General features: G+C 43.0%; 5 protein-coding genes and 1 pseudogene across 7 annotated transcripts; 3 read left to right on the top strand and 3 right to left on the bottom strand.

The window, feature by feature from the left end:
* Window positions 1-20,137: 20,137 nt before the first annotated feature.
* On the bottom strand, window positions 20,138-22,353 carry LOC110525492 (large ribosomal subunit protein uL29). The gene is made up of 4 exons (XM_021605626.3): window positions 22,262-22,353; window positions 21,644-21,780; window positions 20,754-20,835; window positions 20,138-20,327 (listed from the first exon to the last, which is right to left on the bottom strand). Exons 1-4 carry the CDS (start codon window positions 22,262-22,264, stop codon window positions 20,178-20,180), a joined length of 372 nt encoding a protein of 123 aa, XP_021461301.1. The 5' UTR covers window positions 22,265-22,353; the 3' UTR covers window positions 20,138-20,177.
* Window positions 22,354-22,495: 142 nt separating this feature from the next.
* LOC110525493 (golgin subfamily A member 1) lies at window positions 22,496-38,937 on the bottom strand. 2 transcript variants are annotated; one of them, XM_021605629.3, is made up of 24 exons: window positions 38,630-38,937; window positions 37,749-38,069; window positions 33,937-34,027; window positions 33,232-33,306; window positions 32,378-32,475; window positions 32,265-32,297; window positions 32,014-32,142; window positions 31,599-31,768; window positions 31,248-31,359; window positions 31,005-31,088; window positions 30,751-30,876; window positions 30,540-30,635; window positions 30,301-30,396; window positions 30,099-30,194; window positions 29,775-29,924; window positions 29,257-29,352; window positions 28,934-29,023; window positions 28,596-28,698; window positions 28,324-28,484; window positions 28,052-28,201; window positions 27,845-27,904; window positions 27,510-27,734; window positions 26,143-26,229; window positions 22,496-25,804 (listed from the first exon to the last, which is right to left on the bottom strand). In XM_021605629.3, exons 2-24 carry the CDS (start codon window positions 37,875-37,877, stop codon window positions 25,724-25,726), a joined length of 2,538 nt encoding a protein of 845 aa, XP_021461304.3. In that variant the 5' UTR covers window positions 37,878-38,069; window positions 38,630-38,937; the 3' UTR covers window positions 22,496-25,723. The 2 variants fall into 2 exon arrangements, with proteins under 2 accessions (XP_021461304.3, XP_021461302.3); XM_021605627.3 differs by having other exon boundaries at window positions 29,775-29,927.
* Window positions 38,938-41,743: 2,806 nt separating this feature from the next.
* On the bottom strand, window positions 41,744-45,322 carry LOC110525495 (serine/threonine-protein phosphatase 6 catalytic subunit). The gene is made up of 7 exons (XM_021605631.3): window positions 45,169-45,322; window positions 44,705-44,800; window positions 44,512-44,577; window positions 44,236-44,377; window positions 44,012-44,091; window positions 43,634-43,843; window positions 41,744-43,475 (listed from the first exon to the last, which is right to left on the bottom strand). Exons 1-7 carry the CDS (start codon window positions 45,241-45,243, stop codon window positions 43,227-43,229), a joined length of 918 nt encoding a protein of 305 aa, XP_021461306.1. The 5' UTR covers window positions 45,244-45,322; the 3' UTR covers window positions 41,744-43,226.
* Window positions 45,323-47,459: 2,137 nt separating this feature from the next.
* Window positions 47,460-93,707, top strand: LOC110525496 (multiple epidermal growth factor-like domains protein 9). Of its 2 annotated transcripts, none has more exons than XM_021605635.3 (6): window positions 47,460-48,200; window positions 51,182-51,380; window positions 81,216-81,355; window positions 82,304-82,453; window positions 91,052-91,321; window positions 91,437-93,707. In XM_021605635.3, exons 1-6 carry the CDS (start codon window positions 47,648-47,650, stop codon window positions 91,952-91,954), a joined length of 1,830 nt encoding a protein of 609 aa, XP_021461310.3. In that variant the 5' UTR covers window positions 47,460-47,647; the 3' UTR covers window positions 91,955-93,707. The 2 variants fall into 2 exon arrangements, with proteins under 2 accessions (XP_021461310.3, XP_021461311.3); XM_021605636.3 differs by having other exon boundaries at window positions 91,440-93,707.
* A 1,434-nt stretch (window positions 93,708-95,141) lies between these two features.
* Window positions 95,142-97,223, top strand: LOC110525121 (DNA primase small subunit pseudogene; annotated as a pseudogene).
* A 14,103-nt stretch (window positions 97,224-111,326) lies between these two features.
* LOC110525015 (tumor necrosis factor ligand superfamily member 15) lies at window positions 111,327-114,186 on the top strand. The gene is made up of 4 exons (XM_021604976.3): window positions 111,327-112,919; window positions 113,347-113,374; window positions 113,474-113,527; window positions 113,619-114,186. The coding sequence occupies exons 1-4, from the start codon at window positions 112,716-112,718 to the stop codon at window positions 114,101-114,103; spliced, it is 771 nt and encodes a 256-aa protein (XP_021460651.1). The 5' UTR covers window positions 111,327-112,715; the 3' UTR covers window positions 114,104-114,186.
* The last annotated feature ends 21,767 nt before the right edge of the window (window positions 114,187-135,953 follow it).

Raw genomic sequence — 135,953 nt, forward strand, 5'->3', positions numbered from 1 at the left:
TCCATTCTTCTATACCCCTCTTCGCACTGCTCCAGCGAATCCCAGGCGGGCTCCGGCACTCCTCCTGGGTCGACCGCCCACCTGTCTATTTCCTCCCAAGTAGTATAGTCCAGACATTGCTGCCTCTCCTGCTGTTGCCCGTTACCACGCCGCTTGGTCCTGTTGTGGTGGGTGATTCTGTAACGCTTTTCTTCATCTGAAGGAGAGGCGGACCAAAATGCAGTGTGGTGGTTATTCATGTTTTTAATAAAGACAAACTATACATGAAATAACTAACAAAACAAGAAATGTGAAAACTCAAAACAGCCCTATCTGGTGCAAACACAGAGACAGGAACAATCACCCACAAACACACAGTGAAACCCAGGCTACCTAAATATGGTTCCCAATCAGAGACAATGACTAACACCTGCCTCTGATTGAGAACCATATCAGGCCAGACATAGAAATAGACAAACAAGACATCCAACATAGAATGCCCACTCAGATCACACCCTGACCAACCAAAACATAGAAACATACAAAGCAAACTATGGTCAGGGTGTGACAGAAACCCCTATTACTAGCCTGTTCAACCTCTCTTTTGTATCGTCTGAGATCCCCAAAGATTGGAAAGCTGCCGCGGACATCCCCCTCTTCAAAGGGGGAGACACTCTAGAACTAAACTGTTACAGACCTATATCCATCCTACCCTGCCTTTCCAAGGTCTTCGAATGTCAAGTTAACAGATCACCGACCATTTCGAATCCCACCGTACCTTCTCCGCTATGCAATCTGGTTTCTGAGCTGGTCATGGTTGCACCTCAGCCATGCTCAAGGTCCTAAACAATATCATAACCGCCATTGATAAAAGACAATACTGTGCAGCCGTACTGAGCGACCTTGCCAAGGCTTTCGACTCTGTCAATCACTGCTGCCAAACATACCCTTGTAAAACTGACTATCCTACCGATCCTTGACATCGGCGATGTCATTTACAAAATATTCTCCCAACACTCTACTCAGCAAATTTGAAGTCGTCTATCACAGTGCCATCCGTTTTGTCACCAAAGCCCCATATACTACCCACCACTGCGACCTGTACGCTCTTGTTGGCTGGCCCTCGCTTCATTTTCGTTGCCAAACCCACTGCCTCCAGGTCATCTATAAGTCTTTGCTAGGTAAAGCCCCACCTTATCTCAGCTCACTGGTCACCATAGCAGCACCCACCCATAGCACACGATCCAGCAGATATATTTCACTAGTCACCCCCAAAGCCAACTCCTCCTTTGGCCGCCTCTCCTTCCAGTTCTCTGCTGCCAATGACTGAAATTAATTGCAAAAATCACTGAAGCTGGAGACTCATATCTCCCTCACTAACTTTAAGCATCAGCTGTCAGAGCAGCTTACAGATCATTGCACCTGTACATAGGCCATCTGTAAATAGCCCACCCAACTACCTCATCCCCATATTGTTATTCTTTTTTTTGCTCCTTATATCTCACCCCAATATCTCAACTTGCACATTCATCTTCTGCACATCTATCACTCCAGTGGTTAATTGCTAAATTGGCCTATTTATTGCCTTATCTCCCTAATTTTACTTAATTTGCACACACTGTATATAGACTTTTCTATGGTGTTATTGACTGTACGTTTGTTTATTCCATGTGTAACTCTGTGTTTGTGTCGCACTGCTTTGCTTTATCTTGGCCATGTCACAGTTGTAAATGAGAACTTGTTCTCAACTTGCCTACCTGGTTAAATAAAGGTGAAATACATTTTTTTTAAATAAAATGAGGGAGGGGGGACAATTTAATCAATTTTAGAGTAAGGCTGTACCGTAACAAGATTTGGAAAAAGTGAAGGGGTCTGAATACTTTCTGAACGCACTGTATTTAACTCTGAATACGTTTTCGAGGAATCAGCCAGGGAAACAGTGAGAGCTATGCCCAGAATTGTAACACATTTGGTGAATGGCACCCTTCGAGGTAGACCAGAGGTGTGGCAAGAGGGAAACTAACTGTGTGTGTGTGTTTGTATTTAATCTAGAGTAAAAACTGTCACATTTCTTCATTTAGTGATGTAGTAATATAGGGGCATTTATGTTGGATTCCATGTATGGTATGTGTGTGCATGTCTGTGTACTGAATGTGTGTGTGTGTTTGTTTTAGTGCATTCAGTTCTGTGCAGAAACTGTCACACTTTTTTTTCTTGACACATTTTGTGGTTCAGTAGAGGAGCACTTATTTGTTTATATTGGATTCTGTTGAGGCCCCATGTCACAAGGATCTGTACACAATGCCTGGAAGCTGAAAATGTCCCAGTTCTCCCATGGCCTGCATACTCATCAGACATGTCACCCATTGAGCATGTTTGGGATGCTCTGGATCGACGTGTACGACAGCATGTTCACGTTCCCGCCAATATCCAGTAATTTCGCACAGCCATTGAAGACGAGTAGGACCTTTTTAAAAAGGTATCTGTGACCAACAGATGGATATTTGAATTTCCTCTATTATTCATCTATATAGTTTTGCATCAAGAACAGTTCAATCCCTTTTATTGTCACTTTGACTCATCAACAACATTATTGTCAGTATCAGTGTGGCAGAAGCACAAGCACCACCAGTGTAATTATACAAGTTGTGGTGTTTGTTTGTCTGTGAGGCCTCAGTGTTACACTAGCTGTATGTAGCTGAAATACTGTATGTTCAGAAGTGGACACAGATAACTATACTGAACCAAAATATAAACGCAACATGTAAAGTATTGGTCCCTTCATGAGCTGAAATAAAAGATCCTCGAAAATGTCACAAAAAAGCTTAATTCTCTCAAATTCTGTGCACATATTTTTTACATCCCTGTTAGTGAGCATTTCTCATTTGCCAAGATAATCCATCCACCTGACAGGTGTGGCATATCAAGAAGCTGATTAAACAGCATGATCTTTACATACTGTAGGTGCACCTTGTGCAGGGGACAATAAAAAGGCACTCTAAAATGTGTAGTTTTGTCACACAACACAATGCCACAGATGTCTCAAGTTGAGGGAGCAATTGGCATGCTGACTGAAGGAACTTCCACCAAAACTGTTGCCAGATAATTTAATGTCAATTTCTCTACCATAAGCCGCCTCCAGTGGCGTTTTAGAGATTTTGGCAGTGCGTCTAACCGGCCTCACAACAGCAGACCACGTGTAACCACCCCAAACCAGGTTCTCCAAATCCGGCTTCTTCACCTGCGGGATCATCTGAGAGCAGCCACCCGGACAGCTGATAAAACTGGGGGTTTGTACAACCAAACAACTTCTGTACAAACGGTGTGTTTATGTTTTAGTGCATTAAAATCTGTGTAGAAACTGTCACATTTGTTTTGTTGACACATTTCATGGTTTAGTAGAGGAGCGTTTATTTGTTTGTATTGGATTCTGTTGAGGTTGAACTAAGATCTTCTCACCGTCCAAAACAAATTCCACTGGGGTCATCACCACTAGCCTCCGGACTCCAGTCAAACAACATGGCCTCTTGTCTCCCATCCCATTATAAGTGACCTTAATATGTGAAGTAAACAAGGCTAAAAAAAAATCTGGTTTTGGACATGGGATTTTCAACAGAATTAAAGGTTATTTTCTCAGGCCACACACTACAGTATTTATACATGTCTTAAGTGCATCCGGAAATCATTTCAATACATTGCCTGGAAATGTCTGTCCTGTCTGAATGTGTGGGTGTGTGTCTGTGTGTGTCTGTCTGTGTGTGTGTGTGTGTGTGTGTTATTGTATTTAATCTAGCGTAGAAATTGTCACATTTATTTAGTAATATTGTAATATACACTGAACAAAAACATAAACGCAACATGTAAAGTGTTGGTCCTCTGTTTCAAGAGCTGAAAAAAATCTCCCAGAAATGTTTCATACGCCAAAAAAAGTATTTATCGCAAATGTTTTGTTCACAAATTTGTTTACATCCCTGTTAGTGAGCATTTCTGCTTGCCAAGGTAATCCATCCACCTGACAGGTGTGGCATATTAAGAAGCTGATTAAACAGAATGATCATTAGACAGATGCACCTTGTGCTGGGGAAAATAAAAGGCCACTCTAAAATGTGCAGTTTTGTCACACAACACAATGCCACAGATGTCTCAAGTTTTTAGGGAGCATGCAATTGGCATGCTGACAGCAGGCATGTCCAAGAGAGCTGTTTCCAGAGAATTTGCCATAAGCCACCTCCAACATCGTTTTAGAGAATTTGGCAGTACGTCCAAACGGCCTCACAACGTTGTGTGGGCGAGCGGTTTACTGATGTCAATGTTTTGAACAGAGTGCACCATAGTGGCAGTGGAGTTATGGTATGGGCAGGCATAAGCTACGGACAACGATAAGCTACAGAAAACAAACACAATTGCATTTTATCGATGACAATTGAAATGCACAGAGATACTGTGATGAGATCCTGCAGCCCATTGTCGTGCCATTCATCCGCCACCATCACCTCATGTTTCAGAATGATATTGCACGGCCCCATGTCGCAAGGATCTGTACACAATTCCTGGAAGCTGCATCGCAGTGCTTGAGACGTCACTACAGACCCGGATTCGATCCCGAGCTGTGTCACAACCGGCTGCGACTGGAAGACCCATGAGGCGGCACACAATTGGACCAGCGTCGCCCGGGTCAGAGGAGGGTTTGGCCGGCCGGGATGTCCTTGTCCCATCGTGCTCTAGCGACTCCTGTGGCGGGTCGGGCGTATGCACACTGATACGGTCACCAGTTGTACAGTGTTTCCTCCGACACATTGGTGAGGCTGGATTCCGGCTTAAGCGAGCAGTGTGTCAAGAAGCAGTGCGGCTTGGCAGGGTTGTGTTTCGGAGGACGCATGGCTCTCGACCTTCGCCTCTCCCGAATCTGTACAGGAGTTGCAGCGATGGGACAAGACTGTAACTACCAACTGGATATCATAAAAATAATAAATACATTGCCTGGAAATAAAGTGTTTCACCTAAATCTATCTGGATGACATCCTGAACTGCAATTACCACACACAAGGCATTGTATAGCTCTCTTTACTGGGAATGTACACAGACCATGGTGTGTTGAAATGCCCACCTGCTGATAAAATCTTCTCCCATCATCTCTCAGTGGAGCGGTAAGTCCTGGATCAGTCCTGGATGATGAGAACAGATACCACAATGCTTGAACAACCCCTCACATTCCCACACAACCTTCCCTCAACACCTCCTCCCTCCCCCCCCCTCCGCCCTCTCCTCCCCCATCCAGAGCATGTGCCCCTCATCTCACATGTGCTCAGCCTGCTCCACATGAACCATGCTTTAACTCTCTCTCATCACCACCTGGCCTTCTAGGATCCCATGGGCTGTGTGCTGTTGATACATTCTCCTAACCCAGAGAGACTTCAGTCTCTTTGGGTGTAATAGTAAACTGATGTGAACGACAGTACAGGTCTCTCCCAACTGAAGCAGTTAAGGTTGGCTCTAGGTGAAATGGAACACCTCATCAGTACAGATGGAGAGATGGATCATATGTATTACAGTTCTGGCCCAGTAAAGATCATGTGCAGTTCATCACTGTACCCCCTACAGTGAGGCCCCAACCATTTGACAGTATAAAAAGGCCCAACCCAGACGCCCTAAGCTATCAGGATGACATCATGGGGAAGGCCAGGAAACCCCCATAGTGGGCCTAGTGAGGGGGGCAAGACCTCTTTCTAAATGTTGTGGAGTTAATGGGCCTACAGACAAGGACAGGCAGTGTCGGGGACATGAGCACACTACTCCTATGTCCAACGGTTCATTTCCACATTCAGACGTCCCATCTCTTATTATAGCACGGCCATGGGTTTGGGGACCGGGGACTGGGTGACTCGAATGGGTAACTAGGGAAGAACTGGTACAAGGGGGCCAAAGACTGAGATGAGATAATTGGGGATTTATTGGGATTCAGTGACTTCTGTTTCTTTACTGACATTGTTGCTCGAATAAAGAACAGAACAGTAAGCCCAAGTATGAATGATAGAGAAAACTATTAAAGAATCAATGGTTTAAAACGTTTAGTGTCCTAAGCAATCAAATATATAACTGGGTTCTGGGATATATCTAGAGCCCAAGTTTAGGTTCATGTCAGGTAAACAAGCTTTATGGGACCCAAAAAGAAACATAGTTGGTTATAACTTCCAACATATTTTCTCCCCTGCACAGGAAGGTGTACAGTACATGCAATGGTTTATTTTTGCTCCGCAGAGAATTAATGACTTATTTTACTCTCAACTGAGAAACTGTTCATAGACTATTAACCAGGATGTCTGTGAATCATATACACTTGTTAGTATGTTTATTTTTTGTTACTATGACAATATTGACACCTCATCCAACCACAAACAAATCACAAACAAATCCCACCTGCAACTTAGCTCATTGTGCCCTTGGCAACAGTAAAGTGGATTTAATCGTCAGCCCTGTAAATCCCTAGGTGTGGACAAAGACTCAGAGAAACCCATTAGAAAATGTGCTGACAATCAGAACACCACAGAAACATTCCCTCAAGGTCTTGGGCGAGCAGGCAAGAATGGTTTGGAAAACGTTGTTGTGGTGGAAATGCTAAAAGGCTCTGTGTTACAGAGATTTTTTCCCAATGCACTAAAACAAAATACCATTCCAGAATTACAAGCCTTGTATATTCATTATAATACATTGAGATAGAAGTTGGGTTACGAGAGAGCAGTTCAAGGGATTTGGGGATGAATTGTTCCCAGGTTAAACTGTACCTCTTGCATTAAGATATTTCCATTTAGTTAGATCGACACCAGACCTCTAATCAAAGTGACAATCCAGTTCCTTCCACTGTGATCCTCTAATCAGGGCCTGCTCTGTAAACTAAACTCACAGCTGGTTATGATCATCACAGAAACCTTAGCCAAACATTTACCCTTCAGGTATTAGGCCTGATTACTGCCCAACTCACAGCTGGTTATGATCATCACAGAAACCTTAGCCAAACATTTACCCTTCAGGTATTAGGCCTGATTACTGCCCAACTCACAGCTGGTTATGATCATCACAGAAACCTTAGCCAAACATTTACCCTTCAGGTATTAGGCCTGATTACTGCCCAACTCACAGCTGGTCATGATCATCACAGAAACCTTAGCCAAACATTTACCCTTCAGGTATTAGGCCTGATTACTGCCCAACTCACAGCTGGTTATGATCATCACAGAAACCTTAGCCAAACATTTACCCTTCAGGTATTAGGCCTGATTACTGCCCAACTCACAGCTGGTTATGATCATCACAGAAACCTTAGCCAAACATTTACCCTTCAGGTATTAGGCCTGATTACTGCCCAACTCACAGCTGGTTATGATCATCACAGAAACCTTAGCCAAACATTTACCCTTCAGGTATTAGGCCTGATTACTGCCCAACTCACAGCTGGTTATGATCATCACAGAAACCTTAGCCAAACATTTACCCTTCAGGTATTAGGCCTGATTACTGCCCAACTCACAGCTGGTTATGATCATCACAGAAACCTTAGCCAAACATTTACCCTTCAGGTATTAGGCCTGATTACTGCCCAACTCACAGCTGGTTATGATCATCACAGAAACCTTAGCCAAACATTTACCCTTCAGGTATTAGGCCTGATTACTGCCCAACTCACAGCTGGTTATGATCATCACAGAAACCTTAGCCAAACATTTACCCTTCAGGTATTAGGCCTGATTACTGCCCAACTCACAGCTGGTTATGATCATCACAGAAACCTTAGCCAAACATTTACCCTTCAGGTATTAGGCCTGATTACTGCCCACTGCCACTCTCACAAACACAAAATAAAGCCAGACATAGTAGACCACAATGTATACAGTACTGCTTCCAGTGACAGGATCATGTTGTATGATTATACGTATATGCATATACATGTTTAAATCTATGATATATAAGTGTTGGATTGTTTCTATTATGATATTGCATTGATATATGTTTTTAATACCTTTGCAAAGCAAAAAAGCAAAACATATTCACTTTTCTTTTTTGAATGCACTCATACATGTTCTCATTGTGTCAGGCATTTTAACAAAATATTGTGTGTTAAAATATAGAAAATTATATGTGCCTAATTTGCATAATATACTGGGTGTATTTGCATATACGAATGAATTAACACAAAGGGGTTGAACATGGCTGCAACCCCCAAACACTTGCTCTGTCTACCCTACCTGCACTCACCTGTGCGGTCTAGACTGCCTCATTAATTACTGTTGTTGTCACATTATGTTGCATAATTCAACAAGCGCCATTGCAGGATACCCTTGGATTAAAAATCAATACCTATTTAAACAATGAGAATTTTTTGTCACACGCGCCGAATAAAGTGAAATGCTTACATACAAGCCCTTAACCAACAATGCAGTTTTAAGAAAAATAAGTGTTAATTAAGAAAGTATTTACTAAACTAAAGTATGAGAAAAATTTAAAGAGCAGCAATAAAATAACAGTAGCGAGGCTATGTACAGGGGGTACTGGTACAGAGTCAATGTGAGGGGGCACCGGTTAGTCGAGGTAATTGAGGTAAAATGTACATGTAGGTAGAGGTAAAGTGGAGGGGGGGCACACAATGCAAATAGTTTGGGTAGCCATTTGATTAACTGTTCAGGAGTCTTATGGCTTGGGGGGTAGAAGCTGTTAGGAAGCTAATCTTGGTGCTCCGGTATCACTTGCCGTACAGTAGCAGAGAGAACAGTCTATGACTAAGGTGGCAGGAGTCTGGCATTTTGTAGGGACTTCCTCTGACACCGCCTGGTATAGAGGTCCTGGATGGCAGGAAGCTTGGCCCCAGTGATGTACTGGGCCGTACGCACTATCCTCTGTAGTGCCTTGCGGTCGGAGGCCGAGCAGTTGCCATACTAGGTGGTGATGCAACCAGATGCTCTCAATGGTGCAGCTGTATAACTTTTTGAGGATCTGAGGACCCATGCAAAATCTTTTCATTCTCCTGAGAGGTAATAGGCATTGTCGTGCCTTCACAGCTGTTTTGGTGAGTTTGGACCATTCTAGTTTTGTTGTTGATGTGGACACCAAGGAACTTGAAGCTCTCAACCTGCTCCACTACAGCACATCAATGAGAATGGGGGCATCCTCGGTCCTCCTTTTCCTGTATTTATACATACTTGACACTGTTTGCGAGATCTGACATGATATCTCTATAATCCTACTCAGTGGCGATTTTAGCATGTCAATCTTGGTGGGGCAAAAAATAAAATACAATTGGGATGCATGCCAGCAAAGCCAATACACAACACAACACTAAACAATACATTAATTGCACTATAACGTTGACAAACGGTGCCCACAAACTGTTAGGGCCTCCATAAAGCTGTCCCAACAGCAGAGTCCCAACATCTTACCACTGCTACACCTGGCTATCAGCGGAGCCTTGTCTGGCAGCGAAACAGTTCATTCAGCGTCTGCCTTTACTGCCTTTAAAAAAAACATAGCTGACATGGCTTAAACAAATGTGGTTTCTAATGACAATTGAGATGTACAAACTATGGCGTAAGTCAGGGGTGGGCATCTCCAGTCCTCGGGCGCCTGATTGGTGTCACACTTTTCCCCCACCCCTAGCAACATCTCCATAGATCCACGGTGTCCGTGTTCAGTCTGTGTATGTATTGATAGTGTTCTGACAGACATGTTCAAACATCACTATACTCAAACATCTGCATTTCCTATGTGTTTGCAGGCATGTGTGTGTAATGCTCCAGAAAGGATGTTTCATCTTCTTTTGCAGATGTTGTGTCCTTGGTGATTCAGGTTTAAGGATTGTGCTGCATCTACTGTACCATGAGTCACAGCCAGCTGCACTCTAACTGTATGCATTTGATTTTAATACGGATTTTTTATGAAATGAGCCAAAGAGAAAAGTTGAATATACTTCAGAGACCAAAGTCTGTTTCTATCAACAAATAGGGGGAACTCTGCATGGTTACCAAGGCCAACATCCTAGTTACAAAGACCAACATCCTGTTTCCAGAGGGGATCTCTCAGAGCAATACCTACACATCTACAGCCACAAAATCAGAACACTGCATTCCTTCTGATTCAGTACTCACACAGGGGTGGGGTGGAAATTAGTTTTATGCATTAAAGTAATATCAAAACTCTGTTGGTGTTAGTTTCATTGTAAGAGACTGTTCTACCTCTGCCTGTGTTCTCTCATCCCAGGACTAGCGATGCACTCTGCAGCAGAGGCCCAGCAGCAGCAGAGCTAGGGTGACTCCCGGGAACAATGCCAGCGAAGTGGGAGGGAGAGGGATGCCAGATAGCAGTTCTCTGGGTAAACTGGAGAACAGCCTGTTACTACACATGCGGGAGGAGGAGGGCGCAAAGGTCCGGGCCATGGAGCTGAAGTCAGGTACAGGACTAGTACACCCTAGTAACACCCTCGCCTTAGTGGAAAATATTGAATATATTCCAACAGTCAAATCATATGATCTTCTTCTATCAGGGCAATGAATTACAGGATGTGCAACTCTTTCTAGCATAGACCTGCCATGCCTCCTCTCCTCTTACCTCTCCACCAAAGTAAACATTGTTATCAGCTTCAGAACTATATCTCCTCATTTTTCATCTCCTGTTTCTATTCCGCTTGCTTACACAGTCCCTTAATCCACAAAGCAAACATGGAAGGCACGCCAGCTTTTTTGCGTGTAACAAATCAAACAATCTAAAGCCCAATTACTACTGCTTAAGTGGCTAACCTGACCCAGACTGCAGCATCTGCAGCTAATGTATAATCATCACTGCCATAATGGGCGACTGAGGCTGCTGTTTACCCTCAGTGCTAACCACTCAAAATGCCCTTTGATCAGAGGGCTGGCTTGAGAGTCAACACTAGAGCTAGACACACAGGCTTCCATCTGCCTCACAAACACCCATAAACATAACCAAACAATGAACGCTTTCCCTTTCTGACTTCAGTCAAAACAGCTGTGGTTCAGTTGTGGTTTCCCTAACAAATAATCAACCCATTTTATTACACTCACATGAAGTTGTCTGTGTGTGTGTTAGTTGTGCGGTGGTGTGGGTTTTTGAGCTGCAGCTTTTGTTAATGACCTTCGAAATCTTCTATCGATAATGGTCACACTGTCTTAACACTGCTTCAGATATATAGTCATGCTCAATCTCTTATACACTGACCATGCTAATTTCAAGATGTTGTATTTGGGACATTAGCCAGAAGTGAATTTCATCAAACATCTGCAGCTGTAGTTTCATAGAGTAGCTGTTGACATTCCAAAACCACATTCCTCACATTCAGACGGATTGACTTTGAAACACATTTCTTGCAAGAATGTCCCAGAGTGCCCTGCAACGCCAAACATGACAACACTCATGGACAGCAGCAGGACACGTGGTGTGGAGAAGGCCTTTCTCAACATCATTCACACTGCATCTGTATCTGCCCTCGTCATCGTACTATGAGGGTGAAGTGCAGGAGATGGAGATAGGGATGGAGCTGCAGAATAAGGAGGATGTGAGGTATGGTTTCAGTTATGAATGTTTTATGGGTGTTATTTCATACATACACATTATACGTAAGCATCTGGCCATCTGCATTGTTATTATGGGTTGTTCCTCAGATAATATATTTCTCGTCATAGCTGTGCTTTTGCCCTCCTTACAGAAATAACAGCCCTGAAATAGATCTCATTAGTGATGTCACTGAGTGGGTGGGGAGACAAAAAAAGCTTTTGATAGAAACATGCAGGGAACACCACATGAACAAGTTTGCCCATAGGCCCTCAGCAGGAATTCATGAGAATGTGTCATATCTCCCATGGTATCATGTGTTGAAATACGAAAACTACTGATCAAATTATAGCAGAAGAACACATATGGTGAGAAGTTTCGCAGTACATGTTAACTCAGTGAGGCCAAATTAAACATTTGTCATCCATTTACATTCTAATCATGATCTGTTTACCACAGGCCTAGAGTAAAAAACAACAGCCTACAAGACAAAACAGACATCATCAGAATGCTGACCACCTCAAGAGTTAACTATGCAGAACCCTAATAACAGCAACAGTCTACAACCAGATCAGACTGAAACAGTCCAAATACAGGAGGCCCCTACATTAAACCCCAGTTTACAGGGCCCCTCAGAGGACATCATCAGGCCACAGGTCCCTACAGAAGACATCAGCTGTATGGATCCCACTGATAACCCAGGATAAGATAATATATTGCAGAACAGCTGGCGTTGTGGTCCCAAAGTAGAGGGCACATGGACAAGACATGGAACAGGAACAGAAATGCATCCCTCTCCAAATAATGCCTGCAGCTGTTCATAAAGAGAGGGGCCCTACGTCTGTTAGGCAGCATGTGGTCAGACTCCCCAAAATAAAAACCACCAAGACCTTTTGTATGGTGCCTCTCTGGACCCCTGGAGATTATTATGTTCTGCAGAGCCATATTGGCAGATACTCAAATCCCTTGTCAATCCATATCTTAGGTTGGTATATCTTACCTGCAAGGGAGACCAAACAGATTCATTCCAACCATAAGAATTAGTCAGCTGAAAGGTTAGACCTTACATACAGAGGGAGCTGTGATTGCATAAAAACACAATCTCACATAACCTGACCAAAGGGAATGCCAGAGGCTAAAAAGAAATTGTGATCTTACTTCCAGTTCAGCAAAAGGCAAATATTTGTATTAGTCTCTTTTTTCAGTGGAAGAGGGTGTAGGTTTCCTGATGAAAAAGCAAACATACATGTATGTAAACAGACAGTGCATTCGGAAAGAATTCAGGCCCAATTACTTTTTCCAGATTTTGTTACATTACAGTCTTATTCTAAAATGGATCAAAATAAAAAACAATCCCTCATCAATCTACTCACAATACCACATAATGACAAAGTTAAACTTATAAACATGTTTTACGTAAGTATTCAGACCATCTGCTATGAGACTAGAAAATGAGCTCTGGTGCATCCTGTTGCTATTGATCATCCTTGAGATTTCTACAACTTGATTGGAGTCCACCTGTGGTAAATTCAATTTATTGGACATGATTTGAAAAGGCACACACCTGTCTACAGTGGGGCAAAAAAGTATTTAGTCAGCCATCAATTGTGCAAGTTCTCCCACTTAAAAACATGAGAGCGGCCTGTAATTTTCATCATAGGTACACTTAAACTATGACAGACAAAATGAGAAAAATAATTCCAGAAAATCACATTGTAGGATTTTTAATTAATTTATTTGCAAATTATGGTGGAAAATAAGTATTTGGTCACCTACAAACAAGCAATATTTCTGGCTCTCACAGACCTGTAACTTCTTCTTTAAGTGGCTCCTCTGTCCTCCACTCGTTACCTGTATTAATGGCACCTGTTTGAACTTGTTATCAGTATAAAATACACCTGTCCACAACCTAAAACAGTCACACTCCAAACTCCACTATGGCCAAGACCAAAGAGCTGTCAAAGGACACCAGAAACAAAATTGTAGACCTGCACCAGGCTGGGAAGACTGAATCTGCAATAGGTAAGCAGCTTGGTTTGAAGAAATCAACTGTGGGAGCAATTATTAGTAAATGGAAGACATACAAGACCACTGATAATCTCCCTCGATCTGGGGCTCCACGCAAGATCTCACCCCGTGGGGTCAAAATGATCACAAGAATGGTGAGCAAAAATCCCAGAACCACACGGGGGGACCTAGTGAATGACCTGCAGAGAGCTGAGACCAAAGTAACAAAGCCTACCATCAGTAACACACTACGCCGCCAGGGACTCAAATCCTGCAGTGCCAGACGTGTCCCCCTGCATAAGCCAGTACATGTCCAGGCCCGTCTGAAGTTTGCTAGAGAGCATTTGGATGAGCCAGAAGAAGATTGGGAGAATGTCATATGGTCAGATGAAACCAAAATATAACTTTTTGGTAAAAACTCAACTCGTCGTGTTTGGAGGACAAAGAATGCTGAGTTGCATCCAAAGAACACCATACCTACTGTGAAGCATGGGGGTGGAAACATCATGCTTTGGGGCTGTTTTTCTGCAAAGGGACCAGGATGACCTATCCGTGTAAAGGAAAGAATGAATGGGGCCATGTATCGTGAGATTTTGAGTGAAAACCTCCTTCCATCAGCAAGGGCATTGAATATGAAACGTGGCTGGGTCTTTCAGCATGACAATGATCCCAAACACACCGCCCGGGCAACGAAGGAGTGGCTTCGTAAGAAGCATTTCAAGGTCCTGGAGTGGCCTAGCCAGTCTCCAGATCTCAACCCCATAGAAAATCTTTGGAGGGAGTTGAAAGTCCGTGTTGCCCAGCAACAGCCCCAAAACTTCACTGCTCTAGAGGAGATCTGCATGGAGGAATGGGCCAAAATACCAGCAACAGTGTGTGAAAACCTTGTGAAGACTTACAGACTTACAGAAAACTTTTGAACCCTGTCATTGCCAACAAAGTGTATATAACAAAGTATTGAGATAAACTTTAGTTATTGACCAAATACTTATTTTCCACCATAATTTGCAAATAAATTCATTAGAAATCCTACAATGTGATTTTCTGGATTTTTTCTTCTCATTTTGTCTGTCATAGTTGAAGTGTACCAATGATGAAAATTACAGGCCTCTCTCATCTTTTTAAGTGGGAGAACTTGCACAATTGGCCCACTGTATATACAGTCCCACAGTAGACAGTGCATGTTAGGGCAAAAGTCAAGCCATGAGTTCGAAGGAATTGTCCATAGAGCTCTGAGACAGGATTGTGTCGAAGCACAGATCTGGGAAAGGTTACCAAAACATTTCTGCAGCATTGAAGGTCCCCAAGAACACAGTGGCCTCCATCATTCTTGAATGGAAGAAGTTTGGAACCACCAAGACTCTTCCCAGAGCTTGCCCCCTGGCCAAACTGAAAAATCGGGTGAGAAGGGCTTTGGTCAGGGAGGTGACCAAGAACCAGATGGTCACTCTGACAGAGCTCCAGAGTCCCTCTGTGGAGACGGGAGAACATTCCAGAAGGACAATCATCTCTGCAGCACTCCACCAATCAGGCCTTTATGGTAAAGTGGCCAGACAGAAGCCACTCCTCAGTAAAAGGCACATGACAGCCAACTTGGAGTTTGCCAAAAGGCTCCTAAAGGACTTTCAGACCATGAGAAACAAGATTCTATGGTCTGATGAAACCAAGATTGAACTCTTTGACCTGAATTCCACGAGTCACATCTGTAGGAAACCTGGCACTATCCCTACGGTGAAGCATGGTGGTGGCAGCATTCCAACAGGACAAGGACCCCAAGCACACAGCCAAGACAACGCTGGAGTGGCTTTGGGAAAAGTCTCGGAATGTCCTTGAGTAGCCCAGCCAGAGCCCGGACTTGAACCTGATCGAACATCTCTGGAGAGACCTGAAAATAGCTGTGCAGCGACGCTCCCCATCCAACCTGATAGAGCTTGAGAGGATCTGCAGAGAAGAATGGGAGAAACTCCCCAAATACAGGTGTGCCAAGCTTGTAGCGTCACACCCAAGAAGACTTATGTAAATGTGATATTTCAGATGTTTATTATTTTACACTTGCAAAAATGTCTAAAAAACATTTTTTGCTTTCTCAGTACGGGGTATTGTGTGTAGATTAATGGGGGGGGGGGGGGGGGGGACGTTTTAATACATTTTAGAATAACGCTGTAATGTAACAAAATGTGGAAAAAGGGGTCTGAAAACTTTTCGAATGCACTGTACATATATATTACACACTTAGCTCTGGGCTAACAGAGACCTGGCTCATCTTATCATATGAGATATCATGAAAGTATGCAAATAGATCACAAACAAAAGGGCACTGTGTCCATGTCATGACTGGTTTCTTAAATTGTCCAGATCCCTTCAGACATAATATAAACAACATTAAAATAATGGTGTAGCGAATACAGAACTGAAACAAGAGACACATGTATTCCATAGAAAACAGCAAATGGATGGGAATCACATAATATTTTGTTCAATCTCACTGTTTCTGTGTGCCATGGCCAGCAGCTGAGACTTTTCCCATCGCCGTATAAGCAGAGCAGTGGAAAATTCTGGCAAATCAAATTCCTTAAGCTACTGACTTAGTAATGCCTATTCCCGGAGCCCCTTATTTCAGCTTTCCTTATCCAAATGTCACACTGGCACAAATAACATTACTTACTACCTTACTTTGGTTGATACCTTACAGTAGTAGGCCCTATGCCCTAGTTACATCAAAGTATGTGTGGATACATTTTGCCCCCTCGTGGTGGACTATGTACATGCATTCTAGAGTAAATGTGGGATGCATGCCAGAAAAGCCACTACACAGCACAACACTAAACAATACATTAATTGCACTATAACGGTGACAAACGGTTCCCACAAACTGTTAGGGCCTACATAAAGCTGTCCCAACAGTAGAGTCCCAACACCTTTCCCCTGCTAAACCTGGCTATCAGCGGAGCCTTGTTCGGCAGCGAAACAGTTCATTCAGCCTCATTTAATGCCTTTTAAAAAAACATTGCCGATATGGCTGACTTGTAATAATTCTACGGCTGGCCATGCTTTCCACCTGGCTACCCCTACCCCGGTCAAGAGCCCTGCACCCCCCACAGCAACTCGCCCAAGCCTCCCCATTTCTCCTTCTCCCAAATCCAGTTAGCTGATGTTCTGAAAGAGCTGCAAAATCTGGACCCCTACAAATCAGCCGGGCTAGACAATCTGGACCCTCTCTTTTTTAAATTATTTGCAGAAATTGTTGTAACCCCTATTACTAGCCTGTTCAACCTCTCTTTCGTGTCGTCTGAGATTCCAAAAGATTGGAGAGCAGCTGCGGTCCTCCCCCTCTTCAAAGGGGGACACACTCTTGACCCAAACTGCTACAGACCTACTGTATAAGGATTTTGAGAACTATAGAAATATGTGTGTTTGTAAACTATAAACATCTAAATGATATGTATGATATATAACCATACATAATGACTACTTGTTAATGCTAATTGATTTAACAGTGGTAACCGCAATTAGTCACCATATAAAAGGTTGTGTGTGAAGGACGAAATCAAAGAGCTCATGGACAAGGGCCCCGTCAAAGAGGTGGGCATGGGCCCCGTCAAAGAGGTGGGCATGGGCCCCGTCAAAGAGGTGGGCATGGGCCCTGTCAAAAAGGTGGACATCAGAGAGAGACAGGCAGACGGCAGGGAACTGTTGTCCGGGCCATCGTCGTTGACCATTTGGTAAACAGAGGATTTACCATGTCAGAGGCTGCCAGATTAGTTCACCCCAATCTGAAAAGATCACTGTCAATTCGATCATGAGAACATTTCACCAAGAAAACTGGCAAGTCTGCAGGATATGCGCTTTACACCTTTGCCAATGTGGCATCCATCAGCCTACCAACAATCACCTGCCTTTTGAAGAGGCACCAGATACCTATGAAACACATTTACCTAGTGCCTTTTGAGAGAAACAATGACCGGGTGAAGCATAGGCTCCTTCACAATATCATATTGGAACAATACTGTAAAAATAACTAACCAGAGGGTGGTGCTTGATGCTGCTGTGAACTATCACAAGTATATCTTCGTTGATGAAGCGGCCTTCAATATGGCCAAAACTCGACGCTGTGGGCAGAACCTCATTGGCCAACGGGCGACCGTCTAAGTGCCTGGGCAACGTGGGCAGAACCTCATCAGCCAACGGGCGACCGTCTAAGTGCCTGGGCAACGTGGGCAGAACCTCATCGGCCAACGGGCGACCGTCTAAGTGCCTGGGCAACGTGGGCAGAACCTCATCGGCCAACGGGCGACCGTCTAAGTGCCTGGGCAACGTGGGCAGAACCTCATCGGCCAACGGGCGACTGTCTAAGTGCCTGGGCAACGTGGGCAGAACCTCATCGGCCAACGGGCGACCGTCTAAGTGCCTGGGCAACGTGGGGAAACATCTCCATGTGCGCAGCGATCTCTGAAGATGGCGTGATAGGATATCGGCCATAACTTGGATCCTACAACGCTGCACACATTGTGTTTCTCAAATAAATTGAGCAGGCCTGCCAAGGTGAAGGGGTCACCTATGTCATTGTGTGGGACAATGTCAGGTTTCAGGCCCATCCCTGGTTCAGGACCCGAAACCCCCATACTCTCCTTTCTTCAACACTATTGAGATTTTTTTTTCAGTATGGAGATGGAAGGTGTACGATCACCATCCCCATGAGCGTGCCACCCTCCTTCTGGCCATGGATGATGCATGCGACGACGTCAATGCAGACCAATGTCAAGCTTGGATTTGCCATGCCAAAACATTTTCCCACAGTGCATGAACAATGAGGACATTCACTGTAATGTGGATGAGAATTTATGGACAAATGCATTTAATTTCTTACATTTGAGTACAGACAGTACACCTATGTTGCAATTATATCTGAAAAATGTTTTTTTGCATGAATGATTGTAGAGGATGTGTTCATTGATCACACCTTTAATTAAACATTGGAAAGATATTATGGAAATGTTAGTTTTTATGTCCATTTTGTTGGGTAATGTAAGTGCATTGCCTAATGTGAAAACTGTAATCTACTGTACTGTAGCATATTACTTTCAGCACTTCTAAGGGCAATTTTAAACACATATCTTGCATTGCTTGCTATTGAATTAACTGGTTAAAACAACTAAATGGCAAAGATTTGTGTTCTGGTGATTAAACCAATGTTCTCTTTACATTTCACAATACTTACATTCATAGTTTATATTTCTGCCTATAGTATCTCTGCATTAAGGGGTATATATTTCCAATATGCATTAAGATATCCTATTGTTTATTTTGTGTAGTGCAGACAACTGGCTACATCAAATTTCAGCAACATCAGAGCTTGCAATGAACTTAAATGGCCCATCCTCTCCCCAGCCATTATTCTGCACTTTGAGAGTTTAGGGGATCTCACAGTATCCATCAATTGAACCACTTTTGTAATAAAATTATAAATATTTTACATTTCATAAATGGAAGAATTTAAAGATTTGAAAAAACATTGTTTTACCTCAGGTAAGGGCATCTTAAAATTGTGGAGGCCTTGCCACTAGCCTAATATGCCCTGTGTTAACCCATCTCCCATTACAAACCGGTGCAATTAGGGTCAAGTACTGGTATGTTCCAAGTGAATTTGGCAATATGCTTAGAGATTTAAAATGTGTGGATCTGCAAACAAATGTTATCTCCTGAACACATGAAATCAGTTACATGTTCCCAAAGCTGTCCAGATGACATTAAATTATATTTTATGGCCAGCTGTAATATCTGCTGCGTGGTCTTTATTGGACGACCGACAGGACACATTTCAAGAGACTTACCAAAGTCAAAATGGAAAACAGTGCACTATACAAGACAGGTGTGGGATGCATGTTGTCCTTGCAGACAAATGTCTGACGTTTCCCCAACAACCTTCCAAGTTTCCTGGTCCCAAAAACATTTTTTTTCCTACCTACTTCAATCTGAGTATTAGAAAGATATTGCACATACAATAAATAGATGGATAAGACAGGAAGTACAGTACCACGCTTGTTCACATAGCCCTAGGATTCCTTTCATCATCACTTCGTACCTCAAGTACACAAACCAATATGCAGGGGCGCAACCGTCATTGAGGACACCCATTTTATAATTGGATTGTGAATCAAAACTAGGCAACGGTGTGCTTTTAGAACCACGTGGACACCGCCGAGTGGTTGGGTAGGCTGTTTGGAGTGTTCATCCGACTGGATTTTATTTTTTTTGTCCCCCACTTCTAAAACCAAAGTTGCGCCCTTGTCAATGAATACATGCCACAGGTCTTTACAGTCCTATGAAATACAACATTCTTTAGATCAGTATTTTAGCAAAGGCATTGCTGCTGTCCCAATTCCAACCAAGAGCATTTTCTAGCACAACAGGATCCTCGTCAGCATACATAAACATCCCTTATCAGTGCATATTAACATTGCAAAGCGGATATAAAATGACACCAAATAATTACTCTAAATGTTTGCAATCAATATTCCACCTGCTCACTGAAGCAGATATATTACCACACCAATGATTCACAATTTGGAGTGCCACCCCTTTACAGACGACAACATACTTCTCTTTTTAGTCAATTTATTTGTACAAGAGAAACAGCCTTAAGCCTTGACAGCAAATTTGCGAATGGAATACAGGCGTTCCTTCCTCTGCATCTTCTTGGTTCTGAGAGACTCCTCATGCTTGTTAAGTCTCCTGCGGATGGCACGGGTCTTCCTGGGTCTCAGATCCAGGGGCTTGTACTTTTTACCCTGAAATTACATTAACAATCAAATTAAAATAAACACTACATGGACATTTAAACCAATACTAAAAATCAGAACTGTTGCTGCTATTGCATTTTGTTCAATTATGGTCTTCAGCACTTAAATGGGCTGAATAGTCAGGGTTGGCACGCATCCTAGTTCTCAAATATTGAGGTTACATGGGTCACATTGCAAACTAATCTGCAGAATGTTTAACATGTTGACAAGACACCATAACCCGCACCATGCGCAGTAGATCCCCTGTTGGGTATTGATGAACAGTGGCCAGTCAACATGTAGAATCATTGGGAAATGAACAGAATACGACAGCCGATGTTGTGGCCTGCCCATTGCTTTTGACTGTTCATCAGCAGGTTCTGTTTTGCTTAACGGATTTGTTAAATACGCGTGTATGGATGGCATTGCTCTTACCTTGTAGAATTTCCTCAGGTTCTCCTTCTGCGTCTGGTTGATGACAGTCAGAACGCGGGCGATGGACTTGCGGACGACACAGCTAGAGGAAACAGAACCAAAAATAAGGGTTAATTAAAATGCAAGGATAAGAAGCCTCAACTTAAAGGGTGCCTGAGATGAGCAAAAAGAGAGCCACATTTTATTTCTCTACTACACCTAAATACGTTGACTAATAAATACAAATTGAATACCAATTATTGGTATACAGTTAAACAAAACACTGCAAAATCGTGGAGATTTAAATTTCAAGCCTGAATATTGAATCTAATTACATTTGAACTTGCTCTACCGGTTTGTCTATGTGCGTGGTACTTTAGTTGCTCAAAATTTGAGACAATATCCACAGGAATATCTATCGCCTGACATGCACAAAACCATGGTAGTATGCATCAAATGCATGTACTTCAGTCTTGTTTACTCATGACTGAAGACACGTGCACATCTCGATTGCCACACAGACCCGTGTCTGAATTCTGTTTAATAATACTTTGCTGGGGATATTTAACCTCACATTTTGACCACTTGAAGGACCAACACCACAGACAATCGGCAGAGTAAGTTTCAATATAATTATATTCAACATTCGTGACACACACGGGACTTGTCGTTCTTTTTATCCCCCAGTGTAAATGTGCGTGGAGTTGCCTACACAATTGAAGGAATGCCATCTTCAGTGACAAATCTCTACATACCAATTCAATAATAGAACTTACCCATCGCCTTACTCAGATTACAACTGAGAACCCACTAATTTCTCCACCATGATGTAGCCATAGATTGTGTGACAGCCCACTCAGGACCCAGGCCAAACTCTTAATTACCATTTATGCAGTCCAAATAATACTCACATCTTGGAGAGCTTGGAGGCAGCTCCACCAGTAACCTTGGCTACACGGAGCTGGGACAGCTCTACCTTCAGGTCATCTAGCTGCTTGAGCAGCTCCTCCTTCTTCTTGCCCCGCAGATCTCTAGCCTTGATCTTGCCCTGTGAAGATTGACAAACGGGGATACATCTAAATATATTCATTAAGTTATCTTTGAAAATGTAACGTTACGTAGCCAGCGAACTACCCATTTTGAACGTGGGCTGAAAATGAATATAACTATTCTAAGTGGCAACATACGTTAACTACATCGAAAGCATTGTTCTGAAATTTTTGAAAGTTCACCGACGTTACTAGTTATTTAGCGAACAACCATTTCATTTGCAAGTAGTATAACTAGACATGTTTGATAGCCGACGTTGCTAACTAGACCTCCATGCATTTGCTAGTAGCGGTAGCTTTTAGCTTGCTCGCGTTCGGTTATTATGGTGGTAAGTGACAGATGAAGGACCTCTCTTGAGCAGTCACAAACAAGTGGCAAGACAAGATATTTATGCTCATGGATGTTATCAACTGTGGTCGTTTTATGTGGACTAGACAGCGCATTTTTTATGAATTGAACGAAAGACGCGAGCCTCTCACCATGTTCCTCGTTGCTGCCACAGGAAAAGAAAGACCGACAACGTGTTAGCTCAGAAGCTATCTTCCGGTCCGAGGCGTTCCTTTTGTTGCGTATCGGTGAAAATGCCCACAGCGCCACTCAGTGGATTCAGTTGGGAATTATTGTTACTTACTTTGTTCTGCTGCATCTCTGCTTAGAATCACGTGGAAAGACCCAAAAAACATGTCCCCAAGAAAAAGTAATGAAAACAAACCTTTATGCTTTTTAACATTTATTTATTAACAAGAAATGAAGACAAAACAAAATAAAATAATTTGTAGTGGTAGCACTTGTTAAAATGAGAATTAATAGAATCTGTTGTGATTTATTAGATTGTTTGTTAAAAACCAGTTAGCCACACATAGCGGAATCAAACAGAAGTGAAAAAATGGTGACCTTGCAGTAGAGTCATAGCCACCTGTGATGTGATATTATTGTAGTTCTATGGAATTATACTAAATTTGTGGTACCAGATACTATTCAATAGCAGGTCACTTAACACAGTGTGGTGTTTTGACATTGAATGTAGACCGTGTCCATTTTGACAGAAGTTTAAAGACGGGGAGGACCTTGTTCACACAATGCATCATTGTCACCTTCCTCTTCGACCTCCCAGCCCCACAGTTGACTGACCGCACAAACCCAATGAATGTGACATCAAATTCTACAGTACTGTAATGTAACCAGACAGATGGATATTCCTCACATGATATGGGAGTAGAATTCAGAGTGCAGACTGCTGTGTTGCTGCCTCACATCTTAGCCATTAATATGGTTCACATTCTATTCAGAATGTAAGGAGACAGGTTTTCCCTCTGCAGAAAACCAATGCATTTTGCTATAAGGCATGCATACTGTATTAAAGGGTCTTTCCTCCAGTACATTGTTAATGCCCTCACATTGTAAGCTCACACAAATGGTCACTTAGTTCTGACAGGATGTCAATGAACAGTGAGACAGAACATCAAGCCAAGACTGGCTACATGGACAGACAGGTAAAACATGGTGTAAAATACTGCAAGAGGTCAAACAAAATTATTTTACACCCAGTGATTTATAAAGTTCTCAATGCATATGTACAGTTATCATATATAAATAGACATGGAATGTACTGTCATTTACACAAACACAAGGCAGGTAAAGGTAGAGCACATCCGTCGATAATTCTGATTTAGATAGCTTTCAATAATTATTTAACATATTTAAAAAGTACTCCTCTCCTGTCTACATGACGTAGATTTCCTCCATTGATATCAAAGACATTGATGTATGACTCTCACCTCCCCTTCAGAGACATCACAAGTTCTGATTTTAACATGGATTATTCCTTCATAAGCCATCTGAAGTTATATTTTTAATGGAAAGAACCAAATTAAAGACTGTTGTGAAGGGTCCATCAGAAATCTTTGGGCGTTCCATTCAACTGAAGAGGGGTTGATTGGGATGGTAGAATTTTCAAGGTTCTTGTTATCATGCACTCACAATTCCACAATATCTCTTTCCCAACCATAGAGAAGGGATCATCAACTGGATCTAGCCGCAGGCTCATTTTTTTGGATGGTCAGGGGGCTGGAACATAATTACAAATATTTGTAGACTTCAAATTGACCGCAAGAATCCCAAACAGAAAGAATTTTAGATTACAACAATCATTTCAGGAAGATATTTGGGAACAGATGTCCAAAATTAAAATAGCTTGGAACTGATTTCCTGACGTTTTTACAGCCTTATGTCCAACAATACAAAAAAATATATAAAAAATAGCATTTTTGCTCAGAAAACATTTGGGGCCAAATAAAACCACACGCAGGCCAAATTCGGCCCATGGACCCCTATTTGGGGAACCCTGCCATAGGTAGTCATCGGCAGTAAATACCGTTTTCTATGTCTAAATTAAAGAAAAAACATTGGAGCACAGAGACATAAATAATCTTCTCTGTCAAAAAGAGTTGTGACAGTCTGGTAGGCCTGACCCATCCCACTCTTAACACCTGGAGAATAAGACATACACCATATATACCTAAAAGTATGAGGACACCCCTACAAATGAGTGGATTCGGCTATTTCAGCCACACCCGTTGCTGACATGTATCAAATTGAGTACATTGAGCCACACAAACTCACAGAAGAGGACCACCGAGTGCTGAAGCGCATGGCGTGTAAACTCGTTTGTCCTCGGGTTGCATCACTCACTACCAAGTTCCAAACTGCTTCTGGAATCAACGTGAGCACTCGTTTGTCCTCGGGTTGCATCACTCACTACCAAGTTCCAAACTGCTTCTGGAATCAACGTCAGCACAATAAACTGTTCGTTGGAAGCTTCATGAAATGAGTTCCCACGACCGAGCAGCCACACGCTCAAGCCTAAGATCACTATGCGCAATGCCAAGCTTTGGTTGGAGTGGTGTAAAGCTTGCCGCCATTGGACTCTGGACTAGTAGAAATGCTATAGTGAATTACGCTTCACCACCTGGCAGTCCGACGGACCAATCTGGGTTTGGCAGATGCCAGGAGAACACTACCTGCCTTGATGCATAGTGCCAACTGTAAGTTTGGTGAAGGAGGAATAATGGTCTGGGGCTGTTTTTCATGGTTCGGGCTAAGCCCCTTAGTTCCAGTGAAGGGATATCTTAATGCTACAGCATACAATTACATTCTAGACGATTCTGTGCTTCCAACTTTGTGGCAACAATTTGGAAAAGGCCCTTTCCTGTTCCAGCATGACAATGCCCACATGCCCAAGATGAGGTCCATACAGAACATTTTTGTTGAGATCGGTGTGGAAGAACTTGACTGGCCTGCACAGAGCCCTGATCTCAACCCCATCGAACACCTTTTGTATGAATTGGAAGCAAGTCCCCGGTGTCAATGTTCCAACGTCTAGTGGAAAGCCTTCCCAGAAGAGTAGAGGCTGTTATAGCAGCAAAGGGGGGACCAACTCCATATTAATGCCCATGAATTTGGAATGAGATGTTAGACAAGCAGATGTCCACATACTTTTAGTAATGTAGTGTACTTGTTCTGTGTCCATGACAGAGCTAGATCTAATGTTAACCTCATTCCAAGGGGAGGGAGGAGGGTTTCTCTTAAGGTTAACATTTATCAAATGGGTCAACACCATGTCTGCTTTAACCATTTTACTTCTAAATAAACCCCCCCCCCCCCCAAAAAAAAAAAAAAGCAGACCACATTATCAAGACTTTGCCCTTCTAAGTCATTGTAGAGCCACTCTTTTCTCTTGAAGATGAAGAAGAAAAAAAGTTTGCATGAGAGTTTGAGGAGCTACAGTACATAGGAATCTGTGTCATGTCAGAAACCATTTTAAAGCTTGGGTTGTGTTCTCTTTACAGTGTTCATTTGGTTGCCACAGTGGTGGGAGAAGTCATGCAAACGCATGATAAAAGTAACGTGTGTGTCTGTCCCCTCTTCCTCTCTCGGTCCCCTCAGCTCCAGTGAGCAGGTGCCCCTGAAACTGATGGCCGGACAATACCTTTCAGAGAAGGCTTGGATCCAAACCAGGACATCTGAAAAATACAGCGATAGTTAGTTACAATTATATCAAATGAAATATCATTGGACTACTAAAACTAGTATTACAACTGGTAAAGGGTCTATTGGTAGCAAAACATGGGTTTGAATGTTATAGTATCCTCTATAAAAATAACAATTTCCCTCCAGATGCAGCTTAAGTCATTCTAAAAGAAACAACAGATAGCTCGCACATTTAAGAAATGAGAACATTTGAGGACAAAATAGGGTCATGGCCTATTTCATGTGATACACACTGACTGTGGTTCAGGCCATAACATCCATTCATTTGACATGAGTTTCAGGGAAACGAGGTGTGAAAGGAGAAAGCCACCTTGTACTCCAGAGTCTGCTTCAACATGTCTTCTTCCTCACCAGTGAAGTTCAGCAACACAGACACTGCTCTGATCAGCTGATAGGCCTAAGATACAGAGAGATTTAGACTTCATCCATGACCATAGACATCAGATACACTCACCAGGAATTGTATTAGGTACACCCATCTAGCACAGTCACTTGTCAGTTGAATCTGGCGCGCCTGGCACCATCGATCTTACCATGCTCAAAGTCGCTTAAGTCACTAATTTTGCCCATTCTAACGTTGAATCGAACAGTAACTGAATGCCTCGACGCCCGTCTGCCTGCTTTATATAGCAAACCAAGGCAACGTGACTCACTGTCTGTGGGAGCGATCCATTTTCGTGAATGGGGTGGTGTACCTAATAAACTGACTGTATACACAGAGTATACCAAATATTAGGAGCACCATCTTAAATATTGAGTTGCACCCCCTTTTTCCCCTCAGAACAGCCTAAATTCGCCAGGGCATGGACTCTACAAGGTGTTGAAAGTGTTCGGGAAACTGTTGAGTGTGAAAAACCCAGCAGCATTGCAGTTCTTGACACAAACTGGTACACCTGGCAACTACAACCATACCCTGTTCAAAGGCATTAATATTTTGTCTAGCCCATTCACCCTCTGAATGGTACACATACACAATCCATGTCTCAATTTATTTAACTGGGCAAGTCAGTTAAAAACAAATTCTTATTTACAATGACGACCTACCCCGGCCAAACACGGACGACGCTAGGCCAATTGTGCACCGCCCTATGGGACTCCCAATTACGGCCGGATGTGATACAGCCCTGATTCGAACCAGGGACTGTAGTGACACCTCTTGCACCGAGATGCAGTGTCTTAGCCCGCTGCGCCACTCAAGCATTAAAAATACATATTTGACCTGTCTCCTCCCCTTCATCTACACAGATTAAAGTGGATTTAACAAGTGACATCAATAAGGGATCATAGCTTTCACCTGGATTCACCTGGAAAAAGCATGTGTTCTTAATGTTTTGTACACTCAGTGTATATGGCCTAGCTGTGTATATGGCCTAGCTGTCTATATGGCCTAGCTGTCTATATGGCCTAGCTGTGTATATGGCCTAGCTGTGTATATGGCCTAGCTGTGTATATGGCCTAGCTGTCTATATGGCCTAGCTGTCTATATGGCCTAGCTGTGTATATGGCCTAGCTGTGTATATGGCCTAGCTGTGTATATGGCCTAGCTGTGTATATGGCCTAGCTGTCTATATGGCCTAGCTGTGTATATGGCCTAGCTGTGTATATGGCCTAGCTGTGTATATGGCCTAGCTGTGTATATGGCCTAGCTGTAACAGGGACCAGGTGGACTGCTCTCACCTCAGCCTCTCTGGATGACATGAATTTTAGCACCACGTGTTTGAGGTACTCAAAGTTGATCTCTCGTGAGTCATTGAGATCAGATGTGTTGGTGACAGTGGTGTTTGGGCCCGGGGCCGGGCCTAGAGTGAGCTCTGTAAAGATTCTGTCTGGCCTCTCTTGCCTCTCTCCTCTCCCTTCTTGGGCCCTCTCTTTCCCATCGGACTCTGTTTCAGGTTTCAGCTTCTGCACCAGAAACACAGACACAAACCATCAAACAAAACAATATTTTAATGAACTGAACAAAAATTAATTTGATTTAAATATACCCATACTAAGTTATCTAAATGTCTCACCAGCTCCTTCTGCAAGGTCCTCTTTAGCTCTGCTAGTCTCTGCTGCAGCTGCTTAATGGTCTGTAAAGCAACAGTCATCCAATCAATAACAGCACCTAAAACACACAGGAATAATGAAATGGTCCTGCTCCAGCTATTTCAGACAAGCATTAATTATCTGACCATGCCTGTGTGGTGATCATGGTTTCTGGCTCATCCAGTACTGACCTTGTTCTTGTCACTGAGCTGCTGCTCCAGGTCTCGGTTGGCCTTCTGCATGTGGTCCAGGTCATCCACCGTCACAGTCCCATTCTGGTCCAGTTCACACAGCTCTGGAGTCTGCTGCAACGTCAGAGTCTCTACCTCTAGCTCCGATACCTGGGAGGGACACAGACACACACAGAGGCACAGTCAGACAAAGCAGGCAAAGTCAATCAACAACTTATGTACAGTATGTGAGTTAAAAGCTTAATGGCTGTGCTCCCCGTGTGTGTTCTGACCCGTAACTGGCAGGAGTCCAACTGCTCATTCTGGGTTAGGAGCTCCTGCCTCAAGCTGACCAGCTGGCTGTCCTTCTCCTCCTGCCTCTCCTGGGCTGCTGCCTGCAGCCCCTCTGTCTCCTCTTGCAGCTGGGACAGGGAGCTCTGGGCACTCTGCAGCTCTGAAAAACAAATAGCGTGGAAGGGAACATCAGACAAACACTACAACTTCTGAATTTACATAGCATGGGAGATGGAGGAAAAGGGCACCTGTGGACAGAGAAAGTGTTTACCATTGCGAAGTGTTTGGAGTTCCTCTTCTTTCCGCTTCAGCTGCTCAGTGACGTGGGCCAGTTCCTGCGATGTTGTTTGAAGTGACGCCATCATCTCTCCTACCTGGAAAAGGAGACAGTAACATTATCATCTATTTACGAGCACATAATCAACACAAGCTGAATTCATGGCTTTGTAACAGATAATCATACTCAGGCACTATGGGCGTTAAGGAAAATGCATCTGCAATTGTTTCAAACCTCGTTCCAACACAGTGTAAAGAATCCTGTTTGTTATTTCAAAGAGTACAGTAAAAATGTATGCTGTGAGAGTAAATATGTATCATGCATCTCCAGACCTGTAGTTGGAGCACCTCCTTCTGTCTCCTGGTGTCCTCCAGAGCCATGGCTATCTCCACACTCACAGTCTGCCTGCTGCTCAGCTCTGACTGGGGACACATATAGGGACATCATTACCCCGTTTGTACAGGCAACAGGACAATTTTGGGGGAGTTGTAATGTAGGAATGCAGTTCTCATAGAAATGGTGTGGCACAGTATGCAAAACATCTGGAGTGACTGAAGAACGCAATTTAATTTTAAAAATATCTTGTTTCTTCAGGAAATCTGTGACTTCCTGTTTTCAACTGACTGCCTAATATAAAGCAGGAAGTGTGTCTGACCCTGGCCTGCTCCAGCCCCTCTGCCTGCCTCCTCAGAGCAACGTCAGCTTTATCCCTCCCCCTCAGCAGAGACGTTCTCTCTTGCTCCAACTCACTCTGGGAAATACAACACAGATGGGTGAGGGAGCGAGAGAGACAGAGCGAGAGAGAGCGAGAGAGTGGTTGGTGAGGGAGAGAGAAGCAGAGACAAAGGGATGTTTGAGAAAGAAAAGCAGAAATTAGAATGCATAGGAACACAGTCCAATATCAATAGATAAAAAATTGATGGCCTTGTTTGAGAGTCCACTTTCATGCCAGCCCTGTAGCAGAGATAAATGACATGGCAACCGATAATGGACAATTAACAATCCACAGCGACCAATGGATAAACTGATCAAAATCTGCATAGAAATGATCAAATACCAAAGATACAGTTGACTTTAATATTCAGGTTACAAAACTACGCAGCACATTTCACTTAGAACAGTTTTGTGAATTAAAATGTACAGAGGATGTGAGAGCTGAGAACTGTAACTCACAATCCTGGCTTGGGCAGAGGTGTGTTCGGTGTCTCTCTCTGTCTGTAGTGCAGTGAGCTGCTCCTCCAGCCGACCTGCCCTCTCCTGGCCCTGTTGCCGCTCTGCAGACACCTGCTGCTGCAGACTGTCCCTCTCCACACTCCACTCTGCCTGCTGGGGGAGGGACCACATGAGAGAGGGCCGTCTTAACATCACACATTAAAAGCATACTCAGTCTAAAGAAAATAAATACAATTTAACCGCATTTGCTCCAGCCTCATGTTCAACTTAATCCATGAACAGTGGTGGTAGAGCATCTTTCCCCGTAATCTGACATTTATTTACCAGTTTGTCTAGATGTGCTTGTTTGTCAGAGATCTGCTGCTCAGTGTTCTTGAGCCTCTCATTGCTCTCCTGCACCTGCTGTTCCAGACCTGCTATCTGAGACAGAGACATGGGGCTGTGTGAGAGACTGAAGGTAGAGAGAGAGCACAGGTCTTAAATTCTTACATTGTTCTCTCCCACCAGTGTGTGCCTGTTCTCCTACCTGTGCGTCCGTTCTCTCTCTGTAGTTCTTGGAAGAGTCGTCCTTGTGTCGTAGCAGGGTCTGTAGTTCAGTCACATTGTTGTTGAGTCTGGATATCTGGGGGAGTTGAGATACAATATGCTTAACAGATGAGTTCATACAGTTTTTCATGTATTACTGTTACCTAATGGAGCATCTAAGCCAGTGGAATGTGAAGAAGTATATCATGCTGATGAAGAGGTAGAGAGAGGACTGTTTACCTGAGTCTCCAAAGAGCTAACCGTGTCTGCATGGTTGGTGCGTGCCTCCAGCAGCTCAACTCTCGTGTCCTCCAGCCTCTGCTCCAGAGTGGACTTCTACACATCAGGAAAAAGGAGCTAAGAAATGAATCACCATTCTCTGTGGTATCTTCTTTAACCTAATTCCACTGGAGTCCCTCTGTCTTTAGGATTATCTGACTGTTTAAGTTACCTCTTTGAGAAGCTCCTGGAGGAGCTCATCTTCACTCAGGTTACCATGCAGACGTCTCTCCAGAGAGGAGATCTTCTCCTGCAGGTCCAGCAGCACACGCTCCTTGTCCTCATCAGTCATTGCAGCCTGGGGACCACAGCAAGGATAGAGAGGATTGGGTCAATACACAGCATACTGTACCTCCCTCCACAGGGCAGGGTGAGGAGAACGAATAGGGGGTAGATATAGGTAGCTACATGGTGGTCTGGTCTTACTTTGTGTTGCTGCAGCTTCAGGGCATTGTTCTCCATTTGTAACGTACGGAGAGACTTCTCTACAGCTGCTGCCGCGCTCCGCGACTGAGAACATACACAATTAGATCACTAAATCTGAAATATTTTATCAAATATTATCACATTTAGTTTACCGTATTCATATGCTGTCATTACAAATCTGTACCATTTCAATACAGTGAAAGGATTTTGGTAAAGGATTTCTCTCTGGGTTAGAGGGCTCACCTTCTGGAAGTCTTCAGATACCTGTTGGATGACCTTCTGCAGGTTCTGGCCTCTGCCCTCCAGCTCAGTAATCTTCTTCTCAGCCTCCTCCCTGACCTCCAGCAGCTCCTCTCTAAAGGAGACCACACACACCCTGTACTGTTAGACAACCACCAAAACCACAGACAACCCAGAAGAAAACAGGCAGACTTCATCAAAAGAATGGGCATACTAACTCTCCCTTATAGAAAAGAGGTGAGGGGGGCAAGCTCTACAATGAGTAAGGTCATTACTTTCAGTCATCAAGACCAGCATCTCTCCAACTACTGAATTCATGACATTATCAAGGCAATCTCTGTGTCCTGTCCTTACCTCTCCATCTCCTGCTCCGTGTTGAGCCTGCAACTTTCCTGATGCTCCTCTCCCAGAACCCGCAGCTGCTCCTGGGCTTCGGCCAGACCCTTCTTGGCCATCTGCAGCTCGGCACCCTTCTGCTGGAGCACTCGCTCCTGCTGGACCAGCTGCTCCTCCTTACTCAGTAACTACCATAACATAACAGAATCAACCACAGAAAGGAGTTCACTATAACAAATGTTGAAATACAATTATTGTCTAGGGTAATAGGAAGACTTGTGATGGATCATTACTGACACAGCTACAGCTTGAATCAGAATAGGCAGACAGATAAAGCACAAACTGCCAAGTCTACGTTTGACTTTCCTCATACACGCAATGTGGTGGGTGGGTTAGAGTTAGACAGTGGGACCTTGTTGTCCGGAGTGTGTACCATGTGTTTGACTTTGGCGAGCTCCTGCTGCTGGAAGCCCTCCAGCTCGTCCAGGTCATCCCTCTTCTGGAACAGAGTAAGGCTCTGCTCCATCATCTCATCTAGCCTCACAGACAGAGACGCTTTCTCCTGAGGAACAGACAGGATGACCCCCAGTTAGATCTCTCATTTACACATGCAAAGACTGACTGGGTGAATGAGAACCTATAACTTTTGTTAGATGTTGGAATGCAGTTTAGATGTTAGCGTACCTGCTCCAGGGTAGATATCCTTTCCATCCATTCCTACAGACAAAGACAGGAATTCATCTAAGTATAAACACACACAAATTAATGCCTTGTAGTGCAAAGGATATGATGCTCACCTGATCCTTCTTGTCCAGTGCCAAAGCCATGCCTTCGGCCATTTTGGCTCTATTGGCCTGGTGAGTCTCATTCTGGTCCTGCAGTTTCCTCATGGAGGCTGGATAGTGAAAGACAGACAGACAGAAAGAGGATGAACACAACAGGCTAGCCAAAGATGGCTCGGTTCAAACAGCGGGTTGTGGAATTGTCAGTGGTTAGTAGCTGCTAGCTGTGAAAGGGTGGTAAAATTGACCATAGAATGTGTCCAGTATGCCAAACTAAGTGTTCCCCAGAAGCAAAGGCAAGCTGTGCATCTAAGCATGGCCAACAGAGACTTCCCACACGGACTTACACGGAGTATACAAAACATTAAGAACACGTGCTCTCTTCATGACAGACTGACCAGGTGAATCCAGGTGAAAGCTATGATCCCTTACTGATGTCACTTGTTAAATCCACTTCAAATCAGTAAAGATGAAGGGGAGGAGACAGGTTAAAGACAGATTTTTAAGGCTTGAGATAATTGGAGACATGGATTGTGTATGCGTGTCATTTAGAGGGTGGATGGACAAGACAAAAGATTTAAGTGCCTTTGAATGGGATATGGTAGTAGGTGCCAGGCGCACCGGTTTGTGTCAAGAACTGTAACGCTGCTGAGTGCCACAAACATTTATAAACAATTCTATATGAACAAGCATGTAAGTCCTTGGTTTCATCAATTTATTTGTTTATATGGAAATCTATAGAAGTGACAGCATGATTCTCAACCCCTCCGCGAGCGACTGATGGTGCTTAGGGTGACCATTACCCCATCCAGCAGACAAACAAATGAGACAGAAAGGAAGCAAAATGGGAGGAGAATAAAGGTACGTACAATCCTGATGTTTTTCTAATGCAATTTCAAGCTTGTCCTTGGTCTTCTGCATAAGTCGGAGCTGCTCAGCGTAGTCTATTGGCAGGAGGTGGGGTGATGGGATGCCAACATCACAGAAACACACAAGTACACACACACCCAGGAAAGGGGGATAGGTGGATGAGGGTAAAGGGACAGGGAGGAGGAGGCATACAAAAGGAAAGAAAACAATGATTTTCTTAGATGAGAAATCCATCCTGGTTAAGACGCTGCATGAGGACGTGCAACTTTTAACCTCTTCTAAGGGGTCACACACACACACCACATCTGAGGGAGGAGTAGCTATCACACTAATCTGGGAGAGAAGACACACAGAACCCCCAAAGGTAAACTAAAAGCCATGGCATTTGCTCTTAATGTTCACCGAATGGGAATGTGGTAAAGAATAAAGAAATTGTAAGAGTTACCCCCATCATACCTTATGAGGGTCAGTGTTGAGAACAAAAACCTTGGAGGTCTGAAACCAGACATCACCCGTGGGTTATGTGACCATTGACCTGAGTGAACTGCTCTGGGTAGAAGTTGTTTCTAAGTACATTAGACACAGATCTAGAATCAGCTTATCCAAACCTAACTTTAACTATTGAATGGGGAAATGCAAAACTAATCTTAGATGGCCACCTCATCCTACTCTGTTTATACTGGCTCAATACAGACATGTCTTACCTGATAGTTTGGCCTCCAGCTTGCGAATCTGATCATTCCTTCTGAGGATCTGGGAGGAGAGGTCGTCCCTGGAGCTACTGCCATCAGAGGCCTAGAGGTCAAAACAAACACACAGAACAGAGGGATCCTCATCAGCACAGCAACTCAGCAGGTCACACTGGAGCTTCCATAGTAATGGGTCAGCAGGTACTAGAAACAAATACGCTGTGGGTTGTAGAGTCTATGAAATATCACACTGAGAAGATCAACACGGACTATACCAAACATTAGGAGCACATTCCTAATATTGAGTTGGCCCCCCTCCCTTTTGCCCTCAAAACAGACTAATTTCGTCGGTGCATGGACTCTACAAGGTGTTGAAAGTGTTCCACAGGCATGCTGGCCCTTGTTGACTCCAATGCGTCGCACAGCTGGCTGGATGTCCTTTGCGAGGTGGACTATTCTTGATCCACACGGGAAACTGTTGAGCGTGAAAAACTCAGCAGCATTGCAGTTCAACACAAACTGGTGTGCCTGGAACCTAAACTCAGCAAAAAAAGAAACGTCCCCTTTTCAGGGCCCTGTCTTTCAAATATAATTCGTAAAAATCCAAATTACTTCACAGATCTTCATTGTAAACCGTTTAAACACTGTTTCCCATGCTTGTTAAATTAACCATAAACAATTGATGAACATGCACCTGTGCAACGGTCATTAAGACACTAACAGCTTACAGATGGTAGGCAATTAAGGTCACAGTTATAAAAACTTAGGACACTAAAGAGGCCTTTCTACTGACTCTGAAAAACACCCAAAGAAAGATGCCCAGGGTCCCTGCTCATCTTCGTGAAAGTGCCTTAGGCATGCTGAAAGGACTGCAGATGTGGCCAGGGCAATAAATTGCTATGTCCGTTCTGTGAGACGCCTAAGACAGCGCTACAGGGAGACAGGATGGACAGCTGATCGTCCTCGCAGTGGCAGACCACGTGTAACAACACCTGCACAGGATCGGTACATCCGAACAGCACACCTGCGGGACAGGTACAGGATGGCAACAACAACTGCCAGAGTTACACCAGGAACGCACAATCCCTCCATCAGTGCTCAGACTGTCTGCAATAGGCTGAGAGAGGCTGGACTGAGGGCTTGTAGGCCTGTTGTAAGGCAGGTCCTCACCAGACATCACCAGCAACAATGTCGCCTATTGGCACAAACCCACCGTCGCTGGACCAAACAGGACTGGCAAAAAGTGCTATTCATTGACGAGTCACGGTTTTGTCTCACCAGGGGTGATGGTCGGATTTGCGTTTATCGTCAAAGGAATGAGCATTGCACCGAGGCCTGTACTCTGGAGCGGGATCGGAGGTGGAGGGTTTGGAGATGGAGGATCCATCATGGTCTGGGGCGGTGTGTCACAGCATCATCGGACTGAGCTTGTTGTCATTGCAGGCAATCTCAACGCTGTGCATTACAGGGAAGACATCCTCCTCCCTCGTGCGGTACCCTTCCTGCAGTCTCATCCTGACTTGACCTTCCAGCATGACAATGATTTCCTGCAATACAGGAATGTCAGTGTTCTGCCATGGCCAGCAAAGAGCCCGGATCTCAATCCCATTGAGAACGTCTGGGACCTGTTGGATCGGAGGGTGAGGGCTAGGGCCATTCCCCCCAGAAATGTTCTGGAACTTTCAGGTGCCTTGGTGGAAGAGTGGGGTAACATCGCACAGCGAGAACTGGCAAATCAGATGCAGTCCGTGAGGAGGAGATGCACTGGAGTACTTAATGCAGCTGGTGGCCACAACAGACACTGACTGTTACTTTTGATTTTGACCCCCCCTTTGTTCAGGGACACATTATTCCATTTAGGTTAGTCACATGTCTGTGGAACTTGTTCAGTGTATGTCTCAGTTGTTGAATCTTATGTTCATACAAATATTTACACATGTTAAGTTTCCTGAAAATAAACACAGTTGACAGTGAGAGGATGTTTCTTTTTTTGCTGAGTTTACTACCATACCCCATTCAAAGGCACTTAAATGTTGTCTTGCCCATTCACCCTCTGAATAGCACACATACACAATCCATGTCTCATTTGTCTCAAGGCTTCAAAATGCTTCTTTAACCTGTATCCTCCCCTTCATCTACACTGATTGATGTGGATTTAACAAGTGACATCAATAAGGGATCATAGCTTTCACCTAGTCAGTCTATGACATGGAAAGAGCAGTGTTCTTAATGTTTAGTATACAATAAGATGTACTTTATTGTCCAAGGGGAAATTTGACTTGGACAATTAAAGAGTGCTGCTGCTTCCATATAAATACATAAATTGACACAACATACATAGAATCGCACCCCATCATACACCCCCTTCCCACCCACACAAAAGTGAATTGTTCATGCCAGCCAAGGCCTACAGGCCAGGCTCCAGTCCATTATTCCTATAACAACAACATGTCATATCATCGGTACCTAACTCATGGCTACGAGTGTGTTTACGTTAGCTTGATGTCATCCCGATTCTACTACAAATTTGACAAGGGATAGTCTACCAGGTGATTTGACCTTCTTGACTTAAATACACATCAGCCCCAGAAGACTGGATCTGGGTAACCCTGTAAGATGAGCCACTTTATTCATAATTGTAGCCGTGGGGAAGTGTAAAATTACCACTGAACTGATTAACACTTATGATGCATTTCCAATAACATCAACAAAAGAAGATTTTCCAGTGCCTAATACATGATATTCTGAATATAAATGATGTGTTTAACAGTGCAATGTGGTATAACACCATCACAATTATTACTGATTAGCCTAATGAAAATGTAACCTGAATTGTCTCAACATATAGTATGTTAAGCTACCTTCTCCAAAAGAGAAAATAAACATTGTGTGTGTCATCAAGTGAACAGAGCATTGCAGAGCTGACAACCGAGCATGGCTTCAGGTTACACAGGTTTGCGCCTACAATTTTAGAATTCATGTCATCATTTACAAAAGAGCGGTCGTATCGTACTCGTATATTTACACTAAACCGTGGCATCCACTGGCTTCTGGATGCCAATCTCCAGACACACCCAACCATATAACAATAAGCTAGCTGACTCACAGACCCAGCTCATAATCCAAAAGGCAATGTCATCAAAATATAGGCAGGGCTACTCGTTAATAAAGGACAATTACACCAAACTTAAAAATGCAGCAAATTACTTTACTGCTCTTTCCCTGGCTCTGCATAATGTAAGTCTTGTACATTAGGCCTACAATTTTGCTGAAATTCATAAAGCCATTATTAGATATTGATCTCATAAAATTCAGGGCTATTGACATCACGGTACAGGGGATATCTGATATGCTCCATGTATATGGTAGTGACTTACAGCATCATGACAGTCCCAGGGGCTCCATTACATAGGAGAGGGCCACTGAAATGCTCTTACCAGGCCACAGAGAGAAACACTAATGGAGGGCCTGGGACATTACTGTCTGGGAGGGGCCTCAGAATATCTCTAAACACAGAGAAAACTGTAATATAATAATACAATAGCCTATGGTGAATTGAACGAGTGTACAGGATAAAATTATCATTGTTTGTGTTTCATAAGTGCAAAGTTAAAGCCAATTAAAATTAGAGGCCAAAAGTAATCGTTTAAAGGAAACCTCTCTTATCTTCCATGATGCATCCTTTATAGAATAGCTCTGGAAAACTTCTTAAGCGAACAGAATCGTGTGTGATTGTGTTTCGTGTCATGTGACCAACTACTCTTGGTGGGTTCAAAAGATGACTGGCATGGACAGAGTGACAGTGAGGTAACAAAACGGGTACTTACAAAATCATCCCCCGAGTCTGCCCCCACTGACGTAATGGACTCTTTGCTATAGGACCGAGGCATGCGGACTCCGGTCCGGGGGGCTGTGGCTGCCTCCTCAGCAATCTTCTTTTTCAGTTTGGCAAACATCTCCACCTTGCCTTAGTATTTCTTTACACAAGTGTACTGCCTGCTACTCTCCCCAAAAGCTTCACAATGCAAGTCCTCTGTCACACAGGCTGTGGTCCTTCAAGGTCCCTTGTTTTGGTCACAGAACAGCTGTATTCCAGTGTAGCCTCCTCTCACAGGCAAGGGAACTGTCATTGTCATTCCTCTTTCAATCTGAAACAGACAACAGAGAGAGTGTCACAGTAATCAGCATGAAGACAATTCATATTAGAGATGTGGAATGAGGATATAGTGAGTGATGCATGTTTCCTGGTAGTTGGAAAAACTTGCAGTTGCAGATAGTCCTTTTGTGCCGCTCTTATGATTTGTCATGTCACCAGATCAGTTGACAGATACGTGACAGCAGGTTTAACTAGTACGTTTGCTAAAAGAGACATCTAAAAGAGGCTAATGATATTTTAGCTGGATGACAATATGAGAGACGATGTAGCTAGCTATGGCAGCTAGCTACTCACAGTGTTGGCAATGGCTGCTCGCTTCAAGTTAGCTACGGTTAGCAGTTTGCCAACTAGATAGCTAGCTGAATAGTTCATTATCATTCTGTAAATATTTCGAGATTTAAGAAATCCGTCAGTCCCCGTTTAGTTAACGACTTGATCATGAAAAGACAGATGGTTTCAACAATGAAGATGGCTCACTAGTATAGCTGACGCTGTTTTGGTTACTGTTACCCTCTAGCTAACAGTAGCTATCTAATCAATGGAATCTCTTACCGCATGAACTTCGAGAAAGTAAAAAAATCCAAGTGAAGTCCATTGCGTTAAACGTATTCTCTGCAACGAATATAAACTCTACCGTTTCCCAATGTAATAACTCTACAAATATACTGCTTTACGACAAATTTATTTCTATGTCTGGACTGTATTTTACTAGGCTAGCTCGCTAACATCAATACGTAAACTGCTCCTACACTCACTGTGCTGACGTTTCATATGGGTCCATGTTCATTTGACATATCCGATGAGGGGTGGTGGTGGTGGTGATGATGGTGGTGGTGGTGGTGGTGGTGGTGTTCTTCTTCGTTTGTGGGATTTATCGGTGGTTGTTATCCAACGTTATGGAGCATTCCTGCCACCTACTGTACTGGAGTGTGGACCAGAGACAGGGAGAGAGTAAATCCTACCTGCCAGCCCCCTTTCTCTTATTTAGACTGCATCTTAAAGCGAGGTGTGAAAAATATTCACTCTACTTCATGTCAGTCAACTAAAACAGGGCGACGGACACTGAGTGGATTACTCCTGTGTGTGTATACAATGGTGCAGACAGATATGGCAGCTCTGCTCCTAGCTCCTAAGCAACTTCGCAGGTTTTTTGTTGTTGTGTGTGTTATTTCTTACATTATTACTCCAGAGTGTTTTTTGTGTTATTACATTCAGCCGGAAATTTTTGTTGGGATATCAGAGTGGCGGTAACTCACCAGCATTACGACCAGGAATTCGAATTTCCCAAATGATATCCTTTGTTCGTACCCCCCAGGGCAATTTAACTTATTCCAGAGGCTGCTCCAAAACCGCCAGTGTAGAAGAGGTATTCGGAGTGGACTTATAGTACGGTAGAACTTCGCTACCGAAGTTCTACCATCACATTGACTGTTGTACTCGCTCTGGTCAACTTTTCTAAATGCCTAAAAGGCCCTCCCCCGCCCTCCATTTGGCAAATCTGATCACAAATCCATTTTGCTCCTCCCTTCCTATAGGTATAAACTCAAACAAGAAGTATCCATGCTAAGGTCTATTCAACGCTGGTCTGACCAATCGGAATCCATGCTTCAAGATTGTTTTGATCACGCAGACTGGGATATGTTCCGGGAATAACATTGACGAATAACATTGACGAATACACGGATATGGTGACTGAATTTATCCAGAAGTGTATAGGAGATGTTGTACCCATTGTGACTATTAAAACCTACCCAAACCAGAAAACGTGGATAGATGACAGCATTCGCTCAAAACTGAAAAGACAAACCCCCGCATTTACCAATGACAAGGTGACTGGGAATATGGCCAAATGCAAACAGTGTAGTTAATCCCTATGTAAGGGAATCAAACAGACAAAACGTCAGTACAGAGACAAAGTTGAGTTACAATTCAACGGCTCAGAAACGAGACGTATGTGGCAGGTTCTACAGACAATCAAGGACAGCAAAGGGAAAACCAGCCACATCGCGGACACCAACGTCTTGCTTCCGTCTTGCTAAACACCTTCTTCGCCCGCTTTGAGGATAACACAGTGCCACCGACGTGGCCCGCTACCAAGGACTGTGGGCTCTCCTTCTCCGTGGCCGACGTGAGTAAGACATTTAAAAGTGTTAACCCTGGCAAGGCTGCCGGCCCAGACGGCATCCCTAGTCGCATCCTCAGAGCATGCCCAGACCAGCTGGCTGGAGTGTTTACGGACATATTCAATCTCTCCCTATCTCAGTCTGCTGTCCCCACTTGCTTCAAGATGTCCACCATTGTTCCTGTTTCCAAGAAAGCAAAGGTAACTGAACTAAATTACTATCACCCAGTAGTACTCACTTCTGTCATCATGAAGTGCTTTAAGAGGCTCTACCTTACCTGACATGCTAGACCCTCTTCAATCTACTTACCACCCCAATAGATCCACAGACGATGCAATTGCCATCACACTGCACACTGCCCTGTCCCATCTTGAAAAGAGGAATCAATATGTAAGAATGCTGTTTATTGACTATAGCTCAGCATTCAACACCATAGTGCCCTCCAAGCTCATCATTAAGCCCCCTCAACTCAATAATCAAGTTTGCAGATGACACAACAGTAGTAGGCCTGATTACCAACAATGATGAGACAGCCTACAGGGAGGAGGTGAGGGAGAGTGGTGCCAGGAAAATAACCTCTCACTCAACATCAACAAAACAAAGGAGCTGATTGTGGAATTATGGAAACAGCAGAGGGAGCACACCCCTATCCACATCAACGGGACCGCAGAGGAAAAGGTAGAAAGCTTCAAGTTCCTCGGCGTACACATCACTGACGATCTGAAATAGTCCACCCACACAGACAGTGTGGTGAAGAAGGCGCAGCAGCGCCTCTTCAAACTCAGGAGGCTGAATAAATTTGGCTTGGCCCCTAAAACCCTCACAAATTTTTACAGATGCACAATTGAGAGCATCCTGTTCGGCTGTATCACCGTATGGTACGGCAAATTCACCGCCTGCAACCGCAGGGTGGTGCACTCTGCCCAATGCATCACCGGGGACAAACTACCTGCCCTCCAGGACACCTACAGCACTGTCACAGGAAGGCCAAAAAGATCATCAAGGACATCAACCACCCGAGCCACGGCCTGTTCACCCCGCTATCATCCAGAAGGCGAGGTCAGTACAGGTGCATCAAAGCTGGGACCGAGAGACTGAAAAACAGCCATCAAACTGTTAAATAGCCATCACGAGCCGGCTTCCACCCGGTTACTCAACCCTGCACCTTAGAGGCTGCTGCCCTATATACATAGACTTGGAATCACTGGCCACTTTAATAACGGAACACTAGTCGTATTGTTTAAATAATGTTTACATACTGCTTACTCATCTCATATGTATATACTGTATTCAATTCTACTGTATTTTAATCTATACCACTCCGACATTGCTGGATCTAATATTTATATATTTCTTAATTCCATTTGTGTGTGTTGTTGTGAATTGTTGTAGATACTACTGCACTGTTAGATACTACTGCTCTGTTGGAGCTAGGAACTCAAGCATTTAGCTACACCTGCAATAACATCTGCTAAATATGTGTATGTGACCCATACATTTTGATTTGAAAATGACATTTCTCTGTGAACATAAGATCCATTGATTGTATTTCCACGTACTTAATGATTTACAGTAATAGCATCATCCCTCATTTTGATAGCCTACAATCTCACAAGCTCACTCTGTATCACAGACAGTTCACACAAATAACCACAGCTAGCCTTACTGCTGAATCAGGTTATCTACAGACATATGAACTATTGTGGAAATTCTTACACAGGGTCGAAGTCAATCTTAAATGAATCATTGTTTTTATCAGCTCGCTGGAGAGGTTCCAACAAAGTTGATGCACCATAGTGAACGTTTGTCAGGAGCTCTAACGGGGCAGTCCTATTAGTTCCTTTATATACTGACAAGTCATAGTTGCATGATTTAGCTTATTCATCATTAACGTTTACTTCATTCATGTGACTGACCAATACTGGGTCATGCATGTGACAGACTAATACCTCACGAGGCTTCTTCTCTCTAAGCTGAGACCTTGAAACTGAGATATCCCTTTCTCTAAACAAGGGTCTGGGCGTACTAGCAAATTGCAGACACTAATTGTGAGGATTCGTTCAAACAGTCACTTGCATGAACACAGAAATTGGTTAACAGAAAAGCACAAACACAGAACATAGAAATTGGTAAATAGAAAATCACCAACATACAATTTTCCATCACAGAACCTATCTATATGTTTTAGATCAGTGATGTTCATTATAATAATTTCTCACCTCAATTATCAGGCTTATAGCTTTATTACAAGACTAAATAAGATACCTAAGTTAAGTGCATGAGTAAATTCTCATTTAAACATATTTCTAATTTGAGTGCTTTATACTGTATATATATATCTACACAATACATGAAATTCAATAAATATACATTACAAAAATAAAAACTAACATCTGACAAATAACATCTTCTACAGTATATTCCTAATAGGCTGCAAATAGACCGAAGTCAAACAGAAACAGTGTCCTCTCCCTGTAAAGTGGCTAAAATAAGTGTTCCTGTTTCACTTCACGTGTTCTTATTGTAATCTACCATGATTCATTAAATCTAACATGTGTTTGATAAAAACATTAAATATTGACACTGCTATCACCTAAAACGTTTGAAACGTTTGAGTAGTGGCATTACTTGATATAGTACTTCTGTGTGAACACACGTGTTGGCACGCAGAGCTACAGCAGACACAAAAACAATAGTACTGTATATAAGTTACGTACAGTAGCCTACAGTAAAATACAGTGGAGGCTGCTGATGGGAGAACGGCTCATAAGAATGGCTGGAATGGAGTCAATGGAATGGTATAAAACACGTGGTTTCCATGTGGTTGATACCATTCCATTGGCTCTATTCCAGCCATTCTTATGAGTCGTCCTCCCCTCAGCAGCCTCCACTGGTAAAATATGAATGACATAATCAGTGGTGTCACTTCAACGGGAGTTGTTGTCACTCCACTGTATGTGATGCATTACAAATGTGGTGCTTGATAACAGTGTGGCCAAAGATGATGATGATAGTTAGTGCAGTGTTTACAGGAAATATGGTGTCGTTGTTCTGGGTGGAATTACTCTCTCTGAGTCGGGCACCGCCCGAAACAGCTTGGGCTCCCTTGTATTGGCGTCTTTGAAGACCATGATGGAGGCAATGTTGCCGCAGCGATAGCAGTAGTTAGGAGCTGACCAGACCGTGACCAGCTTCTCATCAAACATGAACTTGTAACCTTCATGGACTAGTTGATGTGCCCGACAGATCAACGTCAAGTTGTTGATGTGAACAAACTGCACACCAAGGGATATATAAACAAAAAAAGAGAGTGAGATGAATGTGAAAAATAAAACATGACTATTACCCATTTCATATATATTGCTGTGTGAAATTGACAATGTATGTACTGCAGTGTACATCTCTAATCAGTGGTGAACAAGACTAATCTTACCTCATTGGTGACCTTTGCACCAAACAGCCACCCAGCTCCCCTGGGGCTGATGGCCCAGGTGTCGACGTCCTCGGGGTCTGACCAGACAAGGTCACAGAATGCTCCCTTGTGGGGGATCTCCTGGTTACGCTCAATGGTTCTGATTTGGTCCAGGGTCTTTATGTCTGGGGAGAGGCCCCCATGAACACACAGAATCTGCTCATCCATCAGCTGGCACAAGAAAACAACCAAAGTACAGCATTAGAATAACTGTGATAGTAGAAAATATCTTAAGGCTCATGTGTAATCATCTCCATGTTGGCTTGATATGCTAAAATTGTGACATGGGGGATTTGACTGCAGGAAATCAGAAATACAAAGCAATAGAGTTGTACTCACCGCTGCAACTGTTAACATATCAAACACTTTGGTACAGTAGCGCCAGGCATTGGCATTTCCATATTTGGTTTGGCATTCATCTGAAAGGAAAAATAGACCGGGGACATCCCATTTTCAACCAGTGCACCTGGAGTCAATGGTTTGGATTGAACAATAACTACAAATGTAGCCTATTAGTGCAACATTTGGTTGGGCTGGATATGGTGAAGTAATGAAAGTCTCACCATAAAAGCCATATACTTGGGTTATTTGTCTGCTTTCGTGGTTTCCTCTTAAAAGTGTGATGCGGTCAGGCCATTTGGCTTTTAAAACCAGCAGGTATGTGAATGTCTCCAAGCTGTAATATCCCCGGTCAACAAAGTCACCCTGTAGAGACACAGACACCAAATCATGATGGGGTGATTCTTGATGGACGTTGTAAACATGAAAAAACAGTAACAGTCAAATCAATGAAGATAAATGGGAGTGGACAAGGGGAGAAAAGGTGAGTTTTAACCAACCATGAAAATATAGTTTGTGTCTGGGACCTGTCCTCCAGTTCTGAAGAGTTCACACAGATCATAAAACTGTAAGAAGAAGAAACAACCAAGTTCACTTCATAACTACTGAAAAGAAATGTCAAATCCATCAGCTTCAAACACAAATATCTAGCAATGTTGCTGTAAAACTGTGATGGTCAATAAAGTAGCCTACCTGTCCATGTATATCTCCACACACAGTCACTGGGGTGGACACAGGCTGGACATTGGATTCCTCCAGCAATAGGTCACATACATAATCACATAACCTCTGAGGAAAAACACACACTTGGTAAGAATAAGAAGCATAACGTAACAGTTTCAGAGACTTCAATGTGATGTGTCAGGCAATCGTTTAATGAATGAACGGCATAGTAGAGACATTCACAAGTGACAACTAAGCTACTGTAAATGACACTCTCATACCAATCATTTCGTCAAGCATGATGATGGCATCCGTTGAATTATAATTCTAGGCTATGGCATCACAGTCTGTGATTTCAGGTCAGGATGCTTCGATATGGTTAGAAGTGATACTGATTTTGCTGTTGCTTATATCTGATAAGTAGGCTTCTATGCGTGCTGCTCATCAGGCTTATTTTTAGAGGTGATTACCATTGCTAAGGCATTGATTCTCACCTTGAGGTCGTTTTCAGGTAAATATTTACACTGCTTGGCAATCTCCGCGTATTTATCCAGGTCCAGTGGCGCCATTGTATCAGCTGTTCGCTAATGTTTCTACTACTGTGCATGTTCGGTTCCGTCAGGCAGATTTACTGAACAGTTTGCGTTGTGCTGCCATCTGCTGTGTAGGATACGCACATACATACTATAGGCCTTAGAATTTGGTTGTATATCCTCCGGACCCGGACAGTGCATATTGTGAGCTCTTTAAGTCTTGTCAAATCATAGTCAAATGAATAATTATTGGATGTAACAGTTCTGTAGCTATTGGCTTCATAACTAGCCTCTGGTATCATGTTGTGCAGCTCATGTCACTCCGGATAAACGTAAATACTGCTGACGACAGGTGTTAAGGCCTGTAGCCGCACAGCGGCGCTCGCACACAGTAGAAACAATGGGTGATTAGGCTACTGAGCGCACATATCCTGCATAGGCCTAATAAATATCATAATCATATTTGTTTCATTTAACCCTCATAATAGCCTACTACCAACATATTTTACATGAATGGTCATGTTGATCCCAATAAGAAATTATTGGGAAAAGCAACTATATAAACTTAGCTATTATGAAAACATGATTAGAAATGTAAATAATGTTATCTGAAAAGGTATATATTCAAAACAGACTATTATTTAAGCAAAATTACAGAAATTTGCATATTCTGTCAAATTAGCATATAAATGTTTCCCTTATATAATGTGCAGCTTTTTCCAAAGTACAATCCAGATTAGTACTAAAACGCTGATTTGCCATAATTTGATTGTAGTATTATTTAGTTCTTCAAATGTATAAGTAAATATTAATTTTATCATATTTGAGGGGTAAAAATGACTTCCATTTAAAAGGCGAAGTACACCAAAATGTGAAATATATTTAATTTTATTGACAAAAAGTGATTAATCCATTTATCCTGAGAGCCAATGACAAAAAAATATATGTCTACGCTTTCATTATTTACTTACCCCCCAGCCAGCATTAGCATCACTGGAAGTGAAACATTGTGGCAGGATGCTTCAAAAAGCATGCACAAATCCTCAAAGTCACTTCAAACCACATGGTATAGCAACCAAAATATCACAAGTTGCACATATTGAATATTGGACAATATTGAATGAGCCAGCACTGCTAATACACACCATTACAGCACTATGTACACATTCAGAGGGTAGCTGGTTTCTGTATTACAGTTCTACCTAGTATTCATACCACGGACAGACTTTTATGAGCTGTTTTGACTGTAACTAAGCATATATCTAAGGTAATTTTTTTATTTTGTACATGTTCATACATAATTATAACCATAGGCAAGTACATTAGGTTCTCCATATCTGCAGGTGATCTGTCTATCAGGCCAAGATCACTCCAACAGGTCTCCCTCCACATTCTGAGGATATGTATAACTTAATATTATGTCTCCAGAGAAACCAGAAGGCACAAAAATAAGGTTGTTTTTGGTTTTGTACACAGCCATACGATGGTGTATAGAAAAGTACAATCGTAGGCAAGTACATGGAGACCTATATCTCTACAGATTATCTGGTCTGGTCAAAATAACTGATACAGGTCCCCCTCCACCCTCTGGTGATATGGATAACTTGTTATTATGTCTTCAGAGAAACCTAAATTCAAATAAAGGACATATCTATCAAATTACCATAGGCAGAATTAGTGTTTTGGGCTGGGGTCAAAATTACCCCAGAGGATTAGATTTTAGATTTTTTTTTAAGTACAGAAACATTAAATAATGATTTAGATCAAGTTGGTTGACAAAGTCATGAAAAATCAGAAGAATAAAAATCGAACACATTTGGGTTATGATAAAAAAAAATATTTAAAAAAAGATCCCCTCTGGGGACCCTAGTCGGTAGTATGAGTTAAATGTACTTTTTTGGCCTACACTCACTTTTTATACATGTTATTTATGTTATTTACTGAGTAGCCTAGCCTAGGCCGAATGTCCCAGAATCGAATTGATGTAGGCTCGTAGCCTAGGAACATAAAGTAATGTAATCTTAGAATGTAATATTATTATTTGTTTAAGTGTATCCAATGATGTTATTTTTGGACTAATAAGGAAAAGTAAAACAGACTTCTCATTGCACTCAATGTGCACTCGCTCAGATTAGGCTACGCATTGAACCAATCAAATGCCTTTACGAAAGGAAAACAAACGCACCTTAATGTACCACGAGACCTCCCATCAATGTCCTCATTGGCTGAAGAGTGTAACAATTTAGAGCGTTTCATTGCGCTGTGCTAGGCTGAACAGAAAGTGAAGCCAAGAAACTGCGGGTAGTTCGGTTCACAATCACTGAGAATAGCCGCTGAGGACGTCAATGGTGGAGTCAAGTACGCGAGCTAGTCCATTCAGGGAAAGGTCTGAGACAGACCCTTACTAGGTAGGGCTTTACATGGAGAGCTGAAATTTAATATGAGGTTAACGACCTTAATGATGTACATATCCCTGGCTTTGCTATTTATTTTGTATATTGGATTTTCTGATGCTGCACCTCGCGTCAACTCCTACGATGCTTCGCCTATCTCCAGGAAGCCTCGCGCAGCCTCCGAGAGCTTGGAACCGCTCTACACCACATTGCCTAATCGTTTACCTGAGGGCAGGTTTGTGCTCGGCCAACTAACTGGGCTCACGCCGTCCCCTACTATTGGTTTCACCGGAGTGGCCAGCAAAACGATACGGGTCTCCACGACTCCTGCCTCGCCAACTGCAACCACCATTCAGCCACCAACAACTGACCCTACAACCCCAAGGCCAAGCACAGAAATGCTTTTCAACACTAGAAAAAAAAATACGTTTTTGAGCTCCAGAACATCAAATTCAAGCAAAATATCTGCTGATGGGCAAGCATCAGTTTTTCCTCCAGAAAAAACGAACATGGTCTCCATGGTTTCTCAGCGGACGACTAATGATGCATGGTCTTCAGATAACGTCGATGCATCGATTTCCTCCTCCGAAAATGGTCAAGGTGAGTAGCCTATGTTTGCTCTTGGGTGTGATAATAAAATATATAATGTTCGAAGAAGCATGCAATTGTCATGTGATCTTGTGTATTGTACAGAATATCCTTAGACTGCCACACCTGGTTACACGTAATTATAAATAGACTGATATATGAACGGATTGAGTCTCTGGACTTTAATTAATCGCCTCACACATTCACCTAGGTTTGCAGAAATTGCCCTTTTGATGCAGAAACTCAATTCATATGCGGCCAAAGGCACAGCCAAAACAATGTCGGTATTATGGCTTTTGACGCAGAGCACAGGCGGGCTAAGAAACTGACAGCTTGTAGAAACAATAGATCAAACCATGGACGGCAGTCTCCTTGTAAAATTATAAAATAACCGAATGATCCATATTAATTACAACATTCCGGTTCAATATTTACCAATTGCGCAATATTAATAGGCTATAGGCTACGTTTTGTGCTTACAGAGATGTTGCCCTTATTCTGAGGTAGGCTATGTGACAAGTGTGTCAGATATTATGGTGATTGGATCGGAGGGGGACCGCATTTAAGCAATGTTTTTAGTTATCCATTCCCAGACTTCTCCTTGTCCGTATAAAATCATGAGATTGTATTTTTCATACAAGCAGACAATAACACATGTCCGTTTGGATAGTGGTCTGATCCCTTTGTGTCTATTCAACATCCTTAGACCACGGAAGAGGGATAGGGGAATGTGCTACTCCGCATCCAATCAAAATGACCAGACCAAGACATGAATGAGCCAGCACTGCTATATGTTCAGCGGCTTGTCTCTCACCTCCGCTGCTTCGCTATTCGTATTCATCGCAGATGATAAACGTCCCGACAGAGCCTTTGTGGAGGTTGAGGTGGGCAACACTTGTGAAACAGCTATTTGTCACTGTATAAAATGGCCTCCCAGGTGAGTATCAGGGGACTATGAAATTATGCGCAGCCACCAGTCCGATTTGGGGGTAGTTAACTAGTCAGCGATTCTACAACCTTGTAGAGGCTCCGTTGTTTCCGGGTAAAGGTCACTCTGATAACAATATCAACAACCTGGGTTAATGCCTCACCTCACTGACACAAATTCTCTGCCTGATGAAACACATTTCTGGTGTGTCACTGTGTTAGTGTGTTGACATGTAATGTCTTTCTTTTTACCCCTCCCAATCATTCAATGCAAATCAGTGTGATAAAATATCACATTCAATGCTTCCCGCATGTTCTGGAGTTTAAAGCACAGTAGCCTACAGTTGGAGGGGTGGTACCACCCTCCCATGTTTTTTGTTAGTAGCATAAACACTGTCATAGGAGGGTGTGTATCTTCAGACAGAGGTCATTTTACAGCAGCAGGTTGTTTTGAATCATCTCTTGTCACATGTGTCCGTCTGCATACTTGAACCATGCTGCCACACTGCTTCACTTTGCTGGAACTAATTACTATGAGGAAGATGGACATTTCCTCATCTCCTTTTTTCACTGTGCTTACATTTCCCCTCAAACCAATTTTCTGCCGCTTTGAAATTTAACACAAACAGACATCAGTCATGTGCACATTTCCTCTGCACACACATGGCATGGGTTTTTGATCCTCCATTCTTATACTATGTGGTTTGCACATGTACTTATTGTTGCATAATGTGGTTCCAAGGTTAACCTCTCTTCCTCCGTGCTTTGTGCCCAAATAGGAAGTGACGAGTAACTTGATGTGATGGATCCTACAGTAGCTCAGTGCTATTTATTTGTGTGTAACATGGTTATAATTGTGTTTGTGTGTGAGAGAGAGAGGGAGCTGCACGGCCCTAGATCTCACAGAGTCTGGGGTGTGATCTTGGCTGACAGTTGTGCAGGGAAGATGACTTCAGTGAACAAACGGAAAGCTGACAGTGCTCTCCATGCTTGCATAACCGTGCCCTTTCCCTATTACATAAAGCTGGAACAGTGGCCAGAGATGGAGGGCTAATCTGAGGAGGAGGCAACTGTTTCAGAAAATGACATTAAGTCGTCTCGAATGGCCAAGCTGATGTCTGAGAAGATGGCACAACAATAGAGTACAGTGTTCTGAAAGTTTGAAGGTGTTTACAGATGTTCCGCGGTAAACTGCAATTGAACCGTGAGAAAATCCGCCTACCGTGTGTAGAGACCAGCGGTCCCGGTTTCTGTCAGCTCTATTTATGTAATCGAAACATTGTTTGATTGGTTGTCAAGATGAACTCTGCTCATTGGTCAACCATGCGTGGCGGCCGCTCAAGACTTCAGCTAATTTCATCTTTTGGCGCCTCGAGTCAGTGGCACCACCAACCGTGCCGCTTGTAAAACTTATATTTCAAACCCATCATTCACAGTTTCAATCTCCTACATGGACCTTGCAAGGACAAGCAACCTAGTCAACACACTATCAATGTCCAACTGTTCATTTTCTCTAGTCATGTGTATAATATGACACATATTCAACAATTAACCATTTCCACAACCCTCTGTTTTGTTCTCAACTTTCAATGTACAGTATTTTATAATGGTTTACAGTATGCAGCAGCCCTGCCTGCTTCCCACATCATTCCTGGAAATTAGGCTGTGTGAATAACAGCAACCTGTCTCCTCTCCTGTAAGAACAGCCCACATGTGCTCAACACCACACCGATGGCAGCCTGGTATTTCCTCTGCATGTCATTACTGTTTTTTTCTGGGAGACAACAGTCATCTCATACTCCAACAACAGCAGTCTGTATCCTACCGCATCCACTGCATCCTCCTCCTTCCCCTCCATCTCTCTCTTAGAAACAGACGGGAGAGAAATAGTCAGACTCCATGCTCATCATGCCTGAGCTCAAATAAATAATACATGCCCACTTAGCAGAGTCTACACGGTCATGCAGATATCTGGCGCCTCTCATTGTGTGTGTGTGTATTTACAGAATATCGTAGTGGTGGTGTAATATAAGTCTCCCCCTCTTTCTTGCTGTCTGTCCCTGCAGAGTCTCTGTGTAACTGCAGCAGTGAGGGGGCTCTAGATGTGGATGACTGTGACAAGAAGACAGGTCAGTGTTTCTGCATGTCAGGGTACACTGGGCTGCTGTGTGAGGACTGTGAGGAAGGACACTTCACCAATGGCACCACCGGCTGCATACCCTGTGGCTGTGACTCCTACGGAGCTGTCAACAACCTCTGTGACAGGTAAGAGCTCTCGCTTCCCATTGGCACTAATGGCACTGGGAATGAAACACTAGACACCTATTTTCATTTGATTTAACTAGGCAAGTCAGTTAACCTCTCTGGGATATGTGGGACGGTAGCATCCCACCTCGCCAACAGCCAGTGAAAGTGCAGGGCGCCAAATTCAAAACAACAAAAATCTCATAATTAAAATTCCTCAAGCATACAAGTATTTTACACCATTTTAAAGATAACATTCTCGTTAATCCAGCCACAGTATCTGATTTTAAAAAATGCTTTACAGCGAAAGCACCACAAACGATTGTTAGGTCACCACCAACTCACAGAAAAACACAGCCATTTTTCCAGCCAAAGAAAGGAGTCAAAAAAAGAACAAATAGAGATAAAATTAATCACTAACCTTTGATCTTCATCAGATGACACTCATAGGACTTCATGTTACACAATACATGTTTTGTTCGATAAAGTACATATTTATATAAAAAAATCTCATTTTACATTGGCGCGTTACGTTCAGTAGTTCTGAAACATGCTGTGATTGTGCAGAGAGCCACATCAATTCACAGAAATACTCACCATAAATGTTGATGAAAATACAAGTGTTATACATGGAATTAGAGATATACTTCTCCTTAATGCAACCGCTGTGTCAAATTTCAAAAAAGCTTTACCGAAAAAGCAAACCATGCAATAATCTGAGTTCAGCGTTCAGACAACAAAGCAGCCAAAAAGATATCTGCCATATTGTGTAGTCAACATTAGTCAGAAATATAATTATAAATATTCACTTACCTTTGATGATCTTCATCGGAATGCACTCACAGGAATCCCAGTTCCACAATAAGTGTTTGATTTGTTCGATAAAGTTAATCATTTATGTCCAAATAGCTTCTTTTGTTAAACGCGCGTTTAGGTTCAACCGAACGTTGGACGAAAAGTTCAAAAAGTTATATTACAGCCTGTAGAAACTTGTCAAACTAAGTATAGAATCAATCTTTATGATGTTTCTATCATAAATGTTCAATAATGTTCCAACCGGAGAATTCCAATGTCTGTAGAAAAGCAACTCTCTCGTGACCGCGCCTTAGAGCCTGTGGCACTATGCCAGACACCTGGCTCAATCCCCTCTCATTCGCCCCCACTTCACTGTAGAAGCCTGAAACAACATTCTAAAGACTTGACATCTAGTGGAAGCCTTAAGAAGTGCAATATGACCCCATTTACACTGTATATTGGAATGGCAAAGAGTTGGAAAAACTACAAACCTCAGATTTCCCAATTCCGGGTTGGATTTTTCTCAGGTTGGATTTTTCTCAGGTTTTCTCCTGCCATATGAGTTCTGTTATACTCAGACATCATTCAAACAGTTTTAGAAACTTCAGTGTTTTCTATCCAATACTACTAATAATATGCATATATTAGCAACTGGGACAGAGTAGCAGGCAGTTTACTTTGGGCACCTTATTCATCCAAGCTACTCAATACTGTCCCCCTGTCACCAAAGACAGGGGCCTACCAAAAGGCCTCCTGCGGGACGGGGGCCTGGGATTAAAAATAAATATAATCTATATAATACAATATAATTATTGTATTAATTATTGGATAAAACACACATCACACAACAAGAGACAACACTACATAAAGAGAGACCCAAGATAACAACATAGCAAGGCAGCAACACACCATGACAATAACATGGGAGCAGCACAACATGGTACAAACGTTTATTTGGCACAGACAACAGCATAAAGGGCAAGAAGGTAGAGACACCAATACATCATACTTAGCAGCCACACATGGTCAATAGGAGTGTCCATGATTGAGTCTTTGAATGAAGAGATTGAGATAAAACTGTCCAGTTTGAGAGTTTGTTGCAGCTCGTTCCAGTTGCTAGCTGCAGCGAACTGAAAAGAGGAGCAACCCAGCGATGTGTGTGCTTTGGGGACCTTTAACAGAATGTGACTGGCAGAACGGATGTTGTTTGTGGAGGATGAGGGCTGCAGTAGATATCTCAGATAGGGGGGAGTGAGGCCTAAAGAGTTATAAATAAGCATCAACCAGTGGGTCTTGCGACAGGTATACCGAGATGACCAGTTTAGAGGACTATAGAGTGCAGTGATGTGTCCTATAAGGAGCATTGGGGGCAAATCTGTTGGTCGAATGGTGAAGAACATCTAGCCACTCGAAAGCACTCTTACCTGCCGATCTATAAATTATGTCTCCGTAATCTAGCATGGGTAGGATGGTCATCTGAATTAGGGTTAGTTTGGCAGCTGGGGTGAAAGAAGAGCGATTACGATAGACAAAACCAAGTCTAGATGTTACTTAAGCCTGCAGCTTTGATATGTGCTGAGAGAAGGACAGCGCACCGTCTCGCCATACTCCCAAGTACTTGTATGAGGTGACTACCTCAAGCTCTAAACTCGCAGAGGTTGTAATCACACCTGTGGAAAGAGGGGCATTCTTCTTACCAAACCACATGACCTTTGTTTTGGAGGTGTTCAGAACAAGGTTAAGGACAGAGAAAGCTTATTGGACACTAAGATATCTTTGTTGTAGAGCATTTAACACAAAATCTAGGGAGGGGCCAGCTGAGTATAAGACTGTATCATCTGCATATAAATGGATGAGAGAGCTTCCTACTACCTGCACTATGTTTTTGATGTAAATTAAGAAGAGCGTGGAGCCTAGGATCGAGCCTTGGTACTTCTTTGGTGACGGGCAGTGGCTGAGACAGCAGATTTTCTGACTTTATACCCTGCACTTGTTGAGAGAGGTAGTTAGCGAACCAGGCCAAAGACCTCTCATAGACACCAATACTCCATAGCCGGCCCACAAGAATGGAATGGTCTGCCGTATCAAAAAAGCAGCACAATATTGCTTAGAATCAAGGGCAACGTTGACATCATTGAGGACCTTAAAGGTTACAGTGACGCATCCATAATCTGAGCAGAAACCAGATTGCATACCCGAGAGAATAGAATAGACATCTAGAAAGCCAGTTAGTTGATTATTGACAAGTTTTTCCATCACTTTTGATAAACAGGGCGAAATAGGCCTATAACAGTTAGGATCAGCTTAATCTCCCCCTTAAATATTGGATGAACTGTGACTGGCGTCCAAGCAATGGGAACCTCTCCAGAGAGGATGGACATGTTAAAAAGGTTGGAGATAGGGCAGCAACCTTAAAGAAGAAAGGGTCTAAACCATCTGACCCAGATGTTTTTTTGGGGTCAAGTTTAAGGAGCTCCTTTAGCATCTCAGACTCAGTGATTGCCTGCAGGGAGAAACATGGCAGGGGGAAAAGAGGGAGAAGCATCGGAGATAGTCACATTAGGGGTGGGAGATGAGGAGATGTTGGACGGGCAAGGAGGCATGGCTGAGTCAAATATTAATCCTGACTTAATGAAGTGGTGATTTTAAAGAGCTCAGCCATGTGCTTCTTGTCAGTAACAACCACATCATCAACATTAAGGGACATGGGCAGCTGTGAGGAGGAGGGTTTATTCTCCAGGTCTTTAACTGTTTTCCAGAACTTCTTGGGGTTAGACCCACAGAGAGAGAACTGCTCCTTAAAGTAACTAACTTTGGCCTTCCGGATAGCCTGAGTGCGCTTATTTCTCATTTGCCTGAACGAGAGCCAGTCATCCTGAGTATGGTTGTGCCGAGCCTTTCTCCAAATGGAATTCTTGAGATGAAGAATCTCTGCAAGATCACGGTCGACCCAGGGGCTGAACCTGTTTTTAATTCTCATGTTCTTTATGGGGGCATGTTTGTTAACAATATCAAAAAAGAAGGTCCAAGTGTCTGACAGGGGGCTCAAGCTGATTTTTATACCATTTTACAGAGGTGACTTCATGAAGGAAGACTTGCTAATTAAAGTTTTTTTATCAAGCGTTTATGACAAATCAGGACAGGTCGTTTCACTGAGCACCCATTACGAACACAGGCTGTAAAACAGTGATCACTAAGGTCATTACAGAAAACACCAGACTGATCAGGATTATTTGTGAGGATAACATCGAGGAGAATAGCCTTTTCCGGGTGTTTGAAGTCATACCTTGTGAGATTGGTAATAATCTGAGGAAGAGTTGGGGAGTCCCATTGCTTTAGGACTTGGTCATGTGGTTTAAGCATGTCCCAGTTTAGGTCACCTAGCAGGACAAATTCAGACCTAGTGTAAGGGGCCAGGAGAGTGCTTTGGGCAGGTAGGGTACAGGCCGGTGCTGATGGAGGACGATAGCACCCAGCAACAGTCAACAAAGAGCTATTTGAAAGGATATTTATAGCTACTAGCTACCAAGCCAGAATTAATTTACATTTTTGAGTCCGTATATACTGCATCTTTGGCAAAAATTCAGGAAGATGTAGTTTAGAAGTCAAATCTGTTTGAATAACTGATTTAGCAGACGCTGTTGTGCATAAAGATACTGTTCTGAAATGTACATTTATCTTGTCACACAGGAAGTTGTAGAGTTCGAACTGCTCCAAATAGCTAGTGTTTATGATATACCGGATCCATCATGTGGAGTCATTATCCACCTGGTCTTGTTCAGCAGCCTGGCCAGCCAGGCCACCATACCCCTGGCCTTTGTAGGAAGAGACAGTGGGGCTGCCATACCTCGGTTGGTTCTCATATCTTGAACTAAACAACACACTGCCCCAGATGCAGCCTTACAGTTTGTGGGAAAGAGTGTGACTTGGAGAGAGGCAGCATGTGTAGCTTAGGAACATGGTAAAAATAGCTGTCATATTTTTAACTTTAAACCGTTGAAAGAGATGTGGCTGGTCAGAAATCTGAGTAAACATCCTTGAAATCCGTGTGTTTCTAGTGGCAGTGAATCAGCTGTCAGAATATACAGCAGGTTGGGCCTCCCGAATGGCGCAGTGGTCTAAGGCGTCACTATAGACCCGGGTTTGTTCTCAGGCTGTGTCACAATTGACTGTGACCGGGAGTCCCATAAGGTGGCGCACAATTGGCCTAGTGTCATCCGGGTTAAGGGAGGGTTTGGCAGGGGGGGCTTTACTTGGCTCATCATGCTCTGGCGACTGCTTGTGGCTGGCCGTGCGTCTGCCGTGCGTCTGCAGACTGACTTCGTTTGTCAGTTGAGCGGTGTTTCCTCCGAAACATTGGTGCTGCTGACTTCCAGGTTAAGCGAGCGGGTGTTAAGTACGGATTGGCGTGTCATGTTTCGGAAGACACATGACTCAACGCCTCTCCCGAGCCCATTGGGGAGTTGCAGCGTTGAGACAAGATTGTAATTGGATTGCAGTTGCATATCATGAAGTTGGGGAGAAAGAGGGTCAAATACAGTTGAAGTCGGAAGTTCACAATTCCTGACATTTAATCAGAGTAAAAATTCCCTGTCTTAGGTCAGTTAGGATCACTCCAATACCTTAACTTTGTTGTCCTTTAGCCACAACTTTGAAAGTATGCTTGGGGTCATTGTCCATTTGGAAGACCCATTTGCGACCTGACTGATGTCTTGAGATGTTGCTTCAATATATCCACAGAATTTCTCCTCATGATGCCATCTATTTTGTGAAGTGCACCAATCCCTACTGCAGCACAGCACCCCCACAACATGATGCTTCCACCCCCGTTCTTCACGTTTGGGATGGTGTTCTTCGGCTTGCAAGCCTCCCCCTTTTATCCTCCAAACATAACGATGGTCATTATGGCCAAACAGTTCTATTTTTGTTTCATCAGACCAGAGGACATTTCTCCAAAAAGTACGATCTTTGTCCCCATGTGCAATTGCAAACTGTAGACTGACTTTTTTATGGAGGTTTTGGAGCAGTGGCTTCTTCCTTGTTGAGCGGCCTTTCAGGTTATGTCGATATAGGACTTGTTTTACTGTGGATATAGATACTTTTGTACCGGTTTCCCCCAGCATCTTCACAAGGTCCTTTACTGTTGTTCTGGGATTGATTTGCACTTTTACCAAAGTATGTAATCTGTAGGAGACAGATTGTGTCTCCTTCCTGAGCGGAATTTTTTTATTTATTTTTATTTCACCTTTATTTAACCAGGTAGGCTAGTTGAGAACAAGTTCTCATTTACAACTGCGACCTGGCCAAGATAAAGCATAGCAGTGTGAACAGACAACACAAAGTTACACATGGAGTAAGTGAACAATTAACAGTCAATAACACAGTAGAAAAATAAAAAAAAGGGGAGTCTATATACATTGTGTGCAAAAGGCATGAGGAGGTAGGTGAATAATTACACTTTTGCAGATTAATAACACTGGAGTGATAAAGGATCAGATGGTCATGTAGAGGTGTGCAAATTGGTGTGCAAAAGAGCAGAAAATTAAATAAATAAAAACAGTATGGGGATGAGGTAGGTAAAAATGGGTGGGCTATTTACCGATAGACTATGTACAGCTGCAGCGATCGGTTAACTGCTCAGATAGCAGATGTTTGAAGTTGGTGAGGGAGATAAAAGTCTCCAACTTCAGCGATTTTTGCAATTCGTTCCAGTCACAGGCAGCAGAGAACTTGAACGAAAGGCGGCCAAATGAGGTGTTGGCTTTAGGGATGATCAGTGAGATACACCTGCTGGAGCGCGTGCTACGGATGGGTGCATAAGGTATGATGGCTGTGTGGTCCCATGGTGTTTATACTTGCGTACTATTGCTTGTACAGATGAACGTGGTAACTTCATACATTTGGAAATTGCTCCCAAGGATGAAACAGACTTGTGGAGGTCTACAAAACATTTTTTGAGGTCTTGGCTGATTTCTTTTGATTTTCCCATGATGTCAAGCAAAGAGGCACTGAGTTTGAAGGTAGGCCTTGAAATACATCCACATGTACACCTCCAATTGACTCAAATTATGTCAATTAGCCTATCAGAAGCTTCTAAAGCCATGACATAATTTTCTGGAATTTTCCAAGCTGTTTAAAGGCACAGTCAATTTAGTGTATGTAAACTTCTGACCCACTGGAATTGTGATCCAATGAATTATAAGTGAAATAATCGGTCTGTAAACAATTGTTGGAAAAATGACTTGTGTCATGCACAAAGTAGATGCCCTAACCGACTTGCCAAAACTATAGTTTGTTAACAAGACATTTGTGGAGTGGTTGAAAAATGAGTTTTAATGACTCCAACCTAAGTGTATGTAAACTTCCGACTTCAACTGTATCTGTGTGTGTGTGTGTGTGTATATATATATATATATATATATATATATATATATATATATATATATATATATATTAATATAATATACAGCAGGTCAACAACCTGTAGCTTTATATTTTATTGTGCCAAAGTAAGTCTATGACAAACGTTCAGAACATTCAACATGTATGTTGCTGTTTTATACATGAATGTAAGGATATACAGTTCATAGGACTCACATTGTAGGATTAGGGTTACAAAGGGAGGGTATATTACTAGAAACTTTTAAAGTTTACCTGTAAACTACCAGACTTTTGGTAACTTTCAAGTTTTTTATTTTATCAGATGACATCTAGTGGCCTTTGAGTACCTCAACTTATCACAGGTGTCTGTAATTTTATCTGGCCCTCTGTGTGGCCTTATCACATGTAAAGTATATATAAAATACTCAAATAAGATTTGAAAATAATAAATAGAATGACAAAGCTGTGAAACATTATCCTAAGTAAAAACCATCAACTTAGTGAGTACCAAATGAGGGTTTCAACATGAAATATCCTTAAAAAAAATGTATGCACTTTTTTATTTATTTTACTATGTCAATATGTTTTGGTACCAAACTGGTGGCAGTTGTGAACAGTTGGAAGAGTTGCAGAGTTCATTGAAGATAATTCCGTTGTTGATTAGATGCTTTTTTCAATAAGGCTATTTTCTATTGAACCATATGGTCTATCCACTAGAAACAATATGGACACAGATATAAAAAAAATAACTTTCAAAACGTTATTCAAGTATAAAATACCAAAGTTACCATAGATGAACTGTTGTTTACCAAAATGACAGAAGATTCCAGTAAATTTGGTAAATTACCAGTAGCTTTGCAACCCTATGTAGGATAAAAATGTCCACCTTTTGCCTCATTTACCACAAAAAAATGAATCAATACAGCAGGGATCATCAACTAGGTTCAGGCGCAGGACGATTTTTCTTCTTGAGCAGATGGTCAGGGGGCCGGAACATAATTACAAATAAGTTTTAGACTGCAAATTGATCACAAGAAGCCCAAACATTGACTAAAACATAACAATTTCAAACCATGTTTACATTTGTATAGGATCCAATATCTCTCTATTATGCATGGGAATCATTTAGGAAAATATTACTTTGGATAATTAGAAATCACTTAGAGCTGATTTGCTGGTGTTTTTAATGTCTTTTATGTCCAACAAAAAATAAAAACGTTATTTATTTAAAAAAATAGTGCCGAAAAAAAAAAATCGCTTGCAGGCAGTCAGTTGGGGAACCCTGCAGTATAGATCAAGTGAGAAGTGGGTAAAGGGTCAACTAGGCCAGGGGGTTATTCTGAGGGCAGGGACATATGGGGCTAGCCCTGCCCTCACACAATAATACTACCACACATAATATGATCCTGCTCAGACAGTCTGAGCCAACAGTGCTAACCCAGCTAATGTAGCAGTGGTCTAACCTAGGCCAGGCCAGCTCTCTCCCAGCTGGTAAGCACTGTGATTTACACAGATTAGCTGGCTCCCAGACCCCCCAGCCTCACGCTTTAGGGGATTTCTCTCATATACTGATGGACCATCCAGCCTTTCTGTATTACAGTCATAGTCCTACTCATATTTAACTTTGGCATTCTATCACATTTGCTATTGGAACTTTGTCAGTGTGTCTGTGTGTTGTTCTCACTTAGGTCTATTTAATTGCATGGCCAGGAACCAAGGGCTTGGATTACATTTATAACCTACTGGTTCCAGAACACAGCATACTGACCTGATCCAGCCTGGAACCTGGGGAAGGACCAGGATGTAGTAGGATTGCAGACGTCTGGATCAGAGCTGCCTGCCTGGGATTTCTTCACATTTCCTCAAGGACATATGAACTGATCGGGTCTAGGATGAGCATACTTCTGATCTGTAAAGTGTCTCTAATAGTGCAACAGTTCTCTTCATAAAGGCCAAAACAGCGTCAATCAAATGAAAAGATTTGGCATGGGTCCTCAGATTCTCAAAAGGTTCTACAGCTGAACGCAGGGCACTACAGAGGGTAGTGCGAACGGCCCAGTACATCACCGGGGCCAAGCTTCCTGCCATCCAGGACCTCTATACCCGGCAGTGTCAGAGGAAGGCCCTAAAAATGGTCAAAGACTCCAGCCATCCTAGTCATAGACTGTTCTCTCTGCTACCACACGGCAAGCGGTACCGGAGCACCAAGAGGCTTCTAAACAGCGTCTACCTCCAAGCCATAAGACTCCTGAACATCTAGTCAAATGGCTATCCAGACTGTTTGTATTGCAACACAACCCCCCCCCCCCCCCCCCCCCCATCACTGCCACTCTCTGTTGCCATCACTTTAATTAACCCTACCTACATATACATACTACCTCAACTAACTGGTTCCCCCGCACATTGATTTTGTACCGGCACCCCCTATATATATACTTTTTTTACTGCTGCTCTTTAATTACTTGTTACTTTTCTCTTATTCTTATCCATATTTTTTAAATCTGCACTGTTGGTTAGGGGCTCGTGAGTAAGCATTTCACTGTAAGTTCTACACCGGTTGTATTCGGCGCATGTGACTAATAAAATTTGATTTGAATGTAGTTGAGGATGAGGTACTCTGTGGATGTAGCACGGTATGAGATGTACTGTTTCAGTTATCTTGCATAGGAAGGATGAGCTCCTCTTTGTAGCGCCACCATATTGCAATAAGAATCTGCTTGGCTCCCAGACCACTAGATCATGTTGGTAGGAAGTTGCTACTTTTTAATTCACTCGTCTGTAAGAAGCTATATTTTACTGTGTCCCCGCTGTGCTCTTTACCAAAATAAAATCCACAGGGGACCAACAACAAACAGGGAATATATCCTTGGCCACAGGGCTCATCAGTCAAAACAAAAGCTACTGAGCTGTGAGCTCGTCTTAGTGATAATGACTTGACCTGTATCCATTAGGCTGACAATATGCTCATTAGCACATACAGTATGTGCACACTGCACATATACAGACAGCCGAATGCAGGAGGTGAAACATACATGAACCTGGCCAGTCTTTTCTTTAGCAGTTCTCTAAATCATGATGTGCGTTAGCAACTGGTCAATTCCATGCTAACGGAATTACGCTGAGACTGATTTTCTCTTTAAAATGTATATACCAAACAAAAACCATTGAAATCAAATACTGAGTCTCAACGTAATTCCATTACCATGGAATTGCCCAACCTTAACATGTGAATGTGATTTGATGCCAACCCTCAGCCAAACAGGATTGGTTTTGTACCAGTTCGTACTCCTGACTAGCTCTTGTACTCTATCTAGCAAATTCTGGCAAAAAAAAGTCAGGCATTCTCTGAATTTATGGTGCTTTCAAGACAACTGGGAACTCAAAAAAAAAAAGTTGAATCATGACGTTAGGGATCTTATCAGGTTTCAGGAAAGACCCAAGTGCAAACTGTTGAAGTAACAATGTTTATTGTAAAAAAAAAAAAGGGCAGGCAAACGACAGGTCAAGGCAGGCAGGGGTCAATAATCCAGAGTAGTGGGGCCAAGGTACAGGACGGCAGGCCCAGGGTCATGTCAGGCAGAGGTTGGTAATCCAGAGTAGGGGCAAAGGCACAGGACGCAGGCAGGCACAGGGTCAGGTCAGGTAGAGGTCAGTAATCCAGAGTAGGGGCAAAGGCACAGGACGGCAGGCCGGCTCAGAGTCAGGATAGGCCAGGGTCAAAACCAGGAGGACAAGAAAAAGAGAGACTGGGTAAAAGCAGGAGCGGAGACAAAACGCTGGTTGACTTGAACAAACAAGACAAACTGACCCAGGCAGACAGAAAACAGGTATAAATACCCAGGGGATAAGTTGGGAAGATGAGCGACACCGGGAGGTGGTTGGAGACGAGCACAAGGACAGGTGAAACAGATCAGGCCGTGACAGATCTTCAGGTCGGAGCTCAAGAAAGAGGCCCGAGTTGGATGACCGTTCAAAACGTATTTTCCCAGTCGGAGCTAGTTTTTTCCCGAGTTACCAGTTGTCTTGAACTCACTGGAGTGAGATTTCCCAGTTCTGAGTTTCCAGTTGTTTTGAACATGACATACAGTTGAATCTGAAATTTACATACACCTTAGCCAAATACATTTAAACTCAGTTTTTCACAATTCCTGACATTTAATCAGAGTAAAAATTCCCTGTCTTAGGTCAGTTAGGATCACCACTTTAGTTTAAGAATATGAAATGTCAGAATAATAGTAGAGAGAATGATTTATTTCAGCTTTTACTTCTTTCATCACATTCCCAGTGGGTCAGAAGTTTACATACACTCAGTTAGTGTTTGGTAGCATTGCCTTTAAATTGTTTAACTTGGGTCAAATGTTTTGGGTAGCCTTCCACAAGCTTCCCACAATAAGGTGGGTGAATTTTGGCCCGTTTCTCCTGACAGAGCTGGTGTAACTGAGTCAGGTTTGTAGGCCTCCTTGCTATCATACGCTTTTTCAGTTCTGCCCACAAATGTTCTATAGGATTGAGGTCAGGGCTTTGTGATGGCCACTCCAATACCTTGACTTTGTTGTCCTTAAGCCATTTTGCCACAACTTTGAAAGTTTGCTTGGGGTCATTGTCCATTTGGAAGACCCATTTGCGACCAAGCTTTAACTTCCTGACTGATGTCTTGAGATGTTGCTTCAATATATCCACATAATTTTCCTTTCCTCATGATGCCATCTATTTTGTGAAGTGCACCAGTCCCTCCTGCAGCACAGCACCCCCACAACATGATGCTTCCACCCCCGTTCTTCACGTTTGGGATGGTGTTTTTCGGCTTGCAAGCCTCCCTCTTTTTCCTCCAAATAATGACCACATAATGGTCATTATGGCCAAACAGTTCTATTTTTGTTTCATCAGACCAGAGTACATTTCTCCAAAAAGTACGATCTTTGTCCCCATGTGCAGTTGCAAACCGTAGACTGGCTTTTTTATGGAGGTTTTGGAACAGTGGCTTTTTCCTTGCTGAGCGGCCTTTCAGGTTATGTCGATATAGAACTCGTTTTACTGTGGATATAGATACTTTTGTACCTGTTTCCCCCAGCATCTTCACAAGGTCCTTTGCTGTTGTTCTGGGATTGATTTGCACTTTTCGCACCAAAGTATGTTCATCTGTAGTAGACAGGACGCATCACCTTCCTATGCGGTATGACGGCTGCACGGTCCCATGGTGTTTATACTTGCATACTATTGTTTGTACAGATGAACGTGGTACCTTCAGGCGATTGGAAATGACTTCCAAGGATGAACCAGACTTGTGGAGGTCTACAATTTTCTGAGGTCTTGGCTGATTTCTTTTGATTTTCCCATGACGTCAGCAAAGAGGACTGCATTTGAAGGTAGGCCTTGAAATGCATCCACAGGTACACCGCCAATTGACTCCAAATGATGTCAATTAGCCTATCAGAAGCTTCTAAAGCCATGACATAATTTTCTGGAATATTCCAAGCTGTTTAAAGGCACAGTCAACTTAGTGTATGTCAACTTCTGACCCATTGAAATTGTGATGCAGTGAATTGTAAGTGAAATAATCTGTCTGTAAATAATTGTTGGAAAAATGACTTGTGTCGTGCACAAAGTAGATGTCCTAACCGACTTGCCAAAACTATAGTTTGTTAACAAGAAATTGGTGGTTCAAAAACAAGTTTTAATGACTCCAACCTCCAGTCTATGTAAACTTCCGACTTCAACTGTAAGTCATGCTCAATTGACAGCATGGCCGGTGTATTCAACCTTTTCTGGCCCTTGGTGTTGAATGTTTATCCTTTTAAGCTTGGAAAAGAGACCCTTAAACCCAGTCTTGGATCACACACCCACTCCACTGAATAGCAGGCTAGTGATTGCTTTGCAATGCTTGCAGTTAGCCACTGATTCCTTCCAAACCACTCATTGTTGAATATGCGATTTCCAACTTGTTGTGTAATGTTTATATCCAATGGCCAATGAGTACCGATACGTGTTATCTGTAATTTATCTTCATATGACAAGGATTGAAACAGTTTTCCAGTCGATTGTCGACGTGATTCAAATCAAATTGTATTTGTCACATGCCATTTGATTAATTGTTCAGCAGTCTTATGGCTTGGAAGATGAAGCTGTTAAGGAGCCTTTTGGCGCTCCGGGACTGCTTGTCGTGCGGTTGGAGAGAGAACAGTCTATGACTTGAGTGACTGGAGTCTTTGACCATTTTTTGGGGTCTTCCTCTGACACCGCCTAGTATATAGGTCCTGAATGGCAGGAAGCTTGGCCCCAGTGATGTACTGGTCCATATGCACTACCCTATGTAGCGCCTTGCGGTCAGATGTCAAGTAATTACCATACCAGGCTGTGATGCAATGCTCTCGATGGTGCAGCTGTATAACTTTTTGAGGACCTGGGGACCCATGCCAAATCTTTTCAGTCTCCTGAGAGGGAAAAGCTGTTGTCGTGCCCGCTTCATGACTGTCTTGGTATGTTTGGAACATGATTGTTTGTTGGTGATTTGGACACCAAGGAACTTGAAACTCTCGACCCGCTCCACTACAGCCTTGTCAATGTTAATTACAGCCCGTCGATGTTAATGGGGGCTGGTTCGGCCCTCCATTTCCTGTAGTCCACGATCAGCTCCTTTGTCTTGCTCACATTGAGGGAGAGGTTGTTGTCCTGACACCAGACTGCTATGTCTCGGACCTCCTTCCTATAGGCTGCCTCATTGTTGTCTGTGTGTGATCAAGCCTACCACTGTTGTGTCGTCAGTAAACTTAATGATGGTGTTGGAGTAGTACTTGGCCATGCAGTCGTGGGTGAACAGGGAGTACAGGAGGGGACTGAGCATACACCCCTCCAACCAGACATGCGTTATCTACTAATTTGCTGGATGCAGAGTTCAACAGAGTACAAGTGAAGGTCAAGCAAATCATAGAGAAAGCAGACTGTTTTGCAATCATCTCTGATGGGTGGTCAAATGTTTGTGGCCAAGGAATAATTAACTACATAATCTCCACCCCTCAACCAGTATTCTACAAGAGAACAGACACGGGACAACAAACACACTGGTCTCTACATTGCAGATGAGCTGAAGGCAGTCATCAATCAAATCAAATCAAATGTATTTATATAGCCCTTCGTACATCAGCTGATATCTCAAAGTGCTGTACAGAAACCCAGCCTAAAACCCCAAACAGCAAGCAATGCAGGTGTAGAAGCACGGTGGCTAGGAAAAACTCCCTAGAAAGGCCAAAACCTAGGAAGAAACCTAGAGAGGAACCAGGCTATGTGGGGTGGCCAGTCCTCTTCTGGCTGTGCCGGGTGGAGATTATAACAGAACATGGCCAAGATGTTCAAATGTTCATAAATGACCAGCATGATCGAATAATAATAAGGCAGAACAGTTGAAACTGGAGCAGCAGCACAGTCAGGTGGACTGGGGACAGCAAGGAGTCATCATGTCAGGTAGTCCTGGGGCATGGTCCTAGGGCTCAGGTACTCCAGATATAACAAACTGACCCTAGCCCCCCGACACATAAACTACTGCAGCATAAATACTGGAGGCTGAGACAGGAGGGGTCAGGAGACACTGTGGCCCCATCCGAGGACACCCCCGGACAGGGCCAAACAGGAAGGATATAACCCCACCCACTTTGCCAAAGCACATCCCCCACACCACTAGAGGGATATCTTCAACCACCAACTTACCATCCTGAGACAAGGCTGAGTATAGCCCACAAAGATCTCCGCCATGGCACAACCCAAGGGGGGGGCGCCAACCCAGACAGGATGACCACAATGACCTTGGACCACAGAAGATCAATGACCTTGGACCACAGAAGATATCACAGAAGATATTTGCACCCGGTGACAGACAATGCTGCGAACATGAAGGCTGCTGGGTTAAAGTGGAGGAGTCCTACCCTCACATCACACCCATTGGCTGTGCTGCTCATGCATTGAATCTGCTCCTCAAGGACACCATGGCACTGAAAACAATGGATACACTCTACAAGAGAGCCAAGTAAATGGTTAGGTATGTGAAGGGTCATCAAGTTACAGCAGCAATCTACCTCATCAAGCAAAGTGAAAAGAATAAGAGCACCGCATTGAAGCTGCCCAGCAACACCCGTCGGGGTGGTGTTGTCATCATGTTTGACAGTCTCCTGGAGGGGAAGGAGTCTCTCCAAGAAATGGCGATATCACAGTCTGCCGATATGGACAGCCCCATCAAAGAGGATCCTCCTGGATGATGTATTTTTGGAGAGAGTGGTAAGCAGCCTTTAACTCCTGAAACCTATAGCAGTGCCATTGCATGGATTGAGTGAGACAATGCCATCCTGTCTGATGTTCAGACTCTGCTTGCAGATGTAAGAGAAGTAATCCATACTGCCCTGCCCACTTCACTGTTGCTCCAATGATGATGATGAAACTGCAGTTCTGAAAAACTTCAAAAAGCGTGAAGACTTCTGCCTGAAGCCCATCCACGCCGCAGCGTACATGTTGGACGTATATGCTGGCAAGAGCATCCTGTCTGGTGCAGAGATCAACAAGGTCTATGGTGTCATCACTACCGTGTATCGCCACCTTGGCCTGGATGAGGGCCAGGTTCTTGGCAGTCTGGCAAAGTACACTTCCAAGCAAGGGCTTTGGGATGGAGATGCAATATGGCAGTCGTGCCAACATATCTCATCAGCCACCAGGTGGAAGGGACTTCGTGGATCTGAGGCTCTTTCCCCTGTTGCCTCCATCCTCCAAATCATACCAACATCAGCCGTCTCAGAGCGCAACTGGTCCTTGTTTGGGAACACACACACCAAAGCACGCAACAGGCTGACCAATGCAAGGGTTGAAAAATTGTTGGCCATCCGGGCAAATTTGAGGCTTTTTGAGCCTGACAACGAGCCATCCTCGGAAAGTGACAGTGAAAATTAGGCTGAGTCTGATGTTCAAGAAGTGGACATTGAGGAGGTCCAGGGGAGAAGACATGGAAGCCTGAGAGGAAGACAACCAAAGCTTTAGTTTCTAGACTATCATTTTACAGATGTATGTTGAAAACATTTTTGGGAGATGCGATGGATCATTGGGGATCATTCAATATTCCCTTTTGTTGTTCAGTGAAATCATCCCATGTGAAGAGTCAACTCATTTAATTAAAGTTCAATTCGTAACTAAATAGATTTTTTGATTTCTATTGCAAGGTTTAATCATTTGCAATTATGTTTCTGTCTCCATATGATAAATATAACCAATGCAAAAAACATCTACATTTAAATGTATTAATATTGCATATATTTCAGTTAATTCCCATGTATTCCTGTTAATTCCCACGGAAAGTTTCCACCTCTGAATATTCACCAAAATGTGCAACCCCAGGTATTACAGACTCGGTCAGGGAGAGGTTGAAAATGTCAGTGAAGACACTTGCTAGTTGGTCCTCGCATGCTTTGAGTACACGTCCTGGTAATCCGCCTGGCCCCGCGGCCTTGTGAATGTTGACCTGTTTAAAGGTCTTGCTCACATCGGCTACGGAGAGACCTGATCACACGGTCGTCCGGAAAAGCTGGTGCTCTCATGCATGCTTCGATATTGTTTGACTCAAAGCAAGCATAAAATATATTTTGTTTGTCTGGTAGGCTCACGTCACTGGTTAGCTCTGGCCTGGGTTTCCCGTTTGTAGTCCGTAATTGTTTGCAAGCCCTTTAGTAGGATTACATTTTAGTCCTGTATTGATGCTTTGCCTGTTTGATGGTACGTCTGAGGGCATAGCGGGATTTCCTATAAGAATCCGGATTAGTGTCCCACTCCTTGAAAGTGGCAGCTCTAGCCTTTAACTGGGTGTGGATGTTGCCTGTAATCCATGGCTTCTGGTTGGGATATGTACGCACGGTCACTGTGGGGATGATGTCGTCGATGCACTTATTGATGAAGCCGGTGACTGAGGTTGTATACTCCTCAATGTCATTGGATGAATCCCGGAACTTATTCCAGTCTGTGCTAGCAAAATAGTCCTGTAGCATCCGCATCATCTGACCACTTCCGTATTGAGCGAGTAACTGGTACGTCCTGCTTTAGTTTTTGCTTGTGAACAGGAATCAGGAGATTTGCCAAATGGGAGTGCTTTGTATGTGTTTCTGTGTGTGTGGTAAAGGTGGTCTAGAGTTGTTTTTCCTCTGGTTGCATATGTGACATGCTGGGAGAAATGACATAAAACAGATTTAAGTTTGCCTGCATTAAACTCCCCACTTAAACTCCGCACCGCTTCTGGATGAGCATTTTCTTGTTTGCTTTTGACCTTACACAGCTCATTGAGTGCAGTCTTAGTGCCAGCATACAGCTTATCATGAGGTACTCTACCTCCAGGTGAGCATAACCTCGAGACTTATTTAATATTAGACATCGAGCACCAGCGGTTATTAACAAATAGACACACACCCCCACCCCTCGTCTTACCAGACATAGTTATTCTGTCCTGCCGATGCACGTGAAACCCCAGCCAGCTTTATATTATCCGTGTCGTTGTTCAGCCACGACTTGATGAAACATACTGTAAGATATTACAGTTTTCAATGTCCTGTTGGTAGGATAGTCTCAAGTAGAATCATCCAGTTTATTTTCCAGTGATTGCACGTTGGCCAATAGAACGGATGGTAGAGGTGAGTTACCCACTCGTCGACAAATTCTCTTACGGCTGAAATTTGACAACAGCCAGTGAAAGTGCAGGGCGCCAAACTCAAACAGCAGAAATCTCATAATGAAAATTCCTCAAACATACAAGTATTATACACCATTTTAAAGATAAACTTGTTGTTAATCCCACCACAGTGTCCGATTTCAAAAAGGCTTTTCGACGAAAGCATACCATGCGATTATGTTAGGTCAGCGCCAAGTCACAGAAAAACACAGCCATTTTTCCAGCCAAAGAGAGGAGTCACAAAAAGTTATATATTTCATATTCATATATAAAGTTCATATATATCCAAAAATATCAGTTTACATTGGCGCATTATGTTCAGTAATGTTTTGCTTCCAAAACATCCAGTGATTTTGCAGAGAGCCACATCAATTTACAGAAATACTCATCATAAATGTTGATGAAATTACAAGTGTTTTACATGGAATTAAAGATCTACTTCTCCTTCATGCAAACGCTGTGTCAGATTTCAAAAAAGCTTTACGGAAAAATCACACCATGCAATAATCTGAGTACAGCGCTCAGGCACCAAAACGAGCCATACAGATACCCGCCATGTTGTGGAGTCAACAGAAGTCAGAAATAGCATTATAAATATTCACTTACCTTTGATCTTCATCGGAATGCACTCCCAGGAATCCCAGTTCCACAATACATGTTTGATTTGTTCGATAAAGTCCATAATTTATATCCAAATACCACCTTTTTGTTCGCGTTTAGTTCACAAATCCAACTTCAAGAGGCGCAGGCACTTAGTCCAGACAAAGTCAAAAAAAGTTATATTACAGTTCGTAGAAACATGTCAAACGATGTATAGAATCAATCTTTAGGATGTTTTTAACAAATCTTCAATAATTTTTCAACTGGACAATTCCTTTTTTCTTTAGAAATTAAAAGGAACGCAGCTCACTCTCACGGGCCTGACGTAGCTCATGGCATTCTGCCAGATCCCTTAGTCAAACAGCTCTTATTCACTCCCCCTTCACAGTAGAAGCCTGAACAAGGTTCTAAGACTGTTGACATCTAGTGAAAGCCTTAGGAAGTGCAATCGGAACAAATTCTACACTGTATATTGGATAGGCAAAGACTTGAAAACCTACAAACTTCAGATTTCTCACTTTCTGGTTGGATTTTTTTCTCAGGTTTTTGCCTGCCATATGACTTCTGTTATATTCACAGACATCATTCAAACAGTTTCAGAAACTTCAGAGTGTTTTCTATCCAAATCTACTAATACTATGCACATCTTAGCTTCTGGGCCTGAGTAGCAGGCAGTTTACTCTGGGAACCTTATTCATCCAAGATACTCAATACGGCCCTCCAGCCATAAGAAGTTAAGGCACCCTGATCTCCGCCCCCTGTGTTTCCATATTTTCATCACGTGAATGATAGGGATTTGGGCCTGGTCTCAGAGAAGCAGTACATCCTTCACATCGGAATTATTAAATAAAAAATCTTCATCCAGTTCGAGGTGAGTAATCGCTGTTCTGATATCCAGAAGCTATTTTCGGTCTTAAGAGACGATAGCAGCAACATTATGTACAAAAAAGTTACAACAATGCGAAAAAACTAACAAAATAGCACAATTGGTTAGGAGTCCGTAAAACGTAAGCCATCCCCTCCAGTGCCATTATCTTCTTGGTCATTCATGATGATGACTGCTTGTCTAGCATGCTAGCTAACATTTTGAAAGTATGTGGTTGACATGATCAGTCCAGTCAAAGCAGTCCGGTAGATATTACGTGATTTGACGTAATTTTATCTGTGGCCAATGACCTAGTTCCTTCTTGTATGGGCACTTCCAAGGTAACTCTATGGCAGCACCCAAGGGGCTTGAATTTTCAAGCTCTCCCCATAGATTTTGCAGTGACGTAGTGTCCCCATGAATGACAGAACACTGAGCCAATCACGGCGCAACTAGAGAACATTACCAACCTCTACGTTCTATATTTTCCACTGCATGCCCCACCACCACAGAAAGCACTAAGCTAGGCTGAAACACCTGCATTTTGGAGCTGCCTTACTCGAGAAAGCAAAAAAGATACCATGTTTGTTTGCAGATATATATTTTTTTACATTGTTTGCAAACTGATATGTGACATGTTTTAATGCCAAAATGTCTTGCTAAACAGGTGGGGCTATCACGGCTCTGGCTAAGACCCAGATGCAGATACAGGAGGCGGATAGTACAAGTCTCAAGAGTTTATTATAGTACAAGAGGCAGGCGAAAGGTAAGTCAAGGCAGGCAAAGAGTTGTAATCCAAATCAGAGTCAGGCAGGTATAGAACGGCAGGCAAGATCAGCGCAGGCAGAAAGGTCAAAACTGGGAAGACTAGGAAAAACAAAAACTAGAGCACAGGAACATGCTGGTAGGACTTGACCAGGATGAACTAGCAATAGACAAGCAAAAAATGAGGTATAAATACACAGGGGATAATGGGGGAAGATGGGAGACATCCGAGTGGTGCAACAGTCTAAGGCACTGCATCTCAGTAGGCCGTCATTGTAAATAAGAATTTGTTCTTAACTGACTTGCCTAATTAAGTAAAAAATGGGGGTTGGAAACAAGCACAAAGACAGGTGAAACAGATCAGGGTGTGACAGGGGCTCTAAACAGGTGGTCCTCCTGCCCTAAATTAATACTAAATAATTAGGAGTGTAGCATTGGAAACAGTGCCGACTGCACTTTCTGTCTCCGTGTGTATAGGCTGGGGGCTTGATGAACAGATAAACTGTACAAGGACAGTAGGATGTCTGATAAATTTGTTTTAATTACCATTTTCATAATTTTATTTCACCTAGTCCTGCATGTTTTCACTGTATCCTGTAATCACACCTGCAACCCTGTACATGTGACCAAGCACTGAATTTTAATCTAAAAATTAGACTAATCTCAAGCCTGTGGAAAACCTAGCTGTTGCTAAGAGACAGTAGTATTGAGCCCCAGATGATATTATAGGGGGCTTCATAATGCTGTATCTTAGCAACTTAGTTAATGATTGTATTCTGATAGGAAATGGTACAGCTCTGTAATCACACTACCATTATTTAGCTCCACAGTTAAATCAATATACTACCAAAAACAATAATGTTCTAGCTCAGATTAATTCCTTTTGCCATAAATAACAATAGTTTATTTGGGTGAATTCTTAGGGGCACTGTTTTCAAAGTTGCACTTTTATTCTTCACCCTCGTCCTCTATGGAATGGGAACAGTCTGTAATTAAATATTGATTTGTGTGCAGCTGTTTCCGCCTATTCCTTTAGTCTCACGCTCTCATACAGTGGATTAAACAAATTACAATAACATTTTGTTTGCATATTTCTTGTCAGGAAGGAATTGAGAGATTGTGAGCCATTTTGAAAGAATACAAAAACACGCCTTGGTGTAAATGTGTTTCAGGTGCTTGAATTTATTTTGGGATATTCCGTTGAGAAAGCTCTCTGTTTTAAAGGATCACAGAGCAAATATCTCCCTTTTCCTGTAGGTTTGATTGAACAAGTTAGAATTACTGGGGCAATCAATTGAGCTCACTCTCAATATCCTCCCTTCCCTGTGATTGGGTCATGTCATTATGAGCCAGCTTAGCAGAGCACAGTGGGGGAGCCGAGGTGGTTGGCACCAAAGTGATGCATCAGTTCACGCATTGATGTCCTTTGCTCAGACCTGAAATAAACTATTTCAGGTCTATTCTTTCCTCCAATGTGACAAGCTAGCCTCTTGATCTAGTGGTGCATGCAATTCGCTCTGGAATGCAGGTTGTAGGTAGGTGCATGGTATCCAAACCTGACAGGGCTCATCTGGTATATGCTAGACCGGCCCAGCTGTGTGCTTTATTTGACATGGAGGAAGAAAGAAGGTGAGAGGGCTGTGTAGTAAGAAGCCTAGTGACAGGGCACTGCAGATGACCCCACACTCACATTAGCAAGTGGCAGGCCGCATCCCGGGCTGTATTACTGTATTGGACCCAGTGGGGAGGCTTTGTTGCTCTAATGACTGGAGTGCAGTGCAGTGGCCATGACTGCCAGCACATTCTGTCTGGCTTTACTCTAAGCTCAGTTACATAACTGGCCCAGTGTGTGATCCTGAGCCAGGGGCTCTGCGGAATGGATCACAACTCTTGACCCTTGTTGTTGAACATTCTCTCTCTGAAGATCTGACAGAGTGAGCCCTGAATCTAAAACCTGCGTGGTATAAAACGGTGTGTGTTTGTCCTGACTGACGACCCTGCTCCCACCCCGCATGGTCATATACACCCTGTGGCTAAAGAGGATGCAGTCAGTGCTGCTGCATCACAGATATGTGCTCAGTCTATTGTGATTCCCCAGGCATACACGAGCAACGCATTGGAGGCATCGCCACGGCAGCAACAGAACGGGGTTAAGCTAAGTCTGGTTGCCATGTAATACTGACCTAGTTAGTATGCGGCTGTAACGCGGAACTTAGCGGCTGGGCTACCCTACCACAGCACAGCCTGCATCCCAGTGTAACCACTCCAAAAACAATAATAAGCCCCCCTTTCCCCCTAGCCACGCTCTCACTGGAGAAAACACAGCCCGGTCTATGGGACCATGAGCTGTAACCTGGGCCTGGAGTAAAACTGCTCATTGACAAGCTAGGTAGGTGGTCATTGTGAGTGTGACTAGCTTTTCAACCATATCCTGGTCCTAGGAGGCATTTCCATAGAGGCCCCAGCCTTGCTCCCCATACCAACCTTTCTAATCTAAGGTCTGTTTTGCCCTAAATGTCTTTTTGAGTGGATCCTGTGGTTTTTATTTCCTCAAGTCATAACTACTCACAGAATGCCTTTCCCTGCTACTTATAAAATATTTGTCATATCATCATCTATATATTAGATTCAATTTGAAAGAGTTTCATTGTGACTCAATAGATGTCATCACAGATGGTGGCTTCTAGGGTGTGTGTCATCGCAGGTTGGTTTGGGGGTGATATCAGTCAGGGAGAATTGGGCCACCAAGGATGAGATCAGTGCTGTAGTATAACACTGATTACGTCCTGTCAAACATATAAAACTCCGATTTTTTTCACCATCTGCTCTCTTTGGCGAGAAAAGAAAAGCCTCTTACATCAGAGAGACTGAATCACTGACGGTGACGCTGGGAACCTGCCTCCATATTTCCTATGTGATTTTTACCAAATAGAGGGCTGTCAGGAATCGAAGCAGCGCCACAACGCGTTATATTTTATAGCGAAGGCTGCAGCAGAAGTCAACTCCTTTGTCTGTGAATCTTTCATCTGCCTGTGTGTGCACAATTGGCTGGGGAACAATGTGTGTGTGCGCTGGTGGCTCCATGGCACTATGGGGAAACTCGTTTAAACCTGTCTGAAGGCTCTCGATATATGGGTTCACTCAGGTCCTAAAATAAATACGTTCATATGGGCAGAATATTGTATATACATTTGTTCATATGGGCAGAATATTGTATATACATTTGTTCATATGAGCAGAATATTGTATATACATTTGTTCATATGGGCAGAATATTGTATAAAATGAATAAATAAAAATGCGCTGCAATCATTGCCTTCCTTTTAGACAGAAAAAATAAAACGAGGTTGGGCGAATAACTTGAAAAATGTCATCTATAAGTCTAATAATACATTCATTAATCAATAAACATCCTCATATCAAAAAAATCTATTTCAACCTTGTAATAATTCATTTTCTTTCAATTTGCTTGATATAATTTAATTATCAATATTAAATAAGAGTAATAAAATAATACTTTTCAGAACATTGAGTTTTTTAGGATAGGCTAATTATTAGAGATTCTGCACAGCTGTTTGGGGCTCCCGAGTGGTGCAGCGGTCTAAGGCATTGCATCTCAGTGTAAGAGGTGTCACTACAGTCCCTGGTTCAAATCCAGGCTGTATCACATCCAACTGTGATTGGGAGTCCCATAGGGCGGTGCACAATTGGCCCAGTGTCGTCCGGGGGTAGGCCATCATTGGAAATAAGAATTTGTTTTTAACTGACTTGCCTGGTTAAATAAATAAATACACTTTTTTTTAAAGTTTGTCAGCAGCACACTAAAGCTTGGAAGAGTATTCTATATGAAAAGGAGAGGGAATTGTGAATGACCTGCACTGCACATAGGAAAGTGTCCAGACTAGAGAGTGCTATTAATGGCAGCACCACTATTTGAGGCTACACCATGAAAACTGTTTTAATGGGCACACAAACCCAAAATGATGTGTGCAATTGCAACATTGAAATCGTCTAACCAAAAGAGTCACCTAACTTGTGTGGTTCTTCAATAGGCTTTGTGTAGGCTAATATACATATTTGTTGGGTGCTCATTTTGTATCCAGCTGTTTAGTTAGGCCTAGTGATATTGTCGACCATCATCAGCTGAGGAAATATTTTTCTGAATGACAGTCAAGTGACAGCTGTTGTATTAGGCCTATAGCACCCGATACAAAAACAGCCCGTGCGTAAAATACTGTTCGGAAGAATGTCCAGAATATTATGATGTCTTGTTCGTTGTGCCAGTGAAGACTGTTCCAGTTATGTTGATTATCTGCTATTGTCTGCTTGAATCACAGCAGGGTCTGACAACTTGGATGGAAAATTACTGAGGATAATAGCGGACGATATTGCCACTCCTATTTGCCATGTCTTCAATTTAAGCCTACAAGAAAGTGTGTGCCCTCAGGCCTGGAGGGAAGCTAAAGTCATTCTGCTACCCAAGAATAGTCAAGCCCCCTTTACTGGCTCAAATAGCTGACCAATCAGCCTGTTACCAACCCTTAGTAAACTTTTGGGAAAAATGGTGCTTGACCAGATACAATGCTATTTTACAGTAAACAAATTGACAACAGACTTTCAGCACATTAATAGGGAAATACATTCAACATGCACAGCACTTACACAAATTACTGATGATTGGCTGAGAGAAATGTATGCAAAAAAATATTGTGGGAGCTGTTTTTTTAGACTTCAGTGCGGCTTTTGTCATTATCGATCATAGTCTGCTGCTAAGAAAATGTATCTGTTATGATTTTACAACCCCTGCTATATTGTGGATCAAGAGTTACCTGTCTAACAGAACACAGGTTGTCCTTTAATGGAAGCCTCTCCAACATAATCCAAGTAGAATCAAGTATTCTCTAGGGCAGCTGTCTAGGCCCCTTACTATTTTTCAATCTTTACTAATGACATGAAGTGTGTCTATGTAACGGTTTACACGTCAGCTAGTACAGCAAGTTAAATTATTGCAACACTTAACAAAGAGCTTTCTGCAAGTTTCAGAATGGGCAAGAAATAAGTTAGTCCTAAATATTTCCAAAACTAAAAGCATTGTGTTTAGGACAAATCATTCACTAACTCAACTAAATCTTGTAATGAATAATGTGGAAATTGAGAAAGTTGAGGTGACTACACAGCTTGGAGTAACCCTGGATTGTAAAACTGTCAAAACACGTTGATGCAACAGTAGATAAGATGTGGAGAAGTCTGTCCATAATAAAGCGCTGCTCTGCCTTATTAACAGCAGGTCCTACAGGCCCTAGTTTTGTCACACCCGGACTACTGTCCAGTAATTTGGTCAGGTGCCACAAAGAGGGACTTTTAAATGGGGCATAAAACAATCTCAGCTCTGTAGATGCGAAGAGACAGAATCACTAGATCATTTATTCTGGTATTGCCCCTATGTAGCTTGTTTCTGGTCACAGGTTCAGGAATTGTAAAAAGAAATCACAACATTCACTTAAAATTAACCTTACAAATAGCTGTGTTGGGAGATTTGGAAAGCCATTGTCAGTCAATAAATAATATAGTAATACTCGTAGGAAAGGTTTTCATCTTTAGTTCACAATCTGTGAATACTATGTGATTAGAAAGGTTAAAAATTTATGTAAAACATGACAGCACAATTGAAAAATGTATGGCACAAGGAAACCAAACGAGGGTGGTCTATGGTGATACAGTAGGTGGGATGGGCTGAGAGTGGCTGAGGGTTGAGATTAAAGAGTTTGTGTTTGGTCATGTTTATTGTTATGCGATTGCTTTATATAAAAGTACCATGTATGTAAAATGTATGTAGGAGAAAAGTTGTAAAAACTCCAAAAGATGTGTAATCCGAAGAGTGGCGGTGGTGGATGGGTTAAACATCATTTAAAAAATTAAAAAGAGAGACTTTGGAAAATTACAATTGGCTCAGAACAGGGCAGCACGGCTGGCCCTTAAATGTACACGGCGAGCTAACATCAATGATATGCATATCAGTCTCTCACGGCTCGAAGTGGAGGAGAGATCGACTTCATCACTACTAGTTTTGTAAGAAGTATTGACATGCTGAATGCACCGAGCTGTCTGTTTAAACGGACACCCATGCATACCCCACAAGACACCAAAGGTCTCTTCACAATCCCCAAGTCAAGAACAGACTATGAGAGGCGCAAAGTACTACATAGAGCCATGGCTACATGGAACTCTATTCCACATCAGGTTAAAAAAAAAATACACCTTATGGAACAGTGGGGACTGTGAAGAGACACAAACATACACATGATAACACATGCACTCTACAGACACATGTATTTTGTATTGTAGATACACTATATATATAGAACAGTATGTGGACACTCCTTCAAATTAGTGGATTCGGCTATTTCAGACACACCAGTTGCTGACAAGTATATAAAATCGAGGACACGGCCATGAAATCTCCATAGACAATCATTGGCAGTAGAATGGCCAATGAAGAGCTCAGTGACTTCCAACATGGCACCGACATAGGATGCCACCTTTCCAACAAGTCAGTTCGTCAAATTTCTGCCCTGCTAGAGCTGCCCTGGTCAACTGTAAGTTCTGTTATGTGAAGTGGAAACGTCTAGGAGAAACAACGTCTCAGCCGCGAAGTGGTAGGCCACACAAGCGCACAGAACGGGACCGGCGAGTGCTGAAGCGCATAGCACTCACTGCCGAGTTCCAAACTGCCTCTGGAAGCAACATCAGCACAATAACTGTTCTTCGGGAGCTTCATGAAATGGGTTTCCATGGTCGAGCAGCCGCACACAAGCCTAAGATCACCATGCGCAATGCCAAGTGTCGGCTGAAGTGGTGTAAAGCTCACCGCCATTGGACTCAGGAGCAGTGGAAACGGGTTCTCTGGAGTGATGAATCTTGCTTCACCATCTGGCAGTCTGACGGCCAAATCTGGGTTTGGCGGATACCAGGCGAACGCTACCTGCCCAAATGCATAGTGCCAACTGTAATGTTTGGTGGAGGAGGAATAAATGTCTGGGGCGGTTTTTTTATGGTTCGGGCTAGGCGCCTTTGGAAATCTTAACACTACAGCATACAATGACATTCTAGATTATTCTGTGCTTCAAACTTTGTGGCAACAATTTGTCCCTTTCCTGTTTCAGCATGACAATAACTTGACTGGCCTGCACAGAGCCCTGAGCACAACCCCATCAAACACCTTTGGGATGAATTGGAATGCCGACTGCGAGCCTGGCCTAATCACCCAACATCAGTGCCTTACCTCACTAATGCTCTTGTGGCTGAATGGAAGCAAGGTCTGTACGCAGTGTAGTACTTTCCACAAAAGTTTTGCTCATCAAGATGGAAGCGTCAGGAATAGCCCTACGGTATTAGAAGTGCTGTTAATTCTGCAACACTTTAACAGAAAATAGCTGTCACTTCCCTACTGTGTCACGTCCCTATTGCTCACTGTCCCAGTCTACTGCTACGGTAGCATTCTCCTCTCCGCCTCCACACCCATGGAGTCATATGATTGTACACGTGTGTTTTTCATCTTTAAAATATATATATATTATTTTTTTTACACATGCCCCACTAAGCATTACCATCAACTTCAGAATTGCATGAAGAGCAGTGTTTTAACAAAGCCTCGTTTGAATAAGGCCCACGCGCTCATGTGAAGGCATTGAGGCAACTGCTCTGTCACTTCTTGGGAGCTGGATTGCGATTTGCTTGTTGTCCACAGATCTATTTTGTTGATTGTTTTTGATGAAAGGGAGTGATCAGGCATGACTCATCGCTGTGTGTTCTTCCTTTGAGACTCTGGCATCAGCCCACATGATGATTGGAATCCGAGAGCGTGTGTGGACGTAGCCTATAGATGTGCAGCCTTCAGTTTTTTTTCTGATACATTTTTAAATGTTTTAAAATGTATTTTCTGTGAATGAACAACCCCCTTTCTTTTCCTCCAGTCTGTCTAATGTATGATTCAATAGGAGCATCAGCTCGTATGTTTGGCAGGCTGACCACGCAGCAGTATGTGGAATGTGCAGGTGAAATGCAGTGGAGTGTGTTGGCATTAGCGAATGAAATAAGTGATGTTCAAAGCTCGAAGGGGTGCTAAAGAGCTCAAATTTAATTGGATTAAATTGGGCAAGAGCAAGACTGGATAATCAAACAGAAAGCACCCTCTACTGAGATAGCTTAGTTCCAGCTGTCAGCAATCATACACAGCTAGTATAGGCATCATCATCAGCAGCAGCACACTAATTAATTGTTTAGTTTTAGCCCGCCATTTTATTATCTTAGAGATTTAGATTGACATAGAAGAATAAATAGTGTTAATCATTTGTTTATTTAATGTGTAGTCATTTTTCTCTTTTATCTCCTTCCAAAAGGGATTGTACCGTAATCTAAACCACAGGGAATTCTTTGTCATGAATGACTTGCCTGTTTTTTAGATCATAGCCCAACCCTGCAGAGCCCCACAGTACAATTCAGGGTTAGTTATAAATTGCATGTCAGTCCATGATGACCAGAGGCAACTGGGTGTGAATTAGTTATTGCTCGAGACAGATCTTTCTTCTCTTTAGTCATATCGACCGCTCTTTCTACCCAGCAGGAGATGGGGCTGTGTAGGAGAGGGTTTGTCCTTTTGTGTCTTGCTGAAGGCCCTTGAGACGGGCTGAATTCCTGAAGAGGGTCTCACAGGTACCCTGACCCATCCACTCCAAGGTCACTCTCTAATAGTCTATAACCACGTTTCCATCCATCCACAGTTATATGCAAGTAAAGTCATACCGTATAAAAAAAAAAATCACGTCAGCTGTGATGGAAAAAGGAAGTTTCATACAATTTTATAAATGCCGACCGTTAATTTTTTGCTTGACCTGTCATTTGCCTGCCCCTGTTGTAACAATAAACATTGTTGCTTCACACATTTTGCACTTGGGTCTTACCTTGGTACCTGATACACATTGAACTTTAGATTTTTGTATTCGGTACATTTAAATTTAAGCGAAAAACGTACATTTTGTGTGCACTGTCATCATACACTGATTTTTATCCGCAACAAGTCCGTTTGGTGGAAACACCACTGGTGGTAAAATGTGTATATTTTCTTTATGCAGATTTTAGATTTTCGCATTAAACTGTTGGTAATTGGATGGCAACCTAGCTTGTGATGAGAACCTGGCAGAAAGGGACTCTGCTAGGCTGAGTATAATCGTACCTGGCCTGTAGGCTGTGTGATCCAGGCAGCTACTGTCTACAGCCTTGGACCAGATGTCCCTGGAGTGCTCCAGTTTGTGGTCCAGACTCTACCGTTCTGCCCTTGCCCCCAAAACATGCCAAACATGTTAGTAGAATGATATATAAAAGGCCTAGACAGCGTAGAACTGTGGAGGATGGGGTGCTAGGCTATCCCAGGTTATTGAATCTGACTGGAGTAGCTGTGTTCTGTTCACCACGGACAGAGTGAAGGATCTGGTTAACCAGGGAAGGGATTGTGATGGGAGTTATGGGTAGCAGATGGATTGATGGAAGAAACCACTCAGGGGGAACCTGTAGGATGTCATGCGTGAAACCACAGAATGTAATGGCTAGTACAATCCTGCCATCAGAAGAGTCTCTAACCAAATAGAGCAGTTCCACCATTACAGCAGTACAGTTGAGCTGTTACAGAAGCTAAAGGCTGGATAATCAAATAGAAAAGAGTCAAAGTATGTGACCGTGTGCTGACTGTGCGCTCCTGTCCTTTCAGCTCAGGAATGTGTGTGTGTAAGACGGGAGTGTACGGGCCCAAGTGTGACGAGTGCCACCCAGGCTTCTTCCGTTTCAGCAGCACGGGGTGCCAACCCTGTCAGTGCAACAACCTTACTAACTACTGCCACCCACAATCTGGTGAGTAATCCACTACAACACACCTTCTATCTACAAACCACAACAATCACACTTTCTTGTTTCTGCTACACATTAATCCTGTTCGTCTCCGTCCCCGTCTCCACAGCTGTGTATTGTTGTGTGAGTGGACACTAAAAGATATCGAGAGGCTTGAAGGGGGTGAAGTTGGATGGAATTGTAGAAACCGTCTGTTTGCTATTGTGATACATAGCCAGATGGCACAGTAGTCTTTCCTGGGATCAATGGAGGAATGCCGTATATTCACTTCCTTAGCTCAGGTCTGATATCAACTAGAATGACCCTCTCTGTCAGCCAGGAAGCGTTACATAACAAACCTGAGGGTATGTTAAAAAACAAAGACTCTCTGTCTCTTCCAGATTAACATGGCAGTAACCTGTTCCATTTCTATCAGAAAACTGGAAAATCAAGATGATTGTTCCTACCTCTATAGGGTCATTGATTTTAGATAGGAGTGATAATGGTGTTCTCTATCGAGAAGGACAGAGAGAACAACAGTGTTTAGTGTATTTCTTCATTTTAGAGAACAGAGGACGTCTGCAATGTCCCACGATACAGAATCATTTCTATTCCATAAAAAACACTCAACTCCATCACTATGTAACTACCAATGAAATAGTCCATTTGAATGTAAGTATATAAACAGTATATTAATACAATAGTGTTACTAGGGTAATTACAGCATTACTAAACAGGTATAGAGTAACAGAAGAAGTTCACCATCCAGCCCAGGCAGAGTAAAGACCCAAGAACAGGTAACTCAACAACCTGAGGCTCAAAATCAAATCAACAGGATAGCAGTATTTGCTGCTCTAATGTGTACAAACAAAACCACTATAGGGTTTAGGTGTGGTCAACAAATGGCACATATCATATTTCAGACAGTTTCCAAAACATTTTCACCATAATATTATCTCATTTTCCACACAGGCGTCTGTCTGAACTGCCAGGGCAACACTCAAGGACCCAACTGTGAGGAATGCAAGCCCAGATTCTACCGCAGCTCTGGTGCTGCCAGCACCGATGCCTGTGTCGCCTGCCCCTGCTCCAACACCACCTCCACTGGCACCTGTCACACCGGTGAGTAGCCACTACCCCCTGCCTCAGTAGTGCCCTTCTTAGTTATGTCGCCTTATTAGAACCCTTGCCGGTCTGGTTGCTACTTCTATTTTTTTTATTTAACCTTTATTTAACTAGGCAAGTCAGTTAAGAACACATTCTTATTTACAATGACAGCCTACCAAAAGGACTCCTGCGGTGAAAAAACAATATTATAATAATACAATTTTAAAAAATGTAAAAAATAATAATATAGTATATTAATATATAGGACAAAACACACATCACGACAAGAGAGAAACCACAACACTACATAAAGAGAGATCTAAGACAACAACATAGCAAAGCAGCAACACATGACAATACAGCATGGTAGCAACACAACATGGTAGCAACAAAACATGGCAGCAGCACAAAACATGGTACAAATATTATTGGGCACAGACAACAGCACAAAGGGCAAGAAGGTAGAGACAATACCTTACGCGAAGGAGCCACAACAGTCAGTAAGAGTGTCCATGATTGAGACTTTGAATGAAGAGATTGAGATAAAACTGTCCAATTTTAGTGTTTTTTGCAGCTCGTTCCAGTTGCTAGATGCAATGAACTGAAAAGAGGAGCGACCCAGGGATGTTTATGCTTTGGGAACCTTTAACAGAATTTGACTGGCAGAACGGGTGTTGTATGTGAGGCTGAGGGCTGCGGTAGATATCTCAGATAGGGGGGAGTGAGGCCTAAGGGTTTTATAAATAAGCGACAGGTATACAGAGATGACCAGTTTACAGAGGACTATAGAGTGCAGTAATGTGTCCTATAAGGAGCATTGGTGTCATATCTGATGTCCGAATGGTAAAGAACATCTAGCTGTTCGAGAGCACCCTTACCTGCCGATCTATAAATTATGTCTCCGTAATCTAGCATGGGTAGGATGGTCATCTGAATCAGGGTTAGTTTGGCAGCTGGGGTGAAGGAGGATCGATTACGATAGAGGAAACCAAGTCTAGATTTAACTTTAGCCTGCAGCTTTGATATGTGCTGAGAGAAGGACAGTGTACCGTCTAGCCATACTCCCAAGTAATTATATGAGGTAACTCTATATGACCTCAAGCTCTAAACCCTCAGAGGTTGTAATCACACCGTTGGGGAGAGAGGCATTCTTCTTACCAAACCACATTGTCTTGGAGGTGTTCAGAACAAGGTTAAGGGCAGAGAAAGCTTGTTGGACACTAAGAAAGCTTTATTGTAGAGCGTTTAACACAAAAATCCGGGGAGGGGCCAGCTGAGTATAAGACTATCATCTGCATATAAATGGATGAGAGCGCTTCCTACTACCTGAGCTATGTTGTTGATGTAAATTGAGAAGAGCGTGGGGCCTAGGATCGAGCCTTGGGTACTCCCTTGGTGACAGGCAGTGGCTGAGACAGCAGATGTTCTTACTTGATACACTACACCCTTTGAGGAAGTTAGCAAACGGGTTAAAAAGGTCAGAGAGAGGCTTGGCAATGATAGGGGCAGCAACCTTAAAGAACAATGCCCCTCGCTCATTCATATACTTACATGTACATGTTCTCATTCACCCCTTTAGATTTGTGTGTATCATGTAGTTGTTGGGGAATTGTTAGATTACTTGTTAGATATTACTGCACTGTCGGAAGCACAAGCATTTTGCTACACTCGCATTAACACCCGCTAACCATGTGTATGTGACAAATAACATTTGATTTGAGAAAGGGTATAAACCGTCTGACCCAGATGTTTTTTTGGGGAGCTCCTTTAGCACCTCAGACTCAGTGACCGCCTGTAGGGAGAAACTTTGTAGCAGGGCAGGGGGAAAAGAGGGAGGAGCATGGGGCTCGTCGCGTTAGAAGGGGAGGGAGATGAGGAAAGGAGGCATGGCTGAGTTAAATAGGAATCCTGACTTAATGAAGTGGTGATTTAAAGAGCTTAGCCATGTGCTTCTTGTCAGTAGCAACCACATCATGAACATTAAGGGACATGGGCATCTGTGAGGAGGAGGCTTTATTCTCCAGGTCTTGAACCGTTTTCCAGAACTTCTTAGGGTTAGACCCACAGAGAGAGAACTGCTCCTTAAAGTAACTAACTTTGGCCTTCCGGATAGCCTGAGTGCGCTTATTTCTCATTTGCCTCAACGAGAGCCAGTCAGCGTGTTCCGAGCATTTCCCCAAATGGAATTCTTGAGGTGGTGTAACTCTGCCAGATCACGGTCGAACCCGGATCTGCACTTGTTTTTAATTGTCATTTTCTTTATGGGGGCGTGTTTGTTAACAATACCACTGAAAATATTTTAAAAAGAAGGTCCAAGCGTCTTCGACAGAGGGGATCAAGCTGATTCTATACCAATGTACATAGGCCAGGTCATGAAGGAAGGCTTGCTCATAAAAGTTTTTTAGCAAGCGTCTATGACAAATCAGGTCATAACAGAAAACACCAGACTGATACCTATCAGGATTATTTGTGAGGATAACATCAAGGAGAGTAGCCTTTTCTGGGTGTTTGGAGTCATAACATTGTGGGATTAATAATAATCTGAGAAAGTTTTAAGGAGTCTCATTGCTTTAGAACTTGGCGTGGTTAACCTCTTGGAACTACCCCTCCCGGATCCGGGAGAATTGTCATCAACTGACACTAATTAGCATAACGCAACGGACAAAAAAATCTTACTAGAAAATATTCATATTCATGAAATCACAAGTGAAATATAGCGAAACACAGTTTAGCCTTTTGTTAATCACCCTGTCATCTCAGATTTTGAAATGATGCTTTACAGCCAAAGCAAGACAAGCATTTGTGTAAGTTTAGCGATAGCCTAGCATAGCATTATGCCCAGCTAGCAGCAGGCAACTTGGTCACGAAAATCAGAAAAGCAATCAAATGAAATCGTTTACCTTTGATGAGCTTCGGATGTTTTCACTCACGAGACTCCCAGTTAGACAGCAAATGTTCATTTTGTTCCATAAAGATTATTTTTTATAGCCAAAATATCTCAGTTTGTTCTTCACTTTGGTTGAGAAATCCAACGGAAACTGCGGTCACGACAACACCAAAAAATATTCCAAATTAGATCCATAATATCGACAGAAACACGGCAAATGTTTTTTATAATCAATCCTCAAGGTGTTTTTCAAATATCTATTCGATAATATATCAACCGGGACAGTTGGCTTCTTAGTAGGAGCGAGAGAAACAATGGCCACATTTGTCTATTACGCACAAATCACTCTGAGAGCCACTAACTGACCACTGACGCAATGTTGTCATTCACGCTCATTTTTCTAAATAAATGCCTGAAACTATGTCTTGTGACACTGGACACATTAGGGAAGCCATAGAAAAAGGAATCTGGTTGATATCACTTTCACTGCTCAATAGGGACGCATAGGAACGCAGAGGTTTCTAAATAAGAGTCACTTCCTGATTGGATTTTTCTCAGGCTTTCGCCTGCAATATCAGTTCTGTTATACTCACAGACAATATTTTTACAGTTTTGGAAACTTTAGAGTGTTTTCTATCCTAAGTTGTCAATTATATGCATATTCTAGCATCTTGTCCTGACATAATAGCCCATTTACTTTGGGAACGTTATTTTTCCAAAAATGAAAATAGTGCCCCCTAGTTTCATTAAGCATGTCCCAGTTTAGGTCACCTAGCAGGACAACTTCAGACTTAGTGTAAGGGGCCAGGAGAGAGCTTAGGGCAGGTAGGGTACAGGCCGTTGCTGATGGTGTACGATAGCACCCAGCAACAGTCAACAAAGAGCTATTTGAAAGTTTATTGCATAAAACCAGAAAATCAAATTGTTTCGGGACAGAGCACTGGAGGTGTTCCTTGGTAAAGATTGCCACTCCACCACCTTTGGAAGATCTGTCTTGCCGAAAAAGGTTATAACCAGAAAGGTTAACATCAGTGTTCAAAACACTATTTCTTAACTACGTCTCAGTAATGACAAACAGATCTGGATTGGAGCTGTGAACCCACACTTTCATTGGATACATTTTAGGTAATAAGCTTCTAGTGTTAACATGCAGGAAACCCAGGCTTTTACGAGAGCAGAAATAAGTGAAGCAGATTTCAGAGCACAAGTCAGAATTGGGGCTAGCGACAGTAGATGGGCCAGGCTGTACATGCACATTTCCAGATATCATCTACAGTAATACAATCAGGGCACGGCAGAGGACAAGGAGAGCTCTGCAGTGTTGATGTATGACATTTAAATGTGCATTAGATACCAACAAGATAATATTGTACAGCAATTTCATCAGGTAACATGAATACAAAGCCAGCAAGTGGTGTTTAGAATAGGATGGGAGGCCAAGAATCCGTGTAACCAATAGAGAGTCAGAGTCCCGAATGTGGGAACAAACAGTCTCTCCTACGGTTGGGTTAACAAGCAAGTTCATAGTCAACAAAGCACGCAGGAGTCATGAGGCAAATAGCATAAAGCACAATAAAAAAAATATGACTTGGGGCTAGCCATTGTAAGTTCAACAGTGCGTGTGTGCTGGAGGTGAGCGAAAGCTCGGGAGAGGGGGGGTACCTGTACCAGACGGGGAGAGACAGGCCATGGCAGACAGTGATCAGATTGCCAGAATCCAAGCAGCAGTGCAGCAGGCAACAGGAGTAGGTGTCACACCCACTTGGGAGAAGCTTTTTTTGTGTGGCAGATTCCACGTGGAAAAGGAGGTTGTTAGCTAGCTATATCTCTTCCGTTTCAGTATCGGCACATAGTCCTTTACGATGTCCAGAAAAAGTTGTCCTGTTGTGGCTGTTATGTTTTGGAGATTGCAAGGATGATATCTTTTCAGTTCCAGGTTGGATGGTGTTTCAAGGTTTCTTGTGTTTTTTTTCTAGGCTGGTGTATCTGGCATTATGTCTTGGTGTGCCCTGCCTGGCAGAGAGAGAGTGACCACAGAAGGTAGTGGCCCAGGAGTACTCTTAATGTTCCAACAGCAAAACACCATCAACAGTCACTGCCAGGGATGAAGGCTCTTGGGGGGGGGGGGGGCGGCATCTCTAAACAGCTTACCCGACTGCTAGGAGGCATCCGCAAAATCCTAAAGCACCCCGTTGACTCGTTTTGTATCACATTCCAATGATAAAACTGGGGGAGACAAAATTGCAATTTCAGAATGTCCCCAGTGAAAGTTGCACCCCTGACAATTATTATAGCCCCATCCGCAGGGATACTTCTAATCTTTCACAGATAATTGCAATTTACTTGTGATGGTTTGTCAAAGAATCAATATCTGGACCCTCTGGTTGATGATGCTTAATCCCACCTATCTGTCTTATCCCTGCTGGTCAAGTTATGTTTCATCACCGAGCATGGGTCTGCTCACATCAGCTTCATCACAAAAGTCTAGGTCACAGTGTATGTCTGTGCTCCTGTAGACACGTATTTGATATTAAGCATGTTTTAACCAGGCAAGCCAGCATTCGTTTGTACCCATACTAAACTAATACCTCAGCAGCTGAGGCCTGAGCCTTGGTGACAAGGACATACATAGAGTCCCTGTCTGTCTGTCTTTCTCTCTCACCTCCTCCCTACATCTGATCTGACCAATCAGCCGCAGCCATGTAACTGCTGACAGCCTCCCATTGGGTCCCAGCAGCCTGGCAACAGCCATGTGGAGAGGGTTCTGAAGCCTGTCAGGTTGTTTGCCCGGCCAGGGCTGAGTGCTGAGGGGGGCTAATCTGAGCAGCTACATCACTGCACTGCGAGGGGAAGGGACACACACACAACATGATCCTCCTATTGCTGCCTTGTGAAGTCAATGGAGTGTGGCGCCCACCCCCCTCTGTTCTGTTGCTGCCTGACTAGCTTGCTGTGAAGTGGCCCAGCTGTGCCCATGATGTTCAGTGCGCTCTGTGTTCAGCTCAAACTCTGCCTTGTGTGGGTGTGCGTGCGTGCGTGCGTGCGTGCTTGTGTGTGTGTGTGTAAATCAAATAAAATGTATTTGTCACATACACATGGTTAGCAGATGTTAATGCGAGTGTAGCGAAATGCTTGTGCTTCTAGTTCCGACAATGCAGTAATAACCAACGAGTAATCTAACCTAACAATTCCACAACAACTACCTTATACACACAGTGTAAAGGAATGAAAGAATATGTACATTAAAATATATGAATGAGTGATGGTACAGAAGGGCATAGGCAAGATGCAGTAGATGGTATCGAGTACAGTGTATACATATGAGATGAGTAATGTAGGGTATGTAAACATTATATGAAGTGGCATTGTTTAAAGTGGCAAGTGATACATTTTTTACATCAATTTTTACATTATTAAAGTGGCTGGAGTTGAGTCAGTATGTTGGCAGCAACCACTCAATGTTAGTGGTGGCTGTTTAACAGTCTGATGGCCTTGAGATAGAAGCTGTTTTTCAGTCTCTCAGTCCCTGCTTTGATGCACCTGTACTGACCTCGCCTTCTGGATGATAGCTGGGGGGAACAGGCAGTGGCTCGGGTGGTTGTTGTCCTTGATGATCTTAATGGCCTTCCTGTGACATCGGGTGGTGTAGATGTCCTGGAGGGCTGGTAATTTGCCCCCAGGGATGCGTTGTGCAGACCTCACTACCCTCTGGAGAGCCTTACGGTTGTGGGCGGAGCAGTTGCCGTACCAGGCGGCGATACAGCCCGACAGGATGCTCTCGATTGTGCATCTGTAAAAGTTTGAGTGCTTTTGGTGACAAACTGAATTTCTTCAGCCTCCTGAGGTTGAGAGGCGCTGCTGCTCCTTCTTCACCACGCTGTCTGTGTGGGTGGACCAATTCAGTTTGTCCGTAATGTGTACACCGAGGAACTTAAAGTTCTACAAGTTTCTACCCTCTCCTCTACTGTCCCATCGATGTGGATAGGGGGGTGCTCCCTCTGCTGTTTCCTGAAGACCACGATTATCTCCTTTGTTTTGTTGACATTGAGTGTGAGGTTATTCTCCTGCCACCACTCCACCAGGGCCCTCACCTCCTCCCTGTAGGCTGTCTCATCATTGTTGGTAATCAAGCCTACCACTGTAGTGTTGTCTGCAAACTTGAGGATTGAGTTGGAGGCGTGCATGGCCACGCAGTCGTGGGTGAACAGGGAGTACAGGAGAGGGCTCAGAACGCACCCTTGTGGGGCCGCAGTGTTGAGGATCAGCGGGGTGGAGATGTTGTTACCTACCCTCACCACCTGGGGGCAGCCCGTCAGGATGTCCAGTACCCAGTTGCACAGGGCGGGGTCGAGACCCAGGGTCTCGAGCTTGATGACGAGTTTGGTAGTCGATGAACAGCATTCTCACATAGGTATTCCTCTTGTCCAGATGGGTTAGGGCAGTGTGGTTGCGATTGCGTCGTCTGAGGACCTATTGGGGCGGTAAGCAAATTGGAGTGGGTCTAGGGTGTCAGGTAGGGTGGAGGTGATATGGTCCTTGACTAGACTCTCAAAACACTTCATGATGACGGAAGTAAGTGCCACGGGGCGGTGTGTGTGTGGGAGGGAGGGAGGGAGGGAGGGAACTGGATTGAAAATTATGTTCAGGCCTGTAAGTGACTGAGCTGGCTGTATTGCAGTAGACAGGGGGGATGGTAAAGGTATTGGATAAATATCCAGGTTAGGTTGTACAGTATCATCATGTGAAGGTTTGCCCCCCAGCCGTCACCGTGCTGACTGGGTCATGTTCTCTCCTGGTGATATAACACATCGGCTCACTCTGACTGAAGCGTTTCCACTGCCAACAGTCCGGGGTTAAAACAGACCAATCAGAAACTGCCTATAGATAAGAGTTGTTATCACTCTTGCACTTTATTGGTCTAACTCTTTCCTAAAAAAATGTATTGTGGCTTTAAAAGTGTGTCTGTTGTGGGCACAAATATTGTTCCCATAAGTCTGAAAGAGTTAGATATGATTTAGAGATGAATGATCTTGAGCAGACTACAGCACAAATTCGAGGTACCATTAAATGTGTGGCTATTTTCTTGATGAACTTGTTTAGTAGGAGGTGATCAACACTCACACTAATGACATGCAGCAAGCGTAATTACTGTGCTCAATTATATTTGGTGTCAGAGCTCTTGGCCCTTAATGGATGTGACAACATCAAAAGGGGATATATCACAGTTAGTGAAGCCATTAGGAGAGAAGGAAGGCACTGTATAGTAGCATCATATTACTAAGGTCCAGAGGCCGGAGGAGAAAGCTGACTCCTGATAATGATGAGTGATGATGATGCTGCTCTGATACAAGGGATCAGTCTTTAAAAACAGTTTCTGCGCTGTAGAGATGTGTGTTAGTAAGTTGCTTTTGATAAAAGTGTCTGCTAAATGGCATGTTATTATCGTTGAATATTTTCGCTGAGTCTTTTGGGGAAGTAAAAAAATGTCTCATTCTTCAACAGAAAATCCTATTATTAGCCAGGGTAGTCTTATATAACCCATGTGTAGCCCGTATGTAGCCCGTATGTAGCCCGTAGACTACTAAACACTGCCATAGGGCTTACCCTCTGTGTTGTACAGTATTAGAAATCAATCTCTTTGGCATTCTGTCTCCATCTAGTGGTGGTGCATCAGCCAAGTCTATTTTATGACTGACATGTATTAGTGTGTGTTTTTGTTTCCCTAGACTCTGATGGGTTCCCAGTGTGTGACCAGTGCCTGTCTGAGTACAGCAGTCAGCAGTGTGACCGGTGCAAGGCTGGCTTCTACAGTTCCAATGGTGTGTGTGTCACCTGCGACTGCAGTGGGAACGCAGACCCTACGGGGCCGGCCCAGCTCTGCCACCCTGACACTGGCCACTGCCTGAGCTGCACCGTCAACACCACGGGGCCTCAATGCCAGCTCTGTGCCCCTGGCTTCACAGGGGACGCCCTTGCCCAAAACTGCACCCGCCCAGGTAAGCGTCATTCAATAATTTGGTGCAGAGGAGTATTAGTAGTTGTGAAGTTATTGAATGAGCCATGAGTAGCTCAATTCAATCCCATTCACATTGTGAATAATTTGTTTTCTAGCAGCACGGATCGTTCTTACCCCAGAGCCTGCTACAACAACAGAGACCCCTAAAACCACCACTACAACCTCTGCTCCAACCCCCAGCAGCAAGGGCCTGACTGCCACGGTGCCCACCAGTGCTCCCCCTTCCACTACTAACTCCAGCATCCTACTGAGCATAGCCACCACCCAGGCCCTGCTCACCAGCCTGGGCAGCCCCACAGTCAATACCACGGCCACTCTCAAGGAGGTCTCCTGGACCCAGTTCAACATCATCGTCCTGGCCGTCATCATTCTAGTAGTGGTGCTGCTGCTGGGCTTCGTGGGAGGAGTGTACACCTACAGAGAGTACCAGAACCGCAAGCTCAACGCTCCCTTCTGGACCATTGAGCTGAAGGAGGACAACATCAGCTTCAGCAGTTACCATGACAGCATTCCCAACGCTGACGTGTCTGGCCTGCTGGAAGACGAGGCCAACGAGGTGGCGCCCAACGGCCAGCTGGCTCTCACCAACCAGGGCAACTGCTACAAGGCCTAACCCACAGGGCAGACAGACAGCACACTGCGGACAGACTGGACACCCCCGGAGAGGCTTCCGGCCTGGCTGCCTGCTTCACAGAACAGAGGCATGACTTTCAAAGCTGCTGGACACCAAACCCAAAGCTCAATGCGTAACTTGACTCCTTCTACCCAGCTCCTCTCTCCTTCTGTGGAGCAGAAGGACACCAACAGACTGGCAGATGTTTGCAAAGAGAAAAGGAATGGTATGTTTCTGTTTGTCCTTACGTTTGGGCTCCATTTCAGATTTGAGTGATTCACGTAAAAGAAGTCGTCGATGAAGGGTCCAAAGAAGAGTAGACTTTTTCAATTCAGTTGTGCCTGCAGAGGGCACTATAACAGATGTGGATGGTTGAGGTAATGGGGACTTTGCCCATGCAAGAGTAGAGGACCATGGGAGAATCTCAATTGCATACTCTTGGTGTTATCTCTCCGAGCCTCCTTCTCCAAACCGATTGGATGAGAGTTAAAGTCAGAGGTCCCTCCCCTCTAAAGGAAGTGAGGAGAGAGGACACAAGAAGTATGCAATTGAGATTCTTCCCATGTCTCTGTTGTATGGCACACTGTTCCTTATGCAGCTCAATGGACATCAGACTACACTAGGAACCCTAGCATTTCAGAACCTTTTAAAACGAACTAACAGTTTAAGTTATAACTTGAACAGAGATCTAGTCTAGACGATGATTGTTATTCCATTTATTTTGATTCATTTCTTATTTATTTTCAAGTTTTCTTTTTGGGATAAATGTTGCGCATGTAAGATGTGCGTTTCATGGTGTTTTAACTTGTGTGCTATATTGAATGCAAATTGAAAAGGGCAAAATGTTTTCATATGTACGTATGTCTTTTTTGTGAGTGATATAGGAAATGGGAAGGCTGCTGGCTTAATGATCCTTTTGTTCCTCTTTTGTTTTCAGTTGTATCCTGTATAAAGAATTTCCAGGTCCTTACCTTGAGTATTAACGAGGGGTGTTTAGATGATAAAACAAACATATATTGTATCCTCTCTCTACTCACTACTGTTCACTGCAGGGCAGTTGGTCCTATTGTTCGTTATTATTATCACTTTGACCTATTTACGGATGGTGTGCAAATCTGCTGGTTTGAGAAATGCCTACCTCAATGGAAGTTGCTGAACAAATTCTTGCAATTTTTTTTAGTACTAGTCCATTTAGGCTGGTTTCGTTTAAGTAATCCACTTCTAGGACACAATGCCAGCCACAATTTCTTATGTAAGTCTTAACAGTACAAAATAGAAACAGATCTTGGTGATGTGTTGCTGGCAGCATCACCGTTAATCCCGCTCAAGTGTTTTTAATAAACTACAATTGATATCCTGGATTTGTTTCTGGTAAAAAAGTATCATGAGTGAGTTAAGCTAGTAAGGGAACTCACTCCTCAGGGAATGCCTCTTTCCCCAGTGTGATCGCTGTAAATAAGAGTAGGACATTGTACAGATGAATGTGAATAGGATCATTATTATTGTACAGGTAGAGTGCAGTTTACGCTCAGAACAGTCAGTACCCTTACACTGAAAGACTCAAATATGGGCTTGGCACAGTCCACACAGGAAATGACCTATCAATAGACCTACCCTGTGTATTATGTTGCAGGATATGCTACATGCCATCATCCCTAACTACTGTTAAATAATGAATGGAAAAAACTGTAAATAGTACAAACTGAAAATGTCACACACAATGCTAAATAAAATGGGTTTATTGGTTAGTCTGTAACTGTGTTGAACTCCTTTATATTTGCATGTTTACCCTACCTGGAATTGTTTTCGTTATATTCACATTTCTGTGAATTGAAGGCTTAACGACATAAACTAAATAATGATGGCAATCGTTTGAGTCACTCACCAGTGCTAATGAAGTGCAGCGTAATTTCAACAGGGAAGACTGAGCTGATTTGTTTTTCATTTGTTTGTTGTTTCATATTGTCATAGTCTTTGCTTCCTTTTTATGGGCATACGCGGAAACATGGTCAAATGTTTTCATGTGTACATGGCTTGGTACTGTGTAACAGTAGCTCCACCTCAGCACCTGCTGGGACCCCAGGAGCTCTGGAACAACGGAGGGGTGTCCTGTCAGTGCCAGCCTGGGCAGCCATGCAGCAGTGTTTAATTTGGTAGCTATTTTAGTTTTACTCTTAGGTTTTAGTCTGTCACATTTTAGTCATTTCATCCTTTGCTGGTTTAATTACCATCAGTCGACGACAACTCTGAACAATTTTAGTCTAGTTTTAGTTACAGCCATTTTGTCAGTGCATTTTTTTGTATTAAATAATGAATATTTTTGAATATCTCTAACTTCCATCATGTGCACATTCAGATAGCCTTGTCCAACTAGGCCTACTGTCCCCTCATATACCTTAACTGGCAACATTGATATTGTGGCGGGGGGAGTATTACCAAACTCCTAATATTCAACAAATAGCATTTGTTTTTCTCAGGATAAAAGCAATCACTCATATTTGTGGACCGCGGCGCAAGAGCTCAAACACAGATGAATGAATAGCAGCACATATGGGAAAATAGAGCTTCTGGTGTGATCAAAGAAAAATTATAAGCTGGGTGGTTTGACCCCTGAATGCTGATTGGCTGACAACTGTGGTATATCTGACCATTTATCACGGATATGTCAAAACATTTATTTTTACTGCTCTAATTACATTGATAATCAGTTTATAATAGCAATAAGGCACCTCGGGGGTTTATGGTATATGACAAATAAACCACAACCCCTCTGGCCTTAATACTTAAATAGCTACATGAAAATGAGAGCGAGAGTAAAGATTATTGTTCCTAGTTGAGGTTAGTTACAAGTCAAGTATCCTGGCACCTGGCTTCGCATCAGTTCAAAAGATTGACGAGTGACTGAAGTTGTGATGAGTTTTGATGTAGGGTCTGGGCATGTTGCAGCAGTATGTCGGAGGGAGAGTCCTAGATGTGAGAAGTGTGCAGGAGGGCGTGAGACAAAGGAATGTGTCATTCCAGTGGAGAAAGTTGTAGGGGTGCCCGCGGGGCTGGAGATCGGAGGTGTTTGGTGAGAGAAAGGCAGGTTTAGGTTGCCAGGGTCAGAGTAGTAGGGAAAGTGGTGTTGTATGCTGAAGCAGTGGAGAGAGTGGTAGAGGAAGATGGGTACAGGGTGAGGGATACTAAGATGATTCCTTTGAGAAGGCAGAGACTAATAGAGACTGATGGGAAGAATATGTGCTTCAGTGAGGTAGGTTTTTTGGTATTCATAGCTATGGTTGCAGAAATGGATGGAAAGTCCCAGAAAAGAGAGGTGGCAGTGGCAGAGAAATAATTGGGATTGCGAGGTTTTACTGCAGAACAGTTGCAGGGGGTGTTGAGTGGTAGTGTTCTGTTCCCCAAGACCGTTGGTCTAGATAAGGTAAATAGTAGAATGGGGTGGTTTTTTTTTAGAGCGGGCTATTAATTGTCAAGGTCATGTTTTGCTTAACCTTATCACAAAGAATGTAATGTAGGTAGCTGTGAAACGCCTCGCACTCCAGTACAGTAGGTGTATGCACCTTAAATTGGATGCAATCCGCCAACACAATTCCAAAGAAGAAGAAGTGACCACCTGGGAGCTGTGTGGGAGGTAACCCGGGCAGATCAGCTCAAACTGAAATATGTAAATTCAGCAAACAAACACTTTTCATCTGTTTTGTCCAATCCTAAACATGAATTCATGCAGAATATTCATGCAATCCTCTCACTCCAAGTTTGGATAACTGCATACTTGGAGTGTGTCTGAAAGTGGGTGTTTCAAAAGAAGTGGGTGGATCAACAGCTATGGACGTAACATTAATGGGTGGATCAACAGCTATGGACGTAACATTAATGGGTGGATCAACAGCGATGGGTGTAACATCAGAGCTCCATTATTGTTTAGACCAGCCATTTCCAGGTGCACCTCAGGTCAGCTTACTTTTTACATAGCAGGTTAGGATAATTAGCGTGTCAGGTTAGAGGAATGAGGTTAAGGTTAGGAACAGGGTTAGGCTTAGCTAAAATGCTACAGTTGTCAACAATAGACTCGTCGTGCAGCCCAATCAGCCATGCAAAATGGTCTTGAGTGGTAACAAAACTGCCCAATAGCTGATTTCCATACACCCACTTCTGTTGATCCTCCCACTTCTGTTGACACGCCCACTTTCAGACACACTCCATGTATGCAGTTACCTACGACTCTCTCATTGGCAGAATTGTCTCCCACACAGCTCCAGGCTGTCACTTCAGTTACTTGTCAATCGTTTGAACTGATGTGAAGCAAGGTGCCAGGACACTAAAACAATTGAGGGGTACAGTCGGCTATCAACATTTTAGACGTTTTCTTATTATTTTCACTTAAACCTATACATTTATACAACATCAGAAGCTGTTGCAGTGCTGCGGATATCTTCCCAAAGTGCTGGACTCTGATGACTATTGTCATCCGTATCGTGGACAGAGCCCTTGGAGATGTCTTTGGTTTCCGGCACTGAGAGAGGTGCATTGCTGGGTGTGTGACAAGGCCACCCGGAAGCTTTCTGTGCTCCGCTCCGCTGTGTCTGAGTACATGAGTCTGGTCAAGGATGAAGACGAGACGGTGAGGAAAGTAGTACTGTCAGACTCAATTCATCCATTCATCAAAGAATCCCTGGTGGTGGTGGAGCACCACTTTCCCCAGTACTTTCTAGTGGGACAGGACATACTGGGCAACAAAGAGGTTGCAGACAAAGTGCTGTCCCTCGTGCCCAAAGATGTCAGAAAGGAGCTTCTGCAGTGCTTCCAGACTGAGAAAAACCCTGAGAAGCGCTGGGGAAGACTTAAGACTCTGGTCCAAAACAAACGTACAACTGCCAAGGGCCACTACTTTGAGAAGGAGGTAATGTGCAGTACTTTTACCCTCGGCTCGATGTAACCATTTGCTGAAGAGCCCCATTCAGCATCCATCCCAAAACCAGGGGGATTTCTGTTCCTATTGACCTGAGAAAACTGGATCGCTTTGACCCCTTCTATGTGCCCGCTATCAGTCTAATCTGTGAGTTGGATCGGCCCAAGACAGCAGAGGGGGAAGAGGAGGAGGAAACCAAGGAGAATGAGAGAGAAGCAGGAGAGCGACGGAAGATAAGAGACTACAAACGAACAAGTTTGGCGAAGTATGTAAAAACTATTTGATCGATTCCTGTAAGGGATGGTTCTCTCAAGGAAAGGGGGCATCTTAAAAAGAGTGATCTTCAAAAGGACTTCTAACCCTGAGCAGTGTCCAACGGAACACTGTCTGTTGCTGGGTTTGGTACCTACAATGGTTGGCTAATCTTCACAAGCCCATCATATCAGTTGTTCATAATCTGACCATTAAAGATGGAGAACACACATTACAGATACACTGTAAACAGATGGTCTCAGTTTGAGAATTGTCTTGCAAATATTTTACTCTTTATCAATGATTGAAAATCACAGTTGTGCAAAACTTTTGCTTTGATCACATCAGAAGCTCTATTTTCAAGTGGGCTGTTATTCTTTCATCTGGGTAGCCTAGCGGTTAGAGCGTTGGACAAGTAACCGGAAAGTTGCAAGTTCAAACCCCTGAGCTGACGAGATACAAATCTGTCGTTCTGCCCCTGAACAGGCAGTTAACCCACTGCTTCTAGGCCGCCATTGAAAATAAGAATTTGTTCTTAATTGACTTGCCTAGTTAAATAAAGGAAAAATGTCATCTGTGTTGCCGCTCTCGCACCGCAGTCTGCATGTCATATTAAATGTCCATTAGTCTCACGTGGAATTTTCATTGACTAAATTGAAAAGAAATTTGTAATAGTTATCATTTTTTTATGATAGTCATCTCCTCCTTTGGCCAGAGGCCAAGGCCTACTACTCGCAATGGGATTGCTTTTGTGGCTAGCTCTACTACATCTAGCCACAACCGTGGAAACCATCAGTTCATGGAGACAACATCAGTAAGGTTGATGGCACTAGGTTGACGGAATATTTGGAGGTGTAGTTTTACACACATTTCTTTTTGCACAACCATGAGTGAATGTCATCCCAGTTTATGTGTTCTGTTGTGTTATGACGATAGAGCTTGTCCACAACCAGTTATGGTCAAAGAGCTGTAACTCGAATCCATTGTTGTTGAATCACGATATTTGCTACAATATCTTCTTTGGTAAGAGTGAGGCTAGGTTCCCATTAGCTCTCGAGAACCTAAGGGGGGTACAGTGGCTTCAGAAAGTATTCAGACCCCCTTGACTTTTTCCACATTCTGTTACGTTACAGCCTTCTTCTAAAATTGATTAAATAAAACATTTTCCTCATCAATCTACACACAATACCCCATAGTAAAAACAGTTTTTTATGAATTTTAGCACATTTATAAAAAACTGAAATACCTTATTTACATAAGTATTCAGACCCTTTGCTATGAGACCCGAAGTTGAGCTCAAGTGCATCCTGTTTCCATTGATCATCCTTGAAATGTTTCTACAACTTGACTGGAGTCCACCTGTGGTAAATTCAATTGAATTGATTTGGAAAGGCACACACCTGTCTATATAAGGTCCCACAGATGACAGTACATGTCAGAGCAAAAACCAAGCCACGAGGTTGTAGGAATTGTCCATAGAGCTCCAAGACAGGATTGTGTCGAGGCACAGATCTGGGGAAGGGTACCAAAACATTTCTGTAGAATTGAAGGTTCCCAAGAACACATTGGCCTCCGTCATTCTTAAATAGAAAAGGTTTGGAACCACCAAGACTCTTCCTGGAGCTGGCTGCCTGGCCGAACTGAGCAATCGGGGAGAAAGGCCTTGGTCAGGGAGGTGACCATGAACCCGAAGATCAGAGATCCCTTGTGAAGATGGGAGAACCTTCCAGAAAGACAACCATCTCTGCAGCACTCCACCAATCAGACCTTCATGGTAGAGTGGCCAGACGAAAGCCACTCCTCAGTAAAAGGCACATGACAGCCCACTTGGATTTTGCCAAAAGGCACCTAAAGGACTCTGGTCTAATGAAACCAAGATTGAACTCTTTGGCCTGAATGCCATGGGCCTCGTCTTTACGAAACCTTGCACCATCCCTACGGTGAAGCATTGTGGTGTCAGAATCATGCTGTGTGGATGTTTTTCAGCGGCAGGGACTGGGAGATTAGTCAGGATCGAGGAAAAGATGAACTGAGCAAAGTACAGAGAGATCCTTGATGGAAACCTGTTCCAGAGCACTCAGGACCTCAAACTGGGGTGAAGGTTCACCTTCCAACAGGACAATGACCCTAAGCTCACAGCCAAGACAATGCAGGAGTGGCTTAGGGTCAAGTCTCTGATTGTCCTTGAGTGGCCCAGCCAGAGCCCGGACCTAAAAATGGCTCTGCAGTTACACTCCACATCCGACAGAGCTTGAGAGGATCCGCACAGAAAAATAGGAGAAAATACAGGTGTGCCAAGCTTAGCGTCATACCCAAGAAGACTCAAGGCTGTAATCGCTGCCAAAGGTGCTTCAACAAAGTACTGAGTAAAGGGTCTGAATACGTATGTAAATGTGATATTTCAGTTTTTATTTTCTAAATTAGCTAAAAATTCAAAATACCTGTTTTTGATTTGTCATAATGGGGTATTGTGTGTAGATTGATGAGGAGACAAATACAATTGTATCAATTTTAGAATAAGGCTGTAATGTAACAAAATGTGGAAAAAGTCAAGGGGTCTGAATATTTTCCAAATGCACTGTATATGAGGTATATATAGTTTTGTTTACTGTGGAGGTGTGATAAAAGTCACCTTGTCCTAGAGAGATTTACACGGTTATCACGCCAGGATAAGCCTACACAAAACACAGCCCTTATTTTAAGTGTTTCTAAAATCCCCTATGGGAAAAATGAATGGAGGAAAAACGTTTTGAACCATTTCCCTGTTTGACCGCTAGGTTTTAAGGCTATTATGACTCATACTGTGGTACTATATTCAGGAGCCTGCTCTCAATGAGTGTAGACAGTCTGCTGCTGCCGCTCTGCTTATCGTCAGATGGGGCGAGGAGAGGAGGTAAGGGGCCCACGTTGGTAATTTGGGGGCTCAGCCTTGATTGGGTAATTAATTACTGGTCAATTGTGTGAGTCAGGGATCCAAGAGGCAAAACATAAATTATATAAATAAACACACACATATATATATATATATATACAGTTGAAGTCAGAAGGTTACATACTTAGGTTGGAGTCATTAAAACTCGTTTTTCAACCACTCCACAAATTTAACAAACTATAGTTTTGGCAAGTCGGTTAGGACATCTACTTTGTGCATGACACAAGTAATTTTTCCGACAATTGTTTACAGACAGATTATTTCACTTATAATTCACTGTATCACAATTCCAGTGGGTCAGAAGTTTACATACAATAAGTTGACTGTGCCTTTAAAACAGCTTGGAAAATTCCAGAAAATTATGTCACAAGTTACCTGTGGTGTCTAGAAATAATTTGCCTTCTACATCATCAAAAGGAAAATCAAACTCAACATCCCAATTAGGATCTGTCAAAAAATATTTCATTCAGTTATAGAACTCTTGGGTTGTGAGATCTGGGGACCACTCGCCAACCAAGAATTCATAAAATGGTACACCCAGTTGAGACTTCTCATGCAAAAATGTACTTTCTGTGCAACGCAAAACCACAAACAATGCATGCAGAATTAGGACCAGACCCGTTAGTTATCAAAATCCAGATAAGTGCTGTTAAATTCTACAATCACCTAAAAGGAAGTGATGCCTACACATTCCATCACAAAGCCCTCACCTATAGTGAGATGAGTCCCCTCAGCCAGCTGGTTCTGAGACTCTGTTCACGAACACAAACAGAGCCCCAGGACAGATACACAATTAGAACAAACTAAATTATGAGAAAGCAAAAAGAGAACTATTTGGCACTGGAAAGAATCAACCAAAAAAACTGAGTGAATTGGAATGCTATCTGTCCCTAAACAGAGAGTATACAGTGGCAGATGCCAAGTGTTGGCTGGAGTGCTGTAAAGCTCACCGCCATTGGACTCTGGAGCAGTGGAAACGCATTCTCTGGAGTGATGAATTGCACTTCACCATCTGGGAGTTCGACGGACGAATCTGGGTTTGGCAGATGCTAGGAGAACGCTACCTACCCCAATATACAGTGCCAAATTTAAAGTTTGCAATAATGGTCTGTGGCTTTTTTTGATGGTTCGGTCCAGGAACTAGTTCCAGTGAAGGGAAATCTTAACGCTACAGCCTACATTCTAGACGATTCTGTGCTTCCAACTTTCTGGCAATAGTTTGGGAAAGGCCCTTTCCTGTTTCAGCATGACAATGCCCCCATGCACAAAGCGAGGTCCATACGGAAATGGTTTGGCGAGATCGGTGTGGAAGAACTTGACTGACCTGCACAGTGCCCTGACCTCAACTCCATTGAACACCTTTAGGATGAATTGGAACGCCGACTGCATGCAAGGCCTAATCAACCAATATCAGCGTCCAATCTCACTAATGTTCTTGTGGTTGAATGGAAGCAAGTCCCCGCAGAAATGTTCCAACATCTAGTGGAAATACTTCCCAGAAGAGTGGAGCCTGTTATGGCAGCAAAGGGGGGACTAACGGTTTTGGAATGAGATATTTCCAACCTTTGTGAATGCAATGTTTACTGTTCATTTCTCATTGTTTTTTGTTGATATTTCTTTTTCTTCTCACGTTTGTTTATTGTTTAATTTACTTGCTTTGGCAATGTAAACATGTTTCCAACACCAATAAAGCCCCTTTGAACTGAAAGAGAGAGAGGTATGGAGGTTTTCCAATACAATGTAGATGTGTGTGTTCCAGAGTAGAGAGACACACAGTATGTTGCTACTGTAATTGAAAAGTGGCAATGTCTGCTGTGGCAGGTGAGAAAGTGCAAGTTACCTGAATGTTTTTATATTGTGTTGGCTTTTTAATTTGTAATAATTTTTTATTTAACCTTTATTTAACTACTCAAGTCAGAACAAATTCTTATTTAAAATGACGGCCTACCAAAAGGCAAAAGGCCTCTTGAGTGGACGGGGGCTGGGATTTTGAAAAAAATCTCTATATATAAATATAGGACAAAACACACATCACGACAAGAGAGACAACACTACATAAAGAGAGACCTAAGACAACAACATAGCAAGGCTGTCACGATAGTTGGAAGCATACTCGGACCAACGTGCAGCGTGATCTGGGTTCCACATCTTTTTTATTTAAGGTATCCCAAATATGATCCCCAATTAGAGACAATGATAGCCAGATGCCTCTAATTGGGAATCATACCAAACACCAACATAGAAAAACTAAACTAGAACTCCACGTAGAAAATAATAACTAGAAACAAAAACAGTCACGCCCTGACCTATTCTACCATAGAAAATGAGGGCTCTCTATGGTCAGGACGTGACAGTACCCCCTTCCCCCCCAAAGGTGCGGACTCCAGCCGCAAAACCTGAAACCAAAAGGGAGGGTTGGGGGGGGGTGTCTAGTGTCGGTAGCGGCTTTGGTGCGGGGCGAAGGACCCGCTCATCACGCGGATCCGCCAACATCGGGGGCGGCTCTGGTGCGAGACGAAGAACCCGCTCAGCTCGCGGATCCAGCCATGGACCCGGGCTGAACACTGTGCCTGGACTGGACCTCGGTATCAAGGAATGCTCCTGCCATAGAGTGGGACTGGACACCAGATCTGAACTGGATATCATTGCAGGAGAAGGCTCCGGCCATGGAGCTGGACTGGACGCCGCGCCTGGACTGGGCATCGACGCAGGGGAAGGCTCCCGCCATGGAGTGGGACTGGACGCTGTGCCTGGACTGGGCACCAACGCAGAAGAAGACTGGCCTTGGAGCTGGACTGGACGCCGTGCTTAGACTGGGCATCGGCGCAAGGGAAGGCTCCGGCCATGGAGCTGGAGGTTCCGGATCGTTGACCGTCGCAGGATGTTCTGGACCGTTGACCGTCGCAGGAGGTTCCGGGACCGTTGACCGTCGCAGGAGGTTCCGGACCGTGGACATTCTCAGGAGGTTCCGGACCGTGGACCGTCTCAGGAGGTTCCGGACCGTGGACCGTCGCCAGAAACTCTGGACTGGGACTCGTCACCGGAAGCTTTGGACTGTGAGAACCATCGCCGGAAGCTCTGGACTGGGGACCGTCGCCGGAAGCTCTGGACTGGGGAGGCGCACTGGAGACCTGATGCGTAGTGCCGGCACAGGATGCACCGGACTGGGAAGGCGCACTGGAGGGAGAGTGCGAGGAGCAGGCACAGGACGTACTGGACTAGGGACACGCACTTCAGGGAGAGTGCGAGGAGGAGACAACTGATGTACCGGACTGGAGAGGTGCACTTGAGGCCAGAAGCGTGGAACCAGCACAGGTTGCATCAGACTGCTAATCGGATCCTCTGGATGTTGAGCAGAACACACTTGCACAACATCTCTCTCATTTCACTCTCTCTCAACTTCACCATTGCCTCCCTGACAGTCTCTGGCTCTTCCCTCTGCTCAGCCGCCAGCTCCATGTGCCCCCACTTGGGGTTGTCCTTGGGATTTCTGTAGCCGTGAACCCTGTTGTCGTCACTGTCCTCCATAATCTCCTTCCGTCTGTTGCCAAGGAAGGGTTTCGCATCTCCCCATCACTTCTTCCCATGTCCAGAAATCCTCTCCTCTTTGTGCAAGCTGCTTGGTCCTGGTTTGATGGGATATTCTGTCACGTTCTTTTGAAGCATACTTGGACCAACGTGCAGCGTGATCTGGGTTCCACATCTTTTTTATTTAAGGTAAGTGAACCACACAACAAAACAATAAAGAATAAACAAAATGTGACGACAATAGTGTACTAACATGCAACTACACATAAACACAAAACAATATCCCATAACACACAGGTGGATTTTTTTTTACTTAAATATGATCCCCAATTAGAGACAACGATAGCCAGCTGCCTCTAATTGGGAATCATATCAAACACCAACATAGAAAAACTAAACTAGAACCCTACATAGAAAATAATAACTAGAAAACCCCCCAGTCACGCCCTGATCTACTCTACCATAGAAAATAAGGGCTCTCTGTGGTCAGGACGTGACAAAAGCAGCAACACATGACAACAACATGGTAGCAGCACAAAACATGGTACAAACATTATTGGACACAGACAACAGCACAAAGAGCAAGAAGGTAGAGACAACAATGATTCAGACAAAGCAGCCTCAACTGTCAGTAAGAGTGTTCATGATTGAGTCTTTGAATGAAGACATTGAGATAAAACTGTCCAGTTTGAGTGTTTGTTGCAGCTCGTTCCAGTCTCTGGAGGATGAGGGCTGGGGTAGATATCTCAGATAGGGGGGAGTGAGGCCTAAGAGGGTTTTATAAATAAGCATCAACCAGTGGGTCTTGCGACAGGTATACAGAGATGACCACTTTACAGAGGAGTATAGAGTGCAGTGATATAAGGAGCATTGGCGGCAAATCTGATTGCAGAATGGTAAAGAACATCTAGCCGCTCGAGAGCACCCTTACCTGCCGATCTATAAAGTATGTTTCCGTAATCTAGCATGGGTAGGATGGTCATCTGAATCAGGGTTAGTTTGGCAGCTGGGGTGAAGGAGGAGCGATTACGATAGAGGAAACCAAGTCTAGATTTAACTTTAGCCTGCAGCTCTGATATGTGCTTAGAGAAGGACAGTGTACCATCTCGCCATACTCCCAAGTACTTGTATGAGGTGACTACCTCAAGCTCTAAACTCGCAGAGGTAGTAATCACACATGTGGTGTGGGGAGAGGGGCATTCTTCTTACCAAACCACATGACCTTTGTTTTGGAGGTGTTCAGAACAAGGTTAAGGGTAGAGAAAGCTTGTTGGACACTAAGAAAGCCAGCTGAGGGGCCAGCTGAGTATAAGACTGTATCGTCTGCATTTAAATGGATGAGAGCGCTTCCTACTGTCCGAGCTATGTTGTTGATGGGGCCTAGGATTGAGCCTTGGGGTAGTCCCTTCGTGACAGGCAGTGGCTGAGACAGCAGATTTTCTGACTTTATACACTGCACTCTTTGAGAGAGGTAGTTAGCAAACCAGGCCAAAGACACCTTAGAGAAACCAATACTCTTTAGCCGGCCCACAAGAATGGAATGGTCTACCGTATGAAAAGCTTTGGCCAAGTATATAAATATCAGGACAACATTGCTTCGAATCAAGGGCAATGGTGACATCACACAGTACAAAGACTCTATAAGGTTCCCAATGTTGCTGCAGCTGATCACTTTGTGATACTGTAGTTTGTCCGCCATGAACTGGAGGTTAGCTTAGGTTTTGCAGAGGCCTGTGTCTCATATCTTGGACTATTGGCTTCCAACCTTTTTCCTTCCAGCAAGTATTCGACTTCTCATTCCTGTTGCAGACGGTGAGGAAGGGGTATCAGGGAGTGGATCAGGGGCAAATAAGTTAGGGGCAGGTATATTGGCCTCATGTTCTGGCTGCTATTCATCTGGTAACTGAGGTGGTGTGTTGCCTGATAGGTAGGTCTCCATTGCAACTGTTCTATTTAAAGTCTGTCTTCTATTCCATTGGTTGCATTTCTATTGCCTTCTCTTGCTGCTTTGTTCTCACTTTGTAAGCTCAGAGATAATTTTCATTTCTCCCTTCTCTTTCAGTATCTCTCCCTGTCTTTTTGCAGATGTTCCTGGTATTTATATGTGTGTGACATCTATTTCTCTGTGCTGTTTCATGTGACATCTTCTAATTAAATTAATTTAAAACATGATTAAATAAGCCTAAAACAAAAGAAAGTACATTCTGTCATTACCAATACAGTTCAAGTTTGTGATAGAAATGACTGGGATCTAAATGACGCTTCTACAGTTTTTGGAGAAAAATGACAGACTGCTTAGCATGTTTTGGCTAGTATTCCAGCTAGCATATAGTTAGCTAGCATACACTAAATATATCAAATATACTTTTTTCATGTTATTATTCTACCACAAATTAAAGAAATTAAAGCCTGTTTGGAAATGACTGACAATAAAAATATTCTCGACAAAAGCAATATTTACCTACATTTTTCCTCAACTTCTGGACATCACATCTGGAACAACTGTCTGTTGCAGCCATGTGCTTCAGAGTCACAATAAGTTTCCATGTTAACTAAATTAACATTCTCTTGACAAAACATTATTTAGTGAGGTATAGGTCCTCAGTGGTGGAAATGACACCACTAACAAAGGACAGGTATATTTTGTGTAAAAAACAATACAAAGGGCATACTCACAATAAATATTGATATAGATTTTATTTAATAGACTCTTTCTCTAGTAGATAACATTATATAATTAAGCAATAAGGCCCGAGGGGGTGCTGTATATGGCCAATATACCATGGCTAAGGGCTGTTCTTATGCACGACACAATGCAGAGTTCCTGGACACAGCCCTTAGCCATAGTATATTAGACATATATCACAAACCCCTGAGGTGCCTTATTGCTATTATAAACTGGTTACCAACGTAATTAGAGCAGTAAAAATAAGTGTTTTGTCATACCTGTGGTATTGCTGTCAGCCAATCAGCATTCAGGGCTCAAACCACCCAGTGTAATTATTCATGTTTTCTCCAAGAAAAACTCAAAAGGGTCAGGGACAAGGGCAAAATATAAAATGCATCTGAAATGTTACTAAACTACTTAGTGTTAAAACATTTGGGGTGATTGTAGTGTGAACTGAACACATAAAGTCCAAGAAATTGACCCTGAGGACATATAATTGCCCGTAGTTGCAGAATCACCCTAATACTGCTGTAGAATGAATTGCAGCCAGTGGGTCAAACAAACAACTAAAATGAATGAATCACTCAGAAAAACGAATTGTTTGTCTTGGAATTCCCCCCAGGTGTCAGGTGACAGACAGCTTCATGAATAGATGGTATAATGTTTAGGTCTATTGAATGGTCTAGCCTAGGTTCCCATATGTGATCAATTTCTAATGTTTAAACAGGAAGTTAAGGTATCAATGGCCACAAACTACACTGAAACTCACAGATTAGGACAACACCTTCACATGAAACCCCGAATGTAGGTGGAACCAGTGGCGTCATTAGGCCTGGGCTTCCAGGGCTTCAGCCCCTGATATTTTTCATCCAGCCCAGAACCTTTTTTTTTCAGTCTGGTATGAGTTTCCATAAACACACATCACTTGTGCTAGGCAGTATTTTTTTTTAATGTTTTACTGACATTTTTACTAGTATTATTTTTTTTTTCCTCTGCTAATTATGTCTAAACCCATGCCTACAATTTATGTTCATAAAATCAGATTTTAAGCCTAACCCTAACCTTAGCCCGAACCTTAACCACACTGCTAACCTTAACATTTTTGTAGCCAATTTTGACTCTGTCTGTGGAATCTTACTCTGGGGCTGTGTTATCTAGCAGGAACCCAGTAGTAGGCACTGCAAGAAGCCCCTTGAGTGGCACGGTAGCTGCTGAGATTGGCCAAGATTTCACAATGCAGTGGACTGCTCACGTCGATTGACCCCCTCTCCCACACATGAAGCACATAAGATGTCAATAGGCAGTTCATTTTGCATCACCCGGTGGCTCAGGTGAGTGGAGTTTATACATTGTAAACCATTCAATTGGTCTTTAAGTGAAATCTCCACCCACCTGGTGCACTGGGCAATCCAAAACGAATGTCATCATTCAGCAAAATGCCTATCACTCGGTCAGAATCTGCAGTATAGCACTGAGCAAAGTGTGATAAATTTAATTTTTGTCTTAATCTGTTGTTGTCTAGTACTGTATTTTTGCTAGCTAGAGCCATCTATTTTAAGTGCTGACTGCCTTCCCAGTAGACTACTTTGTGTGTGAACTGCTGACTGCTCATAACAAGCAGATTATTGTTGACACATCAACCAGGATTAAAGGGCAGTGCAATTTGTGACTGTTGTTGTTTTTGTAATCAGTGGCTGTGTTGGAGGGGCGGGGTTTCTCCTGTCCTATTAGTACTTTAGTCTCCTCTGTTTTAGCAGCAGCAGTTGTGACAGTGATGGTCTCGTTGCCAAAGCAAAGACAGTTCTGCCAAGTTGTTCTGCAGGGTTATTGGAGGAAGGAAAGAGAGGAAGGCTCCACACCACTCTCTCACTTGTTTATCTTACATAGTTATTTTCAAATGATCTAACTTTGCTCTTTGGTAGCTCTGGCAACTATGTGTGTGTTTTCTATACTTGTTCGCTCCTCTCCCTGTAGGTTTTACAGACGCTCCCCACCCCTTGGCTGCAACCCTTCTAAGTTAGTGTACCCTGTGCACACAACCCATGTGGAATTCCTGCTCTTTGGCAGCATTTGGAACTGCCGATCTACGGTCAAGAACGCTGAGTTCATCTCAGCCTATGCTGCCCTTCAGTCCCTTTACTTTTTGGCCCTTACAGAGACATGGATCACCCCAGAGAACAGGACTACTCGAGCTTCTCTCACTTCATCTGATGACTGTATGTTTTCTCTAATAGTCTGAGAGCATCTATTCGCTGCAGTGGTGGCACAGGACTACTAATTTCTCCTAAGTGGAGAATTTCTCATTTCTCCCTCACACATCTGTCCCTCTCCTCATTTCAACTCCATGCGGTCACTGTCAATGATCCACTCAAGCTTAACATTGTAGTCATCTATCGCCCACAAGGTGGCCTTAGAGAGTTCTTCAATGAGCTTGACACCTTGATAAGCAAATTTCCTGACGATGGCCCACTGCTATTCGTACTTGGTGACTTCAACCTCCCAACATATGCCTTCAATTAATTTATTTCCATCACTCTCTTTCGCATCCTTACCTCTTTTGACCTCACCCTTTCCCAGTCCCCTCCCACTAACAAGGCAGGCAATACACTTGACTTCATCTTTACTAGAGGCTGTCACCTACTAATCTTACTGCAACCCCCCTCCGGGTCTCTGGTCACTACTTTGTTTCCTGTTCTGTCTCCCTTTCCTCCAATACTTCTCCCCCAGGTCTTCTGAGTCTACCTCTTCGACCCTACTCTCCTCTCTTTCCGCATCCTATGACTCGTCTCCTGTCCTCCCGGCCGGCTCGGCCCTCCCTTCCTCCTCCATGACTGAGTGACTTATTGCGAACTTACAGAACAGGGCTACGGGCAGCTGAGCGAAAATGGAGGAAAACAACATTTCCGGAGGACATCCTTTCACTCTTTCCTCTCAACCTTCTCATCCTCTGTATCTGCTGCTAAAGCCACTTTCTATCATTCTAAATTTCAAGCTTCTTCCTCTAACCCTAGGAAACTATTTTCCTCCTCCTTCTCCTCCACCCTTCCCCCTCCTTTCTCCCTCTCTGCGGATGACTTTGTCAACTATAAGGTGGACAACATCCACTCCTCACTCACTCAGCCAAGTCCACTGTTCCCACTAACACAGAATTACCCTATGCCTTGAACTCTTTCACCCTTCTCTCTCCAGATGAAATCCTGCAACTAGTGAGGACCGGCCGCCCAATAACCTGCCCACTCGACCCCATCCTCTGGTCTGGGGAGTTACCTTCTCTCAGTCCTTACTCCTTCACCAACTCATACCTGGCCACTGGCTGTGTACACTCTGACTTTCAAATTGGCCCAAGTCGCTCCCTTCCTCAAGAAATCAACACTCAACGACTCTGACGTTAAAAACTACAGACCGGTATCCCTTCTGTCTTTTCTTAGTGGAGCATGCTGTCTCTGACAAACTTTCTTGCTATCTCTCTCAGAACGCTCTTCTTGACCCTAACCAGTCAGTCTTCATGACAGGTCACTCAACCAAGACTGCTCTTTTCTGTGTCACAGAGGTTCTGCACCCTGCCAAAGCTGACACTCTCCTCTGTTCTTATCCTCATAGCTCTATCGGCTGCCTTCAACACCGTGAACCATCAGATACTCCTCTCCACCTTCTTTAGGCTGGGCGTCTCAGGCTCTGCACACTCTTGAATTGCATCCTAGCAGGCAAGCCACTCCTACCAGGTGACGTGGAGAGGATCTGTGTCTGCACCACATGCTCTCATTACTGGTGGCCCCCGGGGCTCTGTTCTAGGCCCTCTTCTCTCTATACACCAAGTCACTCGGCTCTGTCATATCCTCACCTGGTCTCTTCTACCATTGCTATGAGGATGACGCTCAACTACTTTTCTCCTTCCCCCCTTCTGACACCCAGGTGGCGAAATGCATCTCTGTGTGACTGGCAGATATCTCAGCTTAGATGTCAACCCACCACCTCAAGCTCAACCTTGGCAAGAAGAAGCTGCTCTTCCTCATGGGGAAGGCCTGCCTGCTCCAAGACCTCTCTCATGGTTGACAACTCCACGGTGTCTCCCTCCCAGAGTGCAAAGAACCTTGGTGTGACCCTGGACACCAACCTGTCATTCTATGCAAACATCAAAGCAACTCATTCCTGCAGGTTTATGCTCTACAACATCCGTAGAGTACGACCCTACCTCACACAGAACGCTGCAGCCTGGTTGGTGTTCAACCTTCCCAAGTTCTCCCATGTCACCCCACTCCACTGGCTTCCAGTCGAAGCTCGCAGCCACTACAAGACCATGGTACTTGCCTACAGAGCAGGAAGAGGAACTGCCCCTCCCTACATTAAGGCCTTGCTCAAACCCTACACCCCAACCCGAACACTCTGTTATGCCACCTCTGGTCTCTTGGCAGCTCCCACTCAGCCCAGTCCAAGCTCTACTCTGTCCTGGCACCCCAATGGTGAACTAGCTTCCCCCTGAAGCTTGAACAGCAGAGGTCCTGCACATCTTCCGTAAACACCTGAAACGCTACCTCTTCAAAGAGTATCTTAATTAATCCAATACCCCGACAAAATGTGGACACCCCTTCAAATTAGTGGATTTGCCCATTTCAGCCACACGCGTTGCTGGAAGCAATGTCAGCAGAATAACTGCTTGTCAGGAGCTTCATGAAATGGGTTTCCATGGCTGAGCAGCCACACACAAGCCTAAGATTACCATGTGCAATGCCAAGCGTTTGTTGGACTGGTGTAAAGCTTGCTGCCATTGGACTCTGGAGCAGTGGAAACGCGTTCTCTGGAGTGATGAATCACGCTTCTTCATCTGACAGTCTGACGGACAAATCTAGGTTTGGCGGATGCCAGGAGAACGCTACCTGCCCGAATGCATAGTGCCAACTGTAAAGTTTGGTGGAGGAGGAATAATGATCTGGGGCTGTTTTTCATGATTCGATGATTGATTTGATTTGATTTGAAGAGAAACACACCAGACAACAAGCAGAGACAGCAACAGAAGACTAGGATATGATGGAGAGGGACACCAGAAGAACAGAACAGGCCATAACAACAGAAGAGGATAGACAAAGGAGACAGTAAAAAGCAAGAACCTAAGACAGGAAACAGATGAAAAGAAAGACAGCAACAGACAAGATACAGCAAAAGTGACAGAAGAGATGGAGAGAGAACAAAGTGTGGATGAGCACACAGTAGACAGTATCACTACAAGCTGCTCCATAGATTCTAATTAGTTTGATTTATTTGCAAAACAAATGATAACAGGTGAAATGCAGACAGTGAAAAACTATAACATGGTTTCCAAAGAATTTCCAGGTGAGGTGAAAAGGCCTGTAAAATTACCATTAAACAATTGTTTACTTTTACAGTTTTTACAACCAGGGCAGGGTAAGAGAGGAGGGTAGACAAGAGACAGCAATACAGAAGACTGTGAGACAGCAACAGAAGAGGGCAGACAAGAGAGACAGCAACAGAAGACACAGAAAAAGTGATGGAGAGAGGAAGAGGAGTGAGCACACAGTAGACTGTATCACTTAAAGCTGCTCTATGGATTCTAACTAGTGTGTGCATGTGTGTGAGAGAGAGGGTGTTTCGGTACTGTGTGATTCTTTAATAAATTTAGCTTATTGGGCAGGTCAAGTTGTTGAATGGTATGGAGGTTTTTGACAATACACTGTAGACAGTGGTGTAAAGTACTTAAGTAAATATACTTTAAAGTACTACTTAAGTAGATTTTTGGGCCTGTACTTGTATTTTACTATTCATATTTTTGACTACTTTAACTTCACTAAACAAAATTCTGTACTTTTTACTCCATACATTTTCCATGACACCCAAAAGTACTCGACAGGAAAATGGTCTAATTCACACGCTTTTCAAGAGAACATCCCTGGTCATCCTTACTGTGTCTGATCTGGCTGACTCAATAAACACATGCTTTGTTTGTAAATAAATAAAAAATATACAAAATGTGGCCGTCTGCTTTGCTTAATATAAGGAATTGGTTTATACTTTTATTTTTACATTTGATACTTAAGTATATTTAAAACCAAATACTTTTAGACTTTTACTCAAGTAGTATTTTACTTCGTGACTTTCACTTTTACTTGAGTAATTTTCTATGAAGGTATCTTTATTTTTACTCAAGTATGACAATTGTGTACTATTTCCACAACTGACTGTAGATGTTTGTATTCCAGAGTAGAGAGTGTTCCAGAGTAGAGACCTACAGTAGCTACTGTAATTAAGTACTGGAACTGTCTGCTGTGGCAGGTACGAAGGTGCCAGTTACGCGAGAAATATCTTCTCTCAGCCGGGGGAGGATCCCCCAGACCTCCCTACTGGTTTGGGGCTAAACTCCGAATGTTTTCAAATCCTAGAAACGCCCCTGGGTGCAACGTGGGCGACAACATTGATATAAATCGGACTTGAATGTCAAAATCCATTGAGTACTCCCTACATGCTGATCATGACAGCTGCTTTCGCTGAGGCAGTTTGCTGTGAGATCCCTGCGGAGAGTGACAGGAGTCGTTATGCCCGAGTGAACCGCAGAGACAAAGGGCGGCCAATGTGCCTCACTCGGTTCGCTGCGCTTGTCTCTTTACTTCTGTCTTGTTTGGTACTCTTGCTAAACGTATATCATCATAAAGCAGCAGACTACCAGGTGAGCTTCTCATTCAACAGCGCACAAGTGTTATTCGATTAAATCAACCTGTTACCTGCAAATAATCCCGATTCAGAATAATTTATGGATAGTGTTGTGTGTGGTTAGAAACGAAACTGGTACAGTAGCCTACAGTAAATGTGTATAATTATTAGAGAGCCAACATCAGAACACGCTTGTCATTCTAATTGTGGTAATACTTGGGGACTGTATTTAGATCAGTATATATATATTTAACCTCGCTATGGAACTCCCAATCATAGCCGGTTGTGATTCAGCCTGGAATCAAACCAGGGTGTCTTTAGTGACACCTCAAGCACTGAGATGCAGTGCCTTAGACCGCTGTGCCACTTGGGAGCCAAATCAAATACATTTTTAAGAGATTATGCTCATAAAATCTTAATGGATCTTGTGTTTTTATTTGTAGCACACTTCAGCTGGAGGTGATTCTATGGGTAAATTATTATTATGAATATGGTTATGATAATCTAATCATCATCATCATTATCATCATCATCATCATCATCATCACTGTCTATTTTATCCCACCATAGGTGGCGTTCAACAGCAGCAGCAAATTGAAAACAATCTAAGTGCCCATCTGACAGGTACAATTATGATACACACACACTATTCCTTGAAAGACCAATCATTAAGACTAAGCTAAAAAAGTAATGGCCTCTCTTGTCTCTCCTCCAGCTCCATACTCATTTAATCATTCAAAAGTGATATACCTTGAATGGGAGTACAACCTTGGACTTGCTCACCTTAGCGGCTTTAAGTATCATGACTGCGACCTCATCGTGCTCAATGATGGCATGTACATGGTTTACCTGCAGATCACGTTCCGAAGCCCTGGTCACTTTGTGTGTAACGAGGAGGAATCAGGTTTCATCCTCACCCAAAAAGTAATCCTGTTTGCAAAGGGCTACCAAAAAAACAGAGACCTGCTAACAGCATCTGACACAGTGGACTGCATTCCCAAATCGAATGACTGTCAGCCAACTGGTTCAGAGGGCTGCAAGGAGGAGTCAGGGACTCAGTACTGGGAAAAGTCTCTCTGCACGTCCGGGGTGTTTAAACTAAAAGCTGGGGACAGGCTCAGAGTGAGGAAGGGGGACAGGTACCATGAGCTGATGCTGCTTCAAGAAGACAGGACATTTTTTGGGGCACATCTCATTTGATGTTGTTCCCCAGAAACAACAGGTGCAGGGATAATAATGGACTTATATATATATATATATATATATATATATATATATATATATATATATATATAGCAGTATAAATAAATAAAAATAATAATAATAACATTTAATATATATATATATATATATATATATATATATATATATATATATATATATATATATATATATATATATATATATATATTTTTTTTTTTTTAATTATTATTATTTTTATTTATACTGCTATATGGTTGTTTTTGATTAACTATGCCATAACTTTGTTGTTTTCTGTGTCATCTCCATGATAACCTAACTTTGTGGAAATTAGTGTAATCACTAGCCACACTTAGACAAATGAATGTCTTTCCACTGTATACTTTACTTCCTACTTGGAGTTTTAATTTTATAATTATTTCATAATGTGTGTGAGAGAGCACTTGAAGGAAATCAGTTGTATTATGCTCTCATAAAGTGTCCATAAATAACTTGTTGTTCAGTTAAACAGTGCATTAACACAGGCAGCGCAATTATGTTTCCACCAATAAGGTATTTTGACCAATCAGATCTGCTCTTTTGCCAATATCAAAGTGTCAAACAAATGTGATCATAATGTGATATAAGGAGAGGCTACTTTACTCTGAAATTTCATACATTTTACTCTGCAACTCCAGTAGATTATTTTAATCAGTCTGTTTCATATTGTTTCACCTGGTCAGCAACAGAGAATTCAAATGAGCAGGTGTAACAGATGGGGATTTGTAACCTCTCTCCTCAGCCTGAAATGTCTCCCCCCGCGCCCCAGAGAAGTTGTCAAGAGGGTAGTCACGTTTATTTGCAAGACAGAGGTCTCAAGTTCCAGTCAGTCTCAGTGTGAGCTGCTCTAGGAGAGAAAGTATAATAAGCAAGAACAGTGATGTCTGTAACACAGGCAATTAGGGAACTTTCTATCAAATTAGATTGATGATCTTACTCAATGCCTAGAAAGCCTTGTAATCAGTTTGTGTTAATGAACTTAGCCATGAGTAGAGTCTGACTGTGTCAGCTACAAATGTCCCTAAAGCTCATCCTGATCTTCTACTGTATAAAAAATTAAGTGATGTTTGATGTGTCTCCAGCAGAATAACAACAGGATGAACATGCAATGTGTTGTTTACCATGTCAGCCTAACCTTACTTAAGAATGTAAGGAATGCACACTATTGCACCATTGTGATGGTCAACACCCATTGTAAATGATGATTAACTGATGCATGGCTCACTGTGTCACGCCCTGACCTGAGTATTCTTTGTTTTCTTTATTGTTTTGGTTAGGTCAGGGTGTGACATGGGTGATATGTCTTTTTTGTACTGTCTAGGGGTTTTGTAGGTTTTTGGGGTTGTTTAATGTCTAGGTGTTTATATATGTCTATGGTTGCCTAGATTGGTTCTCAATTAGAGGCAGGTGTGTATCGTTGTCTCTGATTGGGAACCATATTTAGGCAGCCATCTTCTTTGAGTATTTTGTGGGTTATTATCTATGTCTAGTTGCATGTGTCTGCACTAGTATTATATAGCGTCACGGTTTTGTATAGTTTGTTAAGTGTTCTTCGTCTTCATTAAAAAGTATGTATTCATCTTACGCTGCGCCTTGGTCTCCTCTTTACAACGAACGTGACACACTGTTTACACGGGGTGAGCAATAGGAATATTCCCACTGTGATTGGGTTCTGCACCTGTCTGCTCGAACTTAGTGTTGGCTAAGAGTTTACATTGATGTTGCAGAAAGTAAGAACAACTAAAGTTTTAATTTTCACAGAACATTTTCACATTCACATTATTAGGCAATTGTCTTCACTTCCATTTAAAATAAGTCTACCCTTTATGACCTGTACCAATATCTGGGTGCATTTCTAGTGTGAAAAAGGTGTAGCATTTTAATGAATCTTTGAATACAGTAAATGACTTTGAAACATGTAAAATATAATTCATCCCCTCTTATGAAAGAAGAAACTTACCCTCACATTAAAGGTTTGCATGGTGACCTAAAAGGAATAACAAAATGCATCATGAGGCTGTAATAAGACACCAGAAGCATTGGTGGGCTACATAAACAATAAACATGTGAGGACAGATAGAGAGGGGGCGTTTTAATAAAGTGATGGAGTCCAGGTGAGTAAAATGAAGCGCTGATGCGCATAACAATGGAGTGGCATGTAGCCTAGTGGTTAGAGTGTTGGGCCAGTAACCAAAAGGTTGCTAGATCAAATTCCTGAGCTGACAAGGGAAGAATCTGCCGTTCTGCCCATGAACAAGGTTCCCACTAGGCTGTCATTGTAAATAAGAATTTGTTCTTAACTGACCATCCTAGTTTAAAAAAAATTCAAACGATGGTGACCGGTGTGCGTAATGATGGGCAAGCTGGCCGCGGGCGCCTGAGAGAGGGAGTGGAAGCAGGCATGACAAAACATGTGGGTTGGGTTTTAGGGGGGTGGGAATGGTATGATAAATATAATTTCTATGGGAGTAAACTGCACATGCCGTTTTGTGTTATTGCTGCCAAATACTTTAGGGAAGGAAATAAATACCAGTCTTTAAAAAAAACTGAGTGGGTTGTGTTGAAAAATGGAATGTGGAATGGAATGTAAATAACCTCATTACTGAATCATGGAGGGAAAGAACCTTATACAGTGCCTTCGGAAGTATTCAGACTCCTTGACTTTTTCCACATTTTTACGATAAAGCTTTATTCTAAAATGGATTAAATTGTTTTTTTCCCTCATCAATCTACACACAATACCCCATAATGGGCTCCAGAGTGGCTCAGCGGTCTAAGGCACTGCATCTCAGTGCAAGAGGCATCACTACAGACCCTGGTTCAGACCCCAGCCAGCTGTAATATTCACATGTGTAAACATACTGAATTATAATTGGATGCATTTTACCTCCGTATCCTATGATTGGTTAAGACCACCCAGATGTTTAGGTCATGGTCAGTTGATCAGTTGATCAAAACAAGACACCAGCTGTGAGTGGGAGTCCCATAGGGCGGGGCACAGTTGACCCAGTATTATCCGGGTTTGGCCTGGGTAGTCACTGTAAATAAGAATTTGTTCTTAACTGACTTGCCTAATTAAATAATGACAAAGCAAAACATGTTTTTGAAAATGTTGCTAATTTATTAAAATAAAAAAACGGAATTATCACATTTACATAAGTATTCAGACCCTTTAATCAGTACTTTGTTGAAGCACCTTTGACAGCGATTACAGAATCGGGTCATCTTGGATATGACGATACAAGCTTGGCACACGTGTACTTGGGGAGTTCCTCCCATTCTTCTCTGCAGATCCTCTCAAGCTCTGTCAGGTTGGATGTGGAGCGTTGCTGCACAGCTATTTTCAATTTCATCTCCAGAATTGTTTGATCGGGTTCAAGGCCGGGCTCTGGCTGGGCCACTCAAGGACATTCAGAGACTTGTCCTAAAGCCACTCCTGCGTTGTTTTGGCTGTGTGCTTAGGGTCATTGTCCTGTTGGAAGGTGAACCTTCGCCCCAGTCTGAGGTCCTAACCTGCTCCAGAGCGCTTTTCATCAAGGATCTCTCTGTATTTTGCTCTGTTCATTTTTCCCTGACTAGTCTCCCAGTCCCTGCCACTGAAAAACGTCCCCACAGCATGATGCTGCCACCACCATGCTTCACCGTAGGGATGGTGCCAGGTTTCCTCCAGATGTGATGCTCGGCATTCAGGCCAAAGAGTTCAATCTTGGTTTCATCAGACCAGAGAATCTTGTTTGTCATGGTCTGAGAGTCTTTAGGTGCCTTTTGGCAAACTCCAAGTGGGCTGTCACATGCCTTTTACTGAGCAGTGGCTTCAGTCTGGCCACTCCACCATAAAGACCTGGTTGGTGGAGTGCTGCAGAGATGGTTGTCCTTCTGGAAGGTTCTCCCTTCTCCACATTGAAACTCTGGAGCTCTGTCAGAGTGACCATCGCTCAGTTTGGCCGGGCAGCCAGTTCTAGGAAGAGTCTTGGTGGTTCCAAACGTTTTCCAATTAAAAGTGATGGAGGCCACTGTGTTCTTGGGGACCTTCAGTGCTGCAGACATTTTTTGGTACCCTTCCCCAGATCTGTGCCTCGACACAAAACCAGTTAAAAAAATATGGATAAGAATAAGAGATAAAAGTAACAAGTAATTAAAGAGGAGCAATAAAAAATAACAATAAATACATGGGTGCCGGTACAGAGTCAATGTGCGGGGGCAACGGTTAGTTGAGGTAGTATGTACATGTAGATGGAGTTAATTTAAGTGACTATGCATAGGTGACAACAGAGAGTGTCAGTGCTGTGGAGAGGATGGGGGGGGGGCAATGTGAATAGTCTGGGTAGCCATTTGACTAGATGTTCAGGAGTCTTGGGGGTAGAAGCTGTTTAGAAGCCTCTTGGACCTAGACTTGGCGCTCCGGTACCGCTTGCCGTGTGGTAGCAGAGAGTCTATGACCAGGGTGGCTGGAGTCTTTGACAATTTTCAGGGTCTTCCTCTGACACGCCTAGTATAGAGGTCCTGGATGGCAGGAAGCTCGGCCCCAGTGATGTACTGGGCCATTTGCGCTTCCCTCTGTAGTGCCTTGCAGTCAGAGGCCGAGCAGTTGCCATACCAGGCAGTTATGCAACCAGTCAAGATGCTCTCGATGGTAGAACCTTTTGAGGATCTGAGGACCCATGTCAAGACTCCTGAGGGGGAATAGGTTGTGTCATGCCAGCTTCACGATTCTCATGGTGTGCTTGGACCATGTTAGTTTGTTGGTGATCTGGACACCAAGGAACTTGAAGCTCTCAACCTGCTCCACTACAGCCCCGTCGATGAGAATGGGGGCGTGCTCGATCGTCTTTGTCCTGTAGTCCACAATCATCTCCTTTGTCTTGATCACGTAGGGTGAGAGGTTGTTGTCCTGGCACCACACGGGCAGGTCTCTGGGATGATGGTGTTGATGTGGGCCATGACCAGCCTTTCAAAGCACTTCATGGCTACAGACGTGAGTGCTACGGGTCGGTAGTCATTTAGGCAGATTACCTTAGTGTTCTTGGTCACAGGCACTATGATGGTCTGCTTTAAACATGTTGGTATTTCAGACTCGGACTGGAAGAGGTCAGAGCCGGTGTTCTCGATCTTAGTCCTGTATTGACGCTTTGCCTGTTTGATGGTTCGCCGGAGGCCATAGCGGGATTTCTTATAAGCTTCCAGGTTAGAGTCCAGATTTTTGAAAGCGGCAGCTCTAGGCTTTAGCTCAGTGAGGATGCTGCCTGTAATCCATGGTTTCTGGTTGGGGTATGTGTACATGGTCACTGTGGAGACGACATCATCAATGCCCTTATTGATGAAACCAATGACAGATGTGGTGTACTCCTCAATGCCATTGGAGGAATCCCAGAACATAATCCAGTCTGTGCTAGCAAAACAGTCCTGTAGGTTAGGATCTGCTTACATCTGACTACATTTTTATCTAGTCACTGCTGCTTCCTGCAATTATTTTAGCTTATAAACAGGAATTAGGAGGATAGAATTATGGTCAGATTTGCCAAATGGAGGGCGGGGGAGAGCTTTGTATGCATCTTTGTGTGTGGAGTAAAGGTGGTCCACAGTTATTTTACCTCTGGTTGCACATTTAACATGTTGATAGAAATTAGAATAAGTTTCCCTGCATTAAAGTCCCCGGCTACTAGGAGCGCCGCCTCTGGGTGAGCGTTTTCTTGTTTGCTTATGGTGGAATACAGCTCATTCAATGCTATCTTGGTGCCAGCCTCTGACTGTGGTGGTACAGTTGAAGTCAGAAGTTTACATACACCTTAGCCAAATACATTTAAACTCAGTTTTTCACAATTCCTGACATTTAATCCTAGTAAAAATTCACTGTCTTAGGTCAGTTAGGATCACCACTTTATTTTAAGAATGTGAAATGTCAGAATAATAGTTGAGACAAATATTTCTTTCAGCTTTTATTTCTTTCATCACATTCCCAGTGGGTCAGAAGTTTACATACACTCAATTAGTATTTGGTACGATTGCCTTTAAATTGTTTAACTTGAGTAAAATATTTCGGGTAGCCTTCCACAAGCTTCCCACAGTAAATTGGGTGAATTTTGGTCCATTCCTCCTGACAGAGCTGGTTTAACTGAGTCAGGCTGTAGGCCTCCTTGCTCCCACATGCTTTTTCAGTTCTGCCCACAAATGTTCTATAGGGTTGAGATCAGGGCTTTTTGATGGCCACTCTAATACCTTGCCTTTGTTGTCCTTAAGCCATTTTGCCACAACTTTGGAATTATGCTTGGGGTCATTGTCCTTTTGGAAGACCCATTTGCGACCAAGCTTTAACTTCCTTACTGATGTCTTGAGATGTTGTTTTAATATTTCCACATAATTTTCCTTTCCTCGTGATGCCATCTATTTTGTGAAGTGCACCATTTTCAGCTTGCAAGCCTCTCCCTTTTTCCTCCAAACATAACAATGGTCATTATGGCCAAACAGTTCTATTTTTGTTTCATCAGACCAGAGGACATTTCTCCAAGAAGTACGATCTTTGTCCCCATGTGCAGTTGCAAACCGTAGTCTGGCTTTTTTATGGCGGTTTTGGAGTAGTGGCTTCTTCCTTGCTGAGCGGCCTTTCAGGTTGTCAATATAGGACTGGTTTTACTGTGGATATAGATACCTTTGTACCTATTTCCTTCAGCATCTTCACAAGGTAATTTACTGTTGTTCTGGAATCGATTTGCACTTTTCGCACCAGAGTATGTTCATCTCTGGGAGACACAACACGTCTCATTCCTGAGCGGGTATGACGGCTACGTGGTCCCATGGTGTTTATACTTGAGTACTATTGTTTGTACAGATGAACGTGGTACCTTCAGGCATTTGGAAATTGCTCCCAATGATGAATCATGCTTGTTGAGGTCTACAATTCTTTTTCTGAGGTCTTGGCTGATTTATTTTGGTTTTTCCCATGATGTCAAGCAAAGAGGCACTGAGTTTGAAGGTAGGCCTTGAAATACATCCACAGATAATCCTCCAATTGACTCAAATTATGTCAATTAGCCTAACAGAAGCTTCTAAAGCCATGACATCATTTTCTGGAATTTTCCAAGCTATTTCAAGGCACAGTCAACTTAGTGTATGTAAACTTCTGACCCACTGGAATTGCGATGCAGTGAATTATAAGTGAAACAATCTGTCTGTAAACAATTGTTGGAAAAATTACTTGTGTCATGCACAAAGTAGATCTCCTAACCGACTTGCCAAAACCATAGTTTGTTAACAAGAAATCTGTGGAGTGGTTGAAAAACTAGTTTTAATGACTCCAACCTAGGTGTATGTAAACTTCCGACTTCAACTGTATGTATGTAAACAGTTACAAATAATATAGATGAGAATTCTCTCGGTAGGTAGTGTGGTCTACAGCTTATCATGAGACACTCTACCTCAGGTGAGCAATAGCTCGAGACTTCCTTAGATATCGTGCACCAGCTGTTGTTTACAAAATACATAGACCGCCGCCCCTCGTCTTACCAGACGCCGCTGTTCTATCCTGCTGTTACATCATATAACCAGCCAGCTGTACAGTGCCTTGCGAAAGTATTCGGCCCCCTTGAACTTTGCGACCTTTTGCCACATTTCAGGCTTCAAACATAAAGATATAAAACTGTATTTTTTTGTGAAGAATCAACAACAAGTGGGACACAATCATGAAGTGGAACAACATTTATTGGATATTTCAAACTTTTTTAACATATCAAAAACTGAAAAATTGGGCGTGCAAAATTATTCAGCCCCTTTACTTTCAGTGCAGCAAACTCTCTCTAGAAGTTCAGTGAGGATCTCTGAATGATCCAATGTTGACCTAAATGACTAATGATGATAAATACAATCCACCTGTGTGTAATCAAGTCTCAGTATAAATGCACCTGCACTGTGATAGTCTCAGAGGTCCGTTAAAAGCGCAGAGAGCATCATGAAGAACAAGGAACACACCAGGCAGGTCCGAGATACTGTTGTGAAGAAGTTTAAAGCCGGATTTGGATACAAAAAGATTTCCCAAGCTTTAAACATCCCAAGGAGCATTGTGCAAGCGATAATATTGAAATGGAAGGAGTATCAGACCACTGCAAATCTACCAAGACCTGGCCATCCCTCTAAACGTTCAGCTCATACAAGGAGAAGACTGATCAGAGATGCAGCCAAGAGGCCCATGATCACTCTGGATGAACTGCAGAGATCTACAGCTGAGGTGGGAGACTCTGTCCATAGGACAACAATCAAGTCGTATATTGCACAAATCTGGCCTTTATGGAAGAGTGGCAAGAAGAAAGCCATTTCTTAAAGATATCCATAAAAAGTGTCGTTTAAAGTTTGCCACAAGCCACCTGGGAGACACACCAAACATGTGGAAGAAGGTGCTCTGGTCAGATGAAACCAAAATTGAACTTTTTGGCAACAATGCAAAACGTTATGTTTGGCGTAAAAGCAACACAGCTGAACACACCATCCCCACTGTCAAACATGGTGGTGGCAGCATCATGGTTTGGGCCTGCTTTTCTTCAGCAGGGACAGGGAAGATGGTTAAAATTGATGGGAAGATGGATGGAGCCAAATACAGGACCATTCTGGAAGAAAACCTGATGGAGTCTGCAAAAGACCTGAGACTGGGACGGAGATTTGTCTTCCAACAAGACAATGATCCAAAACATAAAGCAAAATCTACAATGGAATGGTTCAAAAATAAACATATCCAGGTGTTAGAATGGCCAAGTCAAAGTCCAGACCTGAATCCAATCGAGAATCTGTGGAAAGAACTGAAAACTGCTGTTCACAAATGCTCTCCATCCAACCTCACTGAGCTCGAGCTGTTTTGCAAGGAGGAATGGGAAACAATTTCAGTCTCTCGATGTGCAAAACTGATATAGACATACCCCAAGCGACTTACAGCTGTAATCGCAGCAAAAGGTGGCGCTACAAAGTATTAACTTAAGGGGGCTGAATAATTTTGCACGCCCAATTTTTCAGTTTTTGATTTGTTAAAAAAGTTTGAAATATCCAATAAATGTCGTTCCACTTCATGATTGTGTCCCACTTGTTGTTGATTCTTCACAAAAAAAATACAGTTTTATATCTTTATGTTTGAAGCCTGAAATGTGGCAACAGGTCGCAAAGTTCAAGGGGGCCAAATACTTTCGCAAGGCACTGTATGTTGATATTGTCGTCGTTCAGCCACGACTACGTGATGCATAAGATGTTACAGTTTTTAATGTCCCATTGGTAGTTTAATCTTCCCAATAACTTGTCCATTTTATTGTCCAATGATTGCATGTTTGCGAGCAGAATTGAGGGGAGTGGGTGTTTATTAGATCGCCTCCTACTCCTCAGCAGGCAGCCCGACCTCCGGCCTCTCTTTCTCCGCCTCCTCTTCACGCAGATCACTGAGGTCGGGGACTGTTCCACAGGGAGCCGTACATCCTCCACCTCGGGCTCGTCAGAGTTGTGAAAGAAGGAAAAGGATTCTGCTCGTCCGTGGTGAGTAATCGCAGTCCTGATGTCTAGAAGTTATTTTCAGTCAGAGACGGTAGCGGCAACATTATGTACAATTATTATTTTTTTTAAATATGTTACAAACAACGGAGATAAACAAACAAAAAAAACAATTGGTTGGGGGCACATACAATGTCTGGCTTCTGTTCCAGCGCCATTTGATCAATTATGTAAATAAGGTATTTATGTTTTTAATTTTGTATACATTCGCAAAAATGTCTAAAAACTTGTTTTTACTTCGTCATTATGGGGTATTGTGTGTAGATTACAGAAATTATTTTTTACATCCATTTTAGAATAAGGCTGTAACGTAACAAAAGGTGGAAAAAGTCAAGGGGTCTGAATTCTTTCCAAAGGCACTGTATGTGCATTTTGAAAAACAAAAAACTTTATAAATCATTATAAAAGTATGGAAAATAAGTATAAAATCGAAAACTAGCAACTATAATTGAAAGGTAGAAGTGTGATGACAATCTTTTAATAATGACACTTGATGTGTTGTATATAAAAAATGAGAGAAATACAAATCAGGTCCATAATGATTGGCACCCTTGATGTAGATGAGCATACATGGAATAAAATACAAATCTTAAAACAATAGGGGTCAAAATGATTGGCACCCCTGTTTTCAATACTCGAGCACCCTCCCCTTGAGAGGATAACATCACTGAGCCTTTAATAGACTATTCCTCCATACAGACAAATTATGGACTGCCCTCTTCATTTCAAACCACAGGTTTTCAAAGGGGTTCAAGTCCGGAGATAGATGGCCATTGTAAAATGTTGACTTTGTGGTCCATTAATAATTGTTTGTGGATTTTGATTAGTGCTTAGGGTTATTGTTTTGCTGGAAGATCCAATTGCGAACAAGTGTCGGCCTCCTGGCAGAGGCAACCAGGTTTTTGGCTAAAATGTCCTGATACTTGGTCAAGTCTATGATGCTGTTGACCTTAACAAGGGCCACAGGACCAGTGGAAGCAAAATAGCCCCATCACATCAAAGATCCACCACCATATTTTACAAATGGTATGACATACTTTTCTGCAGATGCTTTTGTTTTCCAATGCCAAACCCACCACTGGTGTGCGTGGCCAAAGAGCGCTATTTTCATGTCATCTGACCAAAGCACCGGTTACCATTCAAGTCCCGATGCCGTATATCAAACTCCAGGTGGTGCTGTGGTCAGATTCTCCAATCACATAAAACGTTTTAGAAAAAAGGCTCAGTGTCGACGCAAGGGTAGGGTGCTGGAGTATTGAAAACAGGGGTGCCAATAAAAAAAAGATAGAAACCTAACTTTTTGAAATGTGTTTTATTACACAATATCTTTCTCTGAGCAATTGAATTCGTATAAATTAATTAATTAATTAATTGGAGAATGCAATATGGCTCAGTATTTGTATTATTTTTTGTTCAACTTTGGGATGCCAATAATTATGGACCTGACTGTATTTGACAATATCAGAACTTTTCTAAATGCACATTTGTTTCCAAATGGAAAGTGGACTGTAGTTACTCCTATTGATGCTTGTTGCTGATCCTGTCCTTTGTTACTAACCTTTGTAGTGGATGAAAGGAAGTACGGTGCTCTAGATACCTGATCACTGAGTCACTCTGGGTTTTCCGCTTGGAAATTAATTGTTCTTCACGGTTCATTTGATTCTTGTCTAAACAATCCATCAGAATGATTTTTCAATCAAATGTTATCACAGTTCCCATTCATGATAAAAAGCTTATCCTTTTCTAAAACATGGTTGTTTATTTTTACATTGGTTTTGGTGTGACCAGAGAAACTGATGTTGTCATATTCAGGTTACGTTATAATACAGGTTTCAATCCACCTTCAGCCATAATCCCACAATCTTCATTGTAAAGGGGTTAAACACTGTTTCCCATGCTTGCTCAATGAACCATAAACAAATAATGAACATGCACCTGTGGAACGGTCGCCTAAGACAGCACTACAGGGAGACAGGACGGACAGCTGATCGTCCTCGCAGTGGCAGACCATGTGTAACAACACCTGCACAGTTCCTCCCGACTGTATGTAATAAAACCTAAGATTACCTGGGGTACCAATGTAATAAATAACATGTAAAAAAACAAAATACTGCATAGTTTCCTAGGAACGTGAAGTGAGGCGGCCATCTCTGTCAGGGCCAAAAAATATATAAATTCCGCCGACATTCCTGCAGTGCCAATTGCAAGCTCAAGTTTCAAAACGTGAAACATCTGTGGCATTGTATTGTCATGACTTGACTTTTAACATTAATCTGAAGATTGTTATTTATCTAATCAACTAACTATGTTTAATTGTTACCTGATTAAATTAATCAGGTAACAATTAATTCAATAGGATCTGGGGCACCATGAGAGCAGTTCTTTAAGGAGTTACCATCTCCTGAATTAAACTCAAAAGCTCTTTACCTATCACTTCTATTAACAGTCAATTTATTAATCATAACCTCGTATCATATCATCATTCTGAACAGTAGTAACCTCCTTGCATCTGCAAAAACCCATGCCTTACTTATGATTCAGTACTACACAAATTGCTTTAATTATTTATTTACTAGCTAACTAAATGGTAACACAGGAGTAACATACACACTTAATACATTAAAAACAGGTCCCTAGTGGACTGACAACAATATGGCTGCTTGTTACAAAAGACATGGAGAGGATGAGAGAGAGAGAGGGACAGAGACATAGAGACAATGTTGGTACATTTAGAAACTACTCTCACTTATAGTACTCATACTTTGCACACGATCTGCCGCCTGCTTGGAGTAAGAAATCATGAATGTATTTACGTGCAATTCCTTGGTTCGCCGTGTATCTCTCGTAACCTGGCCTTTTCGCTGCAAGGCTCTGGTGTCCGAAATGGTTCCGACAAGTCTTCTACTGTTGTCCTTTTCTGTAGTTGTCCGGTATCCAGTGACTTGTCGTTTAGTCCCAAACAGAACTACAGAGTTTATTGTCCTTCCATTCGCTCTGGATGATACTTATTTGACAAGCTAGCCAGCCGTGTCGATGGTTCCCATTGGGGTGATGAGCGTAGCGTAATAAGATGGTTTGAGCGGAGTAGTAGAATGGTCCCACTTAAATTCGCTTTTCTAGATACTTTACCTTGGACAGCTAATCAAGCGTACCAGTGATTGGTTGTGAGGTTTATTGTCTCTACCTCGTGTTGAGATTCAGAGTTCAAACCAATTTAAATGTGAGCTGCAGCTCAACGTCTCTCTGGTGTGATATGTTCACTCTTAACCCATCATTTTATACAGTTTGTTAGAAAGGGGCGGTTGCGTCAGGCTGACACGCTCTCTGACTTGTCACTTGTACAAAGTTATGTGAAACTATTATCTCTCATAGTTTCTCAAAGCACATCCCTTTCTTTTTTTATCTTTCTTTAATTTTATTACTCATTTTTATCCCCAATTTCGTGGTATCCATTGGTAGTTACAGTCTTGTCCCATCGCTGCAACTCACGTACGGACTTGGGAGAGGCGAAGGTAGCACGCACGGCTCTCGACCTTCGCCTCTCCTGAAACACAACCCAGCCAAGCCGCACTGCTTCTTGACACAAAGCCCGCTTAACCCGGAAGCCAGCCGCACCAATAAGTCAGAGGAAACACAGTACACCTGGCGACCGTGTCAGCATGCATTGCATCTGACCCGCCACAGGAGTCCCTAGTGCTCGATGGGACAAGAACATCACTGCCGGCCAAACCCTCCCCTAACCCGGACAACTCTGGTGGAAGTCATTCGTTGCAAACCTGATCTGAAATATTTGGATCCTCACAGGACAGTCATGACAGTGCTATGTGACAAAACTGCACATTTTAGAGTGGCCTTTAATTGTCCCCAGCACAAGGCGCACCTGTGCAATGATCATGATGTTTAATCAGCGTCTTGATATGCCACACCTGTCAGGTGGATGGATTATCTTGGCAAGGAAGAAATGCTGACTAACAGGGATGTAAACAAATTTGTGCACAACGTTTGAGATAAATAAGCTTAATATTTCTGGGATCTTTTATTTCAGCTCATGAAATATGGGACCAACACTTTACATGTTGCATTTATATTTCTGTTCAGTGTAGTTTTGATATAGAATGGTCCATTAACAGAAGGGCGGGAACAGGGGCAAGAAAAAAGGCATGTCATCCATATGCACTCAAATAGCGAATGGAGGCCACTTTCCCGCTAGTACGTTTTTCACTCATGTCAGGTAAAGTTAGGCTACTCCGGTAATTTCACTGTGCAAAAGGTGCTATTCTGCCCAAACTCTTTATGCCATGGGCTCTCCAACCCGGTTCCTGCAGCTACCCCGTGCTTAATTTGCGAAATCAAGTGAAATCTGTTCGGGAACACGATAGTAACATGACAGCCCCTCTTTCTGTGCGCTGGAGAAAGGAATGAAGGAGAGAGGGGAGGAGATGAAAACGCACAGTGGGGAGATATTCTGTAGCAAAAGGCAATGTGACAGTCTATTAAATGTTAAAATATAAAATGCCCTATTATTACTAGGCTATTCAAAATCAAAAACAAATTCACTATAATTGTAGGCTAACTCGGAACTTGTTTAATTTAGGGTAGACCAATTATGTTCCAAAGATATGTTAAATCAGCATTTTTTTAAATGTTTAAAATGTTTTTCTGCCATGTGCAATATGAGGTATGCTACGCATTGTATAACTCACAATCCTTATTTTAATTTGGGGTTTTTAGGGGGGGGGGGGGGGGGGGGGGGGGCGCTTTGGCTCATATATAGGCCAATGCATTTGCATAATCTCTAATATGCATATGGTTGTTTTGAATTAATCATCGCCTTAGAAACCACTGTCCACTTTGTTGTGTTATGTTTTTGAAACAACATCCATAAAGATCATACTGTTTTGATGAAAAGTGTTTGATTTTAGTTGCATTTGCATTGATGTCAGTGGTTAGCTGGACAATAGAGCCCAGGGTACCAGGCCATTAGCGACCTGATGATCATTAGCGTGTTGGGTACCCTACTAACGCATGTCCAGAGTGCATAAAAGGAGATTAGCGTGACTCTACAGTCACCATTTCTTTATGGGGTCATGACTCATGACTGCCGGTGTGTAGGTAATATGGTCACCACAACAGCCTTAATCACAGGACATAATCACAGGATTCAGTTATGGTTTAACAATGAATTGCCTTATTCCTTATCACGCAAGACGACTTCCGGATAAAAAATATATCAAAATATTGTCATGTATTGCAATGAAAGTAATGTGCCAGTTCTATTTGAAATCTTTATTCAAAATCAAGAATGTCAGATATCTTAATGGGCTATTGTGTCCCTGCGTGTTCACCTATGTTGTTGTTTTAGTCCACAGGGGGATGAGAGCTTCCCCTGCCCAAAGACTTCCTGATGGAGTCCCTGCTCGTCGCAATCTCCTGCTGCCTCATGTGTTGTCATCGCCCTCATGTACTCATATGAGGTAAGCTGCCAAAATTTCTCCTTCACCCAAATCCAGATAGCTGATGTTCTGAAAGAGCTGCAAAATCTGGACCCCTACAAATCAGCCGGGCTAGACAATCTGGACCCTCTCTTTCTAAATTTATCTGCCGAAATTGTTGCAACCCCTATTACTAGTCTGTTCAACTTCTCTTTCGTATCGTCTGAGATTCCCAAAGATTGGAAAGCTGCCGCGGTCATCCCCCTCTTCAAAGGGGGTGACACTCTAGACCCAAACTGCTACAGACCTATATCTATCCTACCCTGTCTTTCTAAGGTCTTTGAAAGTCAAGTTAACAAACAGATTACCGACCATTTCGAATCCCACCGTACCTTCTCCGCTATGCAATCTGGTTTCAGACCTGTCATGGGTGCACCTCAGCCACGCTCAAGGTCCTAAACGACATCAGAACCGCCATCGATAAGAGGCAGTGTGCAGCCGTACTCATCGACCTGGCCAAGGCTTTCGACTCTGTCAATCACCACATTCTTATTGGCAGACTCGACAGCCATGATTTCTCAAATGATTGCGTCGCCTGGTTTACCAACTACTTCTCTGACAGAGTTCAGTGTGTCAAATCGGAGGGCCTGTTGTCCAGACCTCTGGCAGTCTCTATGGGGGTGCCACAGGTTTCAATCCTCGGGCCGACTCTTTTCTCTGTATACATCAATGATGTTGCTCTTGCTGCTGGTGATTCTCTGATACACCTCTACGCAGACGACACCATTCTGTATACCTCTGGCCCCTCTTTGGACACTGTGTTAACTAACCTCCAGACGAGCTTCAATGCTCCGGGCCTCCCGTGTGGCGCAGTGGACTAGGGCACTGCATCGCAGCGCTAGCTGTGCCACCAGAGACTCTGGGTTCGCGCCCAGGCTCTGTCGCAGCCAGCCGCGACCGGGAGGTCCGTGGGGCGACACACAATTGGCCTAGCGTTGTCCATGTTAGGGAGGGTTTGGCCGGTAGGGATATCCTTGTCTCATCGCACACCAGCGACTCCTGTGGCGGTCTGGGTGCAGTGCGCGCTAACCAAGGTAGCCAGGTGCACGGTGTTTCCTCCGACACATTGGTGCGGCTGGCTTCCTGGTTGGAGGCGAGCTGTTTTTGGAAGCAGTGCGGCTTGGTTGGGTTGTGTTTCGACCTTCGTCTCTCCCGAGCCCGTACGGGAGTTGTAGCGATGAGACAAAATAGTAATTACTAACAATTGGATACCACGAAATTGGGGAGAAAAGGGGGTAAAATAAATTTTAAAAAGGGGAGTGCTCCTAATCTCAGCTTGTTACCTGTATAAAAGACACCTGTCCAAAGAAGAAATCAATCAATCAGATTCCAAACTCTCCACCATGGCCAAGACCAAAGAGCTCTCCAAGGATGTCAGGGACAAGATTGTACACCTACACAAGGCTGGAATGGGCTACAAGACCATCGCCAAACAGCTTGGTGAGAAGGTGATAACAGTTGGTGCGATTATTCGCAAATGGAAGAAACACAAAAGAACTGTCAATCTCCCTCTGAGATCTCACCTCGTGGAGTTGCAATGATCATGAGAATGGTGAGGAATCAGCCCAGAACTACACAGGAGGATCTCGTCAATAATCTCAAGGCAGCTGGGACCATAGTCACCAAGAAAACAATTGGTAACACACTACGCAGTGAAGGACTGAAATCCTGCAGTGCCCGCAAGGTCCCCCTGCTCAAGAAAGCACATATACATGCCCGTCTGAAGTTTGCCAATGAATGATTCAGAGGACAACTGGGTGAAAGTGTTGTGGTCAGATGAGACCAAAATGGAGCTCTTTGGCATCAACTCAACTCGCCGTGTTTGGAGGAGGAGGAATGCTGCCTATGACCCTAAGAAAACCATCCCCACCGTCAAACATGGAGATGGAAACATGCTTTGGGAGTTTTCTGCTAAGGGGACAGGACAACTTCACAGCATCAAAGGGACGATGGACCGTCAAATCTTGGGTGAGAACCTCCTTCCCTCAGCCAGGGAATTGAAAATGGGTCATGGATGGGTATTCCAGCATGAAAATGACCCAAAACACTCGGCCAAAGCAACACAGGAGTGGCTCAAGAAGAAGCACATTAAGGTCCTGGAGTGGCCTAGCCAGTCTCCAGACCTTAATCCCATAGAAAATCTGTGGAGGGAGCTGAAGGTTCGAGTTGCCAAACGTCAGCCTCGAAACCTTAATGATTTGGAGAAGATCTGCAAAGAGGAGTGGGAAGAAATCCCTCCTGAGATGTGTGCAAACCTGGTGGCCAACTACAAGAAACGTCTGACCTCTGTGATTGCCAACAAGGGTTTTGCCACAAAGTACTAAGTCATGTTTTGCAGAGAGGTCAAATACTTATTTCCCTCATTAAAATGCAAATCAATTTATAACATTTTTGACATACGTTTTTCTAGATTTTTTTGTTGTTATTCTGTCTCTTACTGTTCAAATAAACCTACCATTAAAATTATAGACTGATAATTTCGTTGTCAGTAGGCAAACATACAAAATCAGCAGGGGATGAAATACTTTTTTCCCTCACTGTACCTACCTCATCCCCATACTGTATTTATTTATTTATCTTGCTCCTTTGCACTCCAGTATCTCTACTTTCACATTAATCTTCTGCACATCTACCATTCCAGTAATTAGTTGCTATATTGTAATTACTTCACCACCATGGCCTATTTATTGCCTTAACTCCCTTATCTTACCTTATTTGCACTCACTGTATATAGACTTTTTTGTTTTATTTTGTTCTACTGTATTATTGACTGTATGTTTTGTTTATTCCACGTGTAACTCTGTGTTGTTGTATGTGTCGAATTGCTTTGCTTTATCTTGGCCAGGTCACAGTTGCAAAAGAGAAGGTTAAATAAAGGTGAAATAAAAAATTAAATAAAAAAAATATCACTCACAACCAAACATGGTGAACAGAGGGTTAAATACTAAACAGGTAATTGGGTGAGTGAAACCAGGTGTGTAAGACATAGACAAAAACAAATGGAAAAGTGGATCGGCGGTGGCTAGAAGGCCGGTGACGTCGACCGCCGAACGCCACCCGAACAAGGAGAGGGACCGACTTCGTCAGAAGTTGTGACAGCTTCACATGAATACAGTGGGGCAAAAAAGTATTTAGTCAGCCACCAATTGTGCAAGTTCTCCTACTTAAAAAGATGAGAGAGGCCTGTAATTTTCATCATAGGTACACTTCAACTATGATAGACAAAATTAGAAAAATAAATCCAGAAAATCACATTGTAGGATTTTTTTAATGAATTTATTTGCAAATTATGGAGGAAAATAAGTATTTGGTCAATAACAAAAGTTTATCTCAATACTTTGTTATATACCCTTTGTTGGCAATGACAGAGGTCAAACGTTTTCTGTAAGTCTTCAAATGTTTTGGGGCTGTTGCTGGGCAACACGGACTTTCAACTCCCTCCAAAGAATTTCTATGGGGTTGAGATCTGGAGACTGGCTAGGCCACTCCAGGACCTTGAAATGCTTCTTACGAAGCCACTCCTTCGTTGCCCGGGCGGTGTGTTTGGGATCATTGTCATGCTGAAAGACCCAGCCACGTTTCATCTTCAATGCCCTTGCTGATGGAAGGAGGTTTTCACTCAAAATCTCACGATACATGGCCCCATTCATTCTTTCATTTACACGGATCAGTCGTCCTGGTCCCTTTGCAGAAAAACAGCCCCAAAGCATGATGTTTCCACCCCCATGCTTCACAGTAGGTATGGTGTTCTTTGAATGCAACTCAGCATTCTTTGTCCTCCAAACACGACTAGTTGAGTTTTTACCAAAAAGTTATATTTTGGTTTCATCTGACCATATGACATTCTCCCAATCTTCTTCTGGATCATCCAAATGCTCTCTAGCAAACTTCAGACGGGCCTGGACATGTACTGGCTTAAGCAGGGGGACACGTCTGGCACTGCAGGATTTGAGTCCCTGGTGGCGTAGTGTGGTACAGATGGTAGGCTTTGTTACTTTGGTCCCAGCTCTCTGCAGGTCATTCACTAGGTCCCCTCGTGTGGTTCTGGGCTTTTTGCTCACCGTTCTTGTGATAATTTTGACCCCACGGGGTGAGATCTTGCGTGGAGCCCCAGATCGAGGGAGATTATCAGTGGTCTTGTATGTCTTCCATTTCCTAATAATTGCTCCCACAGTTGATTTCTTCAAACCAAGCTGCTTACCTATTGCAGATTCAGTCTTCCCAGCCTGGTGCAAGTCTACAATTTTGATTCTGGTGTCCTTTGACAGCTCTTTGGTCTTGGCCATAGTGGAGTTTGGAGTGTGACTGTTTGAGGTTGTGGACAGGTGTCTTTTATACTGATAACAAGTTCAAACAGGTGCCATTAATACAGGTAACGAGTGGAGGACAGAGGAGCCTCTTAAAGAAGGTTTGGGTCTGTGAGAGCCAGAAATCTTGCTTGTTTGTAGGTGGCCAAATACTTATTTTCCACCATAATTTGCAAATAAATTCATAAAAAAATCATACAATGTGATTTTCTGCTCTTACCCTTCATTTTCATTGTCAATAGATTTACCTTTTTTTTTTTTTTACAATAAATCTATCAATGTCGACTAGCCTGTAAAATTAGCTAGCAGCAAACTGATATTTGTCAGTCGCTTTAGCTGAGCAGTTGCATTCTATTTCGACCTTTCTGTTAAACAGCTGCGCTATACTGCCATCTATCTGCCATCCAGGGAACAATCAATATTTTCAGTGAAGTGATTCAGACATGCATTGAATTGAAATTTTATCATTATGTATTATGAATGGAAAATAGGAAAATCACCGTGAGCCGCAAATTAAGGGCTCGCAGGCTGCACAATGAGTGCCACTGTGTTACAGCCTGAATTCAAAATGGATTAAATAGATTTTTTTCTCACCCATTTACACACAATGTCCCTAAATGCCAAAGTGAAAACATGTATTTATTTTTTGCAAATGTACTGAAAATGATTATACAGAAGTATCTCATTGACATAAGTATTGATAACCCTGAGTCAATACATGTTCGAATCTGTGAGTCTTTCTGGGTAAGTAAATAAGAGCTTTGTGCACCTGGGTTGTACAATCCTTGCACATTCAAAATTCTTCAAGCTCAAGTTGGTTGTTGATCATTGCTAGACAGCCATTTTTACGTCTTGCCATAGTCAAGCCGATTTAAATCAAAACTGTAACTAGGCCACACCGGAACAATCAATGTCGTCTTGGTAAGCAGCTCCAGTGTATATTTGGCCTCGTGTTTTAGGTTATTGTCCTGCTGAAAGGTGAATTTATCTCCCAGTGTCTGTTGGAAAGCAGACAACCAGGTTTTCCTTTAAGATTTTGCCTGTGCTTAGCTCTATTCCATTTTTTTTTTTTTTTTTTACTCCCTAGTCCTTGCCGTTGACAAGCATACCCATAACATGATTCACCCACCACCATGTTTGAAAATACGAAGAGTGGAACTGAATAATATGTTGTCGGATTTGTGAAAACATAACACTGTATTCAGGACATACATTTTCGGCAGTATTACTTTAGTGCCTCGTTGCAAACAGGATGCATGTTTTGGAATATTTTTTTGTTCTGTACGTTTCCTTCTTTTCACTCTGTCATTTAGGTTAATATTGTGGAGTGATCTAGAAGAAAAAGAAACGCACACCTATTAAGACGAGGTGCTGGCTAGCGGAGTAGAAACTTGAAAATAAAAGAGAGCCGCACACTCTAGGAGCTCAGATGCAAAAATGTAGTACCAACGTTTCGACAGCCAAGCTGTCTTCATCAGGGTCTAATCACAAACACTGCGGGATGACTCGTTTATATAGTGTCAAAAGACACAGGTGTCTGTAATCATGGCCAGGAGTGGCCTAATATCATTGGTTAATAATTAAAATGTCATACAAAGAACAGCATACAAACAAATGGATAGCATACGATCATAGATTAATTTGACTATACAAGTTTACAAACAATTACAATGGCAAAGTCACAATAATCACAAGAATGGCTTCAGATCAAAGTCTACGTTGAGACCGAAGGGCGCAAGGGTCTTTAAATTAAAGATCCAGGCAGCCTCTCGTTTTAACAATAAATATTGTGGAGTAACTACAATGTTGTGACCATCAGTTTTTTCCTATGATAGGTATTAAACTTGAACTGTTTTAAAGTTGGGTGAAATCCCTGAGCGGTTTCCATCCTCTCCGGCAACTGGGTTAGGTAGAACGCCTGTATCTTCGTAGTGACTGGGTGTAATTAATAACTTCACCAGGCTCAAAGGGATATTCAATGTCTGCTTTTTTATGTTTACACATCTACCAATAGGTGCCATTCTTTGCAAGGCCCAGGAAACCCTCCCTGGTTTTTGTGGTTGAATCTGTTTGAATATCACTGCTCGACTGAGGGACATAATACAGATAATTGTATGTGTGGGGTACAGAGATGAGTTTATGACTATGTTAAACACTTATTTCACACAGAGTGAGTCCATGCAACGTATTATGTGGCTTATTAAGCAAATGTTAACTCCTTAACTTATTTAGGCTTGCCATAACAAACGGGTTTATTACTCATTGACAATTAATAAAAAATGAAAAGCTGAAAACATTTCTGAAAACTTACATTATGGGCTATTGTTTGTAGGCCAGTGAAAGAAAAACTCAATTTAATCCCTTAACAAAATGTGGAAAACTTCAAGGAGTGTGAATACTTTGAAGGCACTGTACATATTGTATATCCACCGATTTGCTGGACAAATGACCTATAGTACTTATTTGAAATATGGGTTTAAGCTATATTTCTTGAAT

This window comes from Oncorhynchus mykiss, chromosome 6 (assembly GCF_057628025.1).
Source record: "Oncorhynchus mykiss isolate SJ-2025 chromosome 6, ASM5762802v1, whole genome shotgun sequence".
In the NCBI taxonomy this organism is placed as follows: domain Eukaryota; kingdom Metazoa; phylum Chordata; class Actinopteri; order Salmoniformes; family Salmonidae; genus Oncorhynchus; species Oncorhynchus mykiss.

What these genes read in the sequence shown, in the direction of transcription:
- LOC110525496 (XM_021605635.3), top strand. Translation starts at nt 47,648, where the DNA reads ATGAGGTTAACGACCTTAATGATGTACATATCCCTGGCTTTGCTATTT. An exon ending in CTACTGCCACCCACAATCTG is followed by an intron (nt 81,356 to 82,303) that starts GTGAGTAATCCA and finishes TTTTCCACACAG; the next exon opens with GCGTCTGTCTGAACTGCCAG. An exon ending in CCAAAACTGCACCCGCCCAG is followed by an intron (nt 91,322 to 91,436) that starts GTAAGCGTCATT and finishes TTTGTTTTCTAG; the next exon opens with CAGCACGGATCGTTCTTACC.
- LOC110525492 (XM_021605626.3), bottom strand. An exon ending in GCCTCCAAGCTCTCCAAGAT is followed by an intron (nt 20,836 to 21,643) that starts GTGAGTATTATT and finishes TGTTTCCTCTAG; the next exon opens with CTGTGTCGTCCGCAAGTCCA. An exon ending in ACCTGAGGAAATTCTACAAG is followed by an intron (nt 20,328 to 20,753) that starts GTAAGAGCAATG and finishes ATGTAATTTCAG; the next exon opens with GGTAAAAAGTACAAGCCCCT.
- LOC110525495 (XM_021605631.3), bottom strand. Translation starts at nt 45,243, where the DNA reads ATGGCGCCACTGGACCTGGATAAATACGCGGAGATTGCCAAGCAGTGT. An exon ending in TACCTGAAAACGACCTCAAG is followed by an intron (nt 44,801 to 45,168) that starts GTGAGAATCAAT and finishes GTTTTTCCTCAG; the next exon opens with AGGTTATGTGATTATGTATG. An exon ending in ACACAAACTATATTTTCATG is followed by an intron (nt 44,378 to 44,511) that starts GTTGGTTAAAAC and finishes GTGTCTCTACAG; the next exon opens with GGTGACTTTGTTGACCGGGG.
- LOC110525015 (XM_021604976.3), top strand. Translation starts at nt 112,716, where the DNA reads ATGCTGATCATGACAGCTGCTTTCGCTGAGGCAGTTTGCTGTGAGATC. An exon ending in AGCTGGAGGTGATTCTATGG is followed by an intron (nt 113,375 to 113,473) that starts GTAAATTATTAT and finishes ATCCCACCATAG; the next exon opens with GTGGCGTTCAACAGCAGCAG. An exon ending in TCTAAGTGCCCATCTGACAG is followed by an intron (nt 113,528 to 113,618) that starts GTACAATTATGA and finishes TCTCTCCTCCAG; the next exon opens with CTCCATACTCATTTAATCAT.
- LOC110525493 (XM_021605627.3), bottom strand. Translation starts at nt 37,877, where the DNA reads ATGTTTGCCAAACTGAAAAAGAAGATTGCTGAGGAGGCAGCCACAGCC. An exon ending in CCTCTGCCCAAGCCAGGATT is followed by an intron (nt 29,353 to 29,774) that starts GTGAGTTACAGT and finishes TGTATTTCCCAG; the next exon opens with AGTGAGTTGGAGCAAGAGAG. An exon ending in GGACCTTGCAGAAGGAGCTG is followed by an intron (nt 27,735 to 27,844) that starts GTGAGACATTTA and finishes TTTCTGGTGCAG; the next exon opens with AAGCTGAAACCTGAAACAGA.